Genomic DNA, 131736 nt, shown 5'->3' with positions numbered 1-131736 from the left:
CGCGTTTTAAATTTTTCAGTGTTCAAATAATATTGTATCACGCAGTTCAAGCGCTTTCAAAATAATAATACTATAAAAAAAAATATTAAGTAAAAATTATTTACAATAAAGCCTTAATTAAATTGTTTATAACAAATAAAAATTAAAAAATGGTTCACGTACAAATCATGAACGCGTGGAATGGTGGCTAGGATTTGAATTACAAGTCGATCTTCTGGAAAAAAATTAAACCAGCTTTTAATATAGGATTCAACTTCCCACTTATAATATATTCCGTAACATTTCAGTTCCCAAGGCTAGTAGTGCATTGGTTATTAAATAAATCGTTAAAATACTGCACCAATGTCCATTTGCAATGGTGACTACTTAACATCACTTGGACATATTGACCTACCAATGTCATAAATAAACCACCGATACGAAGGTCAGCTACAAGATTATCAAAAGGTTCATTTATTTATAAAACGTCCCCTAGATCTGTACAAATTTACAGCTGTATGCAAATTATTGTTAACTAGCAACATCGGATTCATGAGACTTTAATTAATTAAAAGCCATATCATTCCATAAATTATCTGTGTCTATAGTCTATACTAATATAATAAATGCGAAAATAACGTTCTGTTTGTCTGTCTTTTGCTCTTTCACGGTCAAAAGTTATTTAACACCTGACAGTCAGCCCGTAATACGCGACTGAAAGCGCCGGCGTCAATAACATATTTCTATAATTTATGCCGTATTTTTGCCGCAGTACATTAGATTATTTTCTACAAATAGATCATTAGTTTCGCTATATATAAACATATTTAAATTGTTTATGATATTAGTATAGACTGTGATATCTATTCTGTTTCACCAAATCCACAACAGCGTGATTTTTAAGACATTTTCTGACACAACCACTCTGTGGCACCAGCTTTCAGCTTGGGAGCCTTCAAGAAAAGAGCGTACCTACTCATTTTTTAGAGGCCGGCAACGCACCTGCGAGCCCCCCGGTGTTGCAAGTGTCCATGGGCGGTGGTAGTCACTTTCCATCAGGTGAGCCTCCCGCTCGTTTGCCACCTAAAACACAAAAAAAAAATTTACTGATCAACATTTAAATCAAAGAAATAATTAACTAAAATTGTTATTAAAAAAAAAACTTAAAAAAATATATTAATTAAAAAAATATTGTTACATTATATTTTGTCTGTGACCGACAACCCTATTTCAACTTTCACGCCTATATAAAAACTTTTTATACGAAACGACAACGAAACGGATCACACGACATTCTTCAAATACTACTTGAAAATCCGGCTTCGCTTGGATAAAATAATGAAAACTAAACAAATATATGTAAACCGATCAGAAAGTATGTTTCATGTGTTAAGATGGCCGCCCGTTGGACTGTCATGTCATTAAATTTCATGGATTGAATATCGAAGTATCTCGATTATACGAATTTTACGGATACATGTTGTCGACTAAATTATCATTAGTTTTTAACGATCTATAATAGTGGGTAAGTTTCGATCGGGTCTATCGTAGACGAAACTATTAATATAAATTCAACTGATACTGACAGAAAACTGACAATTGAACTGACAATTGAACTCAGATAGTATACTCTATTCCAAAAAAAAAGCCAAACAAACATTTGACAGCAAATTGACGCGATATCATTGGTCGAGAGCACGATTATGGATTATGGATTTGCGAAAAAATGGCGTTTTGAACATCGACGAAAATGTTATCGGAATTTTGGAAGTAAAATTAAAGCGGATATAAGTAGTTAAGTGTAACAGTGTTGTATTATAAATAAAGATACATTAATCATAAACTCTTAGCTGTGCACAATATAGCTGAGTTATTAGCAAGTGACATTAAATACGTAAATCTAAGGTTTGTTTATCTTTTTTCCTGCTTCCATTGAAATAGGCTGTAGATAGTTTTTCGTTTCCATGTCGTATCGTCGACGTCACGTTGGCTATAGATCGGAAGAGATCAAATTTTAGATTTAAAACAACTTATAAGAAATAGGTATTCATATACCTAAGTGTCGCCCGCGATTTCGCTCGCGTTTTAATTATTGGTCAGTATAAAAAAGGCCTATATCCTTCCTTGGAGTTTAAATTTGCTTCATACGAAATTTCCTCAAATTCAGTTCAGTAGTTACGCCGTGGAAGAGCAACAGACAGACAGAGTTACTCTCGCATTTATAAGTTTAGTTCAATAGTCGATCAAAATAGTTTCTATGATTTAATCTTCTTGGATTAAAAATATATTTGCATCTAAACCTTCAATGACACATTGCGACTGCACCCTTTTAACTGAACTTTCATTCGACGAACTCTGATTGATCTTAATTCATGTTTTCACCTAGTAGGGCTTTGTGCAAGCCCGTCTGGGTAGGTACTCCCACTCATCGCACATTTAAGGCCCAATAGCAGTACTCAGTATCGTTGGGTTCAGGTTTGAAGGAACATAACATCTTAGTTCCCAGGTTGGTGGCCCATTAGCGATGTAAGGAATGATAATATACAGCGACATTGTCCACATAGACAATGGTGAAAGTGTATATAAATAGTATGGTGGTGTTTACCTGCACTTACCATCAGGTGGTCCATGTGCACATCCGCCTACGTATATCATAGAATAATCTGTCAAAAAAAAAAACAGCATCATTGGATGTATATAAATAAGTATGGTTTTTAAATATTAAAGGACATTTTTAGAGGTTTAAGTGACTTTTTTCTATCATATAAAATTAATTATATAATTGTTTCAAAATACTATCTAACTAACATACTTATATCCTGAAGAGTATTTTTATATTATTATATTTTTCAGATTTTGTTTAATGCAATGTATCATATAGATTTTAGGCATTATAAAACTTGCGTTTAGCTCCAGTAGTCTTAAGTGTCAAGTCATTCGTAATAGACAACTTCACACCTTATCTTATGTCAGAATGTTTATTTTATTCCTCGAACCTGACATTGGCATAATAATCTGTGCCCTCGGCACAAATAAACGCCATATTTAAAAATATACCATATATTTTATTCCAAATTTAAATTGAGTATGTTTTTCGTAAACGTTAATCTTAATACATTTATCGTAATAATTATTATATTATTGTAATTAATAATTTTCATCCAATTAAAAACTATTTTCAATTACGTACATACATAAATAATTACACGCACCCTTTTTTGTATATATAGTCTTGTTAGATTCAGGGCCGTGTATTTCTAAGTAGAATATTTTCAAAACATTTCTAGAAACATCAAAAGATCCGGTCGTTAGAGAAGAAAGTGTTAGGCGTTGCTAATGAGCACTGTTTTGGCGCCAAAAACTATGCACAATAGCGTGAACAGGAAATTTACCTCCCTTTTTGTTCCTGCAAAGTACAATATGGCGGATTTTTATGTTCTCTGATTTTAATCCTACAGCAACTGTGGAGATCTCACTAAGCTAAAACTTTTAAAAAGAAACGTTCCTGTTTTGATCGTATTTAAAAAAAAAAACTAAATGTACGTCTCGGGACGCACGACAGATGTACGTACGTGATAACTTAAACCAATCTAAGTTGAAATTATTTAATATTTAAATTGTTTAACTCGAGGAAACCTTAGTTGTCACTTAAAATATCAATATGACAATGTCAGGATAGGTTATTTATTAATAAAATCTGATATCATTACATAGTATAAAACAAAATCCCCTCCGCTGTCTGTCCCTGTGTATGCTTAGATCTTTAAAATGACACAACGAATTTTGATGCGGTTTTTGTTTAAATAGATAGATTGATTCAAGAGGAAGGTAAAGTACTGTACACCTTAAAAAGGTTTTCATAAAAGTTCTCGATGGTACACGTCTATCTCTTAGGGATAACCCATAATAACCATTTTTATCCTTTACTTTTAACGAGAAATAATGACTATTTTCGAAGCGTTTTTAAGCAATACAGCATTCATTCCTATCTAATTAAGTAACCTTTAACACATTGTAAATTTAATATAGATCAATATGGCTCTTTACAGCATGTAAATTAAATGAATATGTTCGAAGATATTACAGATTAAAAACGCAGGGACATAGCGCTTCGTATTGTCTAATGACTGAAAAACTGTGAACGTTGTAAGATATTCTGTAGTATATTTAGTAACAGCATTGCACCCGTGCGAAGCCGGGCGTGTCGCTAGTTGATTATAATATATATTTTATTCCTAGTTACAGTTGTTGAATATGTACATACATTATTAGTATTATTGGTTGCCTGCCGCTGCCGTATGCTTAAGAGAAAGGGAAGCCAGACAGACTGGCGCCATAACGCGTTACGTTACGAAGCGGTGTACCCTGTATGAGAAGTTATCACTTCAAAAACCGCTATGTTACTTTTTCCGGTTCTTCTCAGATCAGAGTATTTGCTTATCCGAACCGGTGGTAGATTCTACTTTGACTGTTAATAAGTGAGTTTAATATTTCTTAATTGAATAAAAGAATTTGAATACGCTGCTTCTGAAAGCACGAGAGGAATTATACAAATCATGTTAAATTCGTAAAGTGTTTGAACTATTGGGGATATTCTTGTTAACAAACTTGGTCACATACTGCATTCGGATTCTGCGTCGGTCATATTGAATGTTTAGTGTGGAGAATTTTTCAGTAGTCCGAAGTTAGCGCTGCGTCCTCAATATCTACATACTTTAACACAATCCATCCATCGTTTCTTTGGTCACCCCCCCCCCCCCCACCTCGATATCTATATTGTTTTGAAATTCGCTAAATGATTTCCACCCGATTTCGTGCACGTGGCTGTTAATGGTCGCTCGACTTCATTCTCTTGAAACCCTCAAACAGGCGTATGCTCACAGAATTGGTGAACAATACGTGCGTCGACAATTATCTCGGTTGATTAATATCAATTAGACCATTTAAATTAATCGATTTTTTGGTTATTTCGAGAACAAAAAGCAGCTGTATAATGTGTATTTTAAAATAATGCACTAATTGAACTTAAAAACTCCTAAAAAGTAAACTTAAAAATTGTCTCTCAAATAAATTTTTGTATAAGCGACTAATTTTTTTAATGTTTAATTATGGGTAATTATTTCGTAGACTATTTTCTTCGTGAACATTATTTAAACATAATTATTTGAGATTAAGTTCATTATTTTGTTACTTTCAATATGTCACTTTTTGTAATACATTTACTTGTAAAAAATGAAGCGAAGGTTCGATCGAGACCGCTTGGGTTTTTATGTCCACAGCACAAGGTTTACACTTAAATCGAGTAAATAGTTATTATATAATTGATATTATTCTTGAAATATAACATAAATAAAAAACTTGCAAAGAACGTGCAGGCGCCGCGCGTTGGGGACGCGTCGCTAATGATGTTTGAGTCTTGATCCGAACGCCAAAGTAATCTTTAAAAAAAAAGCTGCAGAGGATATATCCAGAACAGTGCTTGCATCCGCTCGTAGTGCTTAAAACAGATCTTCTGTCAAACATATTCGTTAATAAGAGCATTCAAATCAAAGCAAGGTTAATAGAAGCACGTTTGAATAGTCATGTTACATTGAATTAAAGCTAGGACCGGTTCGGAAAGTAGATTCTACCGAGAACAACCGTCAAGGAACGTCAGTAGTTACTCTATTACACAATTTTAATTACAGCGTATCTAAATCATTGGGACGTACAGACTGATTTCATTTTCAGTGTCGAGTGTAATATAAAATAACCTAAATCAGGCATACGTCTGAACGGTCGCGGCGCAGCGGTGTGTCTGCGACTGCGAGGCAGTGATCGTTACGAACACGTGCCCCCAATTATAACGAACCCCCACGAGACGGTGTGATTATACCTTGTTATAGAGGGAATGACGCCTTTAAATATGTTTTTCATATTGTTATGATGATTTTGACTTGTTGGAAATATGCATGTTGAACACGATTACTTAACTAAATGAAATGCTAGGAACTATTATTACTTTGTGTACCACATACCTACCTATTTTGGTAGGTTAACTATAAATGATTGGAATTGGAGCCAGATGGCCCAGTGGTTAGAACGCGTACATCTTAACCGATGATAGCGGGTTCAAACCACGGCAAGTATCACTGAATTTCCATGTGCATAATTTGTGTTTATAATTCGTCTCGTGTTCGGCGGTGAAGGAAAAGTGCGTGTGTCTAATTTCACGAAATTCTGCCACATATGAATCCACCAACCAGCACTGGAACAGCGTGGTGGAATATGCCTCGAACCTTCATCTCAAAAGGGAGAGGAGCCCTTTGCCCAGCAGTGGGAAATTACCAGGCTTTACATGTCGACTGCTTTGAGTCGAATTGTTGATTCGGAATAGTTTTAACGGATAATTTATATCCAGATATAATTCTTGTGATAGATAAACTGTAACTACTAAACAAATTTTGATAATCCTTTCGTGTTTAGGAACATATTATAATCAAAAATAATATCTCAAAAGTCAAAGTCAAAAATCTTTATTCAATATAGAAGTGTTTACACTTGCTTATTGATTGTCAAAAATCTACCACCGTCTATACTAATATTTAATAAAGCCCTTTTTATTCCTTAACATACATAGAAAAGTAAGAAAAATACATAAGAAAGTATACATAACATTACCTCTGTTAAGGCCCCTAGCGGGTATAGGCCTCCTCCAACAGTTTCCAGGTTTTCCTTGCCTGTGCTTTCTTCATCCAGTCTATTCCAGCAATTTTTTTAATTTCATCTACCCATCTTTCTTTAGGGCGCCCTCTGGCTCTCATGCCACTAGGACCGGACCAGCTTGTGACCAATTTTGTCCACCTTCCGTCAGTCGATCTTGCTAGGTGACCAGCCCATTTCCATTTTAGTCGTTTCATATGCTGGAGAGCATCTATCACTTTCGTTTTTTTGCGTATCTCTTCTGATTTCTGTTTATCCTTCAATCTTACATTTAGAATACTCCTTTCCATCGCACGCTGGGTCTTCTGTATTCTGTCCCTTGCATAGTTATTGTATATCCAAGTTTGTGATCCGTATGTCATGCAGGGAAGCAGACAGCCATCCATAATTTTCTTTTTCAGTTTCAAGGGTAGTTTTGATTTCATTATTTCTTTTAAACTCCAGAACTTAGTCCATGTCTTGTTTATTCTTCTATCAATTTCGTCCTTGTGTCTGGAATTACTGAATGAAATGTTTTTCCCCAAATATATATAGCTGTTTTCATATTCTAGATTCTGTGAAATATTGGCTAATATAGGTGTTTGGATTGAGTTGGTCATTACTTTAGTTTTGGATGTGTTTAATTGTATTCCTATACTGTTACTTATTTCACATAGATCTGTTATCATTTCTTCTAATTGCTTAGCTGATTTTGAGAAGAGAATTATATCATCAGCAAATCTAAGGTTATTAAGGTATTCCCCATTGATGTTAATACCTTTTTGTTTCCAGTCCAGGTCTTTCATAATATGTTGTATAAATATTGTAGGTGATAGCGGGTCACCTTGTTTCACACCTCTACGTATATTGATTATTGGCCCCAATCTGTCTAGTTTTACACGGCTTACGCTTTTGCTGTAGATGTCTTTTAGGATGTTTATATAAGTTATGGGAACCTCTTGCTGTTCTAGGGCTTGCCATAAGCTGTCGTGCGATATGGAGTCAAAGGCTTTTGCATAGTCAATAAAAGCTAAGTATAAGGGTTGTTGGCGTTCTTGATGTTTTTCAATTACTTGTTCTAGAGTATGGATATGATCGATTGTACAAAAACCTTTTCGGAATCCTGTCTGTTCCACGGGTTGGTATTTCTCTATCTCTGTCTCTATTCTCTTATTTAAACAGGATGCGAATAATTTATACATAGTTGGGAGTAAGCTTATAGGTAATTACAAATATCTGATGCGTCGCCCTTTTTATAAAGGAGTATTATTCTTGATTCCACCCATTTCGCAGGTACTATTTGCTCTTGGAGGATTTTATTAAAAAGATTTGAAAGAGGTCTAGCTAATAAATATTTTCCGGATTTGAGAGCTTCGTTGGGGATATTATCATGTCCAGGACTTCTTTGTTGTTTAAGCCTGTCTATGTGTCTTATAATTTCCAAGTCATCGAAGTTAAGAATCTAAGTAAAGAATATTTTTGGTATGTATTGGTTTTGTCGTTATATTTTTTGTAGCTATACAGATCTTTATAGTAATCTGAAGCAGTATTAACAATATCTATCCTTGTTTGCGTAAGTTTTTCAGGGTCTTTTAATTTTATTTTTGGAATCCACGTTTTATTATTATTCAGTTGTTTAAAAGCTCTCTTTTGACTTCCAAAATTTAATAAGTTCGATTCTATTATTTTCATTCTATAGGATTCATAGTCTTTTTTTAGTTTTTTGTTTGTAGTTTTGTAAAGACTCGAGAGTTTTTGCTTTTCTTCTCTGCTTTTCGGATGCTTACGTTGTAATTCGTTTCGTTTTTTTATCATATCTTTTGTTTCTGCTGATATTATATTTCTTCTTTCTTGTTTAGTATTTGTGTTTTTTATGCTTTGCGTTATGGCTGACTCTATTTTATTATAGTATGAAGTCACATTGTCATTTTCACACCAAGTTGTTTTGTGTAATTCAGTTTTTAATAAATTTACATAATTATTAATATTCTCTTCTCCCTGTAGTAAGATTCGATGACTTCCGAATTTTGCTCTGCTTAACTTCTGTATTCCTAAGTTAAGTGTGCCACGTACTAATTTATGGTCGCTCGTGAATAGGTCATTGTTTAATGTTTCTATATTTGAAAATTTTTTTGGTTTATTACTGAGAATATAGTCTATTTGGTTTTTTGTATTGCCATCTGGACTAGTCCAAGTCCATAATTGTTTTTGCTTTTTCTTGAATAATGTATTTATTACGGTAAGTTTGTTTTCCAGTGCGTATTGTAGAAACCGGTCACCTCTTTGATTTCTATTGCCATAACAATATGGTCCCATTATTAAGTTTTCGTTTTGCTTTCTTTGACCAATTTTTGCATTTAAGTCCCCCATTGTAATTATTAATCCGTTAGCGAACTTATGAGCTGTTTGCAATTGGTCGTAAAAGGATTTAATTTCATCTTCATTTGCATCCTTTGTTGGTGCATATACTTGTATTAATGATAATTTTGTTGTTTCAAATTGAAGGTTTAGTATACATACTCTTTCTGATATTCCGATGTAGTTCTGGATGAATGATGATGAATACTAATATAGTATATACTAATATAATTAAGGCGAAAGACAAAATAGAATTTTATTTAAAAAAAAAATCAACAAAATATCGACAATATTATGAAAAACTGCTTCAATTCCCTCCCTAGACATCCTTATTTTATCTGTTGCGTTGAATGACTGTAGTCTACAAGAGTTAGCTCCGCCCAATATATGAATGTGTTCTATCAGAAAATTTATTTGTGTTGTTACTTTTTTAAATATGTGTGTTAAGATTCCTTTGAATGTGTGATGTTCTTATACATTTTTCTTTGTTGTAATTGTTTAGGCGGGAAAAGAGCGATGACACTCGTACTATGGCATACGTAATGATGACATTTCTCTCTGATATCTATGAGGCAGCAAACTTTTTTTTAATTTAGTCATTGACAATATATTCTACGATACACAATAACCTTCATCTAAGCAATTTATTTAAAAACTGTGTTTGTTTGTTCGATGTTTTTTTATGTTATCTTAGGGGGCAAACGAGCAGTAGGCTCACCTGATGTAAAGTGATTACCACCGCCCATGGACATCTGCAACACCGGAGTACGCTCTTTTTTTGAAGATTCTCAAGTCGTTGTTGTTCGATGTCGGATTAGTTCAAAGTATTCTATCAGATCCTTTATCAGAATCTAATACGATGCTCCTGGAATTCTATCTACTTAATACCTATAAATAATGTTCTAACAAAAGGAACACGAGAGAATGAGACTGACGTACCTTTGTAGGACAAAAGTTCCAAAGTGAAATAAGATTAAAAAAATACTGGTAAGAATCAGAACTAAAGTTTGCTGCAGCGATATATTTTTATTGTGTAAATTAAACTTCTAAAACATACAGCGCTTAAAGAAATCGTTTTGTCCAGAATATCGTGGCGCTTATGCTTTTCGTTCAATGTAATGTAGCAATATTAGGTCCCTATAGATTTGTCAGATCGTAGATCAGGCGTGGTCTTTAATTTTTTTTTCTAGTGTGGTATTACGATTTTACTAGCTAAGGTATTTAATCTTTTATAGTAATCTTAATACGAATTTTTTTTTTTGAAGCCGCTGACTTATAGGACATATAATCAGTGGCGTAGCTATCGTAGGGCCAGGTGGTGCAGTGCACCAGGGCCCCTGAGGTCTGTGGGCCCTCTAACCTAAGCTATGAAATGAGCTTTGAATAGAGATGAAGTATGGATTTAACTTACTAATGATAAGTTTAACTCACTGTATCCTATTCTTATTACTATCTATAATTTTGAATGCCAATATACGTTAAAGAGGGGGTGAGGGCCCGATTCTTTTTCTATGCACCGGGGCCCTTACCCACCTAGCTACGCCACTGCATATAATAGATTGCATTACATTACATTAAGCTTTAGTTTGTTTTATTGGAATTCGATACAATAAATAAAATATAAAAAGTATAACTATTTTATTGTTAAATTAATTTAATGCTTCGACTTCTAGCAAGCAAGGAGTTTTATTATAAGTCAGCCTCCCAAAATACAATATATTAATGTGTAATTTTAATTTATTCTCGATTTAATGGTACCTTCGTCATGAAAGTGATTGTTGAGCTAAAGGACGAGAGTTCGATATCGACTAATGACAAAAAAATATTTAGGCCGTATGTGTTTTCGCCGTGGTCTAGATTTTAGTGTCTGTATTTAACTACTTTAGTTAACAAAAGTATTATTTTTTTAACTCGACATTCTTCATTTTGCATTAAATGTCAGACAAATTTTGTCTGTGCTTGCACCATTTTGGAGGGGTTTTGACCTAGTAGTTTTCAGCATTGATAGTGTCGATAGTAGACCTTGAAAACTATTCAGGATATCGATAGTACTATCGATAGTATCGTTTCGATCAATACTATCGATACCTCTCCGTAAGCAATACTATTGATTACGGCAATACTATGGATACTATCTATAGTATTGCTATCTCTCTGCTCTGTAAGCAATACTATTGGTACTATCGATAGTATCGATAGTTTTGTACTATCGATAGTAACGGTTAAAAGTAATGGTTTTTGCAATACTATCGATTGCTCATGGGGAGCTATGGATACTATGATAGTATTGACACGTGACAATACTATCGATAGACTATCGATACTATCACTAACACCTTAACTATCGATAGTCTATCGATAGTCTATCGATATGCAACGCTAGTAGCTTTACATTTAATACAATTATGTAAAGTAACGATTTAAAAGTGCCTGTAAAAACATATTTGAATAAAATATTTTTTTTTTTGTTTTGTTATTTAGATGACGTGTTGTTTATATGAGACGGTTCTTACTTCTCGTTACCTCAACTTCACCACATAACCGTGGTCTAACTACTTAAATCTGTGTTTAACTACAAAATGAAACTTACAGATCAGATATCTGGAAATAAATATAATAATCATTCATAAATAACCTTTTTCCAAAAACAAGTTAATAATTTTTTAAAAATTTACAACTTTTTTTTATTAAAACAATAATTACAAAAAATTTGAGACTTGTAATTTCAATGTCAGTACAAAATTATTACCTAAATAGTTCCGCGTTGTAACGCAAGAGGTCGTAACGTTAAGGACATACAGCTTTTCGTCACTAGATGACGCTTTTCTATAGTGTATATCGTTATTTCTAGATGTCGTATCTTTTAATATAGTATGATAATGTGATTTACTACAACAATAATATTTTTATTATAGTATCCAGGGAAGTTATGGATCTGTGATTTCGGATCCGATTTCAGGATTTGAATACGAATTTAACAATAATATTTTACTGGTTTCAGATACGGTTACGGATACGAAAATGTTTCGGATAATTTACGTTTACAATTTCAATCATTACGGATATTAGATTATTTAGAAACTGTAAAAGAAAAAAATATATATGTATTACACTTTATTTTTAGGCTATAATTTAGTATAAGGTTTAAAATACAATTAGTGATTCCTTCAAGTAGAAAACGAAGCAAACAAAATTATAATAAACATTTTTTTATCGGTTTCAGTTACGGAGATTTTTATTTCGGGTATCCTATAGTTTCGGTTACGGTTACGGAGCTCCATAGAATACCCGATAGGAACTATAATATATATATCAGTAATGGTTTTTTTTTAATTACGAATTATGTATTGCACTTTCGCAAGTTTTAAAATCCTATGGCGGAATCGGAGAAATAGATATCAAATAACAATTTACAAACTTAAAATCTAAAATTAAAATAACTTAACTTTTTATTTTATTAATGTAAAAAAACATTTGTAACACACGATTTTTCTTTCTACTACATTTTCGTGGATTTAATTATTTTTCATACCCCTTAATTTAAAAAAAATCTATACTAACAGAACTAGAATGTACAAATTCTAAAATTATTTGAATGTAAATGAAAGTTTCCTTGGCATCCATCAACTAAAGTCAAAATACAATTCAACTCACAGGTAATAAACAAATAAAAAACCTTATTTTTAATAAGTGTAAATTTAATTTTTATTCTTATAATAACTTAAATTCTATAGTGAAATAGCATTTGTCATACTTTTTAGTAGGTTAACTTTTTATTTAGATTCTTTGTTACATATATGGACATTGTTATGGTTTTATTTCACTGAAAAGCAAGAGATGAATTATAGTTCCATTAAAACACACAATAACTCATTTGGTTTCAAGTATTTTAAACATTGGGCTGATCTGATTTTGTACGAGTCAAACAAATGTCTTAATGATATAAGTATAATTTTTGCCAGATCAGTCCTCAAGAATAATGTAGCTTCCTACCAGTGAAAATTAGATCACAAGTGTCGGATATTACCACCCGTATACAAATAAACATATTTTACCTCTATATAATATAAATAAAGTCATCAGAACCATAATCAGTGTCTAATAAAAAGAATGGCAAATGCAATAATTTAGCATAGAAACTAAAAAGCGAGTTTCTTCATTAACAAGTACATGTGTTGATCCACTTCGAACCCGTGCAAGTTGTTTGCGTCCCCCTGCAACCTCATCAACAGTCCTCCGAAGGAAACATACGCTGATAACCTCGATGCGGGCTCCATCGCTACTTCATCGCCATCTATCCTGAAATTCAAAATGTTTGTAATAATTTAATTTATTCGTGGTAAATCATTTTGTAAGACGGTCTGGGTAGTTATCAGATATTCTACCACCACACGGCAATGCTTAGTATTGTTGTGTTCGCGTTTGAAGTGTAGGGGAGACGGTAACTGTGGCACTAGCAACAAAACATCATAGTTTCCAAGGTCTGTAACACAGGTGATATGAGGAATTATTAATATTACTTGCAGGAGCATTGTCTATTGGTTGTGTTGAGCCATTTACTATCAGTTAACAAATTTATTTTTATGGCATATAGAAAAAAATATATATATTTGTAATTTCTTGTAAGTTATTTTTGTTACATAAAGTATATAATTATATAAAAAAGAAAAGATTAAACAGGTAAATACTTATATTAGTGACATAGTAAACTTTATAATAAATTATTATTGAACTGTCAATAATTCAAATCATATGACGAAAAGCTGCCTCCAGTGAGAAGAAACGACAAGAAACTTGCATTCTTAGGATGTTTACATGGAAAATATGCCACATGTGTATGTTTGTGGGTGTAGCATAATAAAACCAACTAACTTCTAGTCAGGGAAGAGGCCTTCGCAAATCAACGACACATCTACAGGCAGATTTTCACTTATTTACACAATAATAAGTCAGAATGTATAAAATTGCATTAGATGCAAGTCTAATATGTGTATTATAGACAATTTGGTATTTTTAAAGAAACAACTAACCTATAAACCTTTCCGTACATAACATATTCGAAACTGTCCGCTCTGTTACCCTCTGTTTCTAGAGGATTCCATTCACCACCATCAGGATAACCGTTCTCTCTCAGCGTCGTCGCCAGCACCAGCCTGAACTTATCACCTAACTCCATTGGATATATCCAAGAATTTATATCTAATATGAGGTCCATTTTAAATGACTCCGATTCACAGTGTAATCGACTTACACGATCGAACTTTTTCCCTTCAGGGTCCATGTCTTTAACGTTAAAAATATCTTCGAAAAGAACTCCCGCCATTATGATTGAAGGTTATAACATTAATATTGAAAATTTGAAAATAAACAAGTATTTAAAAAAATAAGCACGCCGCTTGTGGCATCAATTCTTACTTGACAGTTGACAAACGATATCGTCATTTGATATATTGACACGGAAATAAAAATGAACTTAAAGTGCTCTTTCAATTAGTTTTGTAGTTCTTCACGCTGTTATTATTCAAAAACATAAAATTAATAAACAAATATCTATATGTTTCTCACATTTCATAAAAAAATAAATAAAAATCTGTAATTAAGCAGTTTAATTTTAGTTTTATCACATTATATATTTTAGTCATCACAATCCTTTATTTAAATTTAAATTCTCTCTCATTATTAATTTCGTAGTTAAATAAAATCAGAATTATATTAAAAATAAAAGTTTTTGGACGAATTTAAAAACTTTGTTCATATTTTACTCTGTGGTATAAACATATTGCATCTGTCACTTGTCACACGGCGCCCCATGAAGCTAACCTCATGCACTGCACGTGTTGATTAATAATATATACGTCTATCGACAAAGTAGGACTGGTGAACAAAATTTGTTCACTTTTGATGAATTAAATACATTCAGTTTATAATTTGAAACATTTCATCTTCAAAGATGACTGATGTATTGCAATCAGGCACCGAGGTGTTTTCGGAAAAAAAGAAGAAGAAAAATAAGGAAGGAACAGAAACAGTGACTCTGGGTGCATATCAAAAGTTAGGAGACTTTAAAATCGAACCATCAGAAAGTGTAACTAAGCTTGATACAGCGTACTGGCCTCTGTTATTGAAGAACTTCGATCGCCTCAACGTCCGAACTAACCACTACACGCCGCTGTCCTTTGGTAGTTCGCCTTTAAAACGCTCGATATCTGAATACGTGAAGTCAGGATTCATAAATGTAGACAAACCCAGCAACCCTAGTTCTCACGAAGTCGTATCATGGATAAAAAGAATATTGAAAGTGGAAAAAACCGGCCATTCGGGAACTCTCGACCCTAAAGTAACAGGTTGTCTCATCGTGTGCATAGACAGAGCCACGAGATTAGTTAAATCACAGCAGAACGCTGGTAAGGAGTACGTAGCCGTGTTCAATTTACACTCGGCTGTGGAAAGTTTGAAGAAAGTCACTCAAGGCCTCGAGAAGCTGAGAGGAGCATTGTTCCAGCGTCCCCCATTAATTTCAGCTGTGAAACGTCAGCTCCGTGTACGTACAGTGTACGACAGTAAATTGCTAGATTATGACCAAGAACGTAACATTGGTGTGTTCTGGGTAAGCTGCGAGGCTGGTTCCTATATTCGTACGATGTGCGTCCATTTGGGCCTCATGCTCGGTGTCGGTGGTCAAATGATTGAGCTCAGGAGAGTAAGATCTGGTATCCAGGGTGAGAAGGAAGGCATGGTGAGCATGCATGATATATTAGACGCCCAATGGGCATACGAAAACCATAAAGATGAGACTTACTTGAGACGGGTTATTAAACCTCTGGAAGGTTTATTGGTTGCTCATAAGAGAATATTCATTAAGGACAGTGCAGTTAATGCTGTGTGTTATGGTGCTAAAGTTCTCCTACCTGGAATTTTGAGATACGAAGACGGTATCGAAGTTGATCAAGAAATAGTTATTGTAACAACAAAAGGAGAAGCCGTTGCATTAGCCATTGCTCTCATGACAACGTCAACGATGGCGTCATGTGACCATGGAGTAGCAGCCAAGTTAAAAAGGGTCATCATGGAAAGAGACACATATCCAAGAAAATGGGGCTTAGGACCTAAAGCATCGCAAAAGAAAATATTAATACAGCAAGGTAAACTCGACAAATATGGTAAACCAAATGAAAACACACCCTCGGAATGGTTAAATAGTTATGTAGATTACAAAGCAAAGAAAGATGGAGAAAATGGAGATCTGGATGCTGATGCCAGTAGGAAGAGGACAGCAAGTGCATCAAATGCTGAGGATCCTAATAATTCTATCGAAGTAAAGTCAGAGAAAAAGAAGAAGAAGAAAAAGCGTGATACTGAAGCTATGGAGGGTACAGAAGCAACTGAAGCAGACACAACAGTCGATGCTGATCAAACAACGGAAGTCGCTGATGACTCGGTACGAAAAGAGAAGAAGAAAAAGAAGAAGAAGGACAAAGATCAAGAGAGAGAAGAGGAATAAATTAACATTTGCAGCTGTATATTTTTAATAGAAGGGAAATATATTGTTGCTTAACAATAATCTTAATAAGATTCATGAAAATAATTTTAAGGCTGTATAAGTTCCAATCTTTGTAAAAAAAATTACAAAATTTTAAAAAATTGCCATTTTCATAAAACATTTTATTCATAATAAACTTTTAAAAATATAAATGTTAGTAAGAATTTAGAATCAGTGAAATTTTTTTTTATTAATGTCATTAATAACAAATTTTGTATTATTCAACTCAACACCACAGTCTCATTGAAAAAATATTTTTTATTGAAAACTAATGTAAGTAAAATATAGGTTTAAGCAATGAAATAAAAAACTTTATTTTTAATAAAAATAAACTTTAATATGTGTTACGGGTTATATTTGGTTGCATTTAGTAGTCCATATTAAAACTACGAAGTTTTTTGCCGATTTAGACACATCCATTTTCTGTTTGACTAAACTTAGCTCCATTAGTAACTGAAAACAAACATGTTTTTTAGGTTATGTCGAACTTTCAGAGAAATATCTTAAAACCAGTGTAAGAGTTAAGAAAGTTTTTAGTTTAAGAATAAAAACGTGAGATAACTATGATATATCTAGTTAGTTTGAATAGATTTTGTACAAAGATTGAAACAATGTCAAAAAATTGCTTTGAGTTTTTATTTTTTTATAACGCAAAAACCATTGGCACATGTGTTCTATGCCGACTGACGGAAGTAAATAATTAAAAATAGCATCATATTTTGATTGGTTAATTCTTTGTACAAATTTTATTTTAATTTAACTGTAGTTAAGGTTTTATTATTGAAACTTATGTTGTTTATCAACATTAAAATATAAAGTTACATTTGTCTTTTTTTTTTTTCATAATGATAAAAGTTTGAATACATACTTAACCTTTTTAAATTTACATTTATTTACATTGTTACTTTATGGAAATATGAAATTATCAAACGCACTAATTCTCGTTAAAGTCACCTTTAGATAATTAGATTAGAAAAAGTTGGACAAAAAATATAGCCTTGAACAAATGTTATTTATTAAAAATATTCTGTTAAACTAATTTATAAATCCCAATAAATAATTGCTAATTTTCGGTAATATCCTCTAGCTATAGTAGCGTATTTAAAGCAACTGTGGAAACTATTTCATAAATATTGATATGTAAACAGTTGTTGGTTGTTTCGTTTGAAGAGATCAATATTAAAATGAGAGTGAATATTTCAATCGATTATTTAACGATACAATTCAACGTAAGTTATAATAAAAGTTCGATTATAAAACAAAAGACGGTGCTCACATAAGTAAAAAAAAAGTTATAGTATTCCACTACTCCATAAGAGATGGCGTTACATGGCACAAAAACTTGGATCATTAAATATTTTTATTGTTCAAATTCTAAAATTGTAATATGAAGAATAGGAGGAAATTGCAAGAATTAATCTTAGCTATTTACATAAATAAGAACATTAATTAATTATTTTTCTTTTTTTTGGTAATGTCAAAGCATTCCAATTATGACAATTGACACTGACGTCTTAGAATATCAAGTTCAAGAACGCATCAACAAAAGTTGTTTTGGTGTGACGTAAATTAACTATAAAACTATTTAACATTTATTAACAATTGTAATAAGTTCCTGCAATGTCTTATGACCTAGAGCTACTCAATTCAGGTGTATATAGTTACGATTACTTTCAACAAGACGACGTATGTCGATTTTGTTTTAGTCGTAACGCTTTCACGGAAATCATAGAATTATCTTCGGAAAATAACTTTAACACGATAAAAACAGATTTAGTCGAAAAGATTTTAGACTGTTTAAATATAGACTTATCTCACTGCATCCATCCAAATAAAGCTTGCGACGAGTGTTGTAAACAAATAAACAAATTTCACTTCTTCAAAAAGTTCTGCCAAGAGACTGATAGGAAGTTGCGTGAAATATTAAACAACAACAAATCAGATAAATGCGAAAATATTAAACTAGAAAAGGATAATGGAGAAATTGAAAATGATTCCCTACATGATTTATACGATGATCTCAATTCGGACGACTGTGAAAGTAAACATGCGAATAAAGCGAAAATTAAAGTGTGGAAATATAAACCGAAACGGACCCCGACTTACTGTAACATGTGCATGGTAGACTGTGAAAACGCGGACGAATTTAAAAGTCATAATTTTAAGTACCACGGTATAGACAACGACGGGTCATATAAATGTTTCGGTTGCGAGAAGAAATTCAAAAATAGAAAGTCGAGATCTTCGCACGAAATACACTTCTGTAAAGGACTTAAAGATGGATACAAGTGTAATATATGTAACAGATATTTACCGAAACGTGGGATGTTTGAGGCGCACATGCGTGATCATAGAGAGAACGTCCCGATACAGTTGCCGGAGGAAATATTTTACTGTCAGAAATGTGACAAATTATTCAAGACGATGGAGAATTTAAAAGGGCACATAGAACTAGAACATGATACAGATAAAAAACAATATGTCTGCGAAGTAAGTGAAAATAAAAGTTGCAGGTTTTATATAATGGTATATTAACGATCTGATGTCCAAGTGTGTCTAAACATAGGTGCTCTCTATTCCCTCAACCTCATAATCCAATTGTACAGCATATCTGACACAATTTTCATCACAGTAACCAGGCTCAAAAGTGTGCCAACTATGCAGGAGATGTTTACTGTGTTCAAATGTCTTTCATAATCCGATGGGTCAGCAATTCTGACACCGGAAAGAATTCATTAATAAGACCAATGGCATTCTCAGGCCGGCAATTTTTATCACCATCTATCAACACAAAACAATTATTATATACATTTTTATATAGCTTATTAATCAATCAAAACAAGTAAGAATAAGGTGGGCTGTACAACCTGTAAGACATATGCAAAACATATAACCTTTATATATATATACGGTATATATAGTACACTGTATATTATTTATTATGTATTCACATATGTCAGAATAATCAGTCATTTATTTCCTATAATAATGGCAATACAATGTTATACCCTCTAAGTTTTCACACACTGAAAATGCATTAATATGTCTCTTTATTTTCTAAGTAGTGAGTTTGATTGAACACACCTTTCCATTTAGCGCACATTTTTATAAATGGATATATTAGGTTTGAGTTTCATTACAAAAGATACCATTGTAAAAACATTGCAGAGATGAAATGTTGTTTGAACCTTATACAATATTTGGTGCAAATTCGACGTGCTTTCACGGAAGTGAAATGTCTACAATCATTGTTAAATGTACTCCAATCGTATTTAATTTAATTTTTTAGTTACATGTTTGTAATTAAAATCTATCTATTTCAGAGCTGCGGCCGAGTGTTCAACAGGAAAGATTATCTGAATAAGCACAAGCTTACACACACAGGGGAGAAGCTGCATGTTTGCCCGCACTGCGGTTTCCGCGCCAGGCAGCGCTCTTCCCTTACTGTGCATATCCGGTGAGTATATTTACAGCACTGTTGCTACTAATGCTTGATTAATAGTCATTTATAATGACGTCCTACTGAGTCTCAATGTCATCAAAATGAAGATTATTACAGGGCACAAGTTTGTGTGCTAACACAGATGCACATTATTTCCTAACTAGCATAATCCGGATGGCAAAAACGACACCAGGGACACTTAGGGCAAGGCAAACTAAATGCATAAGATTATATGTGATGTGATCTTTTCTTGCAAATAATAATAAAAAAAATAATTTACACAGATCAAATAAGAGGTTTGTTAATTTTACACCTATTTATTTATTTCCAGAAAACACACAGGCGAGCGGCCCTACAGGTGCAACGTGTGTCCGCAGCGCTGTGTCTCCAGCTCAAACCTGAGAGCCCACCAGAAAAGACATTTGGGGCTTAAAGTTCACGAGGTATACACGATCAATACTTACCATTTAAACATCACTGTTGACTGTCCATGTGCTTTATTTGTAAGGAAATTTATACAGAGATAATTCTGCCACCAATTCCACTTGACCAGTGTGGTGGAAACTCCAAGCCCGTTCCTAAAGAATGGAGAATTGTTTCCATCGTTGTGATAATAACATTATTGTTCAAGTCCAAGCTGTTACATGTTGAAAATTAAAGTTTACTTTAAAAATTATTAAAGGCAAAGCACATTAGACAAATATAAAATTCTTAAAATGGTTATTTTACCACAAAATAATTTTATTAATAATTGTTTTTTATACATAGAATGTCTAAGATATTTAAGGTATGATCGTGAGGTGATGATTAAAAGTCTATCTTCTTCCTGTATAAACCTTGCTTCATAAAAAAATTCATCAAACCAGGTCCAGTAGTGGACCACACATCTGTATTATTGTATTATTATCACTATTGAGTTCTTAGGTTTATTTAGTTAGTATTTATAATATGAATTGATTATGAGTTCAGAGTAACCCGACATAGACAACTCTAACATAGCCTCTGGGGTCATCACTGTAATCAAAGACAATATTTAGACATAGACAAATACCTACTACTTATTACTGATATGATATATTCCTAATTCCTAACTTGTTTTTTTTTGTTAAATGAGCATTTTCTGAAAAAACATTTATTGTTTAATATGATGTCTGTATAAATAAATAATTGGATCGTTTCCAGTGTAACATATGCAACAAGAAGTTCGGTTACAAGGTGAGCCTGCACGAGCACATGTCGACGCACGCGCCCGCACAGACGCACGCGTGCGCGCAGTGCGGCGCCGCCTACGCGCACGCGCGCGGCCTGCGCAGACACGTGCGCGCCAAGCACGGCGCCGCAGACACCTAGCCTATACGTTATATAAATATTATAAACACATATGTTGTCGTTTTATTTGTACGGGGTTAAACGTTACTCTTGCCGCCCTCGTTGGTGTTAAATGCATTTTTTTAGCCTGTAAATTTCCCACAGCTGGGCTAAAGGCCTCCTCTCCCTTTGAGGAGAAGGTTTGGAGCATATTCCACCACGCTGCACGCTGCGGGTTGGTGGAATACACATGTGGCAGAATTTCGTTGAAATTAGACACATGCAGGTTTCCTGACGATGTTTTCCTTCACCTCCGAGCACGAGATGAATTATAAACACAAATTAAGCACATGAAAATTCAGTGGTGCCTGGCTGGGTTTGTACCCGAATCATCGATTAAGATGCACGCATTCTAACCACTGGGCCATCTCGGCTCTGGTTTAATGCATGTTGTTTCCTAACTGGTCACCACCGCCCATAGACGCTGGCAAAAAATATTAACCATTCCTAACATTGTTAATACGCCACTGACCTTGGGAACTAAGGACCGTAGCTACACTGGCTCACTCGCCCTTCAAATGGGAATAATGATAAAGTATTTCTGTTTGTCAGTAGAATATGTGGCAAGTGGGTGGGTGGTTAACCCCTTTAATGTACAATTAGTATGCATTAATTTGTATCTTAATTTTTTTATTATGGTCTGATTGCAATGAAATTAAATAAAAGATGTAACTTGAAGTCCAACATATAAAAAATAGAATGACAGTATTTACACATCTGCGTCTAGGAAGCCGTATAAAACCACTGATCCTGAACCTTTGAGCTGCTTTCGGTTACAAAAGATTAACTGTTCCAGCGGTTTATGTGAGTCAGGCCCGGACCGTAAGTTTAGGGGGCCCTGGGCTAATACTAATTAGGGCCCACCTAAAACACACCTGAATGTAGACTTGAATTAAATGGGTTTGATTAATTGCAGGATTCGCATGCTGCAAACCATACGATCTGTTTAATTTAATAAATTAGGTAATTCTTTTGCATTATCGTCTATTTTTAATTTTGACTTGACTTAGCTGGGGGCCCATTGCTCAATGGGGCTCTGGGCTAAAGCCCAAAAATCCATGTGGTAGATCTGGCCCTGATGAGAGTGCTCAGTGCCCTTGTGTTTGCGCGGTCTACTCAGATCTTCCAACTCACAATAGCTCGGAGCTACTCCACCGCCGAAGGAAAATCTAGATGGCGCTGCGGTCGATGCATCAACATAACTTCCAAATTATTAGTCGCTATACATGTTTTTTCCTTTAAATATACTTATCTTATAGGAATGAATATCTATTAACAATATTTTCGGGTTAGGGTTCAATGCCCGTGTGATACGGGGGCACAATTATCTGCAGTGGTTTGCGCACACGCTTTAAAAAGACATTATCAATGATGAAACAATAACGACTGTTTTTTTTTCAGATTAATAATAAATTTACCAATTCATTATAGATTATAACTTTATTTATTCATGTTTTAATTAGTAATCTAAATTCTAGCCCCTACAAGAAACATAAAACTTATCATTTAATCACCCTTTACTAAAACTAATTAAAATTTAATATTCATTGAACTACATTAATTTAAACAAAAAACATTTTTATTCAATATTAAAGATAGAGATACACTATCGATAGTTAAAGTGTTAGCGATAGTATTGTTTTGATCAATACTATCGATAGTATCGATAGCTCCCCATGAGCAATACTATCGATAGTATTGCAAAAACCTTTACGTTTAACATAAATTATCGATAGTCCAAAACTATCGATATTATCAATAGTATCGCTACTACCAATAGTATTGCTTACAGAGAGCTAGCGATACTATCGATAGTAACGCCGCAATCAATAGTATTGCTCACGGAGAGCTATCGATAGTATTGATCAAGACGATACTATCGATATCCTGAATAGTTTTCGAGGTCAACTATCGATAGTCTAACTATCGACAGTTCTGCAACGTTGTTGTTAATTTATCAGTTTCTGAAACTGATATTTCAAACGATCAGTTATATTGAACTAATCATTTATTAAACTGCATTAGTTTAATAAATACAACACTTCGATCTTAGCTAAAGATCGAAGGAAAACTTCACGAAACCTGCCTGTGATGTCAAATATTTTATGACATCTATCTTCAAAAACTCAACCGAGTACGGTATAAATTAAAATCCTTTTGGTGGAATACTAGTCGATTTCAACTATACTTCTTAACAAATTTAAAATTAGGAAATATATCGCCAATAATAAGGTGAATAAATAATGCAAGCTATTCAATTTCTAAATATTTTATTTCTTCTTGATTTAGATTTTTTAAACTTTAGAGGAAACTCGAATACCTACAAAAGTACTAAGAACAGATTCCATTAAGAAATAAAACCTCAACCTAATTATTTTAAACCACGTTGAAGATACAAAAAATATCGACAGACAATAAATTACATTTCAAATATATTTAAAAAATAAAATAATTATGTACTTATTGATAAACATTTAATTATTCTTAAAATACACAATCACATATATACTACACAAATATTGTCAAATACAGGAACTTCGCGCAGTAAGAACTAACCTTATACTAATTCATTTTTAAAATTAAATCGGACGACATTTTTGTTTTCAATTCATGACTTATATTGAACTCAAATGGAAGAAACTACTTATTCTATTTAATACATATGTGACGACTTGAAAAGAAAATATTAATATATTTTTGTTTTAAAACATTCGCCAAACATGTTTTTCGTTTATTCTAAGCTCTACAATAATCTACTAAACTTAATTTAAAAAACTGGCAATCTAAGTACTACTAACGCCATCTAGTATTGAGTAGAATTATTAATTAAAAACTACCGATTTTTAACGAGAAGTTTCAAAAGGTTAGCAACATCAATTTCTACTGCTATTTGAATATTAAATTGATTATCATATTAAATGTTTAACAAAACCCTTAAAGTTGTTAAAATTATTGATTTAATTTCGCTGCGCCATCTTTGTTTAATTAAAAACAGCTGTTTAAAAAAAAAAACAAATGTTAGTTTATTGAAGATAATTTACAAACTTAATTAGATTAGTATAATTAAATCGTGTACAATAATTGTAGATAATAAATAAATCATCCATTCTATATAATCTGTTACTTACATTATATACAATATGTATAATAATTTAGAATATATTTTTAATCTACAAACCAATGGCAGTGCGATCAGAAATAACCATAGGCTAAAAATATTCATAAAACAAAAAAAAAAATCTACTTTAATCTCAAAAGCAGCATTAATAGTAAAGATTTAGGACATTTCGTTGTTTTTTTTTTTAAATTAAGATACGGTGCTGTCAGGAAAATACAAAAAATAATTATTAGTTTGGAAGACCACAGCGTCACACTTATGCACTTCAATGCATAAAACATTAAAACTATTTTTTGCAACTTTCAAGTACTAGGTAACATCAGGAAATTATTATGTCAAAAAATTATATTTACATTGTTTAAGATTTGTATTAATTAACTGTTTTAATATTACAAAGCGCGTGTTTAAGTTTTTTTTTTTTTTTGTACCAAATGTTAAATAATTTAATAAGTAAGCAAATGTTACAATGACATAATCCAATTAATATAATTTTGCGAATTAAGTTGAGTTTTTCATCTGATATTTTATTTCGTTTTTAAATCTGATCAAAGTACAATTTCTAACCGCCAAAGAAAAATGTTTTTTACAGAAGCGCTAACAATTATCATGAATAAATTATGTTCAAATAGGAACGAAAAGAGTATTCTATGTCTATATAATAAATAATAAACATAATAAATAAGATTTTTACTATTGACTATATTTTTTTAATTCTGTAATTTAGATTTAATAAAGCCTTAAGCCTTATATTTCGATTATCACTTGGGATCGATTTAAATAATTCTGAGACCTGGTGCTACATAGGGCAATGTTTATAAATTAAATGTAAACATTTATGTGACATTTCAATATCAGTCAAATAAATTTGAAAGTAATTTATACAATATTACACTAATATCTCAAATAGTATAAAACAAAGTCGTTTCCCGCCGTCTGTACGCTTAGTTCTTTTAAATTACGTAACGGATTTTAATGCGATTTTCATTCATACACAGAGCGATTTAAGAGGAAGGTTTATATGTGTAATACAGAAAACAACTAATATCTGTGTATTGTTTCTATCCAGTGTGCCTAGTGCGTTTTTTTTAACTTATTCGATAGCGTGAACGTTCACTGTGATTTGTCAAATCATACAGCGCCATCTAGTGACAGATATCGGAATCACATTTTGTAGGTTTGAGTTTATTTATTTCGCTGTTAAAGAGCATCGAACATCGACTAGCATCTCAAAGTGACAACGTTATCGCTCGTGAGTGCGGACAGATATTTTTACATGTTGAAAAGTGAAATTAATGGTGAAGCTGTACCTTCTAAGTAGTTTTCTGAAGTTCGTACTAAGCATTGATTAGCAAATTTGAGGGTAACATTGGGCCTTTTAGCACTAAGGCATGGAATTATAAGGTATATTTTTTTGACATTACGAATTATTTGTTATAACTATAATGAGAAAGGCTAAAATAAATAATTGATTTATCAATTTTCCAAACTTATGTTTGAACTTTATTGCTTTGAATTTTCTTTATTGCTCAGATGTTGCCATATTTAATAAGGGAGATTATCTCTTAAGAACGCCTGCTTCATGTAACCCCTCCTCAGACATTTCCCCCACCAGGATCGCTGCGTGCACATCTTGACTGGTTTCAGTATGAAACATTTCGTCTGGACAATGTTGAAAAACAGCTTCCCGACCATGTTCGAAACTGACGTATCTGCAAGTTTAAGACACGCGCGAAATCTGAAAAAAGAAATGTTTTTTTTTTTATTATACAATTTTGGCAAAGGTCAAAAGTTTTAAGTCTTATAAATTTTCTATATCTAAAAAAGTATAAACCTGATACTTATATAAATATTATTTCGTTTGTACAATTATTAATCTGTGAAAAATCTAGCTAGAATTTGTTTTTAGAATTGTTCTTCAAATTATTGATTGAAGTAACATTCGTATTCTATCTTCAAATGCGAAGCGTTGATTGTTTATTTACGCCCTTTGAACTAACAATTTTTTTTCTATAATAGAATAAATACTAAAAATTTGCTAAAAATACCTCCCCATACAACATCTTTTTATAGTGACTCATTTACAGTCCATTCAATTCGTCTTTGGAACTCTCTTCCACTAGAACTAAGACGTGCACCAACTATTACTTCTTTTAAAAAAATTATAAAAGAGCACTATCTTGCTTCATGAAGAAATACTGCAATTCAATATTTTATTTATTATGTAAGTATCTATAGTATGTAAATGTATATATTTATAATGTATATGTATATTATATTGTTATATAATTATATATTTATGGAATATTTATTTATGTATCGTATATATACACATATATATATATATATTGTATCTATTTTTTATGTATTAAATAATTTGTACACCCCTACCATCCTATCTCTCTCCTCTACCAAAGGTTGCCTGGAAGAGATCGCTGCTTTAGCGATAAGGCCGCCTATTGTACATTTTTCTTTTCTTTGTTTTTGTTGTACTCCTATTATTTTTGCCTATATTGGTGTGCAATAAAGAGTATATAAATGAATAAACATTGGACAACATCACATACGTTACTCTGATCCCAATGTAAGTAGCTAAAGCACTCGTGTTATGGAAAATCAGACGTAACGACGGTACCGCAAACACCCAGACCCAAGACAACATAGAAAACTAATGAACCTCTTCTACATCGACTCGGCCGGGAATCGGAACCGGGACCTCGGAGTGGCGTACCCATGAAAACCGGTGTACACACTACTCGACCACGGAGGTCGTCAAGATTCGCGATAGTTTCGCCAGTTGTAACTAAACTAATTTAATAATTATTGATATTATAATTATTTGAAACGGAAGCGTGTAACAGGAAGTTGAGAAAGACGCGCTATTTGATTTGACTGACAAACGCGTGGTGTTAGAGTTCATCCGATGGTACCAACCCATGTTCCGAGGTTATATGTTGTTCATCAAATCAAATCAAAATATACTTTATTCAAGTAGGCCTTTACAAGCACTTTTGAATCGTCATTTAACAAACTATATTAAGTGAAGCTACCACCGGTTGGGAATCGAAATTCTACCGAGAAGAAGCTCAGTAGTTACTCTTTTTCGACATCTAAAAATACAGTCATGTTAGTTAAATACAATTATATATGTATGTTATATATCCTGATTGGAAGTTCACTAGTATTAACTCCACGCTTAATATAGTTGATAGTTGTCAATGTTAGATATGAGTGACATACTATGCGTCATCTGAAAGGCACTTTTTTATTTAGTTTGTTTTATCTCGGGATGTTACAATTTTAAAAAGAAAACAGTCGATACCTACTGCAGTGAGGGTAGAATCGACTTAACGGTCAGCTAAGGTAGGTATTTTATTTGTTCCGCAGTTACTTATTCATTATCATCATCAGCAGCCTGTAAATTTCCCACTGCTGGGCTAAGGCCTCCTCTCCCTTTGAGGAGAAGGTTTGGAGCATATTCCACCACGGTGCTACAATGCGGGTTGGTGGAATATACATGGGGCAGAATTTCGTTGAAATTAGACACATGCAGGTTTCCTCGCGATGTTTTCCTTCACCGCCGAGCACGAGATGAATTATAAACACAAATTAAGTACATGAAAATTCAGTGGTCCCTGCCTGGGTTCGAACCCGAAATCATCGGTTAAGATGCACGCGTTCTAACCACTGGGCTATCTCGGCTCCTTACTAGTTACTTATTACAAAATCATAATTTAAAAACGCTATAAATAATAAATTTTAATAACTAAACCACTTAAGTGGATTCATAAAAAGTCTCGACAACAAAATCAGAGGAAATTAAAATAATGCTGACAAAATATGCGATGAAATCCGTAATAAAAGTCTCAGTAACATTACTATTACCACCATAACACCACCATAAAAGTTTACTATAAAAACGATTTCGATCAATTCGTCGGCATTTGAATATTTTCGTCAATATTTTTCTGGTTTAAGCCGAGTACAAGATTCCTTTGATTAAAAAAAAAAAAAAAAACTAGAACTGTAAAAGTTTAGAATGATATTATATATACTACGTCACAGAAAAAAAAACAATGCTCAATATGAAATTCGATTACGCGATTTTTTATTATCTGTGCATTCAAAATGACCGCTATTTTACTACCGGCGCCGCCTGTCATCGTTTCGCGCCAAATTTATAGCATGTGTCATAAATTGGCGGGAAAGTGCCCGCGCGACGACGTTAAGGAATGAATCTTTTTAATGTTTTAAATTAAGGAAAAGATTAATCTACGATTTATAAGTTTATTTAATTGACATACTCTGTAATTAATATGGTAACGAGTAACTATTGAGTTTCTTGTCGGTTCTTCTCGGCAAACCTACTTTCCGAACCGTTGCGTTAAGTTCGATTTATGGATCGAAGTAGTTAAATTACAGTCTTACACATAAGCCACTGCTCTCATGGGGTTATATAAGCTTTAGTGCTAAAGATTTCCCTTAAACCTGTTTTGCGTTAGCAAATTTGACTAAGTTTTTTAAGGTGTGTTTGTTATTTTAAGTAACTTCTAATTTGAAGGACATGTTGCACTCTTGGTGGTAGGAGAGCTTACCACTATTTTACACGATCATGATAAAATAAATACGATTGAATATATATATATATATATATATTTAAAATAATATCAGCAAACAGCATTTTAAGGAATTACCCTCCAAATAAGCCTTAAGCATTGTGGAGTGGGGTCGACTATCGGCCAAGGGGTCAGGACCGAACCTGCGACTTTTATCATTGCTAGGCGCTTTTAAACTTTCAAACCAGCTTGTGGCGATAACTTCAATCCCCAATAATCAGTTTTCTATCAAAAGTAACTCTGGATGGTCTTTAAGTTGGAACTGAGTACACTTCCCTCGGAAAGCACGTGAAGCCATTGGAGCTTGAGCACTTTCTGGTCGTATCACACTTTTGCACTGTAAAATGTCATACGTTGGCTGGTTTCCTTGAGATTGGAAACGGTGCCGGAAATCGGTCAGGACGTCATCATAGTTCTCGACGTGAAAGCATGAGGAATAAATAAGCTGACATACGCATAAATAATATTAGTTACGATATAAGTACAACGCTACCCAAAGAGGTCATATATATTTTTATGCAATTCGAATTTTAAAAAATGACATCCATTCGAAAACAGACTATATATAAGTGCAGTAAATGGCGGGAAATATGCCATTACGTCAATAGCACGCGTCAAGTGCAGGGGCTGGAGGGTGCTTAACGTTGCATCGGATATATCGCCTTCGACCGGGTTTTGGCGTTTTGCCTTGTGGAGGAAAAAAAAAGGAAAAAACGTCCTGTCTTTGGACAAGTGTTATGGTTTTCGTATGCTTGTCGTATTTATGATCACTTGTAAGAGTTTTTGAAAATCGATTCGATTTGTTTTTTGGTCTGGTAGCATTGTGATTAAGCATATTGTTCTTAGACTGCTAACGACCAAGAGTTTATTACAATACAGATGTATCCATCTGATGGTAAGTGGTCACTATCACCCATATCGACATTAAAAGAAAGAAAGAAATGTTTATTTAGGACTCAGTATTATAAAAAGTATTTAAAAAAAATAACGAATAATTTTGTAGATTGAATTACTACATAATTAAAAAAAAAAAAAAAAAACAAAACAATAAAGGTAATAAAACGAAAAAAAAAAAGAAATTTGGTGAGCTAGCTGGTGATTAGTAATCGTGTCGTAAATAGGTGTATCATTCAGCTTCCAAGTTGGCTTCCAAAAACCCAACGCTGATTTTCAATGGTATCCTATGTAGTTTAGACATTGGTGCTTCAAAAAATATTAACAATTCAACATCGCCAACGCGCCACCAACTTATGAAGCTGGTGTTCTGTCCTTTGTATCTGTAACATTGATCCTCCCACCCTTTCAACCAGAACACAACAATACTAAAAATTGCAATTGATAGAGTATCTGAAAAGTGGGTGGTACCTACCCAAATGGACTCAAAGCCCTATCAGGTAGGTATTAAAATTCTCCTGAATTTGAATTTAGAATGTGTTTTCTATCGATTATGGGCATAGACCACGAATATGGTTTTACATACATTTCACATTAACAGCCGGTAAATTTCCCACTTACAGGCTAAGGCCTCCTCTCCCTTTGAGGAAAAGGTTTGAGCATACTCCGCCACGCTGTTCCAATGCGGGTTGGTGGAATACACATGTGGCAGAATGTCGTTGAAATTAGACACATGCAGGTTTCCTCACAATGTTTTCCTTCACCACCGAGCACGAGATGAATTAAAAACACAAATTAAGCACATGAAAATTCAGTGGTGCTTGCTTGGGTTTGGACCCGAAATCATCGATTAAAATGCACGCGTTCTAACCACTGGGCCATCTCAGCTCTAATATGGTTGGTAAGTTCTAATTCAGTCTAAGATGAAATAAGTCATAAGTCTGTTAATGTCCCACCGTTGGGCTCAGAAATCTTCTTTTGAGGAAAAGTTTTGGGGATTATTCATCACACTGCTCCAATGCGGATTGGACACACAGGTAGCAGATTTTCATTCAAAACGTGCAGGTGTCCTGACGATGTTTCCGCACATCATAAAACGCAAGTAAAGCAGGCGACATTAGTCTAGTAATCTCTTCTTATAGCTGGTATGGAAATCTAGTTTACTAAACAAGTTTAATTTTTCTAAAGTGCTCCAGAGACCCTCATCTTAGGAGACCTAGAGGGATCTGGGGTTTTCCTTTCGGACAAAATCAAAAAATCTTTTTTCAAGTAGGCTCATAAAAGCATTTTTGAATCGTCATGTTACAGTAGAATCAAATGTAAAGCTGACGTTCGGAAAGCAGATTCTACCGAGAGGAACCGGCAAGAAACTCAGTACTTCCTCTATACCATTTTAATATATAGCTCATCTAGAAATAAACGAACAGTAAGTCTTTTATATAATCTTGTATTGAGTAATATGTTTTATTTATCAATGTTTTATAGTCTTGAGCTTTAAATTTCTTGATTGGCCAAGTTTTGAATAACCGTGGAATCTTTTAGAAACGAATAACCATTACCGTCTTTACAATAGGACACATGGGGCACGTGCCCAGGGCCCCCATCCCGAGAGGGCCCCGAATAATCAACAATTTCCTTCAAAGGTTGAGCACAAGCTCAAGTTGACTGCTATGTACATTTTCGAAAGTGATATATGTGTATGATTTAACAAACATATTTATCAAAAAATGTTATTGACAATAGTCGATATTGAAATTAGAAAGACGTGCTCGTCATCATAGAAATAGATATACAATAAAATAGCCATAAGATTGTACGACCAATTTAAGATTCCAACGAATTTACGAAAATTACCGCACCGTTTATTTGAAACTATACTTAAGGCCTGGCCATAAGCAAATTATTTGTTTGTAAATATCTTCCAAATGGGCCCCAAATTCATGGGTGTCCAAGGGCCCCAGCATAGCTCGTGACGGCTCTGCGAATACCGTGCCTCAGGAAGGTTGTATTAACTTAGCGATTATTAATAAGAAAGTGTAATGATTCTATGTTGAATATTTGAAATTGAATTTAAATTTGCACCGCACAGCCTTACCCTTGGTCTTGCTATGCCATTATGATGAACAACTCCAAGATCACAGATTAAGAAACCTTACTAATGTCTCTACGACGCTTACTGAACCTTAAAACCTTTTTTACAAGAACCTTTACGGACGTCCAGTTGAATAAACTCAAATGTTTTTATAGGCTCTTCCGAATACGAGACCATTTTAACTTTTTTTGCATAAGATGGTGCTAATGGACCATCATGGATTTTATGGACCACCAGATGGCGAGTGGTCTGATCTGTATCAGTGTATACATTGAATGATTTATTTGATACCAGAGTCACGGGCTTCGGTCGCGTTTAAGTTAGTTAGGTGTTAGGTATAAAAAAGTAGCCTACGTCGTTTCTTGGATTTCAAACTTGCTTCGTACCAAATGTAATTTGGTTTAGCAGTTTATCTATGAAAACATACAGACACTTTTATTATCTTAGTATAGATAGTGAATATTTATCATATACGTCGTCAGGGTTACAGTAAAGTACATAAGAACTATTAACATCACGCTAGTATTAGAAATATTTTGCCACCATCTTGTTTTGTTTCGAGAGGTGTGAGAGGGGGGGGGGGGGTCTAATCTTAACAGTTCTCAGTGCAGTGTAAGAATTCGGCTTACAAAAACATTTAGTTTTCTCTGGTCAGGCGTGGGAGAGCGCGGATTAATGGCGGCTGACAAAGCGTTGCTTTTTGCGCTTAACGAGCCCTTAGTCTTGGCTTCGTATGCACTTGTACATAGAGTAGCTGTGTATAGAGAAAACGTTCTTTATCGTAGATTATTTTTATCGTACAGTGTACTTGTTTATTGGGAATATGTTTAACGTCATATATAATGTAATGAAAAATCAAAATTGAAGCATTGAAATAAACACTCATTTTATTGGCTTAATTTATTATTTGTAAGCGAAATTAGAAGGCGGTTTTATTTGCTCTATCTAGTCATCGTATTGATTTAAATTTATAGAATTATATCTATTATAAAGTACCATTAATGAATTTAAGTGAATAACCATTTCTAATTGTATGTTTTCAATCATTTTTGCAAGAAAAAATATTTGACACAAAGATCAAAGATTTTCTGTTAAATGTATACATTTAATGCAGTTCTGTGTTTTATCTACTCTGCATTAATACCGCGACGACCTTGTCGTTTTCACTTCCAACATTTGGACGAGTACCGGTCAAGTTGTAGTGTTGTGCTCGTTTACGATAAAAACGATTTCGATAATTGATAATTTACGTCTCACTTAAAAACTATTTTATTAATAATGCATATAATATTTATATATTAATACTAGCTGAGCCTGCTTCTATAAATTTAACCAATAGCAAATAGTGAGGTGAATTAAAAAACAGTATGTCTTTTCCCAGAACTCAAACTATCTCCATACCTAAATTTCATCTGAATTTGTTCAGCGGTGTAAGCGTGGAGAGGTAACAGACAGAGTTACTTTCGCATTTATATAAGTATATATTTACAAAACAATACATAATCTTGTAATAGTTTAATTTACAAAATAATTACAGAAAGACTATGGTCACTTTTTTTAAATAGGTTTGTATGCCATCTGATGGTATGTGTTCACCACCGTTTGACGTCAACGCTAAGAATTAATTACATATGTACAAATTAAAATCAAATATGTAAAGCTTATGTACACTTAGACCGCGTATATATCTTTTTGTTTCTCATGGCGAAAAATTTATCCATAACGAAACCGATTACTGAATTCAGTGTACCATACCATACCATACCATATCATACCATACAGTATAGGTACCATATAATATAATTATTAAATAATGAAATGAATCCTAAATAATATAAAAATATTATCCTATGTCTATTTCTGTACCCCGCCCCCCATAAGGTAATGGGTTACCTCATCAAATATTCCACTACCAAACAACAATATCTATGTGTTCCAGTTTGAAGGGTGAGTGAGACAGTGTAACTACAGGCAGGATATAACATCTTAGCTTCCAAGACAAGTAGCGCGTTGATGGAAGGAATGGTTCAAATTACTGACAGCACCAAGGTGTATGCGCCGTGATGACCATTTAGTATGATCACTAAATGATATATTTAGTGTTATAATAGAAACTGGATTAAAAAAAATTACAAGACACAAAAATATATATTAGTTAAAAAAAAATTATCGTGGACGAAACAACGGGACAACACTGGTTATCGACACGGCACCACCCTTCGCGTATAAGTGGCTTAGTTACGGTATAAGAGCTGCCAAACAGCGAATCAATGCGGGTTACAACTTAAAGAACAAAAGAAGGATTACGTCCGATCCGCCCGAAAAAGAATTAGCGAAATGCCCGCTTTATTTCTCTTTTTTTTTTCTTTTTTTTTTTTTACTCGTTAGCAAAGGCACAGGCGTAAAGGTATTCGTCCCGCATGTCTAGTTTTGTTTCGTGATATGTTTATTTTAGAAATGGCAATTTAATTGCATAGCATAAAATAAAGTCATTAAAAGTTATTTCCATTTGAAACTATTGAAAAATAAGAAATTCAATTATAAATTGTAATTAATTTTGTATAGAATTCGTGCATTGTAATCGAAATTTAATAATTGTTTATTTGTAGTTTTAAGTCAGTTTTAAAAAAATATTTTTTGATTTATTTGTTAAATTTTTGACGACTTTTTACTAATGTGTTTGTTTCCCTAATTATAAATAAATAAAATTAAATATTTTTAAATCCTTTGTTTTAAATATGAAAACAAACACTTCAAGTTTAACAAAATGCTTTCACACAATTTGATACTCGATATCTTTACGCCCTTGTACGTTCTCTTTACGTTCTTCAACAACACTGGCCGTTTTTAAGACAAGTTGACACAAAAATCTTTTGTGTCGAGACGTTCGAAATTCGAAAATCGCGCGCGCTTGAATAGACAGGTAATGGCGCAGAAACCATAGACTAAACAGGTGTCGCTTTTTTGTTTTCGGTTCATTTTATCTGTGGAAGAGTAATTTAATAGATAATGATTATTTACAAATAGAAAGTGACCTCTGAATGTTTTGATTCGATAAAACGATAACCGGTTACTATTACGTTCGTAATTAAATTTTATCGCACATATTTATAAACAATAATAATGTAGTACAATTCTTTATACGTAATCAATTTGAATAATAACATTATTTAGTGTGTACTAGTTTTTGACCGCGGCTTTGCTGCGTGTAAAAGGAGGTCAGACTATTTCCCTTTCCGACAAAAGACAAGGTTTTTGCAAAATTTCATTATGAACGGTTTCAAAGTTTGGATTTAAACGCGTAACACACAAATATACAGAATCACTTTCGCAATAATGTTAAAGTAATATTAAACATTAAAATCTAGGAAGTTACGTATTTTTAAAGTAGTATTATTTATATATCTTTAATAATGTATTTTTAATCGAAAAACCCTCAGAATGACAACATAGACTAGTATAATTATAATCAATAAAAAAAAAAACAAAATGTCGTTTCCCGCCAAAATATCTCAACTGTCAATAGGCGCCATCTTAGCTTATGGTCGCGTTCCGTTATCGCCACGCTTCAAGGGATTTATAATGTGTGAATAATGCTCCCGAGGTTAAATACACGGCTGACAATACATAAATTATGAACGTCAAATAAGGGTGGGACTCTTTGTGGTATTATCTGTAACTATATCCGAGTTTATTCGCGCGTAAAGTTTTCTTTTGTCGGGAAATTTGTAACGTTAAGATTAATGGCGAATGACCCAGTAGTCAATATTAAAATGTGACCGCTGTGGACAGGGGGTCGCTACTACCGTGATACTAATATATTTTACAAAATTAGGGGTTGTATTTACAACTAGTTAGGGGGAGAAAACTTTTAGGTACTATGTTGTTTTCTGTACTAAGCATTGATGGAAAATTACACGGATGTCGACCGCGACTTGACTCAAATTTAAAGAGTACGTCGACATGTGTGGTGCATAGTCTATTACTTACCTTGGAGTTCAAGCTTGTTCCGTAACGAATTTCATCAAATTGGGTTCAGTGGTTTGACCGTGCAAGACCATCAGACAGACCGACAAAGCTAAACATTAGTTTAGCATTTATATCAGTTAGGACAAGAATATATGCCAATAATTTTGATAAGATGATTGCGAAGATCCAATACGCGACGCGAATAGGTATTTCCAAACATGCTTTCCCTGTCACACAACTCGGCCCGGCCCGTGTGCAAATCAAATCAAAATATACTTTATTCAAGTAGAATTTTACAAGCACTTTTGAATCGTCATTTAACAAACTATATTAAGTGAAGCTACCACCGATTCGGAATGTAGATTCTACCGAGAAGAACCGTCAAGAAACTCAGTAGTTGCTCTTTTTCAACATCTAAGAATACAGTAATGTTAGTTAAATACAATTATAAATGTATGTTATGTCTCCTGCCTGGAAGTCAACAAGCATTAACTCCACGCTTTTTTATCATCTATATAATCTTGTATCGAATAATATGCCTTCTTTACCAATGTATTTTTTACAAATTACTTGAATCTTTGAAACGGCAAAGTTAAAAATGTCTGTGAAAGAGACAGTTGCAAGTCTTGGAGGCGAACACATAAAATTGCTTTTATAATTATTGTTTCGGATAACCTTTACGGAATTAGACAATTTTTGGCCTCAAGAACAGGCTCATTAAAGGTCTTCTAAATCTTCCTGTTATTGTCGAATTTTGAATTGAACGAGAAGAACCGGATTAAAGTCAGTAGTTACTCTTTTCCATTTTAATTGCAGAGTATGCCAGAAAATTTAAATGAAATTAATAAATATCCTGCCTAGAAATCAACAAATACTGAGTCCACACTTTTTTATCCTTAATACAATCTTGTATCGAGTAATATGCCTTATTTATCAATACCAATATAGGAATCGAATCGAAATTTCATCGTTGCTGTTGAGTCGTTTTTCTATTCTACTAAATCAACAAACGAGATTCGGTTCGACGTTGGTTCGTAATAGAATCGAGATCATACTATAAAAATTTTAAGTAGAATTAGCAGTCTCCGTGGTGTGTTTCGAGTTAATTATTGCACTCTACAGGAAGGACGAAGCCCTATTAGTATTAAAAGCTAAACTCGTCTTGGTGACTGATAAATCTGAGACAAACCGGCTATAAATACAAAGTTCAAATATTTAAAGAATACAAATCGTATTCCTGCTTCGGTAAGTAACTCGACGATTCTCCGAATATCGAAAGATGCAATTTTTTTAGCTGTGGACCGCCCGCTGAGAACATTGCCGCGATAAGAACGCAATGCATGGATTAAAAGACGAATACATATTACAAGTAAATACAATTCGACTGTTTTTGATTTCAAAAAATATATATTTTTGGGACGAACTGCTTTTACCCCTTAGCTGATAGAAGTTGTCACGTTAGGAAAAAGCGTTATAACGTTTTCGCTACCGGGCGAGTTTCTTTATCAAAATTAAAATATACTTAATTCAAGTAGGCTTTAACAAAGCCAAGCAAAGTTATGTAGGTTTTATAAGCAAATAAATACACACTAACTAATATTATAAGTGCGAACGTTTGAACGAACGTTTGTTACGTCGGAACGACTGAACGGATCTGCATGATATTTCGTACAGATACACTATAATCTTGAATAGCACTTAAACTCTACTCCAGTCAGAAGAAGAGAAAAGCCAAATGAACAACATTTGACAGCGAATTGACGCGATACCATTGGTCGAGAGCTCGATTAATCTATGATTTTCACTGTGGATTTGCGAAAAAATGACGTTTTGAATGTCGACGAAATTGTTATCTGAATTTTGGTGATAAAATTAAATTGGAAATAAGTGTTTAAACGTAACAGTATTGTATTATAAATAAAGATATATTAATCATAAACACTTAGCAGTGCACAATATAGCTGAGTTATTAGCGAATCTCATGGAATACGTATCAAAGGTTTGTTTATCTTTACTCCTACTTCGATTGGAATAGGCTATAAGTTTTTATTCCGAAATGTACCTACACCTTCAAACACCCACTCGGGAAGCGAACGAAAATTAATAATTTAAGGAATTATAATTAATTGTTTGATATAATTTGTTTATTTATTTTACAAAATACAAAAAACATAATTATAGAGTTCAGCAAAGGTTACGTTTGTTATGTATTTGTGTCAAGCAATGTAAACACGTTTATTACTAGTTATCGAGCGCGTCTTCGCTCGCTTTTTAGGGGTTTGTCGGCAGGTAAACATGACATTAACAGTCTGTAGATTTCCCACTTTTGGGCTAGGCCTTCTCCCTTTGAGGAGAAGGTTTGGAGCATATCCACGCTGCTCCAATGCGGGTTGGTGAAATACACATGTGGCAGAATTTCGTTGAAATTAGACACATGCAGGTTTCCTCACGAAGTTTTCCTTCACCGCCGAGCATGAGATGAATTTTAAACACAAATTAGGGGCATGAAAATTCAGTGGTGCTTGAACCCGCAAACATCGGTTGAGATGCACGCGTTCTAACCACTGGGCCTCTTGGTCGTCTGATGTTGAGCATTAACCCTATATCCTTTACTGAGGTTCAAGTTTGTTTCATACAAATTTTCACTTTGTATGAAACAAACGTAGTGCTCGACGGTAAACATGTTTTTCGTAACGCGCCAAAAGATATATAACTTCTATGGACAAATTTCTTGAATGGTAGATGTTACTAATGGGATCACTTTCACACCAAAGAGACACTTAAGGACTAATTAGTAAACTATTTAAACAATTTTGAATTTATTTTTGACGAAACGTAATCAATATGATAATCTTCAATACTTCTACAAGTCGTTTTTACGATTCAATTTCAATTTCAATCTGAACAAATAAAACGGACATTCCAAATTTAAAGTAATTCAAACATAATACATAAACCAAACAGATCAGAGTTGACATCCAAAGAGTATGTATAACCTGAGATTACTAATCAACAAAATTAATAATGACGTCTGTTTATTTTATAATTGTCAGCACAAACGCAAAGTACACTGACATCTTATGTATTAGTATTGCAAGCCGATTTTTGTCCCAGTGGTCATGGGACGATGGCTTCACGTAAAATATCGGTTATGGTCTCATTTTGAAGAGCTACGGCAGTAGACGTGCAGAAAAATAAAGAGGATTTGATTGCTTTTTACTAAATTGTTACAATTTAGCATAGAATCAATTCCAGAGACGGAAAATGGTTACCGTATGGTTATAGAGCGACTGTTTAAAAAAAAATAAAAACTTGTTCAGTAGTGTGTACACCGGTTTTCATGGGTACGCCACTCCGAGGTCCCGGGTCCGATTCCCGGCCTAGAAAAATTTCATTAGTTTTCTACGTTGTCTTTTGTCTGGGTGATTGTGGTACCGTCGTTACTTCTGATTTTCCATAACACAAGTGCTTTAGTTACTTACATTGGGATCAGAGTAATGTATGTGATGTTGTCCAATATATACAAATTTGAAGTAAATTGATATCGACAAACTCCAATTCTAATGAACTATTTAAAATTAAAAATTTCATTTAAAAGAGGGGTCACCATTTTGGCGCCAAATATAGATGACTGACTTGCAGTTTACAATGAAATGAAATCAAAACGAAACCTGTCATAGGTTTCGAACTTCCTAAAAAGTCACTAGTTTTAAAATGTCATATAATTTAAAAAAAAAAACGTCTAATTCCTTCTTTTTTTAAACCTGAATTAAATCATTAAAAAATACAAGCGCCGGCTTTTAACAACTCGATCTCTTAAAAAAAAATCTCTATTTATTAGTATATCATTAAAACCGATCTACGATTTAATCTGTGGAGATGAATTAAAATGTTACACGTCAATATCAGTTCTATTCCCGCGCTTCAAATGTCAAAGTTGCATTCCAATTTCGAATCGTCTACGGACGTTCCCGCCGTTGTAAGCAGGATATTTTCGGGCCATAAAGACGTTGTAAGGTCCTGTTGTAATATATATATTTTTTTATCTTCATCGAAAAAGTTACCGTGAAGAAACTTTTAGTTTTATCTGTGGTTTTTAATCTGTGTTTTTTATGACACTTGCGTCTGGTTATAGATTCGAATTAACGAATTACATTATGATGATGAAATTAAGATTTGTTTCCGTAACATTGATTTGTTAAAAGCCAATCGGCGGGACTTTTTATGAAATTGCATTCGAAATTTAAATTGTCAGAGCTATTTGTAACTTCGTTTCCTTTAGTCGTATCCTGTATTGCTGTTCAATGTTAGAGTGATAGCAAAGGCATAACATCTTGGTTCCCAAGGTTGTTGGCGAATTGGCGACGTAAGGATTTACAGCTCCAATGTCTATGGGCGGTGGTGACCACTTACCATCAACACTAATTAAGTAGTTGCATAAACTTTATCATAATTAAATGTTAATTAATTAACATCTGTTAGAAGATCAGATAATTAATTATTCCCTTAAAATTACCGTTAATAAATTAAGGTTGAACTATTTAAAATATTTAACTTTAAATGAACTCAAATACATAGCAATTATTGCTGACACTATTAACAAAGACAAAAAGATCTGAGTATTTAATGGGTTGAATAAAAATGAAATAAAAAATACAAATTAAAAATTAAATTTGGACTAAGGGCCTTTGACGTTCAGCCAAATGCCAGAAAGAGTGGTTTAAGGAAGCTTAAGATGATGAGGGCAGAGCAACCCTGATCATAGTACTATAGTACTGTAATACTAACTTATGTTATACTTAAGAAAAATTTTTGGTTACAAGTGGTTATATTTTTATATGTATATAGAAAAGAAAAAGTTCCATTAAAATCCGTCCAGCAGTTTCGTCATGACGCTTAGATGACCAGTTCGTTTTTTTTAACTGATGGTAAGTCACTGTTGCATGCATCTACTACATCGCCAAAGTGCCACCAACTTTGGGAACTACGATGTTACTTCCTTGTGCTGAAGTTAAACTGTCTCCTTCCAACTTGAACACAACAATACTGAGTACTGCTGTTTGGCGGTAGAATATCTGATGACTGGGCATCTAGACGGGCTTGCACAGAGCCCTACCACCAAGGATTTACAACATCAGGCAGATATTCTCAACTAACTCAAGCCAATTGCACAGGAGACATCATAGTGCACAGGTGTGTGCTTACGCACACACAAGTGTAATTCCCTTACGTAACGGTAATACGAATTAAATTAATGGATACGGATAATATTTATGTAATCCTAAAAGCTATGAAGTAACGGCCTGCAAATCCACTGCTGGACTAAGGCCTCCTCTTCCTTTGAGGGGAAGGCTTGGAAGTTATTCCAGGATACACATTTGGCAGAATTTTCTTGAAATTAGACTTAAGTGTTTTTGATGATTTCTTGAAAGATTTTGTATCTTCGATCTTCGAGATCGACGGTGATTTACAAAATCATGAAAATGATCGGTTAAGAGACACGGTTTCTAACTATTGGACCATCTCGGATCTTAAAACTAAAATCTACATAAAAAAAAAAAAAATCATCAGTGGCCCATTCGTTAGCCTGCCTATATGATGTGAAAAAGGAGGTTTTTAATAAATTATTTTTTGATCTAAGTTTATATTAATTAGCCTTCATAAGTCCCAATCAGTGTGCACAACAAACATACGGACGGTTTCGGGGTTAATTTATAGTCACCAATTAGATAGTATGAGATGCTATCGGTGTTTTCGTGATGGAACGAAAAAGAAATGGCGTGGAGTTGTGTGACACTGATGTTTTTGAAAATCGAATTCTAGAATTGTTTTAAAAAATGACTTTTTGTTTTTGAATATCGAACGACTGGAACATTCTAGTGATCGACTTATTGTACAGTTACTTGATAGTGATATTTTTAAAAATCGAATGTTTGGTTAGGTTAGTTTATTTGATTCTTTTGTTAGTTTACATTTTTTTAAAATAGAATTAAGGGACATTTCAATTAATTCAAACCAAAAAAATTATAATAAGACCTAAAAAAAAACGATTTAAAATAAAAGACAAATTATATCCGCCCCTTCCCTTTTTATTGGCTGTTTGTTACATTCTGTTAATTGACTGGGAAATTAAGCTAGTAGTCTGCGATATATGTGCTTGTCGACCGCGGCTTCGCTCGTGTTGTAGGGGTTGATCGTCAGGTGATCGGTATAAAAAAACCTACGTCGTTCCTCGGGGTTCAAGTTTAGCCTTAGGTTTGGCCGTGAGAGCGTACAGACAGACATATAGAGTTACTTTCCCATTTATATTTTTACTTTCTTACTAAGTTTCTACTGAGTTTCTTGCCGGGTCATCTGAGTAGAATCTACATTCCGAACCGGTGGTAGCTTTACCTTTAATACAGTTGTGTAAAAGATTTAAAAGTGCTTGTAGCCTACTAGAATATTTTAATTTTTTTTATTTTTTAATCCAACTCGAAACTGATATTTTATATCGGGTTCCACTCCATGCATTCCTGTTCCCGATACGCCTATCTTGTTCGGCGACACGGTGCTGATACTTTTTATTATTTCTACTTATTTTATTTCACGTATAAAACATTTATTTTTATTTTTATTTTTACAGACGTTGCCCCGATAACGACTCTATTAATGTAATCAGGGAATTTTGGTGTTTTTATTTCGAATTTGGAACTAGGAATGCAAGGGATCACTTCCCTACCGATATAGACAAGATATAATTAATTATAATTTAATGTTGTTACAATTATTAAGAAAAATATATTTTTAAAAATCGAATTTAAATTACATTTTTGTAAACGACACATTGTTACAATTATTTAGTATGGACTATATTTAAAAATCGAATATGTTAGATACCCTTTCTTAAGCTATATTTAAAAATCGAATATTCGAATTCTTGAAATCGAGTTATTATTATAATCGACTTTTATACTTTGCAGACTATGACAATTTTAAAAATCGAATAGCGGAACATTTTGATATCAACTTATTATAATTTTTAGACTGTAATTTTGAAAATCGAATGTTAGGAACATTCTGGAGTTTTTACTTTATAGACGCAACCACGATAACAACTACATTATAACGTAAGATTTTATCTTTTTTTTTTATTTGTGACGTTTGAATGCAAGGACGTCAGATAGACTAGGTCTTAGGATACGGATAAAATATTATAATTATGTATTTGGTGTATGAATTAAAGATGAATTAAATAAGAGGGCATTTCGTGGACTTTCGTGACTACATTTGTAACGTCAAGTGAAAGGTTTCGTACAAAAACTGTCTCAACAGTATGAGGTATATGAACGATTTCTATAAAAATATGTATAGTTTAATACATACCTATAAAAATAATATGGCGACGCATGTGTTATGGTTAATTCGAAAATTATTTTTTGTTATTTGTATATATTGTGTGAAACAAAAATGTGATATAAATGCGTAGGCAAGATATTTTGAATTCGCTGACCAAGATTTCCTATGACGTTTCACCGCCATCTTGAAAAAAGGGGGTACAAAATGTCTCTTTGCGATAATTCAACTCACAGACATGATAAGAAAATTCCGACTAGATACTTTTTCGTGGGATTTTTTACGATGTACAATTTAGGTCATATAAAATTTTCACCTAACGTTGATACTGGTTTAGATATCGAAAGAAAAATAAAATATAAGAGATTCCAAATAGTTTTTTTAATAAAAAAAAAATCAACTTCGGTCGTGTATTTCTAAATATATAATTACGGGACTAAGTGTACAACAAAGAGCATTTACAACTACAACAACATAACCTTAAAACTAATAAATTTATAGAAAAAAAAAACATCAAACAAATCAACACACAACACAACACATTGATACACAAACGACTAAGCACACATACACGTTTAAACACACATTGATACACATATCGCAACAACTACAGACATTTATAACTCCCGGACATCATGCAAGACAAATACTTTAAAATTTATTAAAAAAATAAAATAAAATTACGATCAATTAATTTGATTATTAATTAATTAATTGAGGTCGTCGAAATAAATAAAGGATTAAAGATTGAAATGATATTTTAAGATTAGTTTTACATTATATGCAAACGAATTGTACTTTTGCGTGAAAACGTCTTTAGATCTAAGTTGTTCGAGTTCGTTTCGCTCATTCAAGCACGATCTATGGCAGCGTTCCTCAAACGTTTATACGTTTTTTTACGTTTACGTTTACTGTAATTATTAAACAAGTTTAAAATGTGATCACGTTCTAATTAATTATAACCGAATTCTCGATATAACTACCACGTGAGGAATTATCAATATTGACGCGAGAAAATAAAAAAAAATCACGAAATATCCCTGCAGTCAATGTAAAAAAGTCGTAAGTAAAAAATATTTTTAAATTAAGAAATTTTTTTTTTTTTCTTTTTTTTTAATTGCAATTTGAATCAACAGTTTTTGAAAATATATTCGTTACATAAATTTTCCGTATAATTTATAAAGACATTTTCACGAAAAAACAATAGCGTTTTGATATAGACAACAAATTTGAATTTATTTTGTTTACGCGGCACAGATTGTCAAACTAGAACCAATCACAGACGCTAAATGGCATTCCATATTCAAATAATACGAACCTCTCATCGCACCTGCAGTGCATAAGCGTGTTTACGCGCCAATTGTAAAGTCCGAATTTCTTCTCCATTCCACCGATCCAGAACGGACATCTTAAATCGTGGACTCTGCAACACCTGTCCGTCCTCGTGTAACCACCGAGCTGGGAATACCGTGTCGCTGAGTAACCCTTCCCGCACCATTTAGTCCCGGGTACGCGGAGCAATTCCATTGCGTCGCGTTTTTTTCTGTCAACGGTTTTTTTTTTTTTAATTTCGTTCCTTCGTAACGCAACGGAACGACCTCTTTCGGACCACCGACGTGTTTTTATTGTACGTATTATGTAATGATCGTAACCTGAATCCGTCAAATAAATTTAGCTGTAAAATTCTTTAGTTACTAACGCAAACGTAGATCAATATTTTATAACTCCATCGTGTTTTAGATAAAACTTATCGGTTTTCAGTTTAACGGAAAACATATTTGTGTTTAACGCGGCCATATTTTATAATTCTACACGCCTTCGTATCATTAACTAAGATATATTTTCGATGTCGTAAATATTAATCACGTCATTTAAACAATATAATATCGAAAGGTTATTTACAGTTTACAATAAACAATATATAATATTTTAGTCACAAAAGCAGAGACAATGTAGAGTTGCGCCCACATTTTTTACCCAGAAGCACTCCCAACCCCCGAGCCCATGATACCTAACCACTAATATCCAACCGTACAAGGAACCCAAGCACAATCAAACCCGCGTGACAAAGAAAAAAAAAAAACAAAAATATTGACGTAAAAACTAACCTCCGATCGCATTTACAGTGCGAGATTGTGTACGGCCTAAAGTTGAACAAGCCGAATCTCCGTTTAAAAGCCCCGATATTCATTCGGCAATTGTCGTGAGATCTACAGCATCTATCTTCATCTCTATCGCTCCCCAACTCGTTGTAGCTCTCGGCCAACTGACCGGCTCCGCACCATTTGGTGCCGGGCATTATAAAATTCTCCCTGATCGACCTCCGTGACCTGTCATCCGTGTCTATGGTTAAAAAATGGCGAGAGGGAGATTTGACAGCTGTCAAGTCTTAAACTCTTCCCCAGCAAAGCAACTGCTTCGAATTTTATTGAATAATAAAAATACTAATAAATATATTTTTCGAAATTATAAATTAATATTCGGAAACAGTTGCTGGAAAAAAAATGTCGAATTATACAAGCAAATAATATTATCAAAGCAGATGAGGTGAGCTGATGGCTGAACTTAAGTATAGTTTCGTCCCCAAGCTTATATCGATAGAGAATGAACGTGAAAAAGAAATGAGCGATAAGAATGCTGTATGTAAAAATAAATGAATGAATGGAACCAAGGTAAGGTGATAAATAAAAAAAAATGTTTTCAGGCACAATATTTGTGTTCGTTTAAAATACATATTTTTTCCTTTTAAAGAGTAATAATTATATTAATCCACTTTGTGACATAAAAAGTTGTATATTCATTTCCGCATCATTCATGCGTTAATAGCCTTGCGTTGGCTGAATATCTTTCGATCAAAGACATTTTATATTTAAGAAAAAAAAACGTCAATTTTAAAATTAGAAATCGTTTATATGGCGAGTAACTAATATTAAGGTCACGATTTATATTGTGAAGGTAATTCGAATATCGTGCAGTGCGAAAGAGGTCATTGCATTGACGTACATAGATGAAAAATTTATATACCATAGATATATATATTTTTTATTAAAGCGAAATGTGCAAATATATGAAAAAATTGTGCATTCAAACAATATAACTAACCTTGTAAGAGTTGCATCGCTTACTTTATTCCTATTTTCAATCATATACGTCAATTCCTCGTGCCTTTCGAAGCATTCGTTTTTTAATCTGTCGTAGTTCAGCCAATCAGCGACATCGGGCGGCAAGTTCTCGCCATCTTTCAGAATTCGAAATGTGACATTACCGAAATGGCGGTAAAACTTTTCGTCTTTGAATTTATTTGACGTTTTCTCTGATAATCTGTAACTTTCTTCGTCAAGCGCCAGTTTTAATTCTTTTCTTAATGTTTTTAGGAAATTTCGGGCAGATTTCCCTTCTTTTATGTATTCGCAGTCTTGTATCGCGCCGTTCGGTGTGTATATTATTTGGATTAGATGGCGGCCATCGGTGAGTTGCCGGAGCTTCAGGCCGCTTCTAAAAAAAAACGTAATAATAAATAAATTATATAAAATGTATGTATGTATTTGTTTGAGTATAATAAACTTCGATGAGATTATTTATTTATTTATTAGGCGGCGATCTTAACATTGGTCATTCTTACATAGATATAAAATTAATATACAACCATAGATTATGTAAAATCATTTAAAAACACACACTACAATTAAACTATTAATTACTTTTGCTTGCTATGACAAATTAAGTGAAAAAAATTAAATTGAATTGAAAAAAATCGACGAATAAAAAGATTTTTAATCTGGCAATATTACTCAACGACAAAACACAATTAACAACACGCAATAAACTTTATACATCAAATCTTTAATATTAATACGAATGATTAATAAACAATTGTTTATTAACAAATAACAAATGTTTATTTTTTTTTAATTATTCGAATACATATTAATAAATATTTTAATGATAATGAGTTCCGTATAATGAAACGCCCTGTTCATGTTCTTAAAATTAAACTTCGTACTCACGGTACAAAGGGCAAGTAGATATATCGAATTATTCCAATTTTATTATTTCTTGACAAAAAACGAGCATATGGGCCACCTGATGGTAAGTAGTCACCCATGAGAATGGCGCTGTGTGAAATATTAACCATTCTTTATATCGCCAATGTCCCTAGTGACTGTAGTTACACTGGCTCACTCACCCTTCAAAACAGAACACAACAACACTGGGTACTGCTGTTTGGCGGTAGAATATCTGAGGAGTGGGTGGTACCTACTAACACAAAGCCCTACTCATCAAGTTTTAAAGTAACGACAAAATTTGAATTACTTTCGTTTATTATGTAACGGAAGACATCTTTGGAGAAATTAATATCCCGTTAATGTTCCACTGATGGGCTAGGGCCTCTTCCTATGCAGAAGGTTTGAAGTTTATTCCACCAAACTACAATGCGGGTTGGTGGATTGGACAGATGTGGAAAATTTTCATCCTGCCTGGGTCTGAATCTAACTATTTACTTTTTCACACAGTGAGATACCCGACCCTCTGGGGACAAACCGGATTATGTGGGATTCCTGCCCACTAATATCATTGCCATAACCGTCTTCGGTACGGATCGGAATGGTTGCAGCATCGTTTTAACAAATAGAGCCACGGCCTCCCGTGCTGTACTCGTAACTCGGCGGAGCTTTCATGGGGCGATCACGGCTCTGACATTCATCAGAGATATATCAAAAAGTTTTGTCCGTTTGTTTCGTAAAACAACGCCCTTATCGTGTTTATATCGAATCGTAATTAAAAAATATAAATAAGGTCTTAATTAAACGATTAAAAAAGTTATTAAGATATTAAGAATACTCGGTAAGGAAATTAATATCGAGATATTGATTCAACGATAACCGTCAACAAAACAGTTTTTTTTTGGTTATATTTTTTATGTTGTCTATATTTACAAATGCATGTATATGTGTACTTGGTGGTGGGGTTTTGGGGAAGCCCATCTGGGTCGGGAGGGCGAGTGTACATTTATCAGATTCAGTATTGTTGTGTTCCAATTTGAAGGGAAAGTCAGTTTAACTACAGGCACAAGGGACATAACATCTCTGCCCCCATGGTTGGTGGGAATAGTTAATATTTGTTACAGCTCCAATGTCTTATTGAGATGGTGACTATTTCCTGTCAGGTCCGTTTGTCTGTCCAATGTCACAAAGGAAAGACAAAACAGTACCTTAATCTCATTCGTTTTGTTTGATAGTTATTGGAGACGGTATCTATAAAAAATATGAAATAAACGTAGAAAAATATTTTTTCCAGTCGAATTTCGACCACTGTGCGGACGGACGACCATAAACAAAATGACGTTTCAAAAGTGTTCTTTGAGTAATGTATATTATGATTAAATTAGATTTTGCCACCAGTTACCATAATTATCCACAAAAATCAATGAATATCAACGCATTAAGTAATTGTAATTCAGCACGCACCATAAACTATACATATAGTGGTCCCCCTGGGTTGTTAAGTAACCATAACTTACTAGACATAATAAAATAAAATATACAACTTTGAAATGTCCTCGAGTGACAGGAGGGCCGGTTCATTTGACGTTCAGAGGAACGGAATTGCGATTCAAAAGTGGTAATGCTTTTTTTTATGGCATTGGTTGGCGGATGAGCATATGAGCCACCTGATGGTAAGTGGTCACCACCGCCCATAGGTCCGGTTCTGTCGCATATGCTGTCCTATTATCATAATAAAATTCCACAGACATTTTTAACTTTGCCGTTTCATAGATTCAAATCATTTGTTAAAAATACATTGGTAAAGAAGGCATATTATTCGATACGAGATTATATAGATGATAAAAAAGCGTGGAGTTAATGCTTGTTGACTTCCAAGCAGGAGACATAACATACATACATTAATTGTATTTAACTAAAATGACATCTAAAAATACATGTTGAAAAAGAAGTTACTGAGTTTCTTGCGGGTTCTTCTCGAATCTACATTCCGAATTGGTGGTCGCATAATTTAATATAGTTTGTTAAACGACGATTTAAAAGTGCTTGTAAAAGCCTACTTGAATAAAGTATATTTTGAAGTTGATTTTTAATTTTGATCGGATTACGAGCGTGACGGAAAAGAGAGGGGGAAGATGCAATGCGTTTTCAAGGTCTTATACTTTTAAACTGAAACTATTCACGTGACCAGCGTGATATCCATCTTCATTTAATTATATGACGAAGTAAAGTACGGTTAGCAAAAAAAGAACGCATAATTACAGTTTCCTTCGTAGTTCTTTGATGTCGCCATACTGTCATAAATAGCTCTTAAATTCAAACCAAATGCGTGTTCCCTAACAGCGTATCAACTGTCGGCGCTATCAAAGAAATTAGCGCGCCAATATACATCAGTATTAAGTGAATACGTCTCTGGGGAATGGCGATAGAGCTGAGGGACTGTTGCGTACAAATGCATTTGGAATAAACTATTTATGAACTAGTTGTTGCTCGCGGCTTCGAGTTTAAGCTTGCTTCATAGCAAATCATCAATTTGGTTCGGTTTAGCTGTGAAAGAGTGACAGATAGAAATTTAGTTTCACATTTATAATATTAGTAGGTGCTTCGCGCGGTGTCTCCTGTTGGATTCGTCTCCGAGTTTTAAATTGAAGTCATAATAAATCGATTAGCTGACGTATTTTTTACTCTATGGGTTTATTTTCTCTATGAATAAAGAATTTGTGTTTATTGTCATAACTGCGTCATCTATCGGATTCGCACGTCTGCAATTAAATAATAAATAAATTGATACAATATAAATATAATTAATACCTATAGAATTTAGAAATAATAATGCAAAAATAATAGGAGAAACATTATTAGAATTGCACTATTGTTCCGGAGATTACTCCTTACATACAAACAAAAAAAAGTTACCTATTTACAATATTAGTATAGATAATCAAGAACAGTTACGGTTGTTTTTTTTGTAAAACTATTTAAATAGGCAATGGTATAACACCATACAGCCTAAAAATAAATATAATTATAAATTAAAATGTTATCTTAATAATATCTGAAAAGGCGAAGGTATCAATTACAATGCCGCAACGATGCGTAATAAGCACTAATTTTTTTACAATTAATTTTAGATGAATATTTGCGATTGTACTTTTTGATAAAATTGATTTATACATCAAAATATGATTTTATATATATAATCGTTTAATGAAGCGTGTTTTTAGGGGAATGTAACTAGATGTTTGGGGGGCCGTAATTTAATTGTATTAAACAACACACAGCTTTGAGGGCGATAAAGTTGTTGAAGTTATACTTTCGTTGATGCGTTATGAAAAAATATGAGAGTATTTGTATGATGCGCGCGCAAGTGATAAGTATTCCAATGGAAGCAGGAAAAAAGATAAACAAACCTTAGATTTACGTATTCCATGCGATCTGCTAATAACTCAGCTATATTGTACACTACTAAGAGTTTATGATTAATATATCTTTATTTATAATACAACACTATTACACTTAACTACTTATATCCACTTTAATTTTACTTCCAAAACTCCGATAACAGTTTCGTCGACGTTCAAAACGCCTTTTTTTTGCAAATCCATAGTGAATAATATCATAGATTAAACAAGCTCTCGACCAACGATATCGCGTCAATTTGCTGTCAAATGTTGTTTATTTGGCTTTTCTCCTCTTATGGTTGGAAGAGAGTATAAACTACACGATGAAGTGAAGAACTTCCTACCTTCTCTTACATACAATGGTTATTTTATTACAAATTTTAATTGAAAATGTTTAAGTTTGCGAGTGTTTTAGAAGAGGTGAAAAATAAAGAAATTACATTCATAGTATTATAAATTATTATTATTCTATGGTTATTAATTGCTTGCATGCAATTAAAAATAATTTTTCGATTTTTACTTACGTCTAGGAATTAGAACCTCTTACGGGCGTAGATGTACCTTTTTAAATGTTGCAGTAGAAATGATCCTCTTTTCTTGGTGGTAGGGCTTTGTGCAAGCCCATCTGGGTAGGTACCACCCACACATCAGATATTCTACCGCCACATAATAGTACTCTATTTGTATTGTATAGTTGTGTTCCGGTTAGAAGGGTGAGTGAGCCAGTGTAATCACAGGCACAAGGGACATAACATCTTAGTTCCCGAGGTTGATGGCGCGGAGGTGATGTAGGGAATGGTTAATATTTCTTACAGCGCCTTTGTCTATGGGCGGTGGTGACCACTCACCATCAGGTGACCCATATGCTCGTCCGCCAACCAATGCCATAAAAGAAAAACATGATATTGAAAGATGGGAAGACGAACTTTTGAAATTCCTAAACAAATACAGAATAGATCAAGACAGAAAATAATGGAGGGAGGCCTATACTCGTCAAGAGGTCCTTAGTTAAAATTAGATTAAAAAAATCTACACTAAAACTAATCAATCCGGAATAAAGATATTTGAATTAGATTTTGAATTTATAATCGCTTTGTCTGAACCATAATTACAAACTGTAATATTATTAATAATTGGAAAAAAATCCTTCATTTTAATCAAAATTTATAATAATTGGAAATATTTATTGATTCAAAGGCTAAACTTTGACGTGCTAAGCTTTGAAAGTCAATGAGTTATTTTTTCACACATACAGTCACCTCACCAAATACGAGATGAATCTAAGGAATCCAGAATCCCAAGACACAGCACCCCTTCATGGGTGGACATTAAGATTCAATGAAGATGACTTTAATCTACGATTTCGAAGATGTTTGAATTAGAAGTCTTCGATTTACACAATTATAAAAAAAATATCGAAGTGCAACAATATTAATAAATATTATATTAAATTCAAAGTTTTATATTTAATATTAATTAGAAATTTAGCCTTGGTGTCGAGTTTATATTAAACATTAATTATTTTCGTGCAGGTCTACCATAGACCCGATCGAAACCTAACCCCAATAATAGATCTTTAAAAATTAATTATTTTTAGTCGATAACATATATTCGCGAATTACGTATAATCGAGATATTTCGATATTATAAATCTTGAATCCATAAAATTCAATGGGCGGCCATGTTTGACGTTTACGGGTGTGTTACTGTGTTATATGAATATCAAAGAGTATTTACTATTTGATTAGTTTTAATACATTCTCGAGCGAAACCGAATCTTTATGTAGTAATAAACTTCAGATAATATTTAAAATATTTTTCTAATAGATATTAGATAAGTCGTATTATTGGTAAGATTAAGAATCAATGCTATATCTAGTGCATGTAAGCTCTAGAGACAGCAGCAAAAATTCTCAAAAACTACTGAACCGATTTGCCGCAACAATGTGGCGTGATACTATATCAACAGCGCGCCGGTGCAAACGTTAGCGCGATCTAACTACGTTCAGCGCCATCTAGTTCCCCAATGCGTAACTAGTATGAATTTCTACATTTGTCAATATTGTTTTTGTTAATAGCAAATGTACACAGTGTACAGCCTAATTTTTTTTTTATATTTAATATTACGTAAAAACTTTTTTTTAGGTTTTTTTTAATATCTCCAAATTAATGAATTCAATCTCAATACGTTTAAGCCACAAAAAAATTAAGTATACTAAATGTCAAAATTACTTGATATATACATATGTATTAATACATATGTATATATCAAAGCATATTACTTAGACGACAGATAAAAAAAAATTGAATAAAATCTAGCATGTTTAAGGATTAATACATTTTCTCAGTTATAAAATTGATATAAGAAGCCTACATTAGTCCGTCTGTTATAAAAAAATATAAACTACTTAACCTAATTTTATTAGAGCTAATGAAATTGTGTTTTTTTTTTTAATTTAACATACCACTAACCTGCACTAATCAAATCAAATCAAATTAATTCAAGTAAACTTCACAACGAAGCGTTTTTGAATCGTCGATTTTAAAATAGCGAGAAGAAACGGCAAGAAATTCGCATAGTTGCTCTTTTCAAATAAACAAATTTACAATGCGGTTTTTATACAATAATTAGTGTTCTGTGATGGAACCCGAGCCTAAATCCAGGCGTTTACTAAAAATACAACCTAATTATATATTTATTTCAATAATAATACTGTAAAACTTTTGCATTAAATAATTAATATATTATATTTAAATTTAAAATAGTATTGTAAATCATTTATTATTTATCTTCTCTTAATCTAAATATATAATCTCTTAAACAATAACAATTCCTATTATAAGCACTATTTATAAGTTTAAAACAAATCAACTAGAAAATAGGATATCGTTACAATGAGCATAGATTGTTTTTTAAGGGGCCTTCTCCCACTCCAAAGAGGATACGTATATTGCAGATTTTCATTCCATATTTACACACACGACGTTCTCCTTCAACGACTTACAAAATAACGATTTAAGCTTACGTGTGATTTGATCACACATTGGTAAGCTTAAAATTTTATTGTTAGTGATTTTTTTGTCTTTTTTTCCCATTTGAAAAAGGGTGACCTAACTGCATAATACAATTAAAATAAAGGTAGTAAATATATATATATATATATATATATATATATATATATATATATATATATTTTAACAAGAGACACGACGTCCATAACCTAAAGATTCTAATTAGTTGACGATTAACCGGAAATGAAAGGTTTTTTTTAAATATCGAATTCTATGCTTAGGACAAAGTTACTCAGCTATTGATTTTGTTTTCGGTTTTAATAAATAATTTAAAAGTATTTTACAAAATGACGTAAGTAAATATTATTGATATACAAATAATTAATTAATTATATAACATAGAGAACTATTTACGAGGGAGTTGCTGTTTTAATGCAAACAGTCTGTTTAACAGGAATAATGTCATATACAAAGTAGACTACTCCGACCACAGTCCGGCTAATCTTTATTGCTACTCCACACTCTCGCTACACCGCAGCGAACGCTCGCAGACAGATTGTGGTCGAACACGTTCTAATTTCAAATTCATGGTAAGAAGATAAGTGGACGAAAATTTGGCGCGTTTTTTTTATACAAACTAAAACATGTGTGCGAATATCGTGAATTATTTGAAATGATAGTTAAATTTTGAATTTCGAATGTTGACATAATTTTCTTTGGTTTTGGAAAGTGATGAGAGTTATCAGGGACAATTTTTTCATTGGTACGAGTATTTATATATTTTTTTATGTTAGGGACAGACTGGTTAATAGGCCATCTGATGTGACATGGTCACCCCCGACCATAGATATTAGCGCTGCCAGAAATATTGACCATTCCTTACATCGCCAATTCGCCACAAATCTTAGGAACTAAGATGTTATGTCCCTTGTTCTTGTAGTTGCTGGTTCTTTGGATTCACTGGCTCACTCACCTTTCAAACCGCAACAGTACTAAGTAATGCTGTTTGGCGGCAGAATACTTGATGAGTGGATGGTACATACTACAACTATATAAAATACTAGATATACTACAAAATTGGGTTGCACATTTATTTTGTTTTTACGTTTTTTATGACCTTTCCACCCTTAAACCGTAAATGCAATCCTATATACCTCGAGACATATAGGGTAAAAATATCCGATTAAGGTTTGACGAAACAGCTTAAGTTTAAATACAAAAAAATATATTTCGATTTAATTTGATTTTATTATTGACATTAGCTAATAATATTAAAACAAAACTTATATCACACGCCTTGTACCTTAAGCGATTAAAAAAAAAATGTCTTCCGTCAATTCCGTCTCGACATTCATTTATTACAATATGAGATTTATTACTAAATTCATTTAGAATAGACGACAAAATTAAATTCACCGTTAATTTATAAATAAACAATCAAAAATCGACTCTATTATTATATCAATAAAGAACAATATATTTATCAACGAGTACAAATATCGAATTGTACGAGCAATCGATGTATCATTTCTTTTTATTTCAAAATTCGAATGTTTTTTTTTTTGAATGATAACCTCCTTTATGGCATCGCTGATGTTCCTATTTCAAATTGATTTTATATGTAATGAGCTGTTCGGCGGCCGGATAAAGAACCCAATAATAACAGATCATAAATCATTGCACTATAAAATACCTAATTGTGAAAAAATTGTAATTGTGTAAGACGCGTGGGAAGACAGTTTAAGTGTCGAAGAAATGTTTTGTTTAGGATTAGTTCCTTGTTTTTAGAATAAATTTGAAATTAGTTTTTAATTTATAGAATAAATGTATCTTAGTTACTATTGATTATATATTAAACCAAGCCGTGCCCACGACTTCGTGCGCGTTAGAATTTAATAAAAAAAGTTATTGTCGTAGCCTAAGTCACTCTTTATTACATCAGCTTTCTGCCAATGAAATTCTCTTCAAACTCGGTCTAGCCTTTCCAGAGATTAGCCGGAACAAACAGAACGACAGATAGACGGACAGAAATTGAAAAAAAAAATGGTTATCTTATAAGTCGTTCTTAATATGAATTAGTTACTAGTAGCGACATCTATTGTGTGTTATATGATCTGTGGTCAGTCTGTTAACCACCATAAGTCTGTTGACAGATTGGTATTCTGAAATAGAATAATTTGTTCAAATACGGGTAAGATTTAGAACTGAAGTTCGCTGCAGCGTTCAATCTTACGTCATCTAATTAAACTATTAAAAACGTACAGCGCTAGATCGCTTACAGAGAATAGTTTTCTTGCGACCAGTTGTAAGCAAGGGGATTAATATGGCGCAATAGTATAAAAGCTAAAGTAATTCCGTCTGTATGACTTTCACAACTAAACCGCTGAACGGAAACATTATTTTTTTTTATGATATAGGTAAGTGGACGCGTATGGGCCACCTGATGGTGAGTGGTCACCACTGGCCACAGACAATGGCGCTGTAAGAAATATTAACCATTTCTTACATCGCCAATGCGCCACTAACCTTGGGAACTAAGATGTCCCTTGTGCCTCAACCTTCAAACAGTACTGAGTACTGTTGTTCAGTGGTAGAATATCTGATGAGAGTGTGGTACCTACTGAGACAAGCTTGCACAAAGCCCTACCACTGACATTTGGCATGAAGCACTGGAACCAAACCAAACCCTATAATGCGAGCGAAGTCACGGACGACGAATAGTTAAAAAGACATCTTTTAAACATGTATTAACCACAACATATAACAATAAAAACATGTATCATATCGAGTAAACATAATTAAATATGTACTCATACATCCAAAGACGGCAAACCCATTACCCTACTTGGCTGCGTAGTCGGGTAACGTATATGGTAATTAAGTATACTTCCCTAGTGTGTGGTATTTGCAAATTACATGTTAAAACGGCCCTACTTATTCATTACCTTGTCGCGTGCGTCGACATTCCATAGTTAAACATAAAAGGACATTATATACTTTATATAGTGTTGTTAATTGCAAGTATATATATATATATATACTACCGACAATAGACTACTTATCGAGAGCTCGATTAATCTGTGATATTCACTGTGGATTTGCGAAAAAATTGCATATTGTATCGAAACTGTTATAGAAGACCCGCCGGAAGTAAAATTAAAGTGGATATAAGTGGTTAAGTGTAATAGTGTTGTATTATAAATAAAGATATATTTATCAAGAACTGTTAGTAGTGTACAATATAGCTGATCTATAAGTGAGTCGCGTGGCATACGTAAGTCTAAGATTTGTTTATCTTCTTCGAACGGCATATAGTGAAGTATATTAGTACATACTCCTCTGGACGCCACTCATCAGATATTCTGCCAAAGCAATACTTAGTATTATATAGTAAAGAGATGGCCCAGCGGTTAGAACGCGTACATCTTAACCGATGATTTCGGGTTCAAACCCAGGCAAACACCACTGTAGTTTGGAGCATATTCCACATATGCTCCAAACTTTCTCCTCAAAAGGAAGATAATCTCTTAGCCCAGCAGTGGGAAATTTACGGGCTGTTATTGTTGTGTTCCGATTTGAAGGGTAGTGTAACCACAGGCACAAGGGACATAATAACCTAGCTCCCAAGGTTGGTGGCGCATTGGAGATCAAGGAATATTTACAATGTGGTGACCATCAGGCCATTTGCCCGACGGATTACCTAATTCATTAAAAAAAAATTATTTCTGAAGACCGTCATTCTACCCGTGAGACGGGTAGGTATTTATTGTACAAAACTGTGCTTCGCTGTTTCAACCGCTTGGACCGTCGACGTGGCAAGCGGGAATTTCACATTCTTATAGACATTTAGGTTTCGATTAAAAGAACTTAAAGTTAGTGTTAAATACTATCAATGTTACAATTGCCACAAAATTGCCACTTTATACCACACAAGCACGCTCCGTACACCCGTTCTCTACGACGGTTGGCAGTTGACTTACCCTTTAAAAGTGAGTAGTTGTTTTTTTTTTTTTAAAGTAATTATGTGGACTGCGACACGGTAAGGTCATCGCCGTAAGAATTATTAAACAATCCTTACATCATCAATGCGTCAAATCAAATGCTGTAGGGCTTAGCCAGCGTTTGCAATGGAAGCGCAAACATGTGTTTATTTACGACATCACTTCAGAAACCTTTAAAATTATCAGTGTTTCTATACTATATTGTGCATGTATTATATATATAAACCTTCCCCTTGAATCAATCTATCTATTAAAAAAAACCGCATCAAAATCCGGTGTGTAATTTTAAAGATCTAAGCATACATTATTACCTACATATATATATTTTTTTAAAACTCTAAAGAGTTTACCTGAAAATGTTATGGTTATGAATTAATTCTATTTCATCTGTGCAACTGCCTACTAGAGCTTTCGATTGATGAGATATTTTGTAACAATGAACACTGAGCGATTGTTTTCTTACGGTATATGGGATGACTCAGACGGACGGTGAAAAAAAAATAGCGATGGGCGCATAAAATGGCGCTCTCTATAGACAAATGTAAATCTGACAGATGTCAGATTGACAGCTAAATCAAAAAAACATTTTTTTTATTGTGATTCTGTATCGAAATGTATACTCTGGATCTACTCCCTTAGTGATTTTGTTATTAATGGAAAAAATATTATTTCTACAAGAATACTATACAACACTTAAGCTTAATTTAATTTATTCTATTGTTACTTAGGATGTAATTAATAACGAGCAATGAAGCGTGGTGGAACACAACATTAACAGCCTGTAAATTTCCCCAGCAGTGGCTAAGGCCTCCTTCCTTTTGAGGAGAAGATTTGGACACATTCTACACCAATGCGGATTGGTGGATACACATGTGGCAGAATTTTGTTGCAATCAGACACATGCAAGTTTCCTCACGATGTTTTCCTTCAAAGCCGACCACGAGATGAATTTTAAGCACACATGAAAATGCAGTCTAAACCTTTTCCTCAAAAGGTCAGGAGGCTCTGGCTCAGCATTGGAACATTTATGGCTGTTTCTAATTGAGTCTAGTTAACGATATCACGACTATACTAATATTATAAATGTTACGTTTAATGATATTTGGTACGAAGCAAACCTGAACGCATAGGAAGGACATGGGAAATTTTATACATAAAACTTTAGACTATTTGCCAACGAAACTACGCAAGTAAATTAATTATTAAAAAAATAATTTCAAATGCAACATTTTAGTACCAAGCCTCACACAATAGATGATTTTTTGCTGAGCTTTTTCTAAATGGTTGAACGATCTACGGTTAGCTATTTAAGATTAATTTTAAATCTTACAAAACGTCACTAAACGAAAGCGCCATTCATCAAAAAAAAAAATCTCTAACAATAAACACTTGAAAGAATTTCAGTTCGATATTAAGATAACAGATGGCGCTACGTGTTGTTTGTGATTTTAAATTCTTATGAATGAAATATTTTGAATTTCGTCCGTATTCCAAATTCAATTTATAAAGATAAACTTCCTATAATTTGGTATAATAAAATTTTTAACTTTGCCGTTTCATAAATTCGAATCATTTGTAAAAAATACATTGGTAAAGAAGGCATATTATTCGATTCAAGATTATATAGATGATAAAAAAGCGTGGAGTTAATGCTTGTTGACTTTCAGGCAGGATATATAACATACATATATAATTGTATTCAACTAACATGACTGTATTTTTAGATGTTGAAAAAGAGTAACTACTGAGTTTCTTACCGGTTCTTCTCGGTAGAATCTCCATTCCGAACCGGTGGTAGCTTTACTTAATATAGTTTGTTAAATGACGATTCAAATGTGCTTGTAAAAGCCTATTTTAATAAAGTATATTTTTATGTTGACAACGTATTTTGACTACCTATCACGTAGTTAAGTGCAATAGTGTTGTATTATAAGTAAAGGTATCATCATCATATCAGCATCCCTTTCTCGTCGACTGGATATAGGCCTCTCCAAATGCACGCCACTGTGGTCTTTCTTCGGCAACTCGCATCCAGCTCCTGCGCAAATCGTCACTCCACCGTGCCTGAGGACGTCCTACACTACGTTTGCCGAGACGCGGTCTCCACACTAGAACACGTTTTCCCCAACGGCTATCGGTTCTACGACAATAAATAAATAATATGAAATAAAGGTATATTAATCATAAACTCTTAGCAGTGCACGACATAACTGAGTTATTAGCGAATCGCATGAAATACGTAAATCTAAGGTTTGTTTATCTTTTTCCCTATTTGCATTGGAATAGTATAAGACGATTCTACAATCCGTAAGCAAAGATGACTTCTTTAGTCATCGGGCTCATAAGATTGATAAGGAACGGAGGTCAGCGCGATCTTAATGAAGATTCGCACGAATGTGTGGCGCCGGCATAACAATGATCACAAAGCTTATCGCGTCCATCTAACAGACGTAAACGATTTTAATTACTGCGAACATATTAAAATAAATACATTTTAAATTGTGATAGTCATATACACTGATTGTTTAATAAAAGCCAGACGGAGCGCTCGGGACATTAAAGTGAAGCTACAAAAGCGAATACAACATCGTTTGTGCAGACCAGCTGAGTAGGCTCATCAGATATTCATTACTTAACTAAACGATAATTTTCTAAATCGACTTATGATCCAACTTAAAATTTTATTATCTGTGGTTAAAGGATAGATTTGGTGGGCTTTTAAATCAAAATGGCGGCTGTTTTCTATTTTCTAACTGATCACAATGATAAATATGATTCATAAATTGATGACAAAACGATTAAGTTTGACTTTTTCATAAGCAAAATAAATAATGGATAGGAGTTCTCTTACAGCGGGGTTTTTATTATTCTCGTATATAGGTAATTAGATTTTCTTTTTTTTAATTTATAGGGGGGGGGGGGGGTCAAACGAGCAGGAAGCTCACCTGATGGAAAGTGGTTACCACCGCCTATGGACATCCGCAACACCAGGGGATTGCAGGTGCGTTGCCGGCCTTTTAGGAAGAAGTATGCTCTTTTCTTGAAGGTTCCCGTCGCCGTCGCCGTTAGCTTTTTTTAGGGGTTAGTAGTAAGTTGCTATGCATAAGAAGTTTGACCATGAAAGAGCAACAGACAGACAGACAAACAGCATTTATATTAGTACAGATATACGTGTATATAAAAAATAAATTAACAAGTCGAAATAGTGATTCAAAATTTAAGTTGCGGTGTCCGTTGACAGTACAAATTCTAAATTCCGATGGGAATCCATTTTATAAGTTTGACGTTTCAACCAAAATGGCGGCCGCAAATGGAAGCGCGCGCTAATCTTGTTGACGAGTTGTTTTAGTTTAGAAATTTGAAGCCTAGCAGTCGGAACTGGGGAATATAAAAAAAAATAAAGGTCAAAAGGTTATTTTAACATTCTGGGATCGTAGTTTTAGTGACGAAAGCGATCTTTATAATGTTTTTTTATGTTTTAATCATGACAATGTAATCGGTCTAAGTCAAAATATATATAATGTAATTAGGATCTATTAAGTCGTGTTAATAAATTGAGTTGAATCGAAATGGCCCAGTTGTTAGAATGCGTGCATCTAAACCGATGATGGCGGGTAAATTGTAAATTTCCCACAGCTGGGCTAAGGCCTCCTCTCCCTTTGAGGAGAAAATTTGGAGCATATTCAACCACGCTGCTCCAATGCCGGTCGGTGGAATACACATGAGGCAGAATTTCGTTGAAATTAAACACATGCAGGTTTCCTCACGATGTTTTCCTTCACCTCCGAGCTCGAGATGAATTATAAACACATGTAATTAATTGCCAAAATCGGTTAAGATGCACGCGTTCTAACCACTGGGTCATCTCTGCTCGGTTGTCGTTTGTTTGTATTAATTTTAAGTGAAATTTCACTGATTTATTTTTTTCTTATATTTGTTTTAAGCGTAATTATAATTGTTTCCTAAATGAATAAATGAAATAGATAAATCTAAGGTTTGTTTATCTTTATTCCTTCTTCGATCGGCGTAGACTGTACTATCAGTGCAAACCCACTTATCAGAGATTCCGCCCAAGCATTACTTAGTATTTTGTGTTCCGGTTTAAAAGGTAAGTGTAACTCCAGGTATAGTACGACACAACTTAGATGCAGCATCTGCAATCCACGTCCGAATTAAGTGCGTATTAAAAATGATCAATCTTTATCTATTTGTTATGCGAAAATGATCTTTATGCAAACGTAATAATTTCCAATGTCATATAAACGAATACATACCCCAATTTGTTTTTGTTTTAAATTCAATGGTACATTTAAATTGTGTTTCGTACTATACTAGGGACATAAGACGATTGCTTTGGCGATTTAAGGAATGTCTATCGAAGGTAGTGACTTTTATCACGTGCGGCAATTGTCAGTCAGTCTGCCTACTTATTAAAAAAAAAAAAAAAACGCAGTCACACGAGCATACGAATTAAAATAATCCACGTCACACAAGTGGCAATATTGATACGGCGCTTGTAATCACATCGCGAGACTTTTGATTGATGGCATTCATGACGCAAAGGCATTTCAATGCCAGTGAGCATCGTTTCCCAACCTTTACACACTAAACACCCACAATATAATCTAACCCCTTGCTAATATTTGAATTTCGAATGTTGGCTATGTCATTTTAAAAATGGTAAAACTTTACTAGTAGTATGAAACAGATTCTATTTTAAATTTAGGACAAAGGAAAATTTGGAATACGCTCCATTTGTTAAATATTTACCGTTGTTTATTTTTTTTTTAATATTGATTTTCTAATGAATGAATGAACATTAAGTACTTTTATATATACAAATATGAATTACTGTACAAATCTTGATCGCGTGGAATGGCGGCAAGAATGCTAGCAGCACTTTCCCGTTGAATCGCAATTCCGATCATCTGGCTGAAAAATGAACCAGCTCGTGAGGCGAATGAGGCGAGCTATTATACTTTAATGAGGGTTTTTGCATGAATACTATTCGTACATAATACTTATGTAATAAGTATGATTTATATAACTTGGTTTCATTCAAAAACTACAAAGTCTATTAAGGCATAACGTAGCTTAATATGTTGTATATATATTTAGATATAGAAAGTATTATTTAACATCAGAAGAATTGGTTTATATTTATTACAGACTACTACTATAATAAATAAATAATAATAAAAATATATACATATAACTTTAAACTTCAAAGCAGAACACAACAATACATAGATATTCCACCTTTCCTTTGTGTAGCCGCGTTGCTTTAGGTAGGGTGAGTGAGCCAGTGTAATTACAGGCCAAGGACACAACATTTTCACGTGATTGGCGGCGCGACGATAAAAGCATACTGCTACATTGTATATAGTTTTATATTGTGGAGAGTTACACCAAGTTTGAGAACCACTGTCATGGAGGCATAGATCTTAACTATGGACAATTTCTTTAAACACCATATTGACCACGAAATATGAATGATATTTTTATTTGAAATTGGCCCTTATTGCAATGGGGTAAGATGTGCGTTAAATTAAGATTGATTTGTGTTCTCGCGCGATGATGATGGAAACGGTTCGTTCTATTGCATGTGACGTTTCTAGAACGTTCGAAATTATTGCTTTTTTAGATTCTAGACTATAATAGTTCTAACCAACTTTATCCATAGCAGACAAACCGTCAATATAAAATTGTTGACGGTTTATCTGCTCCTCCTTGAAGGGTGAATTAAAAAAGTAGCCATGTCCTTCGGGACTCGAAACTATCTCAATACCAAATCTCATCTAAATCGTTTTAGCGTTTTAAGCGTGAAGAGGTAACAGACAGAGTTACTTTCTCATTTATAATTTGAGTATATATACGTAACGTATCAAAATGGCGTTTACATTGACATATATGTCGGAGGAGCAGGATGCCGAACAGTTGGGTTCGGGGATTAATCCGACATTTGTAAGACTATGTGGGCGTGCAATGGAGATATTCACAAAATAAAACGTATTTAATATCGTCTAATCACTGTATTCATTGATTCAATAATCGTACACCACAATAATATCAAAGGATTACAATAATTCATCTCGATTAAGAGCAAATGGGTTTGCAAGCAACCATCGCATTCGAGAAGCTTGTCAAAACATAACGACTCGCGTTGCCATGACACTTACAACTCCATTCGGGGTGACCCGCTCTTATAAGTAAATCAGCCATCAAAAATTATTGCCAACTACTCGATTCATTAATTATCCAAATCAACGACTAAAGTAACCACGCTCCGATATATATATATATTATATTGGACAACATCACATACATTACTCTGATCCCAATGTAAGTAGCTAAAGCACTCGTGTTATGGAAAATCAGAAGTATTCAAAATACAAAATCAACTCATTCATTATTCAAGTAGGTAGATATGGATGCGTCATGTTGCATTGAATTATATGTAAAGACGGATCAGAAAGAAAGAAAAAAGATTCTGCAGAGAAGAACCGGCCAGAAACTCAGTAGTTACTTTCCATCATCTTAATTACCGAGTATGTCACTCTGTGTGAGTGTGTGTTTGTGTGTGTGGGTGTGTGTGTGGGCCGGTATTTGTTTGTCGTACCGTCTAAACAAACGCAGTATAATCATATTAATATATTAGGTATATTATTACATACAAATTCCGTGTGTATAGAAATTGGATATGTCGAAGAATTTGTTGTCTTTGTAATTTCGACGTCTCCTATTTCGCCGCACGATCGCGTTAATTCGAAGCTAATTAGGATATCCGTTCACTGGATGCGATATTTTAATATATATTTCGGTCCATATTCGAGGAAGCTCCTTGTTCAGTAATTGGAAATATACTTACTTTACCACATAAACAAGTCCCTCCCATTTAACCCTTAAAGTCGCAGTCAGAGAGGACAAATGTATGGGATTTCGCTTGAGCCAAATAACTTGGAAATTTTAACTTTAAGTGGTAAATAAGCGTGTTAATCTATATATATAAAAGCGAAATACCGCTCACTGATTGTTCAGGAAATATCAGAAGCTATAACACCTACAAACTTAAAATTTGGCATGTAGGTTCCTTACGGATTTTACATAACTCCACTCCTAAGCGAGTAAAACGGGAGTTGGGACTTTGTGTTTAATAAATTTCCCGCGGATAAAGCTGCAGGTTACTTAGTTATGGACTATATATATGGTTAGTTAGTTCAAATTGTTTTTATTTCCCACAGCTGGGCTACGATCTCTCGTCTAGAGGAGAAAACATTCGTCAGTTGATATGTTACTCGTCGAAGCCCCCAGGGCTGTCAATCTTATGTTAAAGTACAGGAGAATGACGTTTCCTGTGTTACCAGTTCGTACTTTTGGTTATATTTATTGTATTAAATTAAAAATGATTTGTCGACGTCGATATTTAACTAGCTATTTTTAAGTTACAATGAGTGTACACCACGTACATTGAAATTTCTCCGTTCTTAAATGTATATCAATTACCATGGTGGTTTAAAACGGTTAACGACAACGATTATGTTTCGATTCGATTACGTTGAACTGTCGATTTGCTGGTGAATCGATATATATATTATAATTATACATTATTTTTTGATGTCATAGGTTGGCACCTGAGAACATGGGCCACATGATGGTAAATGGTCATCGCCGCCCATAGACAATAGCACTGGAAGAAATATTAACCATTTCTTACATCGCCAATGCGCCACCAACCTTGGGAACTAAGATGTTATGTCCGTAGTGCCTGTAGTTACACTGGCTCACTCACCCTTTGAACTGGAACACAACAATACTGGGTATTGCTGTGTAGCACTCTACTGTGAGCCGCGTAACAGAATTCGTTCCAAAAAAAGTCATATAAATGTCTAATTAATATTTAAACCTACTCATGCATTCACTGTCGAGGACTAGACGAGATAATAACATTAAGACTCGGCAGTGTTTCCCAAGGTTTTTGCCATAGCAAAGATGTAAAAAAAAAAGTATTAAAAACAAATGCATGTACAACCCTATTCCTCGATAACGCCGCCGGTCCGTCTTGAGCATTTCATTAGATCATATAAATTGACACCCAGCTAATGGGAATGAGATCGATGTTTTATTTTTAATTAATACCTTCCTTTTATTTTTAATACTGGCCACTTCGGTGTTGAAATTAAAAAGTTGTACTTGTTCTAAGTCCGTCCCACACGTAGTGACCAAGTTTAAAAATAATTACGTTTTCAATTAATATAAATGAAAAAAAAAAGTATGAATAATTCATGTTATTGGAAAGATATTTTTTTTTCTTTTTATACAGGGAGTTGGACTGTCAAGAATACCTCTTGATGATAAGTGACCAGTGTCACCCATAGACTTCTTTAAAACACCAATGCGTTAATAACCTTGACAACTAAGATGTTATGTCCCTTGTGCCTGTAGTTACACTGGCTCACTCATCCGAGACAAAGAAACTGTGTATTACTGTACCGCCAAGTAAAAATTATCTTCGTAGTGGTAAACCGTCAGGTATGAAGCAAAAAGCTATGTCCTTCATTGGAGTTCAAGCTTGTTTTATACAGAAATTTCATCAATTTCGGTTCAGTGGTGTGGCCTTGAAAGAGCGACAGACAGACAGAGCAGACAGAAAGAGCAATCGACAGAGATGCTTTCTCATTTATAAGAATAGATAATTACACTCACTTATGAGAAAAACCAAAACAAACTCAACAGTTTTTATTAACAATTATTTTATACAGTTTAACGTTTATTTAAAAATCTCATTATTTAAAAATAATGTTACTTTGAAGGTTGAACATCCTATCTTAAACCAAGCCGGATTGGTTAAAAATAATTCGAATACATTTAATTTAATAATATTTTTATTTAATATCTAATGTAGATTATAAAATAATATACTACGTCACAATTATTTTTATAATCTATACAAAGAAAAAGAAAAACAATATTCTAAACAGCTATTTCCGTTTTCCCGCCAACTGTCACCTTTGCAGATAATAAATGCGCGTCTAAACGCTCACTCGGCTGTCAAACGTTTTGTTCGAACTTGGAACGCGCCGACGAGCAAATACAAAGCGAGATTAAGAGCACTGGCAGGTGAGACGAAATCGGATGGCGCTTGTCAGGAAAATTCAAATTTGGAACGTATTTCTTTAAACTATATTCGTTTTGTTTTTATTTTAAATTTCATTCATTACAGGAAAAAATGATAATAAATATTGTTTTTTTAAGGTTTTTATATTATTGATCGTCAATAAAATGATTTAAATATTTTTAATTCGACAATTTAGAAACCGGATTAGAGAAAAATTAAATTAAAAAGCAGCGGAATTATTATAACAATTATTTTCGATTTAAAAATATATAATATTTTGTAACGTTAAAAATTCGTAACTCCATGTTCTATGTTTAACTTTTGGTTCAACATTTTCAGGGCGCTTTGCTCTTAGTACGATTACAGGAAAAGTGTGGACTTGCCATAATTAAAAAAATATATTTTTTTTTTTAATATGTATATTGCATTGTATTGATAAATGAATTATATTTATTAAGTAATTCACGAAATTAAGTATAGAAAGAGAAATGGAAATGTATAGAAAACTCTTTGATTATATATATAATTAGATAGAGTATCCCAATACAAAAGAACTAAAACGAAGCCAACTTCATTATCTTGGTGTGTGTGACGGCTACGCTTGACACGCCGAACGTCACGCTGCTTTACTAGTGTGCGTGTACTTAGGCCAACTGGTGACCAAAGTTTAGAGAGTCCTGGGCTAACACTACTTACCCACCTAAGACATATCTGAACGTAGACTTGAATTAAATTAATTAAATGGGTTTGATTAATTGCAGGACTCAAACCATACGATCTGTTTAATTTATTAAAGTTATGGATTATTTCGCATTATCGTCTATTTTTGACTTTGACTTGACTTAGCTGGGGCCCCCTTGAATCCACAGGGCCCTGGGATGTAGCCCAAAAAGCCATATGGTAGATCCGGCTATCCACTATTTTTTTTGACGGGGTCTCAGCTTTGACAGTCAAACTAGACTTATAACAATACGTACACCAAATATTAATTATTTTAATAATTTGAAACATATAGAATAAATTAAAAATATATATTTTTTCATGAGAAACGATTACATACACATATGTTGCCACAGCAAAAAAAAAATAACACTTAAAAACTTCTAAACAGAAACGACATTATATATTATTTATAACCCTATTGGCTTATCCATATAAATCTAACTCCTCTACCCTACAAGGGTTACACTGAGATGCATCCACTTCTTGCGTAGTTTTTTAGTTTCAATTTTAGTGCAGACGCTCGACAATAGTTAGAACACCTAGTCAACCTACATTTGACAGTTCAGAAATACAATCATAAAAAACGTATTATGTCCCTGGACTATGTGTATTTAGGAACTACAAAGCACTTTTATAAGTTAAAATTCACATGTGTATTTATATTAAATATTATTAGATCGTTTATTTATATATAATTTTATGATATAGTTAGGCAGATGAACAAATCTTATGGGTCATCAACTCATCACCGCTCATACACAATGGCGCTGTATGAAATATTAACCATTCCTTACATCGCCGATACGCTATTAACCTGTGGAATTAAGATGTTATATCCGTAGTGTCTGAAGTTAAACTGATTTTCCTTTCGAATTGGAAAACAACAAAACTAAATATCGCTACTTTAATAATATCTGATGATAAATATCCCCACCCAGACGGCCTTGCACAAAACCCTACCACCAAGTTTTTTTTTTTTTTTTATGTCATAAGGTGGCAAACGAGCAGGAGGCTCACCTGATGGAAAGTGACTACCACCGCCCATGGACATCTGCAACACCGGGGGGCTTGCAGGTGCGTTGCCGGCCTTTCAGGAAAGAGTACGCTCTTTTCTTGAAGGTTCCCAAGTCGTATCGGTTCGGAAAAACCGCCGGCGAAAGCTGGTTCCACAGAGTGGTTGTGCGAGGCAGAAAATGTCTTAAAAATCGCGCTGTTGTGGATTTTCGGACATCTAGGTGGTGCGGGTGATATTTGGAATTTTGACGAGATGTCCGAAGGTGAAATTCAGCAGCCGGGATTAATTCGAACAATTCCTCGGAACATTCCCCGTGATAAATTCTGTAGAAGATGCAGAGCGATCCAACATCTCTACGCAAAGCCAAAGGATCAAGCAGATCGGAAAGGGCTTGATCGTCGATAATTCGAGCCGCTCTACGTTGGATACGGTCAAATGGAAGGAGCTGGTACTGGGGAGCACCCGCCCAAAGGTGAGAGCAGTATTCCATGTGAGGCCGAATTTGCGCCTTGTATAGTCTTAGACGATGGGCCGACGTGAAATACTGTCTTGCCTTGCTGAGCACACCAAGCTTTTTTGATGCCAATTTGGCTTTGCCTTCCAATTGACCGCGGAACTGAACGAGACTCGAAACATCAACGCCAAGTATTCCGATACTAGCTGTAGCGGCTAACGGAATGTTCTCGAATCGTGGAGATACGACAAATGGTGTTTTTTTAGCGGTTAACGCGCAAACTTGCGTCTTTTTGGGGTTGAAGTGAACTAAGTTTAGCCGACCCCAGTTCGAGACTTTGTTTAACGAAGACTCGATTTCAGATACAAGTTTGTTCCGGTTTTCTTCGACGTTTTCCCGAGAAATATTAGCACGGCCGGTGTATGAGGTGTCTACGGTGCTGTCGTCTGCATAGCAATGAATGTTACTGATTTGCAACAAGTCATTGATATGCAGAAGAAACAGAGTGGGTGATAGAACGCAGCCTTGTGGAACACCAGCATTGACGAATTTTAAGTCAGAGCATGCACCGTCGACAACGACCTTGATGCTCCGATCTGCCAAAAAACTGGTAATCCAATTGCATAATTTTCCGGGAAGCCCATAGGAAGGAAGCTTCGAAAGAAGCGCTTTGTGCCACACGCGATCGAAGGCCTTCGCTATGTCCAGACTGGCTGCTAATGCCTCCCCTTTGCTCTCAACTGCTTCCGCCCATCTATGAGTAAGGTAAACTAGAAGATCACCGGCTGAGCGACCCCGACGGAAACCGTACTGGCGGTCGCTAATCAGCTGGTACTCCTCTAGGTACCGCAGGAGCTGGCAGTTTATAATGGACTCCATTACCTTGGAGAACAAGGAGGTGATGGCTATAGGCCTATAATTGGACGGGTCTGAGCGGTTGCCCTTTTTAGGGATCGGATGCACCAAAGCAGTCTTCCAGGAGTTCGGGACGACGCCGAATGCATAGGATTGCCGGAAAAGACGCGTTAAGACCGGCGCCAACTCGGGAGCACAAGTCCGTAGCACGATTGGAGGGATGCCATCGGGTCCACTCGACTTATGAATATCCAAGGAAAGAAGTGCTTTACGAACTGCACTTTGCCGGAATTTAACCTCCGGCATCGTGGTATCACACCGCGGGATTGTTGGTGGTGACTTTCCTCGGTCATCCAGAGTCGAGTTCGCTGCGAAGAGAGAGCCTAAAAGATCAGCCTTCTCCTTCGCTGTATGGGTGAAATATTTGTATATACATATAAACTAAATAAAAATATATTACCGAAGTGTAACTGTTTTCTTGACGGTACTCGTTGAGTCAATATTTCGATATCAATTTCCTCATCTAGAATTAGACTAGTTCACCGTTCAAACCGGAACACAACAATACTAATAGCTGAGTACGGCTGTTTGACGGTAGAATATCTATTATTAACTATCCAAAATATTTTGTGAGTGTTGAGATGGAGATATCTCAAATATCTTTACTAATATAATAAACGCAAAAGTAACTCTATCTGTCTGTGTGTTGCACTTTCACGGCCGGACCACTGAACCGAATTTGTTGAAATACCCTACCCTAAAACGTGGACGAAGCCGATGACAAATATTTTACAATAAGTAAAATTGTGCTCCTTCAAAATAATTGAACTCTGTGTACCTTTTTCTAAGTTCAACACTCAAGCCACGACCAATTTGAAAATACAAGATTACGATGAAGAAAAATTACTAAAAACACACGGTCGTTATTTTTATTAGTACAATATATTTGTTTTATTGTTTGTCTTTAGGAAGTAAATAACTACATCAAATTTATATATTATCTGTTGATAAGATAATATTTAATTTATTGTGAGGGATTGAAACGATTAATAGTATTGTAGAGAGATATTTTTAACTTTGCCGTTTCATAAATTCGAATCATTTGTAAAAAAATACATTGGTAAAGAAGGCATATTATTCGATACAAGATTATATTGATGATAAAAAATCGTGGAGTTAATGCTTGTTGACTTCCAGGCAGGAGACATAACATACATATATAATTGTACTTAACTAACATGACTGTATTTTTAAATGTTGAAAAAGAGAAACTACTGAGTTTCTTGTCGGTTCTTCTTGGTAGAATCTACATTCCGAACCAGTGGTAGTTTTACTTTAAATAGTTTGTTAAATGACGATTCAAAAATGTTTGTAAAAGCCTACTCGAATAAAGTATATTTTGATTTTGTAGTTTATTTTTTTTTATTAACTAGTTGAACCGGCGACGGCGACCGGCGACCGCGCAAAAGTTGTAAAACATTATAGCACATTAAGCTGATTGGTCAAAAATGCACAAAGATTATTCTAGTTACCGAAAAGTTGAATTATAATGAGTTCTAAGTATATTCTTTACTTAGGAAATGATTCTCCATACAAATCTCCATCCCCCTTTTCACACCCTTAAGGGATCGTTATTTTTCTTCCCCGGAACGGAGTTACTTTCGCATTTACAATATTAGTAGGGATCGATAGGCAGGCTTCTAAATGAATCTAATACTTTGGTATTTAATCTTTGGATGGATATAGAGGTAGGGGACGACCAACGAAACGATGGATGGATGTGTGAAAGACGATATTGCTGGAAACATGTGAGATGTCGTCAGACAGACAAGTATGGAAGAAGAAGACACGCTGCGCTGACTTTGGTATTGAATTTGTGACCTTATAGTTTAGATCTGGTAGTTCTGTCAGATCAAAATGCTAATTGTTTAAATGTTAAATAATTAATAAGCGTGTTATATTGCAGTCTGTTGTATTTATTAAATAGAGTATTGTTAAAAAAATTGTTATTGGAGGCTAACGTAACTATTAATGCTGTATATACCTATTAAGTGTTTGAAATTGTATCTGTCATTTTATCGTATTCTAGTTTTAAGTGCTATATTTCAAATATTGTGGTGTAACGATTAAATAAATAAATAAAAAAAAATCATATTAACCCTACATCAAATAAAAGGAGTTAAGTAATTATCCGTAAATGCTAATGCTACTAATATTGGGCAAAGGCTCAACTGAACTTATTCTAACACTCCGTTCCAATGCGAATTCACTCGACACAATAGGTCCTGATATTTTCTTCACCCCCAAGCACGAGATGTTACTATAAACACAAATAAAGCCATGAAATTTATTCATATTAGTGTTTTTTTTCCGGGATTGAACTCGTAATCTTCAGTTAAGATTCACCTATTCGAGCCACTAGGCCGTATATGTTGTGGTAAAAAAAAAATCTACAATAAATAATATCTGTTGAGTTTCAATGTTATATCGATATGGTCCAGGAGGCAGCGTTGATAATTACAAAATCATTTCGTGTCGTTTTTAATTATATTATTATCTTAAGTTATTTGTCTCGTCGATATAGTGGCGAGCTAATAAGGCTGCATATCTTGAGATCTTCGGTTCAAACACAAGGTTGAGAAATTAAAAAGTTTAATAAATTGAATTTTTCCGTCGAGAAATTCTCAATAGTAATCTGGAAGTCGATAGTGTACAGAAAATAAATCTGTAGTCTGGTTATAAGGACATATCAGGAATGAATATTGTTTGCATCAGAAACGTTGAACTAGAACGTTACAGAAATTCAAATAAAAGAAAAAACTAAAATTCGAACATGTCATTTCGAAGCAATTGAAAATCGAAAAAAAAATCCGAACACTTTCGATCCAAAATAAATTTCATTTTAAAAAGAAATCTTTTACAAATACATATTTTTTAAATTAAGAACGTTATTATTGAAACGATTATGAAAAAATCTTGTTAAAAACAATCAATTCGAATCATTTTTTATTTAAAACTACATAACCAATACTTTCACGAATTATAAAATCATCACGTGTTTTAACGGTCAAAGAAATTCTTGAACATTGTAAAACTATTAATACTATTCTATACCTTAATCAGTAACAAATAAGATTCAATATCGCTTACATTAATATTTCTTGAAATACCAATGCATCATCATCAAATACAGGTGTAATGAAATGTAAATTCATACGAAATTAGACTCTAATACTCAAGAAATACATTTTAAAATTCATTGTAGGTACTAATTTAATTGGAGCAAATCTTGCTTGAGCTATTATTATCAGGTCATAATTTGATAGTGTTCTCTTTTTAAAATGTAATTCCATTTTTATTTTATTTTTTAAATTTAGGCCAGTTTTATACTATTTACATTTTACGTAAGCAATTTTACACGGAGTGCACTTTGTACTGGAAGTGTTGCGCAAATGCGCTCTGGTCAATGAACCTTCAGCTGTCGCGGGTTTGATGATCCATTCGTAACTATATTTTATTATTGAAGTTATATGAACTTCTTTAGGCGCGTTATAAAAAATATTAGAGTTCATTTTCAAATCAAGAGCTGAGATGGCCCAGTGGTTAGACCGCGTGCATTTTAACGGATGATCGCTTGTTCAAACCCAGGCATGCACCACTGAATTTTCATGTGCTTAATTTGTGTTTATAATTCATCTCGTGCTCGGCGGTGAAAGAAAACATTGTGAGGAAACCTGCATATGGCTAATTTCAACGATATTCTGCCTCATGTGTATTCCACCAATCCGTATTGGAGCAGCGTGGTGGAATATGCTCCATACCTTCTCCTCAAAGGTATAGGAGACCTTAGCTCAGCAGTGGGGATTTACAGGCTGTTAATGTTTAAAAAAAAAGAGTTCATTGTTATGACGTGTACATTCACGTCACCCACATGAAATCTACACTAAGAAGTTGCTCGCAAAACTGCCAATAAAGTGTCACGTCGCTTGATATAGACAACTTTAGACCTTATCATAATTTACAATGGTAATATTATTACAAGTAGTTATATTTTTTTATGGCATTGGTTGGCGGACGAGCATATGGGCCACCTGATGGTAAGTGGTCACCACCGCCCATGGACAAAGGCGCTGTAAGAAATATTAACCATTCCTTAAATCACCTATGCGCCACCAACCTCGGGAACTAAGATGTTATGTCCCTTGTGCCTGTGATTACACTGGCTCACTCACCCTTCTAACCGGAACACAACAATATAAGAGCACTGTTATTTGGCGGTAGAATATCTGATGAGTGGGTGGTACCTACCCAGACGGGCTTGCACAAAGTCCTACCACCAAGAAAATAAATATGAACCAATCGTCGTTATTAAACCGCCAAACGTAAAAAAAAGTATTGCTTCTTAATGTTATTGTATTCCAGTCTGAAGGGCGAGTAAGTCAGTGTACATACAGCCTAAAACATCTCAGCTAACTTTTCTTACACAGATTATATCTATTAGCGACTATTCATGAAGTCCGTCTGCGTATCTAATTGAAATTAAATCTGTACTAATATTATAAACGCGAAAGTAACTCTGTCTGTTTGTTGACGTCACGGCCATTACGAAGTGTTCGCATGTAAGGTCGATTTACTAATTAGATAAAATAAATATTATATTTAAATATCAGCTCGCTCTGCACAGCGTCTTGACCGCGCGCCCATTTTCATATTTTTCTCTTTTCCCGCGCTTTCGCGATGTGTCACTCGAGATGACAGATGCATAAATACACAGATAATATATATTTATATAAAATATAAATCTAATACTAATGAATATGTCATTATAGATCTGTGTAATTACACGAAGCAAGCTTGAAGCTGTTTTATGCCTAATATCTAACCAAGCGCTAAATCGCGAGCCAGCATACTAGATATATTATTAATAAAGAGTCATATTATTAACGGTGACATTCTCGAATCTCGGTACTATGTTAGGTAATCAACACTCTGTAGTATACATATTTATACATTACATATTACATTACATATTATACATTAATATTCATTTTTTCCAATTCGCTATTTATGTTAATAGATAAGAAAATCGGTATTTTTTTTTTGTGACAAACTTAATTTAATGAAAATGATAATCGAATCAAAATATACTTTATTCAAGTAGACTTTTACAAGCACATTTGAATCGTCATTTAACAAACTATATTAAGTGAAGCTACCACCGGTTCGGAATGTAAATTCTACCGAGAAGAACCGGCAAGAAACTTTTTTAACAGTTATGTTAGTTAAATACAATTATATATGTATGTTATATATCCTGGAAGTCAACAAGCATTAACTCGACGTTTTTTCATCATCTATATAATCTTGTATCGAATACCTTCTTTACCAATGTATTTTGTTAAATTTAATTCAAGCGAGTGCGACATTTTTATTTTAAATACTGAGACTGTCAAAGCTGAGAACACGTCGGGAACAATAGTGGTCAACAGTTGCCCTAAGTACACGCACACTAGTTAAGTAGCGTGACGTTCGGCGTGTCATGCGTAGCCGTGACACACACCTAGATAATGAAGTTGGCTCGTTCGTTTTAGTTCTTTTGCAGTGTGACACTCTATCTAGATATATTTAAATATTCTAAACTCTTAGCATTCGTTTCATTTGATTATAAAAACACAATGTAACATAATATTCTCGATTTTAAAATACAAGTCTCAATTAAAAATTAAAGACAGATGGAGTGCACGGAACGTTATAGTGAAGCAAGAAAAGCGAATACGAAAAACATTACTTATCTTCTATTATGACTGCGAATACTTTTATAATATTTCAAAAGTATTTTACTAAATAAAAAAATGGCGGCAATATTCGTCCGATAAATATTAATAATAAAATCAATGTATTGAATCATACGTTTGAGTTTCGAACGCGAGCCGCACAATTTTATTTTCGATTCTATAAACAATTATTTTGAATATAGAACAGGTGTTCGAATTAAAAAATATATCTACGAGCCTTACTTTCATCTATCTTTGTAAAACAATCTTTAGCACATTTCAAAAGTAGAATAATTAAAAGTTAAAAAAATAGAGCAACTTTTTAAAAAATACACCTTTTTATTGTATAAAAGTGCATCCACACAAGTGGCCCAGTTTCCAACAGGTCCACATTTAATCCTGGAAGTGTGAACTCCGCTACCCACGAACGGAAGCAGCGCCAACTGTTCACGTGATTTTTTTTATTCGCGACTATAAAACATACGGCATTCGTTAACTCCTAACCTTTTTTTAATATTTTTATCAGACTTTTGTATTGTAAAATGTAATTTAATTTAATATTATCCAAATCAAGTTCGAAGTATTTTTTTTTATTAATAGCTGTAAATATAATGTAAGTAAATTATAATTCCATGTCATAAGTTTTTATTTTTTAAAATTATACATTTATTATAATATATGCAAATGCAGAATAAAAATCATCTTTAAGCATATATACTAGAAGAATTTTTTTCTTCTACTATATATATTTAAAGATGATTTTTCTGGTATTTTCTGAATTAACAAAGGGAACAATTATATATCAATAAAATCCCATATACATATATTAAATACCGCATCGACTTTTGATAGCAGCGATGTCTCTATAAACTATCATTAAAAATGTAATCACACAAAATTTAAATTTAGATCAAAGCGTAATCAAGAACAATATTAAAAAAGCAGCTATATATAAAAATTTCAAATTTAGAACGTTCGCTGTCAAAATTATGGCACAGATTAAATACAACTTCCGAGTAACGTTTGTTCTCTTTAACTTTCGCTGAAACTTCTCTAGTCGCCGATCACTACTATTAGCGTTCAATACACAAAATTAAGAATGCATATCTAAGAACCTTATTACTAAGAAATAAAGCCTATATTTGTTTGTATAGAATGATTTCGAATTTGGTAATATTAGAATTTGATACGCATAATTAATGTTGCGTGTTATGTCGATGTTATTTATATGGTACTAAGGTTGATTTTCGTTTGTTTTAATATATATTGAAAATTGTTATTGTTTAAAAATATTCTGCCATGCATGTTGCCAACTCGAGACGTAGTGGCGTGATGTGACAAGCGTTTTTTCATTCGTTAATGTTGATTAATTTGAGGACTCTATTCCTCAGTTTTAAGGTTTAAAATAAAATAATTTTCAAGATTTCTCATTAAAATTCTGTATGCGATTGCATAATTCGTATTTATCAATTTTTTGAATTAAATTTAAAGTTTTTAAAATTGCACGTTTTGTAATGTTCTTGCAATTTTTGGCGGGAATTATTTCAATTGTGTTTAGAATGACTACGAACAAAAACTTTTAATTTGAAATGTCACATAAATTTTAAACTTGGAATCTCATTGAATTTTGTTCCAAGTATTGAAAGAGGTTGAATAATAACAATCTTTATACTTTATATTTGACACATCGTTCGTTTTTTAAAGTTTAAAATCATTCTTTTTAATTCATGTTGATGATTTAGTTAGTCAAGGCATGTTGAACGGATTTTGATGTCACTTTCGCTAGTAACGGAAGCCGTCTATTTCCGTTTCCGAATAAGGATTTGCTGCAAAATTATTTAATGATAATATTTAACTGATATAATCTATATTAATATTATAAATGCGAAAGTAACTCTGTCTGTTGCTCTTTCACGGCCAAAGTGCTGAACCGATAACGATGGAATTTGGTACCAAGTAAGCTCGAATTACGAGGAAGCACATAGTCTACTTTTTTTGGTTAATACCTGTCGACCCAACCCATAAACGCGAGCGAAGCCGCAGCGACAACTAGTTAGTTAAAATTTATAATTTGAATAATGAGCGCGCATTGGCGAATTTAAGACGTTTTTTTTTGGGAGACAAAACTAGGAAGTATAAAACATATATTTTTTTAATAAATCCGCAAGTGTGAGATCTTGACCCATGTGTCTGATACGGCAAATATAATAATTCATTGTTTTAATTCAGTAATTAAAGTGTTCAGTTAATTATTTACAACGTTACCTATAATTAAAAATGTTTATGTAATCTATAGTAATATTATAAATGTGAAAATAAATCTGTCTGTCTGTTTGTTACGTACACGGGTAAACCATTGAACCGATATTGAAATTTGTTATGAAGCAAGCTTGATCTCGAAGACATCGTCTCATACCGTAACCGTACCCACAAGCCTACACCATGAAGAACTGCCCGGGTACCGAGCGGGTTTTTCATTAAAAGAAATGAGTACTTATATGCCTTTATGCCTCTGTATGTTTGTGTTCTGTGTGTTCGTAAACTCTTCACCCGATTGTGATGAGACTGATGGTCCAAAAACATTTCTACGTTTGTCCTTCAATATAATAGTAACGGCGACCCTTATTTACCGGGTACGGTATTAAGTGTACTTAAATAACCTTTTATTAATCAACAAAAAATATTGATAACACTATTTTTAAATCAGCGTTACTGTCAATATCGCTCGATGCCAAATTCTATAAATAAAAAACATTAAGATCAAATCGTCTGAACGAAAATTATTTATTGCTTGATTGTCTATATATAAATAAATGACAAACGGGACTTAATAAATTCAACTTTGCGTATGACTAACATTAAAAAAAAAAAAAAAAAATTTGACAATTCGCGTCAAATTTTTTTTGTTATCTGTCAGTTTTCGATTAAACAACAAATTACGTTGTATAAAAAAAGACTTTTGTAGATCTTACGGTACGTATATTTTCTATCAATATTTTTTTAGCAAATCGCATTGAATATGTAATTTTATGGTTTTTTATCGAACAATTTATTGTGGTAAGTCACCAGTGCCCAAACTTTGGCGCCGTAAGAAAAACTTTTTACTTAACCTTGGAAGCTAAGATATTGCTCTTTTTGTTTATGTCCCTTGGACCTATAATTACACTTACTGAACCTTTAAATAAGACCACACCAAACCCACCAAGTGGAGTTTGGTGGTACCTACCCAGATGAGCTTGCACAAAGCCCTGCAATCAAGTACAACACGATCAAATTTTAGAAATTTTAAGCGACATTGTGTTTAATTTAAATAAATAATCTATTATACCCTGTATAAGTTAGTTTGATCTTTTTGACAGATGTCAATTTTTCTAATCGACATAAATTTGCAATGATGAACATATTATTTTCTTAATTTAATGTTTTTTAAAATTGTAAAAATATTTTAAAAAATACATATAATACAAAAATCCCTAATGATTCAAGCGTTATCCGAAAATTTTAAGACTTTATTGCTTCGATTAAATAGAAACACTGAAAATAATAGACGCTTGAACAATGTTACATCGCACGGACGGTAGGGACGCGAATGACAGGCGGTAACTGCTACAAATATCGATTACAAAAAATCCTTATTAAAGATCATTGTTAAGTTATTGTTACGAACGGGGGTCCTTTTGGTTGGGGTCTCTTTAGCTGGTATAACTCTTTTTAGAAAAATAAGGTAAGGTAATTGAATTCCAATTTGAATCACGCATTCCACCGTTCCATCGACCGTTATATAAATGTTATATTTTCTGTTTCCCATCACTAGTCCGTCTGTCAAAAAGATCAAGCTAACTTGAACAGGGTATAACAATAATTTAAGGTGTGAAGTTGTCTATTTGAGACGACACGTAATTGGCGGATTAGCGAGCAACGTCATCGTGTAGATATGACGTCACAATAGTTCATCTATACATATCATAAAATTGGAGTGTCTGTTGGTAATATTAAAATAACCCATTTTTACTAAATGCATATGTATGTATACACGGTACATATACCAAAACAACATTTTTTACAATTTTTGTCTGTCAGTCTGTTCAAGCTAATCTCTGGAACGGCTGAACCGATTTCGACGGGACTTTTACTGGCAGATAGCGGATGTAATAAGGAGTAACTTACTACTTTTATTATATATAGAATAAAAATAGAATCACGGTACAATATCCAAACAACGCGCACGAAGTCGCTGGCACAGCTAGTAACTAATAAATTCATCGCAATCGGCTCAGTACTTTAGATAGAAATCTGTGACAATTTAACAAGCAGACAAACAACACAATTATTAATATATATATAAGAAGATCTATTATAATATGTCATTTATTAAGTGTGACATCTAAAATTTGTACATTATGATTTTATAATGTAAATAATCCTATTAAAAATACACGTAGTTTAAAGTTCTACCTAAATGCGTTTGAAGTAACACCAGGCGATGTTTATGAGAACTAGACGTGACGACAGACATTCAACAGTCGGCAACATTTAGATAAATAAGGGAGAAGCGAATGTAACTACTTTTTTACGAATCTGACATTTTGTTTTTTTTTTTTGAGTTTATTTGTGCCGAGAGGGCACGGATTATCTCGCCAATGTCACTTACAAATCTTAGTAATTAGTGAACTACAAACGTTTAACAAAAATTATCTGACGTCAAATAATACTGTCATAAAATAAATTACTAGTCAAATTCGAATTCATCACCCGTAGTGGAATAAGTTACAATCCTTCTCGTTAACATAAGTTTACTTTTAAACATTTGAAAATTATGTGACATAAAAAAAAAAAACTTTTATTGAAATCCCTTAAAAACGCATCTTCATCAATTTAAAGCCGTGGTAGCTTTAATTGTGAAGATGATTTTTTAATCTACATATTGCGTTTCAAAATGTAGATTATACCAAAAATAAGCAAGATCATCGATAGTCGATAGCTGTAATGGCGCTCATACACGTGTTAATCCTCGGGATACAGTTATTCTTAGCTTGTATATTTATAATCTGTGAACATTTAATAAAAAAAAAATGATTCGAAATAATGACAAACAGAAATTTATTTAAATTAAAATATGAATATATAAATATTTCACCGTATTAAATAAGCGAGAACAATTTGTTATTCAAATAAGACAATATGATATATATATATATAATTAAATAATTTTCTGTCTAGTAGTCTTGAAATGCACGTCACTTATATCAATGTTATGCGGAGGAATGAGGACCATGTTGCGAGGAAGGTCTTGAGGAAGGGACCAACGATGGATGGATATGTGACGACGATATGGCTGGAAAAAATTTTACTTGTGAGACTATATAAATTACATAAAATATTTTTTCAATTAATATAGCTATTACTAACAGTATTTAGAACGGGATATTTACCATGTTTTTTATTTTTATTTGGTGGAGCTCGATATTTCGACATTATCTACGAATGTCTTGTTCACGAGTAATAAAAATAAACATGTTAATTTAAAATCCAATATAAATATTAAATAACTCAAAATTAACGCAAACACTATCGTAAAATGTCAAAAAGTTATATTGTCGATGGACGTGGATGGTTATAGAGGAAGATGACGACCAAAGAAACAATGGATGGATTGTGTGAAGACGAAGTAAGCATGTCACTCGTGAAATGACGTCAGACAGAGAAGGCAAACGAGGCCTTTAAACGAGGCGTGATGCTTGCGGGTTGGCATGGCGGAGACGACTAGTGCAGTTGAGTCTCGCTGACTGTACTGGCCGTCTTCGCGTTTCGACTCCACTACGATGCATCATTTATAAATCTATGAACAGACTTGACATCGATATACACTATCAAACTCTCCTTAAGAAATCTTTATTGCACGCTTTAAGTGAATAATCATTGTTATTGTGAATATGCCGATGGTGTTACAAATAAATAAATAAATAAATAAATATGCCAGTCTGTAAAAAAAAGCATATTTTAATTTTGAAATCATAAAATAAAAATTAAATAAATAGTAACCCAAGGGAAAAGCGTTATTCCCCTTCTACGTGACCTTCCCTCTCTTTGTATCTATCTCTCTCTAACATGTCTTTTTAAAAAAAACTAGCTTTTTATTATCGTTTTAATTCACACGAGATTTTTAATACCGATTTCATTTCATTGTCTATGTAATATATTATGAATTTTATTTGAATTTTTGCTACGAATTTGAACATATAAAACATACAGCTATGTATACATCTATTTGGGAGACATACACAATTAAAAACTATGTTAATGTCGAAACACTTGGACCTTGGAGTAGTGGTGCAAAAAGCTTCATTAAAAGTATAACACGTCGCCTCATTGCCACTGGTGACAGGAGGGCTGGTGCGTTTCACCCAGATGATCGAAGTTGCGATTCACACCCCTAAGAGGATGAAATGGGGGATTGGAAGTTCGTGTTTTATATATTTCACGAGGTCAAAGACGCAGGTTCAGCGAGTATTTGTATATATTCAAATGACATAACAATTGTCGTGTAAATGTAGAACTCTATAATCTTTTAGGATTTAAATAATCTTACTCATACCTATCACATAGCTTTATATCGAACCCGATAATGTCTTATCATTTCCGAATACATATTTAAACATATATTAAATTTGTAAAACTTATGCAAAATCAATATAATTCCAAGGTTTAATTTAACGTCTGTCTCTTGTAAACGAATTTCATGTGTATAATAGTCAGCCAGGGAATAAAATCCACTAACAAATCGTCAGTTTGTTACAATCGAATCGAAATGCGATCTGTACTAACACAATGATCCAGTTGCGGTTGCGCGGGTACCGTTAGATTTAAATTAGTGGAATTATATCACTTTTTTATGGCATAGGTCGGACGGCAAATAGGCGACGGTAAGTGGTTACGATGCCCAAGACATTGGTGCCGTAATACCATCACTGTGAAATATTTATTGATACAGAAATGTTGTAGATGGCCTTAGCTTGATGGACTCCGTCAGTCCGTCCGACTCCCGGCTCGGGGCTTAAAAGATAGGGAGTGACCCTGGGATCATGGATACTCGAGCTGGGATCCTCACGTGTTCTGTTTCGGGCGGCGGAGTTGTACGGGATATCGAGATTACCTTTGCCCCTGAGGAGAGCTCCACGGAGAACTAGAGAGAAAGAGAAAGAATGAAATGGTGCCAACATGCGTTATATCGCAAAGATCTCGAAGTCTACATTACGCATGTATCATAGGCAATCCAAGACTATGCGTAGACAATTCGCTTATTGGAATTATTTTGAAATGTATATATTCTGGGTTCAAAATCTTGCCACCGCGATTCAGAAACGAACATTAATTGATCTGCGCCATCTACTGGTATAACATGCACTTATAAGCTAGTGTTGATAACTTACCCATCAACGCCAACGAAGGTCTCCTTAGCCGTCACACCATTGAAATGAACTCTGTTTTCAATTTCACCATCAATTAACACATCAGTCATTACGAAATTAATAATCTCCCTATTTAAATGCCGCCTCAAGTACTTTATTTCACTCAAAACTCGCTTGTCTATGAAACTGTCGTTACTCACTTCGTGTCTATGCCTTAATTTCAAATCACTTTGTCTTTGGCTAGAGTTCGAATGTTCTAAATTCAAATCGCTGTCAATGTCACAGTTTATCGAACCTAGTAGCAGGAGGAGGAGGGCTGGCGACCGGAGCATTTTCTTCCACGCTATCGGTGACTTTTTCTTCGCTTTTGGTGATTTTAACTCCATCGCTGATCTGAAAATAAATTTTACTATAAATGATAATGTTTTAACTATATTTATCATATTACAAGATAGGATAATACCTTCACTGTTTATAGACTGACCTCGTTTGAAATTTTTAACATTTCTGACACGAACTATTTTTTGATATTTTATGTCCCTTGTGTCTGAAATTACAGTGTTGTTCAATGTTCAATTGCACGCATTGGGACCTTAGCTTTGCTGGACCGGACTGAAGTTAGCCACAGGACCTTTAGTTTTTGGAAACAGCGTGGGTTTGCAGCCGATAACCATAGCTAAAAAATGTATATGAAAGTAATATAATATAAACTTTCTATTATCGTTTATGATTGCATCTAGTGGGCTTATGTCACAGTCTACAGACCTCGAAGATTCGAGTTCAAAATGATAGGACCTTTAAAAAAACCTTGTGATTTTTCTGTCGAGAAATTCACAGGCCGTGTCCGTGCCTTTTAACACTTTTTAGATTTGATCAGGTGTGGCGGTTTACAATTTATCTTATTTATTTGATCTCAGCAGATCTTTGCTGGAGTTGGAGCTTTTCTTGTCCTTCTAGACAGACGTAGAACAACCCTGACTGTTTTTTTTTAATGTTACTTATAATTCTATTTATGAAAAAAGGTTACATAAACTTTAATTACTATGTTTTTTTTTTAAAGCAAGGAGTTCGTAAGATGGCTGTGGATATCTATTTGTCCTGTGTTGTTGGTCGTGTCAGTTTAGCGTCCTAACGGATCATGAAAGCGAGGCAATACAGAGTGCCCAAAAGTTTACGTATTCATCAGCACTTTGATAATATATTTTGTCGGAATCGGTCAGGAGGACGTCATCACCACTAGACTTCCTCGATAAACGACATAAGACGTAAAAGGAGAGGCGTATCGTATTATGACTGTGCAGAATGCAGTCATCCAAGATAAGTGATTCACGAGTTATGATATCACAAACAAACCCACTCACTCAAGGGAGATCAGTCACAGGACATATTATATGGACAAGTGTGAGTGTAAATAATAACATTGATCACTTTGATAGAGTCATTATATGTTCAGTCATTGATAAGCTTATAACGCCAAGTTTCCGACTCCGCAAAGTCAATAAATCCTGCTTGAAACAAGGTATCCGTTTCTATAATAAAAATCTGCAGATATTTTTAAATAACATACATACATATATTTTTGCAACCGATGTGTTTATTACCTATATGATTTGTATACTACAGTATAGTCTTTTTATAATCTTTATATTTTGCACAAGTCATATATTATTCATGTAGTTATTTTACTTTTTTAAATGCCTAGTTCACTATTGTTGTAATGTGGTTGTGGTTATACTATATATTATTGATGTTTTAATTCCAGCGAATGACACAGTAGATACGCTCCCACAGAGTATTGATACATGTAGATTATAGTAAACACTCTAAAACAAATTGTCTGTGGACAGACTTTGGACAATATTTCGTTGTATTCAAATTTCTTTTTTTTTTTTATTAGCTTTAAAAAGATTTACTATTTTTTTTTTTTTGCTTTTTTTTTTTAAATAACTTTTTTTTTTTTTTAAATCTTAATTTATCTATGTCTGGGTTGTATATTTGATACTTACGGGAAAAGTTTAAGTATTTTACTTTGCGAATGGTTTCTTGGTTTTTATTAGTACTCTGAATATTTTTTTTTTTTTTTTTATAATTATTGCTACTTTTTTTTTTTTTTTTTGTTCACTTTTTTTGTATATTTTTTTTTTTTTTTTGCTTTTTTGCTTGTTTCTTAGTGGCTTTAGTCAGCTTCTCGTAGCTGGTGGAAATGTGAATTGAGCTCAAGTTGTTTTGTTTTTATTATTTTTATTATTTTATTAATATACATTTTTTAAATTATATAGTATTTTTATCAAACATTTACATTCATATACATTATAAATATATTTTTATTTTTTATTTTATTTATTTGATTTATATTATGAGTCAGAACGATGATGATTCGTCGGATACATTTTGTACTTGTAGTGAAACAGATAGCAATGACAGTTTTCTTAGTCTACCCACACTTTGCGATGAATTAAATGCACAGTTTAGCGACGCTTCAAAGCTTTTTAACTTGGTTCACATTAATGCTCAGAGTGTTCCCGCTCATTTTTCGGATATGTTGACTTCGTTTCAAAATAATAATTTGCATGCTATTTTGGTTTCAGAATCATGGCTGAAACCATGTCACCCTTCGACATCATTCAGCTTACCGGGTTTTCGCTTGATTCGGAATGACCGTTTAGGTCGTTCTGGAGGCGGTGTTGCCATTTATTTGCGATCGCACATTCCTTTTACTGTTATTGATTTATCGCAACACCAAAATAGCCCCGGAGCAGAACATCTATTTATTGAGGTCCTATTTTCCAACACCAAGCTTCTTTTAGGCGTTTACTATAATCCTAGCCTTACCATCGATTATTTTATGTCTTTTGAACACCTTTTAGAAAAATATGCTCCTCTGTATACACATAAAATAATAATGGGCGATTTTAATACTTGTCTTCTTAAAAATGACTTTCGAACTTCACGCTTTACTTCTATTGTACAAGCAGCTGACATGCACATATTGCCACTGTCTGCGACCCACACATTTCCTAACTGCTTACCTTCTCTGCTCGATTTAATCCTTGTCTCTTCTGACACTCATGTCGAAAAATTCGGTCAATTTGCTGCTACTGCCTTTTCCTATCATGATCTTCTTTTCTTGTCTTACAAACTAAGACCTCCTAAAGCTAAACGTAAAATTGTTATGAGGCGTAATTTTTGTAGGGTTAACTTTGAAAGGCTCGTTGAGGATGTGTCGAATATCGACTGGTCCGGAGTGCTTAATGCTTCATCAATTGATGAGAAGCTAAATACTTTCAATATCCTCTTAACTCAACTTTATGACAAGCATGCTCCTATTCGACCAGTGCTACTGAAACATCTGCCGGCACCATGGTTGACTGACGAAGTGAAATCCTTGCAAAAGAAAAGGAATATAGCCAAAGCTAATTTTAGACTTGATCCCAATGACATAAATCGTGAGAAGTACCGGAGAGCTCGGAATCGCTGTAACAGGCTTTGTAGGGATGAACATCGACGCCATATCTATAAGTCAGTTATTGAGGAAAATGACTCAGCCCGAGTTTGGAATTTCCTCAAATCACTAGGAGTTGGGAAACAACAACAAGATCTATATTCTGAAAACATAAATCTAAATTTACTAAATCAGCATTTCTCATCCTCTGTCACTATTGATAATACAACAAAATTAAATACAATTTCTAAAATTTCTTCTTCCACAACTCCTGATCTTCCCTCTTTTCGATTCAGTCAATTCACGTGTAGTGATGTTAAGAAGAATATTCTTGCCGTATCATCTAACAGTGTTGGTTCTGATTGCATTAGTCGCCAAATGATAATTCCTATTATAGATAATTTAGTTCCTATAATAACAAATATTTTAAATTTTTCCATTGAGAGTGGCACATTTCCTTCTTGTTGGAAAGATGCTTTAATCATTCCCTTGCCAAAAAAACCCACCTCGACTTCCTTTTCCGATCTACGTCCTATATCTATTCTTCCTTTCCTCTCTAAAGTTCTTGAACGTCTAACTTATAATCAACTTAATCTTTTCCTCTGTAGATACAATCTTTTCAATCCCTTTCAATCCGGATTCCGCTCCGGCCATAGTACGACTACGGCATTAGTAAAAATCACTGATGATATTCGCATGGCTAAAGACAAGCGTCAGCTCACTGTTTTGACTTTACTCGACTTCAGTAATGAATAGTGTAGATTTTGACATCTTGCTTGCCGTATTGCGTTCTCTTAACATTTCTCCTATAACGATTGACTGGTTTCACTCTTACTTGCACGGTCGCCGGCATCGAGTGCGACTTAACGACACTTTTTCTGACTGGACTACCGTCAAAGCTGGTGTACCGCAAGGTGGCGTGATGTCTCCACTTCTATTTTCACTTTTTATTAATACTATTACCAAATATATTTTTTCTTCCTACCACCTGTATGCTGACGATCTCCAGATTTACATGCACACAAACATAGAAGATCTGCCTAATACGATAGGTACCATAAATAAAGACCTCGAACATATCAACAGATGGAGCAGAGAGTTTGGTTTGCAGGTTAATCCTTCCAAATCGCAAGCTATAATTATCGGAAGTCAACAGCTTATTTCGCGGATTAATTGCTCGATTGTGCCTCAAATTACTTTTGCCGGTGTCATTATCCCTTACAGTGAAACAGTCAAGAACTTAGGTATAACATTTGATAAATTTTTGTCGTGGGATCCACAGATATGTGAAGTTAGCAGGAAAATATTTTCATCAATCGGTTCACTAAGAAGGTTGCGTAATTTTCTTCCTTTTCCAACTAAAGTTGCTCTTGCCAAGTCTCTTCTTCATCCTATCCTTGATTACGCCGATACTTGCTATCTAGACTTAAGGGAGGATCAGCTGAATAAACTTGAGCGTCTCCAAAACCTCTGTATTCGGTTCATATTTGGACTTCGCAAGTATGACCACGTTTCTGAGTTTCGTGAAGGGCTCAAGTGGCTTCCTATACGTCTTCGCAGGAGTACGCACATACTATCTCTTCTATATTCTATATTATTTAGTCCTATTCTCCCTTCGTATTTAAAGGAAAACTTTGAATTTCTCTGTGACTCCCATAATAGATCGCTTCGTTCCAGTGAACGTCTCACTTTGAAAATTCGCAATCACTCCACTACTTATTACAGCAAGTCCTTTTGTATTGAAGCAGCACGCTTGTGGAATACCCTTCCGTTACACATTAGGCATGCGAAATCACTTAAATCTTTTAAAAATAAAGTTAAGGAATACTATTTAAGGCTTTAAGTTTGCTGTCAATTACATTATCACTAGCTATTTATATTTGTATTCGATTGTACTCGTACATAAGTTTATGACATGCTATGTATATCTATATGTATGTATGTGTGTATGTATGTATGTATGTATGTATGTATGTATATATGTATGTATGTATGTATGTATGTATGTATGTACGTAGGTATGTATCTATGTATGTATGTATGTATGTTGGTAGGTATGTTTTATGTTTCGATATATATGTATATGTATTTGGGTAATATATTTATCTTGTTTAGTGTAATAATTTGTGTATAAATATAATTTCATATAGTATTTAACTTCTGTGCTGTACACCCGCTTTCCGCTTTTTCACATTAACTCCTCCATGCTGGTTGTCTGGAAGAAATCGCTGTTAAGCGATAAGACCGCCTGTTGTACATTTTTTTTTTTTTTTAATATTGTGTTATTGAATGTAAGTTTTTTTTTACTTGTGTGTGTACAATAAAGAGTTATTATTATTATTATTATTATTATTACATAACATAACATAAGCAGCCCGTAAATGTCCCACTGCTGGGATAAAGGCCTCCTCTCCCTTTGAGGAGAAGGTTTGGAGCATATTCCACCACGCTGCTCCAATGCGGGTTGGCGGAATACACATGTGGCTGAATTTCGTTGAAATTAGACACATGCAGGTTTCCTCACGATGTTTTCCTTCACCGCCGAGCACGAGATGAATTATAAACACAAATTAAGCACATGAAATTTCATTTTTAAATAATATATGGTAATATATAATATATATAAATACTGTATATAGTAGTTTTTTTATCTTTTTTATCCTAAATTTTTATCCTAATTACTGCAATCCAGCGGACCCTGCTCCGTGCTCGATCAGAGAGAGCACAGCCTCGGCGACTCTGATGTCGCGTTTATGTATACTCTCATAATACAATGGAACGGAAAACCCAACACGACCGGAAAGAGTTCAGGCGCGCACCCAATGGATTTACGGGCTTTCAGCACGGGAGTATACCCACTCCCAACTGTCAATACTCCGGGATGTTGCTGAGAAGTTTTCACCAGAAAAACTCAATAACTTTTTATCGGCCCGACTTGGATTTTCATTGCATTAATTGATATTTAAATTCGACATAAAGTTTTATACCCTGTACAAGATAGCTTGATCTTTTTGACAGATGTATTTTTTTCTGATCGACATAACTTTCTTTGCAATGACGAACATATTATTTTCTTAATTTAATGATATTAAAAATTTTAAAAATATTTAAAAAAAATAAATACATATAATACAAAAGTTTCTAAGGATTCAAGCGTTAAGACTTTTTTTCTAATAGATATTATTGTTTCAAAGTAAAATTTAAATAGAAACACTGAAAGTATCGTCGGACTGTAGGGACGCGAATAACAGGCAGTAACTGCTACAATTATCGATTACAAAAATCCTGATTAAAGATCATTGTTAAGTTATTGTTATGAACGGGGGTCCTTTTGGTTGGAGTGTTTTTATCTGGTATAACTATTTTTAGAAAAATTGAATTCTAATTCCATCGTTCCATCGACCGTTATATAAATGTTATATTTTCTGTTTCCCATCACTAGCCCGTCTGTCAAAAAGATCAAGCTAACTTGAACAGGGTATAAGTTCATAGATTTTGATGACGCGCATTCATATTTAAGAAACGCCACGCCACAAAATATTCATTATCATTAATTATATAACAATTAATGTGTACGTACTTAATTATAATTGAATTCTCAATTAACGATGTTTTTCATATATTTGATTGAAATGTATTAACCAATTGAAAATTTAATTTAGCTGTTTTTACTCCTAACTGAATTATCTTTTTATCTGACGTTTTGATTCTGGATTCACGCACCCACAAAAAATCATATCTCTACTATTTACCTACAAACACTTTACATAAGATACTTTTTGTAGTCACCTAGGCGATATTTCTAATGTATTTTAATTATATCAACTTTCGGGAGAGGACTGATTAGCCGTATACAGGTTATTTAATCAGCCTAGCTAGGACAGCCAGTACTTGATCTGTGTTTCGTTTGATGACCATTTTGTTATACATTAAGACTTTTGTCACAGTTCAACCATGTAATTGTTTTTAAAGATGTATTATAGATACGACGACCTCCGTGGTCGAACAGTGTGTACACCGGTTTTCATGGTTTCAGAAAAAGTTCATTAGTTTTCTATGTTGTCCTGGATCTGGGTGTATGTGATGCCGTCGTTACGTCTGATTTTCCATAACACAAGTGCTTTAGCTAATTACATTGGGATCAGAGTAATGTATGTGATGTCCAATATTTATATTTATTTATTTAAATACACGATAAATATTTAGATAACACTTTATATCACGTGTCAAGTTACCGCCGGTTCCGACAGTAGATCCTACCGAGAAACTAGCAAGAAACTCAGTAGTAACTGTTTTCCATCAGAATTTATGTCATTTAAATATAAGTTTATTCTGTTTGGAAATAAACAAGTACTAACTCCAAGTTTTTTGTCGTAAATATAATCTTGTATTGAGTAATATGCCTTATTTATCAATCTTTTTTTGACATGAGATTTAAGTTTATGGTACTTATGTGCGGCGGTGGCGTCGACACGTAAGTACCAAATTTATTAGTGAGCAAAGTTAAAAATAACATTGATATATTATTATACAAAGGCATATCGCGTCACAGGGAAAGAAGGATGTATTATCTTTGGGAAGTCGTTGCTTAAAATCGACAATTCTGACACCTGTCCTACTTTTCCTAAATTTACTATACTAATTATAATGTCATATATTTAAAACCATTAGATATCGCTATATTATATATTATTATTACTTGGTGGTAGGGCTTTGTGCAAGCCCGTCATGGTAGGTACCATCCACTCATCAGATATTCTACCGCCAAATAACAGTACTCTGTATTGTTGTGTTCCGGTTAGAAGGGTGAGTGAACAAGTGTAATCACAGGCACAAGGGACATAACATCTCAGTTCCCAAGGTTGGTGGCGCATAGGTGATGTAAGCAATGGTATTTCTTACAGCGCCTTTGTCTATCGGCGGTGGTGACCACATAACATCAGGTGGCTCATATGCTCGTCCGCCAACCAATGCCATAAAAAAAACATTACAAAAAGTTGATGTAATGTTTATTATATTTATAAATTTAATTTTTCGCGCTTTTGTGATATATGTACTTCGCCTATAATAATATATATGTATATATATATATATCGCAGTGGTGATCTCTTACTATTAGACCATTAGCTCGTCCTCCACCAGAATAAAACGCATACGAAATTTCTTTTTATTATAAAAAATGAAAAACATACTAAAAATAATGCAATTCGTATCAGCTAGCAAATATTTTTATTCATCATTTTCGATTAGATAAAGCGTGTCAAAACTTCAGCCTAGTTATTATGATAAATAATTCGAGCTATTCCGTAACTCACTTCGTATATCACCGTCGGAAACCGACTTACGATGATATGTTACATGCGCGTGTTATACTTCTCTTTTAAGACAAATTATTGTGTTGTCCGGAAAGTTAAAGTTCTCTTCTCTTCTGTTCTATAATATGCATGTATTATACATATAAAGCTTCCTATTGAATCGTTCCGTTTATTGACGAAAACCGCATTAAAATGCCTTGGGTAGTTTAAAAGATCCAAGCGTACAGCGGGAAGCGACTTTGTTTTATACTACGTACAGATAGGTATGTGGGCATTCTGGAAAATGGGCTAACTGTTGGGATGTGGTCGTAGACGTTGGCGTTGTAAGATATATTAACCATTCCCCGCATCGCCAGTTCATAACCAACCTTGGAAGCCAAGATGATGTCCCCTGTGACTGTAGTTACACTGGGTCACTCACGAAGCAAACGTAGTTGAGTCTATGTTATTGTTTACAATCTATTCTGATATTATAAATGCGAAAGTAGGTGTCTGTCTATCTGTTACGCGTTTGCTACACGACTGAACCGAATTTGATGAAATTTGATACGAAGTAAGCTTGGACCACCAAAAAAATCAAAATATATATTATTCAAGTAGGCTTTTACAATCACCTTTGAATCATAATTTTACAAACTATATTAAGTTAACCTACCGCCGGAATGTAGATTCAGCCGCGAAGAACCGGCAAGGAAGAACATAGGCTTTATATCTAAATCCGAGACAAATGCTAAGAAATGGTTAATATTTCTAACATCCCCTATGTCTATGGGTAATGGTGACCACTCACCATCAGATGACTCATTAGCATGTCCACCATAATTTATTAAAAATAAACATATACGTCGCAGGTTCAAATCCAAGTATTTATAACAGATCTCATCTGTCGTTATTATCAAAGATATATATCGCATAGCACTGCATAGCGTTTTCAATCGATGGTCGACCGGTATTACTAACGTGCCGTTATCCACTCGTGACGTCTAAGTTAACGCGGTTTACTGAATCTATTAATTATATAGTTCGTTCCGGCTTCGCTTGACAATTTCGTGTTGGAATCTTTAAGTTTTAACCGACATTGCGTTGCGGTCTCGCTTTCCGATATGATCCTTCGTTTATTTATTTTAAATTACATTGAGGATTTTGAAGCGATTTTTTTTACATTAAGAACCTGTAAATTTCCCACTGCTGGACTAAGGCCTTCTCTTCCTTTTGAGGAGAACGTTTGGAACATATTCCAACATGCGGGTAGAATACACATGCAGCAGAATTTCGTTGAAATTAGACACATGCAGGCTTCCCGATGTTTTTCCTTAACCGCCGAGCACGAGATGAATTATAAACACAAATTAAGCACATGAAAATTCAGTGGTGCTTGCCTGGGTTTGAACCCGAAATCATCGGTTAAGACGCACGCGTTCTAACCACTGGGCCATCTCGTCCCTTATAATTAAGGCAGTTAATTAACAAAACATTAATAATTGTGGCATATTATTCAACACAAGATTATATAGATAAAAAAGCGTGGAGTCAATATACTTGTTGACTTTAAGTAGGATATTATATATAATTGTGTTTAACTAACATACATAACTTTGTACTTTAAATGTTGGAAAAACTACTGAGTTTCTTGCCGGTTCTTCTCGGTAGAATTATCATTCTGAATCGGTGGGAGCTTTACTTGATATAGTTCCGTAAGACGACGATTCAAAAGTTGTAAAAGCTTACTTGAATAAAGTATATTTTGATTTTGCTATGAATTCCATATAGTAAACAAATTTTACAAGAATTGTGAATGATATTCAGATAAAATGATATTAATAAGATGACAAGTTAAAGTTATCTTTAATGTGAAGTTTTTCTAGAAGATCGTAAGCGCGTCCAAGCATTACTTTTAATTGAATTTCTCATAATAGTTTAAATGATTTTATGGGACAGGAACATATTGACTACGATTCTTGAGGTTTGGTATACGTTATTATTTTTTGCAATCGATACACGATTGAAGTAACTTTGTACGATAGAAAAGAGGAACAGATGTTCAGACTTTGACCACTTTAGAACTCATTTTCCATTGATTCAGAATAAGAATAGTTCATTGAAAATTATATCGCCGTGCTTAACATGCATTACACCAAGTATCTTAGGAATCAATTTTAAGAAAAAAAAAAAATGAGATCTCATTGAGCTTCCAGAAGTTCCCAAGTCGAAGGCCGAGCCTTTCAACGACCTTGAATAGAAGTATAGTTAAAAAAAAAGTCAATTGACCGAGCCTTTACCTGAGCTTGAAGAAAAATATCTTAAGTTAGTAATATTAAGGTCGAGATCAACAGCGTTTTGCCGAGTTGTTGTTGTTGTTTTCGAGGTTCAAAATTCTTACAGCACCAATGTCTACTACTGACTTTTTTTGGTGACCACTTAGCATCAGGGGCCCGCTGCAAGTCTTAAAAGATAAAATTAGTTCACGGATATGTGCAATTTCGTAAAACTGTTCAGTCGACAATCACTTTTAGAGAGTCCCTCAGAGTTAACATATATAATGGCTGACATTTGACAGTTGCTGGTAGTGTGCGTGTGTAGTACGCGAAATTGTCTATGAGTGCGTATGCCTGAGTGTTTGTAAATATTTGTCTATTTTCGGTTTCATCGTGTTAAGAGCTACGTCTGTCGTTTATTTTCGCACACTTTCTCAGTTGATGTAGGTATGTTTAATTGTTTATATGTAATGGTGTCCTCTTGACCGATTTTGGCTACCATCGCTAATGATAAGGACGACTAGACATGTTTTAGAGCAAGTGTGTGCGTAAACCCAGATGTCTTTTTCGTTGGTCTTATAATTCGATAAGACGGCAAATAGCACGACCGGAAATATCCAGGCTCAACAACGACAGCTTTACTTGGTTCCCATAGCACGGAATCATACACTTCCAAATTCAGGACTCTTTTCACTGGTCTGACCTTAGGATTGAAGCTAGAATTTTGGAATCTACGGTCTTATATATAGCCACTGAAACAACGAGGTAGGTCGTACTATATGGTCCAATAAAGGTCGACCTTCAAGTGAATTCCACAAACAAATCGAAATAGACCACAGATTATTAATTTCCCGGTAAAGTTGTTGCTAGTACCGAATACCGGGAACGCGTAGACGTTCAACAACATGACGAATTTTCCTCGTTTCCTTCTAAATCTATTTCAGTTAAAATCTCAATTACAATGAATTGACGTAATTGTTGATTAATGAAGATATTGCGGTTTTGAAATGTCCTTTATATGTGTGCGTGCGTGCCAGCTTGCTCGTGTGTGTTTAAATGCGCTTGTTACAACCCGGTACCGATAGATGGCGCTGTTTCAATATGTCAAATTTTTGAATCGCGCTGGCTAGATATTCGTTTGGATCACCCTGAGGTAGAGCAGATTGCAACCCTATCGACTCCGTTCTGAGCCGAGGTTCAATCCCATAGGAGACACCCTCAGGACGAACGTCACCCTCGGGCTCGAAAGGGCTTAAGTTTCAAGGCTAAGTCTAGTACTCGCCCCAACGTCCTGTGATGCTGTATAGTGAAGTAGGTCCAACAGCATTACTACATACATGATACAAAAAAAGAGAAGTCTCCGAGCCATTATGTGGGCTTCCAACCTGTGGGGCAGAACTATCGACAGTTGATCTCGAAAACTATTCAGGTTGATATATTGATATCGACAGTTTTATTTTGACCAATACTATCGATGTACCGATAGTATTGGTCAAAACGATAGTTCAGGTTAAAAGTAATGGTTTTTCAATACTATCGATAGTATTAACACGTGACAATCCTATCTATAACCTATCGATATTATCGCTAAGACCTTAACTATCGATAGCGACTATCGATATGGAACACTACTTCCAACACCTTTCAGTCAACCATAATTTGAGTAGTGTAGCTCGTCTAGCCAGTGACCGAAAAAAAACAACGATTCCGCACCCCACCGATCGCCCTCACCCAATAGACTGCGCCCTAAGCCGAGGTGGCCTGAGTCCATCCTCAATTCTTCAAGAATTGAAGATGGACGTCACTCGGAGCCAGAGATGGCTCAAATATCAAGGCGGAGTTTAGTACTCACCCCAACGCTGTCGATGTAAAGTTCACTAGGGCCAACATAATAACAATAACAAAAAGAGCTTCCTTAACTAGAAACATATATATACGTTGCTAGCAAAATCTCTTCAAGAACATGAATATTACATATGATTTATTTAACAGTCAATTCTTACTAACATAGTATAGCCCTAGTAATATATAAAGTAGCAGGCTTTAGCTTCATCGGAGGGGTAAATAGGAACATTAGTCAGAGTCGGATTTAAACGTCTGGATGCCCTAGAATCATAAAGGAGTGGAGGCCCTAGAGCAACAGAGGCGGGAAGACCCTAATAATTATATTATGAATTAATTAAAATATTTTAATTTCAATATCGGTATCTCTTAAAACAGTAAATAGTGACTTTATTATAATTTGTCCATATCTTGATATCTGTCAGCTCGTCGGAATCTCTCGTGAGGAAATAAAAATAAAACCCGGCCCTGATATCAGTAACTCCTCATAGTGGGACATTGCTAACAAAAAAACTATACAATCTTTTGATTAATTCTAAATTTCTAAATAGATCCATGTTAACCATTTGACAATACACATCCCGCCAAAACCACTTGAAAAACTTTGTAACCAAATTTCAAACGCATTTGTCAAAGATCGCAATACAAAAAAAAAAAAACAATAAGATATAAAAAAAAATTGTCACGTGACGTTTCTATTTAAAAACAGAATACTTAATTATCCTTTACCTAATTCCGAACAATACATGAAGCAATGTGCGGTTAATATTTATTTATACGGACGCCATTACGAAATATGACTTTAAATCAAATTACACGGACATAGAACACTGATGTGTTTGGAAGCGCTACGTGTTCGTTAAAAATATATATGTCATATATTTAAAAAAAAATTTTGTGAGCCGAGATGGCCCAGTGATTAGAACACGTGCATCTTAACCGATGATTTCGGGTTCAAAGCTAGGCAAGCACCACTGAACTTACATGTGCTTAATTTGTGTTTATAATTCATCTCGTGCTCGGCGGTGAAGGAAAACATCGTGAGGAAACCTGCATGTGTCTAATTTCAACGAAATTCTGCCACATGTGTATTCCACCCGCATTGGAGCAGTGTGGTGGAATATGCTCCATACCTTATCCTCGAAGGGAGAGGAGGCCTTAGCCCAGCAGTCAGAAATTTACAGGCTATTAATGTAAGTCTAGTCACGTGCTTCATATTAAAATAAATACTGCCATAATATCTCAGACAGAGTTTTAACTCATGATCTCCCTTGGGGCAACGTATACGCTTCTACAACAGGATCCCAGAAAGCGTTCAAAATGCTTCTGTTGCGAAATTTAAAAAAAATTGTTAAGGAACGCTTGTGTGCGAAAGGTTACTATACAATTAGTGAGTTTATGTTTGATAGCACACCTTGGGAATGAAACGATCGCCTCCTGGCTGTTTCTATTCAAATACAATCATGTATATAACTAATTTGACGAAAAAAAAAGACCCGCTGAGTTTCTTTCGCCGGTTCATCTCAGGTCAGGGTGTTTCCTTTTCCGAACCGGTGGTAGTGTTTAATTTGGCTATCAATAAGTGAGTGTAATGCTTCTATATTGAATAAAGGAATTTGAGTTTGAGTAGATGGACAGGCAAATGGGATAACTGATGGTAGTGGTCACCACCGCCCTTGCACATTGGCGCTGTAAGAAATATTAACGACTAACTTTGACTAACAACTTATGTCCCTTATAACTGTAGCTCTCTCTTATCGGTACATCTGATGTGTGGAGGTACCTACCCAGACGGGCTGGCACAAAGCCCTACCACCAAGTAAAGTACTTAAATATAACATAATATATCACCAATTAAACTAGTACATGTATTAAGTTATGTTACTTAAGTTGTGATTTACTTTAACGTATAATCACATACAAACACAGCTCGAATATATAAATAAACATACATATGCGTGGAATAATTTATGACATAGTTTTTTTTTACAAATACGAGTATTCTATCTGTGTAACTAATGAATCAAGAACTTCAATCAATTGAATTGAATCAAATATGCCGAATGAAAAATATAGTATTGTAAAATAGAGAACCTCCTTTTTAAGTCGGTTAAGAAGATTAACAAGATGGTCTAGTGGTTAGAACTTAATCTTCTTAATCGATGATTGCGGGTTCAAACCGAGGCAAGCACCACTGAATTTCCGTTTGTTTAATTTGTGGATTAATTGAAGGAAAACATCATGTGTCTAATTTCCAATTTCCATGACATTCCGACACATGTGCATCCATCAATCCACATTGGAGCAGCGTGGTGGAATAGGGAATTTGTATTAAATACTAGTTCACGCCTTTTGGTCGAGTAGGTGTGTACACCGGTTTTCATGGGTACGCCACTCCGAGGTACCGGGTTCGATTCGCGGCCGAGTCGATGTAGAAAAAGTTCATTAATTTTCTATGTCGTCTAGGGTCTGGGTGCTCGTGGTACCGTCGTTACTTCTGATTTTCCACAAAAAAGTGCTTTAGCTACTCACATTGGGATCAGAGTAATGCAAGTGATATAATATTTATAAAAAAAAAGATGGTAAGGAACTATCGTAGGAATTTACAACAAAGACTTACAGATGCGTTGCGGCCTTAAATTGAGGATTAGTCTACTTTTCTTAAAGCTGGTTCGAGTTGTTGTGTTAGGCAGAAAATGTCTTAAGAATTGTGGATTGCCAGACACCGAAGTGTGAATAGAATTTCGTATTCTTCTTTCAATCCTGAAATGTCACAACCGCCGTAAGCTGATATGCTATTTTGTTGTGTGTGTTGTGTAGTGATATGCGTCGTCTTTGTTTGACATTTCACGGTCATTTTTGTCATAATTTTCGAGTTTGTTCTTTTATTTTTAAATGATAAACCGATTACAAAGTCACTCAAGAGTAGTTTTTACAGATTTTGCCTTTTCTCTTCATTGACTTGTTGAAGTAATACTTCTCAAACGACGATTCATTAATAGATACGAGGACGAGGATGAGAGCAAGATTTAAATAACGCGTCATGTATAGCATTATTCGTTACAAGAGAGAGAAGAAAGATATGCCGTAGGAAACTGAAAAGAGACCTATATATTCTGACGATACAGCAGTTGACCGAAAGAGAGCAAGGTATACAAGGCGATTGAATAAAAAAGTATGGCGTATGCGCGTTTTAGATGTACGTCTCAGATGATCACCATCATCAGCCTTCATTCGTCCACTGCTGGACATAGGCCAAATGCACGCCACTGTGGTTTTTCTTCGGCAACTCGCATCCAACTCCTGCCAGCGGTCTTGCGCAAATGCCACTCAGATGCTACATATAACACAATACTTGGTAATATGTTCCGGTTTGAAGGGTGAGTGAGCCATATAACTACAGGCACAAGAGAGATAACATCTTAGTTCCCAAGGTTGATGGCGCATTAGCGAAGTAAAGAATTGTTAATAGCTCTAACAGCGCCAATGTCTATGGGCGGTGGTGACCACTTCATCAGGTCAGGACATCAGGTGGCCCATTTAGCGGTCCACCTACCTATTACATTTAAAAAATGGAGTTATTACAATAATATTCATTATCATTTGGGACGTTTCGCTTCTGTCACGTGCAGTGTGCTGCACGCGCGATTTTCATTACAATTCTCTCGTGTAAAACGAATCGTGACCTTGGATATCTAAATCAGGATCGGTATTAGTCAATTAGATTAATCACGGTGAAGTAAAAAGCGTAGCAAATCGACGCTGATAGTCGATTGATTAGCATTAGTCATGACTTGACATGTTTAGCAGTTTTCAATTTGAAAATGCATTAACTACATCCATCAAAACATGACCTTTTATCGCAAAACATCAGAACTATTACCGCCGTCGTGATTTCAAAGTTGATTCGAAGAGTTTACCAAACAAATAATTCGTTCCAGGGTTGATATTGATAGATTAATGTTGGAAATGCAAACACCAAAGAGATGAGGAAAGACTTTTAATCCGTATATTAACACATTCGAGAACGTTCCAGAAGCAAGTGAGAGATGTCAATTTTTAAAAACTATACGGTTAAGGAACATTCTTTAAGACCCAATTATTAAGCATTTACAGAGTAAGTTACAATAGACATTATGTGAGACCTAATTCATAATTATTTTCTTATGACATTGCGTTTATAAAGACAGCTCTAATAGATATTTGTTCAACAATATGAATATTTCTTAGTGATCTTTGGAAAATGTTTGAGAATGAATTCTATCGTGTAACCTGTACCTCCACTTCCCAAAGTCAGTAATTTCTTAATGGCAACTGTTTAACTTGGTGGTAGGGCTTTGTGCAAGTCTGGGTTAGTAGCACCCACTCAGATATTCTACCGCCAAACAGCATCACTCAGTATGTTGTCTTCCAGATTGAAGGTTGAGTGAACAAGTGTAAGGCACAAGGGACATAACATCGTAGTTCCCAAGGTAGGTGGGGCAATGGCTAAGAAATGGTTAATGTTTCTTATATCACCATTGTCTATGGACGGTGGTGACCACTTACCATCAGTTGGCCCGTTTGCTCGTCCGTCTACGGATATCATAAAAAAACTGTTTGGTAAAACCCCCAACTTCTCTTACCCCTTCAAGTCACTCTAATGGGGCAAACCCAGACTGATGCCGAGGATGATAAGAATTATTAACATAAATTAAACACATGAAAACCATGTGTTCTAAGTGCGGCCATATTGGTTCTTACTAAGATTAAGAGCTTATTCTACCCCAATGCTGCAGAGTGAGCTGGTGGATAGATGAGGCAGAATTGTATCCGATACCAGATGGCTTAAGATCAGTCGTCGCCTACTAAATCAAATCAATTTTATTCAAGTAAACTTCACAACGAAGCTTTTTTGAATCGTCGTTAATAAAATACTACCACCGTTTCGGAAAGAAGCCTCCAGTGAAAGGAAACCAGGCAAGAAACTCGCATAGTTGCTCTTATCAAATAAACAGATTTACAATGCTGTTTTTTTACAATAATTAGTGTCCTGTGATGGGACCCGAGCCTAAATCCAGGCGTTTTTTTTTCTAAAAACCACTCTTTTAATGAATAATAAGATTTATTTATTAATTTAGTCTCAATAAACTTTTTAAATTTCGTAAATGGCAAATTGGTTACATTTCCCGGTATCTTATTATATATGCGTATACAATTGCCCAAAAAAGTTCCCTATACCGTATGCAAACGGAAAGTAGGGGTTACAAGTTTATTCTTATTTCTTGTATTAATAGTACTACAAAATGCAACTGTCAACTTCCCATATCGGTTTTAATAAACCACAACAAGAGGTATTCATACACCATTTTCCTGGTGGTTTTCAAATAAACCAACAATTACCGCAATTAAAGTCAAGATTAATTTATTACGTATTGTAATCATACTTAGGTTCGTGTGAAGTGACGTCAGTGATATGTTTATTTATTTTAAATATTAGCTTTATGCCGGTTCTTCTCGGTAGAATCTACATTCAGAAACGGTAGTAGGTGATTGTTAAGTACTTGTGCTTGTTGAAGCGTACTTTAATAAAGTAAATTTTGATTTTGACTGATCATATTATTAGTTTATCCAAAAGAATAGATATCAGCCAGAAGACGTTATATGCTGTGGTATGTTTACGACTTATCCAAATCGTTAATATTATTGATGGTGATGGCGTTCTCCTGAGTGATTGGGGGGGGGGGTTGCGTCATTTATAAAGAAGACTAGCCAATTACGTTATTAGTGTATAATATGCGGACGGGCAAATGCGTTATAAAATATTGCCCATTTCTTAAGTCGTCAATGTAATTTCTAAAAATATATTCTAAGTGAGCGTCTACGTAGCAAAGGGAGTTAGTGGTATGGTTTTAAGCCAATCGGATTTTTAGTTTCGGTGATGAGTGGGACGGGCATAAGGACCACCTGATGGTAAGTGGTCACGACCAAAGGCAATGGTGCATTAAGAAATATCAACCATTCCCTACATCACCAATGCACCACCAACCTTGGGTATCAGATGTTATGTCTCTTGTGCCTGCAACAACTAGGTCACTCACACTTCAAATCGGAACACAAGAAATCCTACCACCAATATTTATAAAATATACTTATTACAAAATCATACTTAAAGTCAAGATTCAAATAATTCGTCAAATAAAATTTATAAAATCGATTATATAATTCTATTCTATTCGTGTTCCATACTCTGTGACCTCTGGCCTCACACACCTCTCTCGTGAAGAGGCGTGACACGGACACGCGGTCAAGTGCATAGATAATAAAATAATCGTCGCTTTCGCGCGCTAATTAATTTTGACATTTGTTTTTTTTTTTCTCGTCAATGAATCCAGCAAGTATTGTGATTGCCAGATGCAAAAAATGCATTTTAAGATGAGATTCTTAATTTATAAATATAGTAATTTAAATATATTATATATATTTTTGTAAAAAGTACATATGTGTTTTTTTTTAAGGAAGTGCACGCACGGTTAGGTACCACCAGATATTCTACCGCCAAACAGCAATTCTCAGTACTATTGTGTTCCGGTTTGAAGGGTGAGTGTGTCAGTGTAACTGATGCAGATAAATAACATCATAGTCTCCAAGGCTGGTGACGTATTAACTTAAGGAATAATTTATATTTTTTACAGTATCAAAGTGTATGGGTGGTGGTCGTCACCATCAGGTGGATTATGAACTACTATTTACGTCAGCGAGTTTTGTTCATTCGTGGCTTATATTAGTGCTTGTGTCTATATTGTTAAATCTTGCTTCATAAAAAAAAAAACATAAAACTCAGTTCAACGGATTAGCCATGTAAGTGTAACAGACAGACAGACAGACAGAGTTACTTTCGCATTTATAATATTAGTATAGATTAATAATATATTTCTCATATCGTAATCAACGAAAACTACCTCCACGCTTTTTTATCATGTATGTTATATGTTTATCGTGCATATAATGAGTATTATGTAACAATCGTTATCAATACATTAAAACATAAACATGAAATTTATTATTAGACAAACAACATCACTTTCATATATGTGTATATTGTATATGTATATTGCGTTGAAGAACTATCGATAGTTGACCTCGACAACTATTCAGGATATCGACAGTACTATCGATAGTATCGATAGCTCTCCGTGAGCAATACTATTGATTACGGCAATACTATCGATACTATCGCTAGCACCTTAACTATCGATATATCTATACTGGACTATCGATATGCAACACTAGTATGTTGCATATTTATGCAAAAAAAAATGCAATATATAATCAACTTATCATTGATAATGTTTAATTTCTATGTTTAAAACTCAATGGTATTTCTATCGACATTTTGTGTTAAGATTTACATTTTTCGTAAATACTGATTTTATAATTTGATAGTGCATGGTGAGATTACCAGTAAATTAGAATATTCGCCGAGATAGTTTCGAAATGTGATTCTGCTTCACTCGGTACCAGGTAGGTACCATCCATTCTTCGATGTTCTACCGCCAAACACCAGTACCGTTTGTGTACCGGTTTAAAGGGTGAGTGAGCCAGTAACTTCAAGCACAAGAGATATAACAACTTAGTTCCCAAGGTTGGTGGCGCATTGGCGATGTAAGGAATGGTTAATATTTACAGCGCCGTTGTCTATGGCCGGTGACCACTTACCATCAGATGGCATTAGCTCAGCTGCCTACCTTTATCATAAAATAGATATTGTACCTACTCTTGTTCGTCCTACTACAATAAATAAATATATGTAAACGATCTTTAATTACTTTTAATGAGACTAGCGATGACGAATAATTAGTTCCAGGGATTCCCTTACATACAAACAAATACCATTTACCTTATATTGTTACTAGTTTTCTTCTGCGGCTTTGCTCGCGGTTTTGGAGGTTTATTGGCAGATATTAGGCAAAAAGGTAAACCTATGTTCTTACTTGGAGTTCAAGTTTCAAACTAATTTTTAGTGAATAATCTATTTTAATCGAAGTTTTTAATATATAGTCTATTCCAATGGAAGTAGGAAAAAAGATAAACAAACCTTAGATTTAGGTATTTCATTCGACTTGCTCATAATTCAGCTTAATTGTGCACTACAGAGAGATCTTGATTCATGTATATTTTTTTGACGACCTCCGTGGTCGAGTAGTGTCTACAGCGGTTTTCCTGAGTATGCTACTCCGAGGTCCCCGGTTCGATTCTCGGCCGAGTCGATGTAGAAAAAGTTCATTAGTTTTCTATGTTGTTTTGGGTCTGGGTGTTTGTGGTACCGTCGTTACGTCTAATTTTCCATAACACGAGTGCTTTAGCCACTACATTGCACTTAACTACTTATAATCAACCTTAATGTTCCTTCCAAAATTCCGATAACAGTTCAGTCAACAAAACGCCTTTTTTTCGCAAATCCACAGTGAATATCATAGATTAATCGAGCTCTCGACCAATGATATCGCGTCAATTTGCTGTCAAATGTTGTTTATTTGGCTTTTCTCTTATGGTTGGAACGATACACGCGCAAGATTTATTTCTTCATAGTACAAATTCGCTTCCCGCTGTACGCTTGGATCTTTTAAACTACGCAACGGGTTTTAATGCGGTTTTTATCAATAGACGGAGCGATTCAAGAGGAAGGTTTATATGTATAATACATGCATATTGCTATAATACAAAAGTATATATATAGTTATAACATTCCTAGTCGGAAAAAAAATCGAGAATTTTTCTTTTAACGTTTGTTATTCAATCTTTAAATTATATTCAGATATCGTATCCGTGTGATGTCGGGACCGGAATCTAGTATACATATAATATAAGATACTAGCTAAACCTGCGGCTTTGCCCGCGCGAAATTTATAAAACACAAACTTAGGGTAGAGTTTCGTAAAATCGAAATCCCTTCTTAGCCGATGTCTACGCCCTATAAGGAACCTACCTGCTAAAGAAGTTTGTATGTGTTATAGTTTCTGAGATTTCGTATATATATATGTATATATATATATATATAAAACATTGTGTAAATGTTTGTTGTAATGATAATTTTACTCATTACGGTATCTGATACGTTATCAGTTTTGTAATAATATACGATTACATTTCGCGCGTCTCAATAATATCGTCATAGATTAAACACAATGTCACGCTGTTTCTTTTATAGGCAGGCCGACTGGCAACTTGACTTGGTGGTCAGAAATACATACATATCAACGGGGATGTATGTCGTTTGTGCTTGTTACCCCGGCTCACTCACTTTTAATACCGGAACACAATTATACTAATTATTTGATTTTTGGCGGTATAATAAAGACCTTTAAAGTTTTTCCTTTTTTGTAAAGTTATATAATGGTCTAGTAGCTAGATCAGGGCACAGATCTCGATGTCCTACCAATAAATATTTTTGGATTAATAAATCAAATAAAATCGGGGCATTAGCCTGACGCCTGGAAGCTAGAGGGTCCGTGCCTTGGAGAGCACGTAAAGCCAGTCCTGCGCCTCAACTCTTTCCGGTCACATATTTAGGAAATGCAGTCACATATTTAGTTTTGGTGACACTTATAAAATTAATGAGAACAATGAAAATAAAAATGATACCTGTATAATGAGGCTATATGATGTGATACATGGAGTAAGAAATTCGTTTTAGAAACACGTTTATAAAGAACATAAAAAAAAAATAAAGTCTTCAGTTTTGTTTTCAAGATAATCGGAACTGCAATTCAACGGGAAATAATTACGAGTATTTCTGTCATCATTCCAAAAGTTACGACTTGTACAGTCGGTACAGTTATTCTTAATCTGTCGAAGATAATTTGTCGTCCGGACATATGATGGATTAAGTTTATGAGATTATTGATGTTTAATATTAAGGAACGTTAAATTAACGCCCGTGACGTCAACGTAATTTAAAACGATTGGATTTTTGTAACATATATTTTTTTAATGTTTTTTTTTGGTAAAGGTAGACAGGCGGACAAGCAAATGGGCCACCTAATGGTAAGTAGTCACCACCGCCCATTGACAATGGCGCTGTAAGAAATACTAAACCATTTCTTACATTTTGCCAAAGTCAAATTAATATATATATATTAAATATAGCAGCAATACGCTTAGTTTTTGATTGTCAATAATCAACGGCTCGGAATGAGGCTTTCAAGGAATCATCACATATCGAAATTTGACTACAATTAAAAATTTTACGAAAACCTAAATGAATTTGAATGAATTTATTGATAACATCTAAAGATCGCCGATAAGTTACAAAACAAAACAGAAATAAAAATGTTTTTTCCTTTGCCTAATTATTTATTTAATTTAAATAAAAAAAGTAAAATGTCATTCGAGTTTCATATTAAAATCGTAAATTTACACTTATTAAATTTGTAAGACGTAAGAGACATAACATTGAGCGTTTAAACGCTTTTTTGATTGTAAATAATAACTTTCCTGTATTTTTGTATTGATACAATTATTACCACAGATATTATAAACATAAAATAGTGTGAATAAAAGCTGAGTTTAGACCAATTAAAATAAGTTTTCCTTCCTTAAACTGTTTGCCATTCAAGTAAAAAAAAGTTAATATCTCATTAGTATGTATATGTGTGATGTAGTTTTATCGTTGATTTGTAACTTTGCTCGTATTTTCAAATAAATTTATAAATTTTTGGTTTATAAGATTTATGCGTTATTATTTATAATTTCAGTACGGACTTTGATGTAATTTAGACAAAAAATAATAGTAATCTTTTTATTATCTAGGTACATATCATTTTACAATTGTATTCAAATTCGTTTACGAATAAATTTTTAGAATTATATTTAAAAAAATGCATCGTAATTAATATGTGTATTTGGATTTACACACAAGATAATTAATACTAATTACTCATAATTAATTAAATAGTAAAACTCTTAACTATATTTTATTCTCATATTTACATAAATTCATAAAATGTAATAATTAGCTGAGTAATTTTAATGCTATTACAATTATACCAAAAATGGTATTAATTCGAATACGAGTGGACATATTTAAGTACCTGCCCTTTAACGCAACATTGAAAAAAATTTACAACTCACCTTACAAGAATTCAGCTTTCAAAGATCACTTATGCAACTTGCATTTTACACGAAATAAATCACCTTTAATCATTTCCGATTTATATGTATAAATAAGAAACACTTCACTTTAAACAATATTATTGATTAAAACTATTTAAACGTTAGTAGCACATGAGAAGTTTTATTCGCAAAAGTTTTAAACACAATTTCGTAATTTTGGCGCGACGTTTCGGCGCGAAAATTCATACACCCTCACTCGACGGGCGCTCGGCCGATACTAACCTAACTTACCTAACCTGAATGGCTGATGCCAGCGTGGTCAACGTTTCGTATGATCGAGATTAAAAAAAACAGTGTAACTTTCGCCCGCGTCTTTTCTTACCTGTTTAAAGCAAGGTTTACACCACACAAGACATATTACTATACACATAGGAACCAATAATATACAATTTATTAATCTAGGTACTTAAATTGTGTAAAAATATACCAATTAAATATTAGTAATTTTTTTAATGGATTTAATTTAAATTCTAGAATGTTCCAATTAATAATGTGCCGCAAATCGTAATATAATATGCTCAACACTTTTTTTTGTTATCTGTACACGGCTTAAAGAATGCGATTAAAAAAAGTGGTTCAATCTTTCATATGATAATTCGTAGCAATGTTTGCAGAGAGAAATTATGATAGCAATTAATTAAACAACATAGAAGTAATTATTGTGAAAGGAAAATGCTGTAATAATTATTAATTAGCATTTAAATACGATAAGCAACGGCATTTTTGTGGCTGAATGTATTTTTTGTTAACACATGATTTAAAAAAAAAGTTTGCTACTAGATAATGTAAGTCTAGTTACTCATTAATCATATTACCAACCAGATTTAAAAAAAAAAGCAGAAAGTTTTGGATTTTTTGTTGTTATTTATATGTTCGCCTTGATTTACAATCTATTAAGATAAAAGTGTACAATAAAATAAACTATTATACAATTACTTAAAAAGATGTAGTAATATATTATGTTAAATTATTCAATAATAAAAACGTTTAGTTCTTGTACAACTTGCAACAGAAAAAAAAATTATATACTTTTTAATTTATCAACATGGAATCGTTACACAAACTTTTTTTTAAATGTTGCAATTAATATTTTTAATGAATTATTATTACAGATGTCATAATTGGGTCACCTGATACCGATAGCTTTATTCGTGTTAATTATATAATCTATATTAATAAATACAAGTTCCTTTACAATATACATAAAACTTATAAAAGAATATACAGCGCTTTTGACAGTAGGCTATTTGACAATGCGAAAAATAAAGTGTCAATTGTTGTAATCATAAATAAAAACGCATTTTCTTAAACGTTTGTCACGTGACACAAAACGGTCCTGGTTGGGTCGGGTTTACGATGACATCACTTACTTGTTAACCTCGTTTGCCTACTGTATGTGTATTAAATGTGCCACAGATTACAATACAGGCAAGTGACGTTACCGACCCCGTTGCAGCGCCATGTAATAAAAGTAGCGCTTTCGCGCGCTATTTAAATATTGAATTTTTAATTTGATATTTTTCAGCAAATATGTACTAGAATTAAAAAATAAACCTTTTACTGGGGTCCTTAAATAATATAAAATGGATTTTAAAAACCAGTCAAATAGCCTATTCAGTAGTGACGCGACAAACGCGAATTTAATTTAAGTATTATCACAGATGTTATAAGATCTCTACATGTGTGTGATAGACACGAAAATTAATGACATCTGTTGCAAAATACACTTGCATCCATATTTATCGGTATTATATGCGAAACTGAGTTTATTTATAAGTTTGTTTTTCTCACTCAAGAAAGTCAATGAATATTTAACATTACCGATTCATAAATTCAAATCAATTGTTAAAAGTTTATAAAATACTAGATATACCTGCGGCTTTACTCAGTATAAAGGACATGATGCCCCAACAGAGAAAACTTGAATTTTAACCGGAGAAGTTCAAGTCAAATAATATCTTGTCCATGAGTGCATGATGGGTTTATAATTTATCTGGTACTCAATAGTGAACAGCCTGCATGTGTTAGACGAAATTCCAATACGTGTGTCCACTAACCCGTATTGTAAGCTCTGTGACTCCGCACAGTCAATAAACCATTATTGGGGCAAGGTATCCGTTTCTATAATAAAATTCCGCAGACATTTTTAACTTTGCCGTTTCATAAATTCAAACCATTTGTAAAAAATACATTGGTAAAGAAGGCATATTATTCGATACAAGATTATATAGATGATAAAAAAGCGTCGAGTTAATGCTTGTTGACTTCCAGGCAGGTGACATAACATACATATATAATTGTATTTAACTAACATGCATATATAACTGATTTTTATATGGTGAAAATGAGTAACTAATGATTTTCTTGCCGGTTTCTGCTCGGTAGAATCTATATTCCCAACCGGTAGTTATACTTAAAATAGTTTGTTAAATGGCGATTCAAAAGTGCTTGTAAAAGCCTACTTGAATAAAGTATCTTTTGATTTTGATTTTGTAGCAGCATGGTGTAATAAGCTCCAACTTCCTATGAAGTTCTAGCAGTAATTTACCGACAAACAATGGCAGTTACCCAGTTCCCCAGGGCTGTTGCCCCGGTTGCCATGACCATTTAAATACAATTAATTACTTAAGATCTCCTCTAATCATATCAAGTCAATTCAAGGTCAACGTAGATAATTTATCTTAACACCTCGAATATTAATCAGACTCACCCTTTGAACCGGAACAGTGGAATACAAAGTAATTATTATTATCGAAATAATAATTGATGATTGAGTTCTATGATATGAAAGTTTTTACGTGGTGGCAGGGCTTTGTGTGTGTACCACCCAGTCGTCAGATATTCTACCGACCTTCTAAGACCGTCTAAGAAACTGGTGCATACGTCTTGTGCACCAAGAGTGCGCTTATTTAGCTTAAAAACTGAGCATTGTGATTCAGAGAGGCAGATGGACAAGGAAAATGTGTCCTTTGGAGCTGAAGTTGAAGATTTTATGTCCACCGACTCACACACCTTCAAGCCCACACAACAATAATACTACTGTTTGATGATAGAACGTATGGTGAGCAGGTTACCCAGGGCTTGCACGAAGCCCTACCACTAAGTAAGCAATGCCACAGGACATTCCCATTGTATTTTAGTTTATTTTCAATGTATAATCGTTGAACTTAGGACAACAGTTAACACATATAGAGGTTCGTTAATTAAATTAATAAATAAATTATTACAATGATAAATTAGCAGTCTGTAAATTTCCCACTGCTGGGCTAAAGGCCTCCTCTCCCTTTGAGGAGAAGGTTTGGAGCATATTCCACCACGCTGCTCCAATGCGGGTTGGTGGAATACACATGAGGCAGAATTTCGTTGAAATTAGACATATGCAAGTTTCCTCACGATGTTTTCCTTCACCGCCGAGCACGAGATGAATTATAAACACAAATTAAGCACATGAAAATTCAGTGGTGCCTGCCTGGGTTTGAACCCGAAATCATCGGTTAAGATGCACGCGTTCTAACCACTGGGCCATCTCGGCTCACAATTTGACAATGATAAAGCGCCTCGCATACTTGAGATTAAGAGAGAGTTAGGTATATTTAACTCAAAAATTAGTTAATTTAAATTTAGTTTACGTCATATTATTAAACTATAACTGTCTTACTTGCTTTTTATACTTTCATTTTTTGTTTTTATTTTTAATGTAAGTTGTCATTTGTTTGTATTAATTTTAAGCGGAAACTCGATTGATTTATGTTTTTCTTATATTTGTTTTTTACTATTAAGTGTAATTATAATTGTTTGTTTCCCAAATAAATAAATAGAGAAAGAATAGAGCGAGGTGGAGAGAGGTTAACGGCCAAAGAGAGCATCATGGCGTTCTTCATCAAAACACAACAACAGCATGTACCGCCTGTAAATTTCCCACTGCTGGACTTAGGCCTCCTCTTTTTTGAGGAAAAGGTTAGGAGCATATTCTACCACGCTGCTCCATGCGGTTTGATGTATTCACATGTGGTACAATTTCGTTGAAATTAAACTCATGCAGGTTTCCTCATGATGTTTTCCTTAACCACCTAGCACGAGATGAATTATAAAAACAAATTAAGCACATGAAAATTCAGTGCTTGTCTGGGTTTGGACCCGCAATCATCGGTTAAGATTCACTATTTATCAAGACACGTCAGTTAAATCAGTATCCATATTATATTGGTTATATTCACACCAGCACAATGTGTACGAAGTTTCAAACCGATCGGTTACTGACAACTGTTTTAAGTTTTACTCAAATATATAAACATATATTCTATTGCCAAATAACAGTACACTGTATTGTTGTGTTCCGGTTAGAAGGGTGAGTGAGCCAGTGTAATCACAGGCACAAGGGACATAACATCTTAGTTCCCAAGATTGGTGGCGCATAGGTGATGTAAGGAATGGTTAATATTTCTTACAGCGCCTTTGTCTATGGGCGGTGGTGACCACTTATCATCAGGTGGCCTATATGCTCGTCCGCCAACCTATGCCATAAAAAAAAGAAGTTAAATAGTCGCCTGTAAAATTAACACAATCCAATTCTTCATCGTCAGGATACAATTCTGAAATTCGTATTTATATACTAGTGTCCGGCCGCGGTTTCGCCCGCTTGTAATTACAGGTAGGAGTTAGGCGTCCTTTCTCTATTTGTGACCACGTCTACGTAGTTTCACGATAATCGGTTGAGTACAGTACGGAACCTTTTGGAAATAAGTTTTTTTAGCCGGCGTTTAGTAAAGTCAACTGGTAGAAATCATTTAAGGAAAAAGGGTTATGCCCTCTCCAGGTTTTTCCCTCTCGGTAAATTCACAACATAGTATAAAACAATGTCTCTTGGCTCTGTATGTCTGTCCCTGTGTATGCATACATCTTTAAAACTACGCAACAGTATTTGATGCGTTTTTTTTTAAATAGATGGACTGATTCAAGAGGAAGTTTTATATGTACAATATAGTAGAGAAACACTAATCATTTTAGAGGTTTCTAATGTGATGTCATAAATTTACTTGGTGGTAGGGCTTTGTGCAAGCCCGTCTGGGTAGGTACAACCCACTCATCAGATATTCTACCGCCAAATAACAGTACATTGTATTGTTGTGTTCCGGTTAGAAGGGTGAGTGAGCCAGTGTAATCACAGGCACAAGGGACATAACATCTTAGTTCCCGAGGTTGGTGGCGCAATGGCGATGTAAGGAATGGTTAATATTTCTTACAGCGCCTTTGTCTATGGGCGGTGATGAGCACTCACCATCAGGTGAGTGGTTATGCTCGTCCGCCAACCAATGCCAAAAAAATAAAAATTAAAGAAACACTAATAATAATTTTTGAGTCATCTAATGTGATGTAAATAAACACATTTTTTCCGCTTACATTGCAAACGCTGGCTGAACCCAACGAGATAGATCAAAATAATGTCCTACAGTATTGTACACCTTAAAAAGTCCGTGATACATATCTATCTCTCACAGATAGACCATGTATATTATTTATCAAACCTTACTGAGACATAGCTTACTAACCTGTAACTACACAAGCTCCCTTTAAGTAGCAAGATACACAAGATCCGGTCAAGCGTACAGACACTTACGACGACACGACACAAGGAACGATAAGCGCGCCTACGGTTGTGTACTTGACTTCGGTGTAGTTCGGTGCTAACTTCAGCGCGCTTTCAACTGAGTCGTGAAGGCATCGCTCGGATCGAGGTAGAACACTGCAAAGCATTAGCCGAGTGAGGTCACGGAACTGTCATACCGTTCCTGAAGTGCTTTAAGTTTTATAATTTGTATTTTGATCTAATAATCGAAGTACATAACTTAGAACTATTCGTTTCGGAGGCAAGATCAACACTGCCACCATTTTTTTTTTTTTCGAAATGTGTTTTTTTTCCCTATTCAGTATTCTGAGCCTGAGAGGAGAGGCTCAGAATACGCTCGTCCTAAGGGTGCCTCCTATGAGGCCGGACCTCGGCTTAGGACGCCGTCGTCGACGGGTCGGTAAGAATGAGGGACCTCGACCCCACCGACGTGGTCGGTGTGTGTTGTCTGTGATGCCTATCGAGATAGAGTTGTCGGCAGTGAGTCTGTCGACGGGATCTCAATGATTGATTAGTACACAACATTTGTGATAAACGAGTAAATACTTTTTACAGACATGTTTTAATTGAAATCATAATGATCTTTGGAACCAACTATCGCCGGCGGTTTTTCCGAACCGATACGACTTGGGAACCTTCAAGAAAAGAGCGTACTCCTTCCTGAAAGGCCGGCAACGCACCTGCAAGCCCCCCGGTGTTGCAGATATCCATGGCCGGTGGTAGTCACTTTCCATCAGGTGAGCCTCCTGCTCGTTTGCCACCTATAACATAAAAAAAAAATCTGTCTATGATGTTAATAACAAGAATTGGGCTATCGAATGGCATTTTTTTTCTTCAAACCCGATTAATAGTTCCAGAAATAATTGTGTTCAAACAAACAAACAATCTCTTCAGTTTTATTATATTCACATGGATGCGTGACAAGGGTTGCCAGACTTTATATTATTAAAAAAAAATCATATTTGCTCGATATAAACGTCAGCATTTATTTTTTGAGCCATTGATCTGCAATTATTGAAATTATGATTTTTAAAACTATTGTCCTATAGCCATGCACAAGGTATAGAACATCTTAGTTTAAGGTTAAGGTCCGTGGCGATTTAAGGAATGGTTGATTTTTTTACGGCGCCAAATATGGACTGCGGACACTTAACATTAGATACTCCGCAAAACACAGAACATACGTCAGCCTATATTATTGTCAGACAATATATACATATATAACTATATATACACTTATATATAGTTTGTTCTGAATAAAACCGACTATAATCATTTTTAGTTTTTTTCGCCGGCTCTTCTCAGGTCAAGTTTGGATAAATTATTTATTTGTATAAAATTTAAATTCGTTTAATTTGACAATCAAGAAGTAAGCGTAACTTATATTTAATAGAGAAATTTGTTTTGACTCAGATAGAGTTGGCAACCCTATACCGGATAGTGTGTTCTGAGTAGAATTAATAAACATTAATAATTCACGGCAACGGTTTTAAGTGAAATATTTCAGAGTTATCTGTCAGTGAGAATAATGGCAATTTTAAATGTTTTGTCGATTGATATAGCACTGCAGATCTGCTCCTTAGCTCAGTTCGCACTCACAAGTTAAGGGCCGTTCATTTATTACGTAAGATTATTTTCTCTTGTTTTTGTCCCCTCCCTATTATAAGAAAAAATAAGAATAGGCCGACCCCCACTTGTTTAATATTAATTACGTAAGAATCTAAAGGAAAAAAATTACGTTTGGTTTATTTTAATGTTTATGTTACAAAGAATCATTTTTTTTTTTTAATTTAATTTACTTTGCGAATTGTTTTGATCTTACGTAAGAACTATCGAGTCATTTTTATGCAAATCCATAGTGAATATCATAGATTAATCAAGCTATCCACCAATGATATCGCGTCAATTAGCTGTCAAATGTTGTTCGTTTAGCATTTCTCCTCTTATGGTTGGAATAAAGTATCGATCGATTATTATGATTAAGGCCGTGATGACCCAGTGAATTCAAACGCAGGCATCACGAATGATCACATGCTTAATTTGTGTTTTATAATTCATCTCACGGTGAAACAGAACTTCGTGAGGAAACCTGCTTATAGCGAATGAACACTTGATAGAGTGTCACACTGCAAAAGAACTAAAATGAACGAGCCGACTTCATTATCTTGGTGTGTGTCACGGCTACGCTTGACACGCCGAACGTCACGCAATTTTACCAGTGTGCGTGTGCGTGCGTTCTCAGCTTTGACAGTTAAAGATATCACGTTCAAAGAACGTTATTATTTCCAAGTCGGTTTAAAAACGATACCCCTTACACATTAAGTGTTAATAATAAAATTCTAATGAATAAACAAGAACTTACAATTCATTCAGGCAAAAGATCTCCCGATCTCTTTCAAATCGAATCAATAGCATTCCACTTGACTGCTTCCGCCATTTTGTTTCCCTTTTTAACTCGCCGCCGTCTTCGAAATGCCTGTCTATGAATTAGGGGTCCGTTTATGGAAATATTTATTTAATTATACATTTGTTTTATTTTAATTTTAATAAATTTTATATATTTCGACGTAAAAAGACGCGTTATGATTAAATAAGTATACTGAAGTTAATGTCTATTAACTGCTGTTCCAATTTATTTTATAAATAGGTATTTAGTAATAAGCTAGGTCCGTCGTAGGTAAATCCAGGGTGGATAAGGTGCTAAAACCCGGGCTTGTTCGATTATGGTGAAATGGGCTTCTAGGAACATGAATTTTTGGAAGTAGGTGAATCAACTCGCTAAAGTTTCATCACGGATGACGCTTACACCAGTCAGTGGTGCAGCAATATATATGCATTTTTATTGAGCGTTACTACAGGCACACGATAAATCACATCTTAGTTACCTTCAGCTGGATCATTACCATTACCATCTTCCATAAACAAACTCTAATAACGATTGATAGTAGGGAATCCCTATTCAATGTTCACAACTATAATTTAATTTGTTTTAAATCTAGACAGCGCGATTCAAAAAAGTGACATTTTTCATCAGCGTCATCTATCTTCCAGTTCGGTCGGTCGTAATATACGCAATTATACATTGAGGATCATTAGCAGCCTGTAAATTTCCCACTGCTGGGCTAAAGGCCTCCCCTCCCCTGAGGAGAAGGTTTGGTGCATTGAAATAAAACTAGTTTTTTTAACGGATTTAATCGCGTATATTAATTATTTTAATATCCCGACGTTTCGAGCACTTTGCAGTGTTCGTGGTCACGGGCAGTCTGCCCGTGACCACGGACACTGCAAAGTAGTTTTATTTCAATGTGTAATAATCGCGAAAATCTAAGACAACATTAGGTTTGGTGCATATTCCACCACGCTGCTCCAATGCGGGTTGGCGGAATACACATGTGGCAGAATTTCGTTGAAATTAGATATTTATGTCCTCACGATATTTTCCTTCACCGCCGAGCACGAGATGAATTATAAACACAAATTAAGCACATGAAAATTCAGTGGTGCCTGCCTGGGTTTGAACCCGAAATTATCGGTTAAGATGAACCACTGGGCCATCTCGGCCATTGAGGATATGTGATAAAATTAATACATTATCCTACGGAACCAAATCTCTTAAAAAGTACACTTAACAGTAGTTTTTTTTATCCGTCCTCGTAAACCGAAGCACACGTTATTATATATAATATAATTGACACCTTTCTTGGGCCCTTTGTGTGGGGTGGCGAAATGACTGGCGGGAATGATTAGTGGTTTGTACAGGGTGTTCACAAACACACAATCGATTAAAAACATTGTTATAAATGAGTTCGTTTTGTTTAACTTGTTATGAGATTTTTTTTATATATCCTTGAGCGTTATGAAAAAAGTTTGTGTGTGAATTTTTTTATGCGCGTGCGCAGTGACAAGTCTACACGATGAAGATGCTCGCTAAGCCGCCAGTTGAGTGTCAACTGTCAAGTCGCTCGTAATAGACAACTTCACACCTCATGATATATTTTTAAATTCGAAATTTAAATTGTAAATTAACGTTAAATTAGGAAAAAAAGAAAAAAAAATCACACTAATAATTATAATTTTAATTATGTTTATTACGCCGAAGAAGTAGAACTTATTTTATCGTCAGGTCTATATCTATTATTATCTATGGTTATAATAGAAAATTAAATCATAGACATTGAAACGATAAAAATGATTACCAAAAATATACATGTATCTACAGAAGAAACAGAATTACATATAATAAGTAAATTGGAAAAGAAACCACCTGTATATATATACAGGGCCGCCCAGGTAGTCTACCTATCTGTTTGTCGCTGCAGTCCTGCGCACTGCCCTAACCAAATAGTATAAGTATTGTCACTGCACTCTCCGCCCATTAGATATTGACAGTTTTTTTGTTAAGGAGATCAGTGGCCAACGGACAAACACACATCTAAAATACATTTGGTGAAAGTTAATTAACAACAATTCAGACAAAAGAGGCGGAATTTTAAGTTTAAAAAAAAGTAAAACATAAAACTTTATAACACACAAACCTCCAACCCCCCTTTACTAGGGGTAAAATGTATGTAATTCCGATCCCTTTTCACATCTCTAAGGGCTGATTTCAAGATAAAAACTAAAATATGTGCTTTTCGGGGTTCTCGGCTTGAGTCTGAAGTAACAGACAGAGTTATTTTCCCATTTTAATATTAGCATTTTTTTAGCATTAGCAGCCCGTAAATGTCCCACTGCTGGGATAAAGGCCTCCTCTCCCTTTGAGGAGAAGGTTCATTTTAATATTAGTAGATTATAAATATACTTTATTCAAGTAGGCTTTTACAAGCACTTTTGAATCGTCATTTAACAAACCATTTAAAGTGAAGCTACCACCGGTTCGGAATGGAGATTCTACTGAGAAGAACCGGCAAGAAGCTCAGTAGTTACTCTTTTTTAACATCTAAGAATACAGTCATGTTAGTTAAATACAATTATATATGTATGTTATGTCTCCTGCCTGTAAGTCAACAAGCATTAACTCCACGCTTTTTTTTCATCTATATAATCTTGTATCGAATAATATGCCTTCTTTACCTTTAGTTTTTACATACTTAATAATATATACTTCTACATATGTACTAATATTATATAAATGAAAGTAACTCTGTCTGTCTGTCGCTCTTTAACTACTAAATCAATTTACCGAATTTGACGAAATTTACTACTACTATTTTTACCTAACACATGACAACCTACCCCTTAAACGCGAGAGAAGCCGCGGGCAACTACTAGAATCATATAAAACACGACTGGGGTCAAGTCTACTAACATATATCGGTTACGATACGATCCCGATTATATTCCGATCGAGCTTCGATTGAGCCGCAACCGTATCGTTTTTGTAATGTTCACATGTCAGCAGGGTCGGACCGTGTGTTTAGGGGGCTCTTAGCTAATACTACATAGGAGGCCCACTTAGACACACCTGAACGTAGAATTAAATTAAATTAATTGAATGGGTTTGATTAATTGCAGGACTCGCAAACTATACGATCTGTTTAATTTAATAAAATTATGGATTCTTTCGTATTATCGTCTATTTTTGACTTTGACTTGACTTGACTTAGCTAGAGGCCCCTTGTATCTACGGGGCCCTGGTCTATTTAATATCCTCTCTTCTTTCAAATACACTGGCTAACTCACGTTTGAAATCAGAACAGAATCACATCAAAACAAAATGTGCAACTAGACTGACATTAGGGCCGGATGTAAACGATCCGGGACCACAGTCTCCACACGATAAAGATTCCAAAGAAACTTGAGAACAAATTTTAACATAGTATTTATATGTATATCTTGTAATTTACTTACTTTACTTATATATATGTTTGTTTAAATGATTTCATTTGATATGTGTTTATTATTGAAACATCCACCCATAAAAAAATGATCAGTTTTTTTTTATATTTAGAGTCTGAGACCTCAACGCACGAGGTATCCCAGAGCCTCTAAATCCGGTCCTGACTGACATTGTTCCCAAGAGATCGTGCATTCCGAGGCACGGCTGTGTGTTATTTTTAAACATTTATTTAGTTCTTATTATGTATCAATAGATGTCGTGGTCCGTTTTATTCGTGTTTCTGAATCACGCTATCCTTTTTTTTTTCGCTGTAAAAACGCGTTACGCGTTTCCCCCGCGTGGAAGTGGGGGGGTATGTGGGACTCGCCGGTGTCCAAGATGTTAGCGGTACACCGGAATACCCACTAAAAAAACAGCGGTACCCTCTCCGTCTCATCCGTGGGCGCCACGGGATCGCTTTCGCATGCTACCGTGACGCCCTGACGGTCAGCCCAGCTATGCGGGCCTCCAGTTCCTAGGGGGGATTCCCGGGGTACTGAGAACCCTCCTAGCCCATGTGGCGCCTATTGAGGCGGGGGGAGAAGGTGCGCGTAGCGTTGTTTCCTCCTCCCCGGTCTTCTTCGGCGGATCGGGTCTGCAGCAGCGTCCACCTCCCGCTCCCGTTCCGCTGCCTCCTTCTGCGACATGACGTTTTCGCAGAAGGAGGATGAATCACGCTATCCTTTGTCAAAGGAAATTATGAAGAAAGGACTTAGGGAACTTATTGATCGAAACCCGGATTAAATAGGTAGCTGATAGAATCACAAAAAAAAAACTCATGAACGTTATCCTAAGTATAAAAAGAAATAACCCGCTATGGATGATTCCAGATGATTCCTGCTCGACGGAGAAGGAGGACATTATATAGAAACCTGCATTTGAGCAAAGCAGCATGGTAAGACTCAGTCCAGCAAGGCAGCACTTGAAGGCTGTTGCTAGGCAACGAATATATCAACGGAATTTTATTATAACACGAAGTCGTCTAAATAATTTTCTCTAAGCATTCGACCGCCATGTAACTGTTAATAAGTCAATTTGTCCGTCTGTTGATATTGTCGACAGACAGACAAATTGACAATCAATATTAATTTAAAATCGTTTTAGTTTGCACGGTGACGGTTAAGCTCGCTACACACGGTGCGTTTTTTACTCAACGTAATTATATTTTAAGTTCGTGAAAATATAATATACACAAACACATATAAATCACGGAATTTATTACAAAATAATAAAGAAACTGTCGGAAATTGGCGATTCGTCGCGATCCAAGATGGCCGCCTTGCTGGATGTATTATATACATATGTAATTGTATTTAACTAAATTTACTTTGTAGTTTTAAATACTAATAACTACTGAGTTTCTTGCTGGTTCTTCCCGGTAGAATCTACATTCCGAAACGGTGGTAGCTTCACTTAATATAGTTTGTTAAATGACGATCCAAAAGTGCTTGTAAAAGCCTACTTGAATAAAGTATATTTTGATCTTGAAAATTCATCTGCGACATTATATTGTCCGAAACTGTTCTCATTATTACGAGTTTCCTAGGTAAGTCCTTTGCCCTTTACACAACGTTCGTGATACGATGATCGGTTGAATACTTAGACGTGCAATCATAACCGTCTTTGCCATAGGGCACCCGGGGCACGTGCCCAGGGCCCCCATCCTGAGAGAGCCCCGAAGAACCAACAATTTGTTTCACACGTTTATGTTCACGTTGGATACTATACATTATATTTTCGTAATTGTCATATTTGTAAGTAATAACTAACATATTTATCAAAAGGCTGGTGACAAGAAAGTAGAAAGCTATAGACGTGCTCTTCATATACTTAAGGCTATTATTTGTACATGGTAGTAAATATCTACCGAAAGGTCCCCGAATTCACGGGTACCCAAGGGTCTGCGTGCTTATTATTACCAAAGTCACTTTAAACAATTAAAATTCGACAATTCAATGATTTAGTTCGCGTTCCGACGCTATGTTTGCGATGAGCCTTAAATTATTTTAAAACATTTGTTTTATTTTTGTATCTTAAAAGGAAGTTTAGTGATCGAAAACGTGTGGGTCTGTTTGTGATATCATAACCTGTGAATCACTTATCTTGGATTGCATTCAGCGCAGTCGTAGTGTCACGATATGCCTTTTACGTCACAACGCTGTTGATCGAGATGTTTCATTCTCTTGGAGGTTGGGCATTGTACAAGCTCACCTGGTTAGGTATCATCCTCTCAACATATATTCTACCACCAACCAACAATAATGTGTGGTTGTGTTACGGTTTGAAGGGTGAGTGAGCCAGTATATTTGGGTAGTTTTTATAAATAAATAAATATTGGACAACATCACATACATCACTCTGGTCCCAATGTAAGTAGCTAAAGCACTTGTGTTATGGAATATCAGAAGTAACGACGGCACCACAAACACCCAGACCCAAGACAACATAGAAAACTAATGAACTTTTCCTACATCGACTCGGCCGGGAATCGAAACCTCGGCGTGGCGTGCGCATTAAAACCCGTGTACACACTACTACACGAAGGTCGTCAACTACAGGCTCAAGATAACATCTTGGTTCCCAATATTGATGAGTTGGTTTACAATGCATTTCTTACAGCACCAATTCCTGTAGGACGAGGTGACCACTTAACCTCAGCTGGACTGGATGAATATAAATATCTATCAATATAAGTATCTATTAGAAATCGTAGATGCCAAACGTCAACTCGGAAGTTGTCCTTGAGGTAGGATTTATCTCCTTGGGATTCTGGATTCCTTGGATTCCTTGGTCTGGAAGATGTTCGGGCGGTCTGTTAACAATGTACATATATAACACACTAAATAAGAATAGAAGCCGAGATGGCCCAGTGGTTAGAACTCGTGCATCTTAACCGATGATTTCGGGTTCAAACCCAGGCAAGCACCACTGAATTTTCATGTACATAATCTGTGTTTATAATGCATCTCGTGCTCGGCGGTGAAGGAAAACATCGCGAAGAAACCTGCATGTGTCTAATTCAACGAAATTCTGTCACATGTGTATTCCACCAACCTGCATTGGAGCAGCGTGGTGGCCACCTGATAGTAAGTGGTCACCACCGCCCATAGACAATGGCGTTGTAAGAAATATTAACCATTCCTTACATCACCAATGCGCCACCAACCTTGGGAACCAAGATGTTATGTCCCTTATGCCTGTATTTACACTGGCTCACCTACCCTTCAAACCGGAACACAACAACACTGAGTACTGCTGTTTGGCGGTAGAATATCTGATGAGTGGGTAGTACCTACCCAGACGGGCTTGCACAAAGCCCTACCACCAACGAAATGGTGGAATATGCTCCAAGCCTTCTCCTCAAATGGAGAGGAGACCTTAGCCCAGCAGTGGGAAATTTACAGGTTGTTAATGTAAAATAAGAATGTAGACTTAGTAATATCCACTGATATGTTATCTCAATTAAATTGAACACAAAATTTACAAATTTTAACATGCAAACTATTTAAAATTATAATTCGGTATGTAATATAGGAAATAAGAAATAAATTACTCATATTGGTAAAGTTTATTTAAAGGTGGGTTAAGTGTGTTAAAATTTTTGCAATTTATTCAAAAAGTGGATTTCGAGAAGTGATGTTCAACTGTGAGTGGACTTTAGATGTGTATTCAGAACCTCTTTGGTAGTTTTTGCGCCCTCTTCGCCAGTGTTTCCAATGCGTCTTCCCTCCTACCAAATGGCAGATGTCTATAGGTGACCACTCACTATCCGTCCATCCACCACAATCAAGAATACAAGATTACTCTGTCTGTCCGTCGCTTGTTCTTTCACCGTGAAAACACTGAACAGATTTTGCTAAAATTTCGAAGCTAGCTTGAACTCTGAGGGAGGACATAGGTAACTTTTTATCTCTAGCACTTGACAAGCGAAGCCGCGCACGACTGTTAGTATACGAATAAAAGGCAACCTTTGAAATGTTAATTAAATTATATGACATACAATCAGTTATTGTATATGAAACGAAACATTTGTTGCATGTTATCTACTAAACAAAGAATCCTTCATGAGTTTATATTATTGCGACTTTGACCTGCGAATGTTTAAGCCAAGTGTGTGTATATGTTTGTTATCGGATACGAAACCCCAAGTTTGTCTGCAGAGTCGTAGATAACGTCCCAACTAATTTTATAAATGTAAGTTTGTTAGTTACGCTTTTACGAACTATTTAATTTATTATCCAAATGGTTATACGTTGTTAGGATACATAAAAAGGGATTTGACGGATACGGATTACGGATATATGAATAGCATTTTACCGGTTACGGATACGAATTTATTACGGATTATCCGATTTGTTAGACTAAACTGAATTCAAAACGAGTTGTACTTATAAATATTATTTCTTATAGAAAACTATGGTAACATAATTAAGAGTTCACTGTTCATAACAATTTCCCGAAGTTATCAGATTCATTTCAACGAACTTTATGTTGTTGTTGTAGTGACATCTATTGAGATGAAATGTGACCGCAAATCGGAGCGGATAGTTTCAACAACGAATGTTACATTATACAGAAATGTTTTGCCTATGATTTGGTTTTAGGTATAATCAGAGACACAAACAGCATTAAATAATAATTAGTCTCTTTAAATGCACTGCAAAAAAATTTGTATCGGATTTGGTTACGGTTTTGGATAGATATTTATTTCGGATATCCGATAAAATACGGTGAGGATATAGGATAACAAACACCGAACGCATTGGCGATGTAAGGAATGGTCAATATTTCTTACAACGCCGTTGTCTAGGGGCGGTGGTGACCACTTACCATCAGATGGCCCACATGCAAGTCCGTGAACCTATGCCATAAGCAAAAGAATCAGTCAGTCAGCTATGAGTTGACGTGAGTGTGCCTTTGCAGAGTAATTTCTTCATTAAGAATTCTAGAATAGAGAATCTAGGACTCTAATCTTGTTTTTTATTGGGTTACATAATATAGCTCTCATAAGTTAGATTCTCAATGAATGCCTCATTGGTCGATGTGTAGCTAGGGATTGGGCCGAGGAAGCGTGAGGTTAAGGCGTCGCGTGTTCTATTTCAGACAGCCTTAAAGCCAGCAGGCGGGGTGGTCATCACAATCCTTTTAGTGGATGATAACCCCATATCACCCTCCCCAAGAGGCCCCGGGAAGCTATTAGGTTTCCACTGCGTGACAAAAAAGTCTATCTACAAGGTCAAGATAATAGTTAAAAAGTGATTAGGTATTTTTGGCGACAAATTGTCAGTAGTAGCACGGAATCTAGAAATTGTTGTAAACACTTCCGTGCCTCGGAGAGCACGTAAATAAACCAGCGTCACCGGTATAGGCATTAAGTCTTAACTTTATATATATTTGAAAAGTTGTATACTACATAAAAGTTCAAGAGATTCAAGTGCAAACGTTACGTCACCGTACACGGAAAGTTAAACCCATTCATGCCCCGGAAACACAAGGGAACCACATAATTACCTGGAATCTCCCAGATACATACGTGCTGCATCTTCTAGTATAAGTTTCGTGCAAAGTGGTTGATCAGTATTTCCAGTACATCTCCTTCTTCATTAATAAACATTAGTTGCAAAGTTTTGACCTTGAAATTATCTAAAGAAGTTTTGCTTCCAAAATAAATGTTTTGTTAAACCAGTTGGTTTGAAATATTGTATTACAATTCAACGTGGGTTAAAGCGTGTCTAGATGTGGACTAAGGCTGTAACGGTATAGTGTGGGTGGTGGAATACACTCAGACCAGCGGAGCTATTCTGTAAGACCTCGAAGACCACTGAACTCGATTGTGAAGTTTCTAAAAGTGATATTGGCTACAATTACTAGGCATATATAATAAGATACTGGGAAATGTAACCAATTTACCATTTACGAAATTTAAAAAGTTTATTAAGACTAAATTAATAAATAAGTCTTATTATTCATTAAAAGATAACTTTTTAGAAAAAAACGCCTGGATCTGGGCTCGGTTTCCATCACAGGACACAAATTATTGTAAAAAAAACAGCTTTGTAAATCTGTTTATTTGAAAAGAGCAACTATGCGAGTTTCTTGCCGTTTCTTCTCGCTGGAGGCTGCTTTCCGAAACGATGGTAGTATTTTAATATTGACGATTCAAAAACGCTTCGTTGTCAAGTTTACTTGAATAAACTTGATTTGATTTTTATTTGTGTAAAAGAAAGTTATTTGTTAGTTAACTGCTGCTAGTTATTTGTACGGTGTATTTATATGAGTTGTATGTATCACTCTCGAAATTAATTAATAACGTTTTTCTTTATTGGTAAAGTTAAGAATTAAAGTAAAACAATACAGTAATGTAAGATAATGTTATAACAACGTTCCAGGTTCCAGCGTATCCAGAAGAAACTTAAATTTCCCGCCAATGTTTTCTTTTGTTTTTTTATGTTGCCCGCTTCAAAAATCGTAGCGACAACATTTGAATTATAGTCTACCAACCCAGTCAGCAAAGCGATCCAAAACCACCATTAACCCACTCAAATACACGTCAAAATTCACATAGAAATCTGTCAAACCGTTTAGTTTAATAAATGGTCTTATCCAGACTTCGTACGGGTAAAATAACTATTTTAATCCGAGATATCTTAATAAATAAAATACCAGAAGAGAAGTTCTGCTTCTTCAAAATCACAGTAAAATAATAATTATTATTATGATAAATGTATAATAATGTAATATATTATTATGATCTTGTATCGACTAATACTTATTTATCTTTATTTTGACAGGAGTTTTTTTAATAGGTTAAAAATAATTTCAATGGTAAGGTTAAATTGAAAATTATTAACTTTGTCTTGGAAATGAAAGTGACCTCGTTTGGTCCAGCGCTGCAATTGACCTTACGTCTCGTGTTAAAACAATGATTATCACTGATTCTATTAAAATGATCAGTGTTATTGATACGCTTCTGTATATAATTCTAATATCTAATATTATAAATGCGAAAGTAACTCTGTCTGTTGCTCTTTCACAACCAAAACTTCAAACAGAATTAAAATAAACTTGGTAGAAGCAAGCTTGAACTTCTAGTACATTCCTTAACTTAGTCGATTCATAAAGTCAAATCAATACAATATTGATGATGATAAAAAAGCGTGGAGCTAATACTTGTTGACTTCCAGGTAGGATATATTATATATTTAACTTTGTATTTTAAATGTTGATAAAGAGTAACTACTGAGTTTCTTGTCAGTTCTTCTCGTTAGAATCTACATCTACATCCCGAACCAGTGGTAGCTTCACTTAATATAGTTTGTTAAATGACGATTCAAAAGTGCTCGTTAAAGCCTACTCGAATGATGTATATTTCGAGCAAGGTCTCGGACGACAGGTACTATCGAATAAAGACACACATTTAAATACATTGTAAGTTGCCAACGAGTGTTGTGACTCGACATTGTGACTTACAGAATAGCACCGCAGTAGCCTAAAATCACTATAGTTGTGATTGTATCTTTGTGGTTTGTAAGCTACAAGCGGACAAGGAGCCAATCATTTTGAGATAACAATTATGTACCAAATACTGTGATAATATACTTGATATTATTCATATAAATATAAATGTTAAAATTAATGGAAGATTACGGGTTTTAGTCCAGGTTACTAAGCTTTTTTGTGGTTAGTGTTAGGTAGTAGGTTACACGGTGGTAGCGCTTTGTCGAGCCGAGATGGCCCAGTGGATAGAACGCGTGCATCTTAACCGATAATTTCGGGTTCAAGCACCACTGAATTTTCATGTGCTTAATTTGTGTTTATAATTCATTTCGTGCTCGACGGTGTGGAAAACATCGTGAGGAAACCTGCTTGTGTCTAATTTCAACGAAATTCTGTGTATCCACCAACCCGCATTGGAGAAGAATATGCTCCATACCTTCTTGGTGACCACGTCCGCCAAACTATACAAAAAAAAAAAGGTTGCCTATTTGCCAGTCTGTTTACCTATGACGAAAAATAAGAGTCGTTTTGATCGTGGATCGACAATGGCGTACTTTATACTCGTCGCAAAGGTAACCCTTTGATCGTACTGAGCCATCGACGCAATGTCTAATATAAGGGGATCTACACACTAACGACTGAAACGAATAATTTTATTTAATAACACCTCTTTTAAAAACAAACTATCTTTACTAATATTATGAATGAAAAATAACGCTGAACCGATTTGGATGAATTTTGGTATGTAGATAGTTTGAGTCCCCGGAAAGATCTTAAGGTACTTTTTGTAATTGAGCCCTCGAAGGAGTAAGATTTGGGTGATTGTTTATGGTTATATATTTATATATAATAGCTATTAAACTCGTAAATTTAAAATCTCAGGTTCAAATAGTTATCTATAAATATATGACGGTGCAACGCTAGCGCCATTTTAAATTACGAAATTTGACAGCTAGTCTGTATGGTGAAGCGTCATGTCGATGTTTGGCGGGAATCATTCTTGGGGTATCCGCTTCTATAATAAAATTCCGCAGACATTTTTAACTTTGCCGTCTCATAGATTCAAGTCATTTGTAAAAAATATATTGGTAAAGAAGGCATATTATTCGATACAAGATTATATAGATGATAAAAAAGCGTCGAATTAATGCTTGTTGACTTCCAGGCAGGAGACATAACATACATATATAATTGTATTTAACTAACATGACTGTATTTTTAGATGTTGAAAAAGAGTAACTACTGAGTTTCTTGCCGGTTCTTCTCGGTAGAATCTACATTCTGAAGCGGTGGTAGCTTTACTTTAAATAGTTTGTTAAATGACGATTCAAAAGTGCTTGTAAAAGCCTACTTGAATAAAGTATATTTTAACTGTGCTTTTGATCTTGAACGCCGCCATTATTGAGGTGTAGTCAACTGCAAGCGCTTCCAGCGCTGCCACGAATCGCCTTGTTGATCCTAATTTTTATATTGTGGTATTATAATTTCTAAAGAAAAGAATACACACATGGCTTATCCCGATAGACATGGAGATCTGCCTTTATATATGTATTTGTTAATTTTGTAACAATAATGTTACTAAATTTTATTTCTGTTTACTTTAAAAATCGACAATGTAATTATTAATGTGATTTTTTTTCTTAGTAATTAAAAATTTTTTTTTTTTTTATTTAATTGCGTAATATTAAATACATGGTGTGATTAACTATAAACAGGTATACAATTTAATTTTCTTGGTGTTTATATAATTTATCTTTGTTGTAGTATTATTGTCATTTTAGTTGGTCTTCTTAACATTAGATATAATATAACCTATTCAAGTGGAAGTAGGAAAAAAGATTAAGAATTAAATTAAGAAGAAACCTTAGATTTACGTATTTCATGCGATTTGCTAATAACTCGCTTATATTGTGCACTACTGAGAGTTTATGATTAATACATCTTTATTTATAATACAACACTATCACACTTAACTACTTATTTCCACTTTAATTTTACTTCCAAAATTCCGATAACAGTTTCGTCGACGTTCAAAACGCCATTTTCTCGCAAATCCATAGTGAATATCATAGATTAATCGAGCTCTTGACCAATGATATCGCGTCAATTTGCTGTCAAATGTTGTTTATTTGGCTTTTCTACTCTTATGGTATGGAATAGATAAAATTTTATGTTTAAACTGTTTATCGTTAAGGAGTTTTAATGTCTGGAATTTTGGGCTTAGAATTAGGTCATGTTTACTTTTGTAATGCATTTCAACTCCGCAGTATGAGATTGATTCAGTGTTACTTATTTGATCTAAACAAACATTACATGTTAAATATCCTTCTCCTTCTTATAAAACTTTCGAATTTTCGGTTTAGAATTAAGATACATTACGTATACGTTATTGACGAGATTATTTTTACATCTCGATACTAGATGGCATTATGTCAAAATTCTGACATATCTACATCGCGATGGCAAGATTCGCTTAAAAGATTTAAATTTAAGATTCGGTTTAAACGCCCGGTAACTCTGTAAGGGCCAACAGCACGACTACACACAGACCAGCGTTGAGGAACCATCGATAATTCGATAGTTGACCTCGAAAACTATTCAGGATATCGATAGTATCGTTTACGATAGTATTGGCGTAATTAACAGTATTGCTCACGGAGAGCTATCGACACTATCGATAGTATCGATAGTTTAGGTTAATGGTTTTTGCAATACTATCGATAGTATTGCTCATGGGGAGCTGTCGATACTAGCGACAGTATTGACACGTGACAATATCGATAGACTATCGATACTATCGCTAATACCTTAAGTATCGATAGTGTATCGATAATGTCGAGCGTGACGAGTCGAGCCGAGCCGAGGTTCAAGATTTTCCAATCATGCAGTCTTAAGCATAACAAGCGCTCCGGTGCAAGGAGTGTTCTAGTGATTCTGGGGGAGAAGACATCCCAAAAAAGTTCTTTAAGGAATCGACTGGGGTCTAATGGTGCCCGGGATTTTTGCACCCTGGATTAAGACAGTTTTAAAAATCGTAATCAATTAGATTTAAAGCGCACGGGTGCAAGCAGTTTCCTGGCATTGCTGGAGGAGGAGCTCTCCCCAAAAATTGTATCTAAGGAACCTTTTTCAAAGCTTCATAGATAGTCCAAGATTTCTTATGGGACTAACGCGCGGCGCCGAGAGTTCTATACCCTATTTTTTTTTCGCTGGAAAAACGCGTTACGCACGTGGGGGGGTATGTGGGACTCGCCGGTGCCCAAGATGTTCGCGGTACACCGGAATACCCACTAAAAACTAGCGGTACCCCTCCCTCTCATCGGCGGGCGCCACGGCATCGTTTCCGCATGCTATCATGACGGAGACTTTTATACCTATATTTATACATAAGATATATAAGGATAGATGAATAAGGATTTAATAATGGTAATCAGTTAGATTTTAAAGCTTTCATTGCATTAAAAATTGCTTTCTTATTTATTTTTTTAAGAATACAATTTTTGTATAATCTTTACCCGTTTGATAAAATTAAGACCTCTGAGTCTCAAGTCTATGGTCGCCCTTAACTTTCGCTAAGACTACGTTTAAGATCAAACATTGTATGTGGGTCTGTCGTGCACATAATTATGGGTTTTAGACCTCATTAGACCATTCATAGACAAGCTCGTTTTGTAGTTCTCTCCTCTATAAATACAAGTTTGCAACTTGTGTTTATAGACGCATTGTCGTCCGCCATATTAAATATTTTATCTATTTGAATAAAATTTCTTAAGAAAATATTTACTTGGATATTGAGATGCTTCAGAAATTATGTAACTTTTAAAGTTTATTTTACAATTATTTATATTTATAATTATTATAAATAGTTGTTTAATTGATCGCGATTTCATGATCACGATGATTCCGAGTTCAAAGCTGGGGCGAGCACCACTGAACTAATGTGCTTATTTTGTATTAGAATTCATCTGGAGCTCGGCGGTGAAGGATGATGCGCGTCATGGATGACAGTCTGCCACGTGTACCATTATATGCATTGGAGTAGCGTGGTGGTAAGGCCCAAACCTACTCCACAAATGGGTGAGTCTTTGCCCAGCGTACGCATATGTCTTTCATGGTTTAACTACTGAACCGAATTTGATGGAACTTTTGTACGAACCCTAAGGCTCCTGTGGTCGAAGACTTATAAACTCCACACAAGTTTCGTAAGTTTAGAGCACCTGTTGTTACTCAGAACACACAGAAATAATGTTTGTAATCAGAAATTATTCCATAGTTTCTTTTTTGCATACGTCAAAAAAATTTTTTTTACTTAACTTTGGCACAGTTCTTTTTAAATCGATACCAGTTTCCTCTTTATATAATACATAACTAAAAATGTAATATCATTTCCGTATGTATACGTATTTAATACTATTTAAAAAATTGATATTTTAAAAATAACTCATACTTGCGTAAGTGTCCTCTGTCAATCTTTCAACGGTACTTAAAATAACACTTGTGACCTATATTTTTAACTGGAAAGCTAATGACATTCAAAGAAATACAGAAAGGCGTTTTTTTTTTATAAATCTGACCGGCAAGGGTATCTGATGTTAGGTGATCACCATCATAGGAATATGGAATAATAAATATCATCATAGTATGTTACGTCCCTTGTGCCTGTCACACTGGCTCACTCACCCTTCAAACCGGAACTCAATAACACCAAGTATTTTTGATTGACGGTTGAATAAATGGAATACGCAAATCTGGGGCATCTTTACAGTCTTAACTTTATCAAAATCGTGTTTTCTACTAATTTAGGTTTAACTAAACCAATAAATCAAAAAAAGAGAATCGTCTGTGATTTAATAATAGGTCCTTTTTAGGGTTACGTTATCAAATGGTAAAACGGTACCCTATTACTAAGACTCTGCTGTCCGTCAATCTGTCTGTCCGTCTTTTAGGATCAGTTGAAATTTTCACAAAAATCGGCTAAATTGTGCACTACTAAGAGTTTATGATTAATATATCATTATTTATAACACAACACTATTGCACTTAACTACTTATGTCCACTTTAATCTTACTTCCAAAATTCCGATAACAGTTTCGTCGAAATTCAAAACGTAATTTTTTCGCGAATCCATAGTGAATATCATAGATTAATCGAGCTCTCGACCAATGATGTCGCGTCAATTTGCTGTCAAATGTTGTTTATTTGTTGGAATGGAGTATAGCCAATATTCAAATGGATATGTCTTTAAGAATATAAACCATAGTAAGTAATATATTTTAATGACTAAATGATATAACAATTTAGATCCTTACTGTAGAATTTAAAAGCATATTAGAAAATTAAAAACAAAACTTAAATATTAATTCAATATTTTATTGAACTCGTTCTAAGCCGTTCAAATAATTTTGATAAATTGTTTTGTCTGTGTTTGAGTCCACTGGCCATAGTATCCGGCGGATGGCGCCGTGATCGCGAAGCAAATGATAATTTAATTTTAATCGAACGAAGTCGGGACGGACTGTTAGTATATTTTTGAAAATAGAACTTAAACATAGTATATTAAAAAACGCAGTAAAT

At 34.4% G+C, this 131736-nt stretch overlaps 4 protein-coding genes across 6 annotated transcripts; 2 read left to right on the top strand and 2 right to left on the bottom strand.

The window, feature by feature from the left end:
- Positions 1 to 12919: 12919 nt before the first annotated feature.
- Positions 12920 to 14447, bottom strand: LOC125074655 (DNA-directed RNA polymerases I, II, and III subunit RPABC3). Its single transcript, XM_047686033.1, has 2 exons — positions 14049 to 14447; positions 12920 to 13317 (listed from the first exon to the last, which is right to left on the bottom strand). Exons 1-2 carry the CDS (start codon positions 14339 to 14341, stop codon positions 13158 to 13160), a joined length of 453 nt encoding a protein of 150 aa, XP_047541989.1. The 5' UTR covers positions 14342 to 14447; the 3' UTR covers positions 12920 to 13157.
- A 371-nt stretch (positions 14448 to 14818) lies between these two features.
- On the top strand, positions 14819 to 16710 carry LOC125074603 (H/ACA ribonucleoprotein complex subunit 4). Its single transcript, XM_047685959.1, has one exon. The coding sequence runs from the start codon at positions 14969 to 14971 to the stop codon at positions 16517 to 16519; it is 1551 nt and encodes a 516-aa protein (XP_047541915.1). The 5' UTR covers positions 14819 to 14968; the 3' UTR covers positions 16520 to 16710.
- Positions 16711 to 18096: 1386 nt separating this feature from the next.
- LOC125074621 (zinc finger protein 816-like) lies at positions 18097 to 21379 on the top strand. The gene is made up of 4 exons (XM_047685989.1): positions 18097 to 19048; positions 19882 to 20015; positions 20332 to 20443; positions 21183 to 21379. The coding sequence occupies exons 1-4, from the start codon at positions 18179 to 18181 to the stop codon at positions 21348 to 21350; spliced, it is 1284 nt and encodes a 427-aa protein (XP_047541945.1). The 5' UTR covers positions 18097 to 18178; the 3' UTR covers positions 21351 to 21379.
- Positions 21380 to 25063: 3684 nt separating this feature from the next.
- On the bottom strand, positions 25064 to 107368 carry LOC125074628. Of its 3 annotated transcripts, XM_047686000.1 has the most exons (6): positions 107119 to 107368; positions 83174 to 83545; positions 46492 to 46884; positions 45498 to 45719; positions 44708 to 44932; positions 25064 to 26221 (listed from the first exon to the last, which is right to left on the bottom strand). In XM_047686000.1, exons 2-6 carry the CDS (start codon positions 83536 to 83538, stop codon positions 26029 to 26031), a joined length of 1398 nt encoding a protein of 465 aa, XP_047541956.1. In that variant the 5' UTR covers positions 83539 to 83545; positions 107119 to 107368; the 3' UTR covers positions 25064 to 26028. The 3 variants fall into 3 exon arrangements, with proteins under 3 accessions (XP_047541956.1, XP_047541955.1, XP_047541954.1); XM_047685999.1 differs by lacking the exon at positions 44708 to 44932; XM_047685998.1 differs by lacking the exon at positions 45498 to 45719.
- Positions 107369 to 131736: the final 24368 nt, after the last annotated feature.

Source organism: Vanessa atalanta, chromosome 28 (genome assembly GCF_905147765.1).
Source record: "Vanessa atalanta chromosome 28, ilVanAtal1.2, whole genome shotgun sequence".
Taxonomy (NCBI): domain Eukaryota; kingdom Metazoa; phylum Arthropoda; class Insecta; order Lepidoptera; family Nymphalidae; genus Vanessa; species Vanessa atalanta.
This window is presented reverse-complemented; position numbering and strand designations above follow the sequence as displayed.

What these genes read in the sequence shown, in the direction of transcription:
- LOC125074655 (XM_047686033.1), bottom strand. Translation starts at nt 14,341, where the DNA reads ATGGCGGGAGTTCTTTTCGAAGATATTTTTAACGTTAAAGACATGGAC. An exon ending in ATGTACGGAAAGGTTTATAG is followed by an intron (nt 13,318 to 14,048) that starts GTTAGTTGTTTC and finishes TTTGAATTTCAG; the next exon opens with GATAGATGGCGATGAAGTAG.
- LOC125074603 (XM_047685959.1), top strand. Translation starts at nt 14,969, where the DNA reads ATGACTGATGTATTGCAATCAGGCACCGAGGTGTTTTCGGAAAAAAAG.
- LOC125074621 (XM_047685989.1), top strand. Translation starts at nt 18,179, where the DNA reads ATGTCTTATGACCTAGAGCTACTCAATTCAGGTGTATATAGTTACGAT. An exon ending in AAAAACAATATGTCTGCGAA is followed by an intron (nt 19,049 to 19,881) that starts GTAAGTGAAAAT and finishes TATCTATTTCAG; the next exon opens with AGCTGCGGCCGAGTGTTCAA. An exon ending in TCCCTTACTGTGCATATCCG is followed by an intron (nt 20,016 to 20,331) that starts GTGAGTATATTT and finishes ATTTATTTCCAG; the next exon opens with AAAACACACAGGCGAGCGGC.
- LOC125074628 (XM_047686000.1), bottom strand. Translation starts at nt 83,538, where the DNA reads ATGGAGTTAAAATCACCAAAAGCGAAGAAAAAGTCACCGATAGCGTGG. An exon ending in ACCTTCGTTGGCGTTGATGG is followed by an intron (nt 46,885 to 83,173) that starts GTAAGTTATCAA and finishes GTTTTTTTTTAG; the next exon opens with AAGCGGCCTGAAGCTCCGGC. An exon ending in CACTGCAGGTGCGATGAGAG is followed by an intron (nt 26,222 to 44,707) that starts GTTCGTATTATT and finishes TTCTTTTTTCAG; the next exon opens with ATTTCGCGCGTGTCTTAAAC.